Below are 144,179 nucleotides of genomic sequence, written 5' to 3'. Positions count from 1 at the left end.
ACTTGATACTTAGGACCAAAGGTTGGGAATTCCCAATGTTTGGTCCTAAGAGGTGACTATTATTAACCTGGAAAGAAACCGTACTAATCAGAAACAGATGAGAAACTTTAAATACACTGTTGGATTCAAAAACGTATTTGTTGTAAATCTTGGCAAAACATTAACCTTCCTAATATATTTAATCAGAAAATATGATTTCCTTTTTGTATATAAATCATGGCTTATAAATAAGATCACTAGGGGTCCCCATACCATCCAGAACATAATCCTGTCCAGCTGCAGCATCATATTTGTCCCAGCTCCAGGAAGTGACGGCGGGACTAGCACTCCTTTGTGCTCACTCCTGTCATATCAGACTGCAGTATGAAAACAGAGGAGGGGGTTACAGAGCAGCCTGCAGTGATTGATTGAAGTGACACAGCACAGCAGACTCGGGGAGGAAGATGAGGACAAGAGACAGACTGACTGACACACTCCCTCCAAAGTACAGAATGAAAGACCAAGTGAGCAATAGATAGAAGTATAGAATGTATTTGTGAGAATGTTAGGTGCTAGACACACAGAAATTAAACATAACACAGTGCTTTAAAGTATAGATAGATAATTGCCCAAATCGTATCACACAACTAACCAAAGAGAATTTTTGTATTCAGTGCCTGAAAATCACTGTCCTTCTCTGTAAATGCTGCAGATGTCTGACCTCTGTTTGCCTCTAACATGGTTCAGCTGACCCTACTGAGTTCAGCAAGGCAAGGAGTGAGCAGAGCAGGAAGATAACCCCACCTCCCTGTCAGCAAACTTAGCCATATTTGCTGCTGTTAGGACTGTTTATCTGATGATAAAATTAAGACCAAGTCTCTTAAAGGGGTACTCCGCACCCTAGACATCTCATCCCCTATCCAAAGGATAGGGGATAAGATGTCAGATCGCTGGGGTCCAGCTCCTGGGGACCCCTGGGATCTCGGCTGCTGCACTCGCCTGTATGGCTTCCACCTCACTCCGGCAACGCTGAAGGCTTCAGATCCCAACCACAATGGTGGACGAGCGTGATGTCACGACTCCGCCCTGTGTGACGTCATGCCCCACCCCCTCAATGCAAGTCTATGGGAGGGGACGTGACATACCTCCCATAGACTTGCATTGAGGGGGTGGGGCGTGACGTCACACTCGTCCGCCATTGTGGTCAGGATCCGAAGCCTTCAGCGTTGCCGGTGTGAGGTGGAGGCCATACAGGTGGGTGCAGCAGCCGAGATCCTGGGGGTCCCCAGCAGTGGGACCCGGCAATCTGACATCTTATCCCCTATCCTTTGGATAGGGGATAAGATGTCTAGGGGCGCGGAGTACCCCTTTAATGGCCGTTTTTATAAACAAGTTTTACACTTCTTAAGCAAATTTTCTCAAAGTATATTGAAAAAATGAAAACAAAAACTTTGACAGTAATGCGTTAAGCATGGAACATTTGAAAATCTACCAGGAAGAGAGCTCTAAAGCCTCATGTGAACATTGAGGAAGAGGGTATGAGAGGAAAAGACCAACCCAAAGATTTTAGGTTCCCAACATTTCATGTTTCGCTGTCAAGGCGAGTTTCAATGACCAGAAGCTTTTTGGAAGTTTCCATGCAAGAATAATTTTCTTCTCAGCATGTCACCGCATCCAAACTGCAACATGTCAAGAAGCTACAAGAGGGATCTTATGTGTAAAATGCTGCTGATATCCAGTGTCACATATAGACATTGATCATTGATGAATTTGAGCTATTAGGACTCCAGAAACTCTTGTGAAGATCAATGGTATAAATTCTGCTAAGTGTCGGGATTTTGGCCCAGAAGTTGGAAGCATACACGTGGTTGGATGTTTTAGCAAGATTGTGGAGCCCAACACACCATTATCTATGCAGAAAGGTTGCAGGAACACAAATTAGAAGTTGTGATTTGGCTTTTCTTTTTTGTGAAACAATTTCTGGTGTTAAAAAATGTTTTTTATGGCATTCATTGTGTGGTAAAAAAAATTTTTTATTCTGTGGATCGGTACTATTATGGTAATAATAACCAAATTATGTAGCTTTGTTTTTTTTTTTTCCTTTTCTCAACAAAATCCCCCCCCCCCTTTTTTTGTTTCTTTTGTTTCTTTTGTTTTGTCATGTTCTGACAGCCATAATTTTATTTTATGTCCAACCGCATTGTGTGAGGCCTTTTTTTGCGGGACAAGCTGTACGAGATAAATACTATTATTAAGTAATAACAGATGTGGCAATACCTATTATGTATATATTCTTTAAGGTGATATAGGGTTTTATTGGGCATTTATTTAATTTTTTACGTGTTAATATATTTAAAAACCTTTACATTTTTTTATTTTTAAATTTTTACAGGTTTTTTACTTAAACTTAAGTGCAACAGTGCCACTATTGCCTCTTGAAAAAGCCGTAGATGCGGCGAAACATGTAGAGGCGGCAATAGAGTGTATATATTAAGTGCTAGCAAGATGATCTTTTGTTTCAATAGACACTGCAGGGCTATATGATTATAAATTGGAGACTGCTCTCCTATAAACTGTTGCACTTATACTAAATCTGTATTGCATCACAGTATAACAGTCAGCATACACTGACATGCAGGCTGGACCTCCCAGGCTCCCATACTAGGCAGACAGGAGGCCCTCCTGCTGCCATGGCAACCAACGGGATCACAGTTTGTCAACAGAGGGAGCCCCTTCCCCTTGTCAACCCCATGCATTCCGAGATCAGGAATGAGCACAATTTGCCAAACCCCTCGGCCAAAGCCCGGGGTATAAAACCCCTATAATGCTACCCCTAAAACATAACTTTTACTGTGATTGTTAAAAGGTATAATCCCAATACAAAAGATAGGTTAAAACTGATAACCAGAGGATTTAGTATAAGTGCAACAGTTTATAGGAGAGCAGTCTCCAATTTATAATCATATAGCCCTGCAGTGTCTATTGAAACAAAAGATCATTTTGCTAGCACTTAATATATACACTCTATTGCCGCCTCTACATGTTTCGCCGCATCTACGGCTTTTTCAAGAGGCAATAGTGGCACTGTTGCACTTATACTAGATCATCTGGTTATCAGTTTAAACTTAAGTGCAACAGTGCCACTATTGCCTCTTGAAAAAGCCGAAGATGCGGCGAAACATGTAGAGGCAGCAATAGAGTGTATATATTAAGTGCTAGCAAAATGATCTTTTGTTTCAATAGACACTGCAGGGCTATATGATTATAAATTGGAGACTGCTCTCCTATAAACTGTTGCACTTATACTAAATCCTCTGGTTATCAGTTTTAACCTATCTTTTACTGTGATTGCTAAAAGGTATAACCCCAATACAAAAGTTACGTTTTAGGGGTAGCATTATAGGGGTTTTATACCCCGAGCTTTGGCAAATTTTGTTGTATTGGCCCCCTACTGCCCTAGGGGTAGTTTGTTCTGAGTCAGGAATGAGCACAGCATCTATGGGCTTAATGCTGCCGAGACTGGCACGATCCTGACTGTGATTGACAGCCGGGCCCTGCCGGCGATCTCCTGCAGCGCATCGCGCTAGGCAGAATATCGCCAGGATGTATGCATACGTCTGGTTGCGCTAACATGTAAGCAACTGGGGCATATGCATACGTCCTAGTGCGGGAAGGAGTTAAAATTGAACGCACAATGTGGGATTCGCTGAAGCGCATAAATCCAATAATAAGTGCATTTACATTCTGCCAGATATAGCGCTAAATCTCAAAAGTAATTATACGTGTCAGTAATGTACACATTGCATTCTTCAGTATAACCACTAGATGCTGCTAATTTAATATAGATGTAATGTTAAGTAGTAGTTTACACTACGCAAACCACTGGATGGAAAAAGTTTACACATTTTATGAAATTTTTTTTTGGGAGGGAGGGGGGGGGTGGTAATATTTCGCTTCTTTCATTTTTCAGAGGCCTTTTTCAAAAATGAATGAAGTGATCTGATTGGTTGCGATGAACAACTCAATTGTCGCTGTCTACAACCACCAACATTTACAGGATATTAATGAGTTATATAAAAAAAAAAGTATACACACCCTTCAGCATATACATTTCTTTAGTTTTCCAAGAAAGAATACTTTGAAATCATCTACCAACCCAACAGTAATAGTTGCCCTATGGCAGTGTTTCTCAAGGCTTTTGGAATGTACTACCCACCACCACCACTACTTTAAATATTTTAAAAAACACAATCTGATGCTATGATGCAACAGTTCAAATCAAGATATAGATACCCCCTGGAGCAGTGGTCTCCAACCTGCGGACCTCCAGATGTTGCAAAACTACAAGTCCCAGCATGCCCGGAGTTGTAGTTTTGCAACAGCTGGAGGTCCGCAGGTTGGAGACCACTGCCCTAGAGCAGTGTTTTTCAACCAGTGCGCCTCCAGCTGTTGCAAATCTACAAGTCCCAGCATGCCCGGACAGCCGGGCATGCTGGGAGTTGTAGTTTTACAACAGCTGGAGGTCCGCAGGTTGGAGACCGCTGCCCTAGAGCAGTGTTTTTCAACCAATGTGCCTCCAGCTGTTGCAAAACTACAAGTCCCAGCATGTTTGCAGGTTAGAGCTTAACTGTCATTTAGGGTACGTTCACACATACAGGATAGGTTTTTTGTAGCTGCAGATTAGAAGCTGCGCTCAGTCATTTAGTTTACATTGAAAACTGCAGCAGAAAATCCTGCGCATCAAATCCAGCGCAATTCTGCGTACGTGTGAACGTAACTTCAAGATGTATTTTAGGCCCTTCTCTGAGCCTTTTTCATTGGTATTGCTGAACCAAGGCTCAGGATAATGAAGAACAACAAAGTGAATGAGGTTACTTTCACACTACGTGTGAGGCTCTGTTACAAACGGACGTTAAGGGCTGTTTTTTTCCCACTTTTAGTGCCATTAACGTCCGTTATTGTAACAGAGCCTGACGGGAGTCATAATGGGCAAAGAGGATCCCATTTACTTGAATGGGATTCCTCTAACGTCCATTATGACTCCCATTATTCCGCCAGAAGATAGCGGGAGAAAAAGACATCGCAAGCACAAAGTTTTCTCCCGCTATCTTACGGCTGATACACTGACTGGCACAAACGTCAGTGTGAAAGAAGCCTGAGCAAATGATGAGATTGGTCTCGGGCACTGTCAGAATCAAAAACTTTTTGTGTGTTGTAAACCTTGGCGTTAACATTTCCAATATACTTTAAAAGAAAATATTATTTTCATAGAAATCATGGCTTATAAAATCATGGCTTTTATCTAAGCTGAAGCACAGGCATTGGCAAAGTCCAGTAAGTGAGGGTGGGCTCACACTGCTCTGTGCTCTCTCCTGTCTGATAGCACCCCTCTGTGCTCTCTCCTGTCTGATAGGACTCCCCTGTGCTCTCTCCTGTCTAATAGTATTCCTCTGTGCTCTCTCCTGTCTGATAGCACTCCTCTGTGCTCTCTCCTGTCTGATAGCACTCCTCTGTGCTCTCTCCTGTCTGATAGCACTCCTCTGTGCTCTCTCCTGTCTGATAGAACTCCTCTGTGCTCTCTCCTGTCTGATAGCACTCCTCTGTGCTCTCTCCTGTCTAATAGCACTCCTCTGTGCTCTCTCCTGTCTGATAGCACTCCTCTGTGCTCTCTCCTGTCTGATAGCACTCCTCTGTGCTCTCTCCTGTCTGATAGGACTCCTCTGTGCTCTTTCCTGTCTGATAGCACTCCTCTGTGCTCTCTCCTGTCTGATAGCACTCCTCTGTGCTCTCTCCTGTCTGATAGCACTCCTCTGTGCTCTCTCCTGTCTGATAGAACTCCTCTGTGCTCTCTCCTGTCTGATAGCACTCCTCTGTGCTCTCTCCTGTCTGATAGTACTCCTCTGTGCTCTCTCCTGTCTGATAGCACTCCTCTGTGCTCTCTCCTGTCTGATAGAACTCCTCTGTGCTCTCTCCTGTCTGATAGCACTCCTCTGTGCTCTCTCCTGTCTAATAGCACTCCTCTGTGCTCTCTCCTGTCTGATAGCACTCCTCTGTGCTCTCTCCTGTCTGATAGCACTCCTCTGTGCTCTCTCCTGTCTGATAGGACTCCTCTGTGCTCTTTCCTGTCTGATAGCACTCCTCTGTGCTCTCTCCTGTCTGATAGCACTCCTCTGTGCTCTCTCCTGTCTGATAGCACTCCTCTGTGCTCTCTCCTGTCTGATAGCACTCCCCTGTGCTCTCTCCTGTCTGATAGCACTCCCCTGTGCTCTCTCCTGTCTGATAGCACTCCCCTGTGCTCTCTCCTGTCTGATAGCACTCCCCTGTGCTCTCTCCTGTCTGATAGCACTCCCCTGTGCTCTCTCCTGTCTGATAGCACTCCTCTGCGCTCTCTCCTGTCTGATAGCACTCCTCTGTGCTCTCTCCTGTCTGATAGTACTCCTCTGTGCTCTCTCCTGTCTGATAGCACTCCTCTGTGCTCTCTCCTGTCTGATAGTACTCCTCCGTGCTCTCTCCTGTCTGATGGCACTCCTCGGTGCTCTCTCCTGTCTGATGGCACTCCTCTGTGCTCTTTCCTGTCTGATGGCACTCCTCTGGGCTCTCTCCTGTCTGATGGCACTCCTCTGGGCTCTCTCCTGTCTGATGGCACTCCTCTGTGCTCTCTCCTGTCTGATGGCACTCCCCTGTGCTCTCTCCTGTCTGATGGCACTCCTCTGTGCTCTCTTCTGTCTGAAGGCACTCCTATGTGCTCTCTCTTGTCTGATAGTACTCCTGTGCTCTCTCCTGTCTGATGGCACTCACCTGTGCTCTCTCCTGTCTGATGCACTCCTCTGTGCTCTCTCCTGTCTGATGGCACTCCCCTGTGCTCTCTCCTGTCTGATGGCACTCCCCTGTGCTCTCTCCTGTCTGATGGCACTCCCCTGTGCTCTCTCCTGTTTGATAGCACTCCCCTGTGCTCTCTCCTGTCTGATAGCACTCCCCTGTGCTCTCTCCTGTCTGATGGCACTCCTCTGTGCTCTCTACTGTCTGATGGCACTCCTCTGTGCTCTCTCCTGCCTGATAGCACTCCCCTGAGCTCTCTCCTGTCTGATAGTACTCCCCTGTGCTCTCTCCTGTCTGATAGCACTCCTCTGTGCTCTCTCCTGTCTGATGGCACTCCTCTGTGCTCTCTCCTGCCTGATAGCACTCATCTGTGCTTTCCCCTGTCCTGTCAGACGGGAGAGAGAACAGAGGATTGCTAGCCCACCCTCATTTTCTGGACTTTGTCCATGCCTGTGCTTCAGCTTGGACAAAGCCATGATTTTATAAGCCATAATTTCTATAAATAGGAAATAAAATTTTCTTATGAAGTATATTAGAAAGGTTATATATAACCATATATATATATATATATATATATATATATATATATACATATATATATATATATAAGTTTTTGTATCTGACAGTGCCTGTTTGAAGGACTATTCAAGGACTTTTATTTACTTGACTATGCTACAGGGGCTGTAAAATTAGTGTAGTTCATAATATAGTGTCTGTACCTGTCTTTCATGGTGGTCTTGCAAATTTTCTGTAATTTTTGCCCCTACATTTATTTAATTTCAACAGCATACAAAATTAGTGTTGTCTAAGGTTTTCCCAGGTTGCAGTGTGGCCCGAGACATTACAGAACTAGTCAGGTGTTTAGAGGGAGCCTAGCTGTGCTTCAATGGGTGGAGCGACCACTGGGTACGAGGGAGATCAATTTGCAAGAATTTGCAACAGCTGGAGGCACCCTGGTCAGAAAACACTGCTCTATTGCATGGAAGGCAGCACAGGTGTGTTTCAATGGGTGGGGTGGCTGATTTGTGGGAGGGAGAAAAATAACCTAACACTTACAAACAGGGAACTATGGGATTTGTAGTTTTAGAGAACAAACCCCGACAGGAAATAGCCAGTTCACAAAGATAGCCACAGCATTTTGATAATCTTACACATAGCCTTTGAGCTCCAAGACAAGCGCAGATCGTTCCTAAGCATGTCTATTATTGTCTAGCAGGTTAGTACTAAAATCACTTTGGAAGAGATTTATCACGCTCCATAGTAGATTTTTTTTTACGCAAAAAAGTCGCATGTGCGACTTTTCTATACATGCTTCAACTTTTTGATTTTTGCTTATTCCAAAGCACATTTCTGAAATTTGCTCACGTAGTAATTATTTTTTTTTTTTTTTTACTTTGCAGTGGTCATGTATTTATCAAATGCGATAGTCGCTATTTATTAAGAAAACAAGTTGCATCTCCTTTTAAAAGTCGCATATGTGTTCCAGGTCCAACCTGGCTTATAGAAAGTGCATACGTCCGCAGAAAAGGACATTAACACCCACTTTAACAACTGATCTTGTTCTGCATCATGACATAAAGCTACTACATTAATGTTAATTATAGAAAAAATGTATTATATAACTAATAACTCACTCATAAAATACACACTGCACACCTTGTTAATTTTAGGACACGTACATGCTGGCGTACCCACTACATTTTAAAACTAATGTTGTGCTAAAATAGAATAAGGCACAAAATAATTGTGTAAGAATTTTTACTGACTACGGAAATAAAACATTTCCTTAAAAAAAAGAAACATCCATAGTAATCAAACAAAAAAGCCTCCAGAGTACGGAAATTCATGGTGCGGCATAGTATTTTTTTATTTCTGAGGAGGGTGGATGAGTTGTTGCGGGATAGTTGGAGTTCAGCTATTTAGTGCCAGGCAGGCCAATCAGGATATCACCCGATGCGGTACACCCCCCTCCCCGTCACTGTCTAGCAACACTACTGGTAATAAAGGGTAGAAAAAGAACTTCGGCTACTAACATAAGGGAAAACTTTTCTGCTTTAAAAAATGCTTTTGTAAGCGGGTTTCACAGGTTTTGCTTACGTGCGATTTATTTATCAAGGTTGTGCGACTTTTTGATAAATAGTTTACACATAGGCAAAATTAAGTAAAAAAATTGTCATATATAGGCCATACGTTTGAAAAGAACGATAAATCGCCTTCTTTATGGTGGATAACCCCTTTAAGGCTGGGTTCACACTACGATTTGAACTACGGTTCCCGTATACGGCTGGGAAGAGGGGTGGGCGGTGCTTAATTGCGGCGCCCGCACTCAGCCGTATTCGGGAACCGTAGTTATTGTATGTCTATGAGCCGACCGGAGTGAACCGCAGCCTGGTCGACCACGTTTTTGCCTGCGGTCGGGAAACCGCATACGGCCGAAAAAGCAGCCGACCGGAGGCTGCGGTTCACTCCGGTCGGCTCATAGACATACATTAACTACGGTTCCCGAATACGGCTGAGTGCGGGCGCCGCAATTAAGCCCCGCCCACCCCTCCTCCCAGCCGTATACGGGGACCGTAGTTCAAATCGTAGTGTGAACCCAGCCTAACTGTCATTCACTATGCATTTTAGACCCTGCTCTGAGCCTTTTTCACTGGTATTGCTGAATCAAGGCTCAGGACAGGCAGGACAAAGAAGAACAACAAAGTGAGCAAATGATGAGATCTTTCTTAACTTTTTGCTGATTTTCCAAAAACATACTGGCAATGTACTGCAAAAATGTAATGTTAACTGGATGTGAACTTGCAGATCCTATGCCTTAAAGGGGTACTCCGGTGGAAAACTTTTATTTATTTTAATTTTTTAAATCAACTGATGCCAACAAATCTTAATCCTTCCAGTACTTATTAGCTGCTCAATAATACAGAGGAATTTTTTTTTGGAACACAGTGCTCTCTGCTGACATCTCTGTCCACAACGATCCTGCCACTGCAACGATCCTGCCACTGCAACGATCCTGCCACTGCCTCAGTCCAGTCCTTTTTTTCTGAAGTCCGCAGTGTCTTTGAGGAACCTGCCCGTGCCTCATCCGCGGAAACTGCCTTACTGAACCTTGTCCAAGAGACTCTACCGTGGGCGAATACGCCATACATTTCCGGACTTTGGCCTCTGAGTTGGCCTGGAACAATGAGGCTCTCTCCATGACCTTTAAAAAAGGTTTATCCAGCCATATTAAGGATTGTCTGGCCGCACGAGAGATACCCTCCTCCCTGACTGAACTAATCCACCTGGCTACCCGCATTGATATGCGCTACATTGAGAGACGTCAGGAGCTCCGCCAGGAGAAAGATCTCGTTCGCACCAGGCGATACCCGCACCTGGCTCCTCTCTTCCAGCATCCTTTGCAGTCTGTTACTGTGCCTCCTGCTGAGGAGGCCATGCAAGTGGACCGGTCTCGCCTGACCCAGCAAGAGAGGACTCGCTGGAGGAACGACAACTTATGCCTATACTGTGCGAGCTCAGAACATTTCCTAAAGGATTGTCCTCTTCGTCCTCAGCGTCAGGGAAACGCTCGCACCTAGTGATCGTGGGAGAGGCGTCACTGGGTGTAAATTCTTCCTCTCCACGCCTGACTATTCCAGTGCGGATTTCTCCAGCTGATAAAGCCTCCTTCTCTGCTGAGGCATTCTTGGACTCTGGTTCAACAGGAAACTTGATAAAAGCCTCCTTCATCAACCAGTTTAACATCCCTGTTATCCGTCTAGTCAAGCCCTTCTACATTTCCTCTGTTAACGGAGAACACCTGCGTTACCGCACGGCCCCTGTATGCATGACCGTGGGGGTTCTCCATCAAGAAAGGATTGAGTTCTTTGTCCTGCCTAACTGCACCTCAGACATCCTTCTTGGCTTACCCTGGCTCCAGCGGCATTCTCCTACCCTTGACTAGACCACGGGGGACATAAAATCCTGGGGCTCTTCCTGCCAATCACGCTGCCTTAAGTCGCTTCCCACCAGCCAAGTCTCTAATGCTTCTCCTTTGCTCGGCCTTCCAAAGGCCTATGAAGACTTTTCTGACGTCTTTTGCAAAAAACAGGCAGAGGTCTTACCACCACATAGGCCCTACGACTGCCCTATTGACTTGCTCCCTGGGACCACGCGGCCCCGTGGCAGGATTTACCCTCTTTCCGCTCCGGAAACTGAGGCCATGTCGGAATATATTCAGGAGAATCTCAAAAAAGGTTTCATCAGAAAGTCTTCTTCTCCTGCTGGAGCAGGATTCTTCTTTGTTGCCAAGAAGGATGGGTCTCTACGCCCTTGTATTGACTACCGCGACCTCAATAAGATCACTATGAAGAACCGCTACCCTCTGCCACTCATCTCGGAACTCTTTGACCGGCTGCGCGGAGCAAAGATTTTTACCAAGCTTGACCTCAGGGGCGCGTACAATCTCATCAGAATTCGTGAAGGAGATGAGTGGAAAACTGCTTTTAACACCAGAGATGGTCACTTCGAATACCTGGTCATGCCATTCGGTCTTTGCAACGCCCCTGCAGTCTTCCAAGACTTTGTCAATGAGATCTTCCGGGACTTGTTGTATACTTGCGTGGTGGTCTATCTCAATGACATTCTAATCTTCTCCTCCAACCTAGAGGAACACCGCCTCCATGTTCGCCAAGTGCTCCAGCGCCTCCGAGTTAACCATCTGTACGCCAAAATTGAAAAATGCCTCTTTGAACGTACCTGTCTTCCTTTCCTAGGATATCTGGTCTCAGGACAGGGCCTTCAAATGGACCCCGATAAGCTCTCCGCAGTCTTGGATTGGCCACGCCCCTCTGGACTTCGCTCTATCCAGCGCTTCCTCGGATTCGCTAATTACTACCGTCAGTTTATCCCCCACTTCTCCACCATCGTGGCTCCCATTGTGGCTCTGACCAAGAAAGATGCGAATCCAAGATCCTGGCCTCCCCAAGCGGAAGAAGCTTTTTCTCGCCTTAAGGCCGCCTTCGCCTGCGCACCAGTCTTGACTAGGCCTGATCCTCTGAAACCATTCTTCCTCGAGGTGGATGCCTCTTCAATAGGAGCTGGGGCGGTTCTTCTTCAGAAAAATGCTAAAGGAAAAAACGTAATTTGCGTTTTTTTCTCTAAAACATTTTCTCCTCCTGAAAAAAATTACGCTATTGGTGACCGAGAATTGCTGGCCATTAAAATGGCACTCGAGGAGTGGAGGCATCTCCTGGAAGGGTCTCTCCACCCGATCACCATCTACACTGACCACAAAAATCTGTCATACCTACAGTCTTGTTCTTCGCTCGCTTTAATTTCCAGATACATTTTCGTCCTGCAGACAAGAATGTCAGGGCGGATGCCCTTTCTCGTTCCACTGATGCCACGGAGGCAGAAACCTCTCTCCGACACATCATTCCCCCTGAGTGTCTGATCTCTGCTGCTCCGGCTTCCCTGGCACCAGTTCCTCCAGGAAAAACCTTTGTCCCTCCACGTCTTCGCCTCCGGACTCTCAAATGGGGTCACTCCTCCCACTTGGCGGGTAACGCTGGAATCAAAAAATCCAGTTGATTGCCAGACACTATTGGTGGCCTTCCCTTGAAAAAGATGTAACTGACTTCGTACGCTCCTGTACTGTCTGCGCACGTGATAAAATTCCTCGCCAAAGGCCCGCGGGTCTTCTTCTTGCTCTGCCAGTACCTGAACAGCCTTGGTCACACATAGCGATGGACTTCGTCACTGACCTTCCTGTATCCCATGGCAACACTGTCATTTGGGTGGTCGTTGATCGATTCTCCAAAATGGCCCATTTCGTTCCACTCCCTGGCCTCCCTTCTGCGCCACAATTGGCGAAGCATTTCTTTTTGCACATTTTTTGTCTCCACGGACTGCCTACGCATATCGTCTCCGATAGAGGCGTTCAATTCGTCTCGAAATTCTGGAGAGCACTCTGCACCCAATTAAAGATTAAATTGAATTTTTCCTCCGCCTACCACCCGCAATCTAATGGACAAGTGGAGAGAATAAACCAAATCCTTGGTGACTACCTGCGACATTTTGTCTCCTCCCGCCAAGATGATTGGGTTGACCTGTTACCCTGGGCCGAATTCTCGTACAATTTCAAAGACTCTGAGTCATCCGCCAAGTCTCCATTCTTTGTGGTGTACGGCCGTCACCCACTTCCCCCCCTCCCTATCCCCACTTCATCTGGAGTCCCTGCCGTAGATGATTTGACCCGGGACTTTTCCTCTATTTGGAAGGAGACTCAAAAGTCGCTCTCGCTGGCCTCCTCTCGTATGAAGAAACATGCGGACAAGAAGAGAAGAATTCCTCCTGTCTTTTCCCCTGGTGACAAAGTGTGGCTCTCTGCCAAATATATTCGGTTCCGTGTCCCTAGCTACAAGCTGGGTCCACGTTACCTCGGGCCATTTAGGGTCAAAAGTCAAATCAACCCTGTTTCTTACAAGCTTCATCTTCCTCCTTCTCTTCGTATTCCTAACTCCTTTCATGTTTCCCTTCTCAAGCCTCTCATTCTTAACCGCTTTTCTCCCAAGGTCACTGTTCCTGCTCCTGTCTCGGGCTCCTCTGACGTCTTCTCGGTTAAAGAAATTCTCGCTTCAAAGATTGTCAGAGGTAAAAAAATAATTCTTGTTGATTGGGAGAATTGTGGCCCCGAAGAGAGGTCTTGGGAGCCAGAGGACAATATTCTAGACAAAGAACTCATCTACAGACTCCTTGGTTCCAAGAAGAGGGGGAGACCCAAGGGGGGGGTACTGTCACGCCGAGCACTCCGGGTCCCGCTGCTTCCCCGGAGCGCTCGCGGCATGCTTCTGTATGCAGTGCTCCGGTCAGCACCGCTGACCGCGAGCACTGCTTCCATGTTCTTGGAGGGGACCCGACCCGAGGTGCGGGACGTGCCCACTCTCGGATCGCGTCCCGTGTCTCTCACCCACCACGTCCTCCTTCACTGCCCTCGCGGTGCGCGCGGCCCCGCTCTCTAGGGCGCGCGCGTGCCGGCTCTATGAAATTTAAAGGGCCAGTGCACCACTAATTGGTGCCTGGCCCAATCTGTTCAAAACATATAAAAACCCACTTCCCCTTACTGTCCTTGCTGGATCTTGTTGCCTTGTGCCCTGAGAAAGCGTTTAGTGTGTCCCAAGCCTGTGTACCTTGACCTTCTGTTGTTGCCCCTGACTACGAACCTCGCTGCCTGCCCTGACCTTCTGCTACGTCTGACCTCGCCTCTGTCTAGTTCTTGTGTACCGCGCCAGTCTCAGCTGCCAGAGAGGTCGAGTCGCTACTGGGGAACACGACCTGGTAGTTACTGCCGCAGCAAGTCCATCCTGCTTTGCGGCGGGCTCTGGTGAACACCAGTAACTGCTTAGAACCGATTCCCCAATACGGCCAGCGTCATCGCCTCTCTGGTACAGGGGATTCACCTCCAGTGTCTTCACCAGCCACTAGTCCAGACCCTGACAGACAGACATGTCCCTCTGCTTGAGCCAGTACATGCCCAGGCCTGTCTGATGTTTGCTAGAGAGCATTTGGATGATCCAAAAGAGTATTGGGAGAATGTCATATGGTCAGATTAAACCAAAGTAGATATTTTTGGTAAAAACTCAACTCGTCGTGTTTGGAGGAAAAAGGATGCTGAGTTGCATCAAAAGAACATCAATCATACCTACTGTGAAGCATGGGGGTGGAAACATCATGCTTTGGGGTTGTTTTTCTGCAAAGGGACCAGGACAACTGATCCATGTAAAGGAAAGAATGAATGGGGCAATGTATTGTGAGAATATGGGTGAAAACCTCCTTCCATCAGCAAGGGTATTCAGGATGAAACGTGGCTGGGTCTTTCAGCATGACAATGATCCTAAACACACCACCTGGGCAATGAAGGAGTGGCTTCGTAAGAAGCATTTCAAGGTCCTGGAGTGGCCTAGCCAGTCTCCAGATCTCAACCCCATAGAAAACCTTTGGAGGGAGTCCGTGTTGCCCAGCAACAGCCCCAAAATATCACTGCTCTAGAGGAGATCTGCATGGAGGAATGGGCCAAAATACCAGCAACAGTGTGTGAAAACCTTGTGAAGACTTACAGAAAACATTTGACCTCTGTCATTGCCAACAAAGGGTATATAACAAAGTATTGAGATGAACTTTTGTTATTGACCAAATACTTATTTTCCATCATAATTAGCAAATAAATTCTTTAAAAATCAGACAATGTGATTTTATGGATTTATTTTCTCATTATGTCTCTCATTATGTCATAGTTGAGGTTATAACCTATGATGAAAATTACAGGCCTCTCATCTTTTTAAGTGGGAGAACTTGCACAATTGGTGGCTGACTAAATACTTTTTCGCTCCACTGTAGTTGTAGGCCCCCATACTGCCCCCATATAGAGTTGTAGGCCCCTATACTGCCCTTATATATATATATATATATATATATATATATATATAATTGTACACCCCCATGCTACCTCCCTATATAGTTGTAGGCCCCCATACTGCTCCATATATAGTTGTACCCCTCTATACTGCCCCCATATAAAGTTGTAGGGGCCTATACTGCCACCATTTATAGTTGTACACCCCTTACTGCTCCATATATAGCTGTAGGCACCTACACTGCCCCCATATATATAGTTGTACATATATACATATACAGTGTGATTTTATGGATTTTTTTTCTCATTCTGTCTCTCATAGTTGAGGTATACCTATGATGAACATTACAGGCCTCTCTCATCTTTATAAGTGGGAGAACTTAAACACAATTGGTGGCTGACTAAATACTTTTCTGCCCCACTGTACTTCCAGGTCAGGCCCACAGATTCAACGATGGTCGTCATAACAATGTGCTGTATACGGGTGCCTGACTCCACCTAGTGTGCAACCGTGAGCTGCCCCCTCACTAGCCTACGACGCGCATAATCTGTGGGTTCCATGCGACATGCAGAATCCTCACACTCTGGCACTTAGACAGAAACACTGCTGTCAACCGTATTGCGAATGGCAGCGCACTTAGTTTCTGTGTAAGCAGCTCCTGTATATCCATATGGATGTCTACTGTGCTAACAAAACAGGTGAAGGCTATCTATAAGTCTGTTAATGGACCTCTTATTGTGCCTTAAAGGGTAGCTCCCACCATCCTATTTTTTTTTTTTTTTGCTAGCCTGTCCCCCCCCCCCCCACTACGGCACTAGCCCGTTCCCGCATACCCCGTTCCCTCATTACACTTGCAGTTACTGCAGAGTCCGGCAGCGGGCGTGCAGGGACAGCGGCGGCAACGAGGCGGCGATGTGCGGGAGGAGTGGCCTCCCAGCCAGTGGCCAGGGAGCCAATGCGCTCGCTCCCGCCTGTCTGATTGACAGGCAGGGAGCGAGTGCAGCCTAACTGAAAAAGGACTGATTGCCACTCCAAAATCAGTCCTTTTTCAGTGGCCGGTTTTTAAATGTAAATTAAACCTTTTGAATGAAAACAAAAATAATAAAAGTATATTAGAGATGTGTTGTAGTACATAAGTACTACAACATATCAAAAAATAAAGTTGGTGACAGTGCCCATTTAACTGTTATAACAATACAATACAGCATGATTATAACAAAGATTGGGTATGTTTATGATGCAATATGTAATCCATTGTAACCACCAACTCTTATTGTATAAATTATATAGTATTGTATTGACATTTATTGTACATGTACAGTGGTCCCTCAAGTTACAATATTAATTGGATCCAGGACGACCATTGTATGTTGAAACCATCGTATGTTGAGACCAGAACTCTATGGAAACCTGGTAATTGGTTCTGAAGCCACCAAAATGTCATCTAAAAATAGGAAAAAGTGAGGATTAAAGAAAAATAAGTAGAAAATATAATACAGATAAAGCAAATCCTTACATATAAAAGTAAGAAAGATCTTCTGGGAGCTGTAATCACTGTCTTTTTCAGTGTTTCCAAACCAGGGTGCCTCCAGCTGTTGCAAAACTACAACTCCCAGCATGCCCGGACAGCCAAAGGCTGTCCGGGCATGCTGGGAGTTGTAGTTTTGAAAAAGCTGGAGGCAACCTCTTTGAAAAACACTGGTCTATGTAGGGGACAGAAGCTTCTTCAGGGTCCTGTACAGAACACGCAATGTCCTAAAAAAAGGAAAATGGAGCCGCCCTCATCTGATGCCCAAAGGAGAAGCTAACCCTTGCACAGGTAAAGAGTACAGAACATGTAATACCTCCCTGTAGTGTAGGGGGCGCTACCAGACACCAGTCAGTGCATGCACTTCAGTAATACAGGGGTTTTACCAGTGAAATTTCCATTCTGATTGGTCGGTTCTTCCAGCCATTGACACGTTTCGCAGATTCCATAGCATTGTATGTTGAGTCTGGTTTCAAGTTACAATGGTCCAGAAAAGACCATTGTATGTTGAAACTATTGTATGTTGAGGCCATTGTAAGCTGAGGGATCACTGTATTGACAGATATACACAACATTAAAGTTTTGGTAACATCAATCTGTCTCACTCTTTATGTCTTCCCAATTATATATAAAATTACGGTACCTTAAAAGTCCCAAATAGCGAGTACTGCCTACACATCTAATCTAATAATCAGAACCACCTATTACCAGCCGACATCTGCCGTGCCATCGATAGTCCTTATAACAGAAACAGTGCATTAGTTTCCCATAAAAGTTAGTTAGTATATCTACTGTGCTCCTCCAAGAGGGTAAGCGATGGTGGGTATATCCAGCGTCTATGTAGTGACCAAAAAATAAGATGTACTCCATGAACAAACTCAACTCATCAGAAAAATGATGATGAGTTGAGTTTGTTCACGGAGCACATTTTATTTTTTGGGCGCTACATAGACGATGTTCTTATCTTGTGGGACTGGACACCTGCCCTCTTTCAAGAATTTGTAGACACCTTAAACCAAAATGATATTGGGATGATTTTCACATCAGAGATTGGGGGATGTTCCATCAATTTCTTAGACCTTACCATGTATATTGACAACAACAACCGTATCCAAACAGATATATACCACAAACCTACTTCTACCAATCCCCTCCTGTACTGGGGTAGTTGGCACCCGGGTCTCTTAATGGGGTACTCCGCCCCTAGCATCTTATCCCCTATCCTTTAGATCGCACAGATCGCCGCGGTCCTGCTGCTGGGGACCCCGGGGATCGCCACTGCGGCACCCCGCCATCATTACTGCACAGAGCGAGTTTGCTCTGTGCGTAATGACGGGCGATACAGGGGCCGGAGCAGCGTGACGTCACGGCTCCGCCCCTCATGACATCACGGTCCGTCCCCTTAATGCAAGTCTATGGCAGGGGGCGTGACGACCACCATGCCCCCTCCCATAGACTTGTATTGACGGGGGAGGGCAGTGACGTCACGAGGGGCGGAGCCGTGACGTAACGATGCTCCGTCCCCTGTATTGCCCGTCATTACATGCAGAGCGATCTCGCTCTGCGCAGTAATGATAGCGGGGTGCTGCAGCAGCGGGACCCCGGCGATCTGACATCTTATCCCCTATCCTTTGGATAGGGGATAAGATGTCTAGGGGCGGAGTACCCCTTTAAAAGAGTATCCCGGTTGGAAAATGGAGAAACTGTTCAGAGGAATCTCTATCAGAGATTTTGAAAAAAAGGGGTTATCCCCGACAACATTTGAAACATGCGCACAAAAAAAAAAAAAAAAAAGAACACACTTCTGGCAAACAGTGGGGGTTCCAGAACCCACTCTGATACTGTGCCCTTGGTAGAATTATATCAGATATAGAACCAACTTGAAAAATACCAATAAGGCTAGGATAAAAATTAAAACGTAGCTTTTACTTTATAAATTAATAATGGGGTACACATAAATGACGATTGGGGATAGGGAAAAGGGATACAGGTGATACCCTACCTACCAGTCCTAATACAAAGAACACGCCTAAATCCTATGTGTGGAGAAAGGATAATTACACAATTTGGGGTGCTCTGTGTATGGCTAAAAGGTTTATACCTATGGTAAGTGATTTCTTATTGGATATAACTTGGCTGTCCACTGGTGATGATGTCATAGTCGCTATTATAAATAGCCCCCTCGGCCATTTTGTATCTCACTTTTGACACAACATACCTCTTGAGAACGCCGTTGTAACAGAGGAATATGTAGAGGTTACCATGTTGTTAAAATTTTAAGGACACAGACGGGTTATCTATGCGGTGTACTGCAGGACCGCGCGCAGTTGAAAATAAGAGAGATGTTCTCTGAAGTCATTTACGATAATACATATATATATATATATATATATATATATATTACCTTGCTCTAGTGTCAGTTTTAATCATCACTTTGGGGACATTTTATATGACACTATTAAAAATTATATTTTAGGTGTTGAATATCTAGAGGTTTTTTCCCCCGGGCTTCGGCCCTGGGGTTTGGATATATTGTGGATTTGGCCCCTAACTACCCTTAGGGTTTTTTTGTGAAGTAATTCTGACCGGTATCAGGCATAGAACCCGGCAGAAACCCAAAAATACATTGTGAATGTAGCCTTAGATAAATAATACTACCACTTTTCCACCTGCCCACAGGAAACCAGGCAGTAGTATTTGGGCACACTATGCATTTTAGTATTATGTGGCCTCTAATGTGACGAGAATCAGGCAGCCCTTAGTGTTAGTCCAACCCCCCCCATAGCACTTTATCCGCCCATAGTCCTCTCATATGAACCTTGTCTAAATGGGGTAATAAGCAAAGTTGTTTTTCTCAGTCAATACATCACAAAAATAATTCTCCATTTTTCCATTAATGTAAGAACATTAGGTTGTTACTAAATGCTGACAATGGAGATTTTCCAAATTTGAATCAAAACAAATGATCTTATGATGACTTCACCGTGTTCCACCCAAGTACATAAAAACAGGAACTGCACAAAATTGTACAATAACTCAGAAACTGATCATAATCCCCAGAGCCGAGTCAACATATAAGGTAAAAAAGGATGTTTTTTTCCAAAATATTAAAAAATACACAAACCCGGCTGAAAGGATTCGTTACATAAGTATATTTGCGCCGTCATACACGGTACATATATACTATAAAGAGCATCTCCACCTAAGCAATTAGATGTCAAAATATAGGCCATTTAGTCATGAGTCGTGATATTATGTCAAGTTATTCATTCAGATGATGTGTTTGTGTTTGGACGTGTGCCTAAGGGCAAAAGTATCAATGTTTTTGCAGGGAGAGACAATACCACTATTTATCAGGGCACTGTACTGCACTATTTATCAGGGCACAGTACTGCATTATTTATCAGGGCACTGTACTGCACTATTTATCAGGGCACTGTACTGCATTATTTATCAGGGCACTGTACTGCATTATTTATCAGGGCACTGTACTGCATTATTTATCAGGGCACTGTACTGCACTATTTATCAGGGCACTGTACTGCACTATTTATCAGGGCACTGTACTGCATTATTTATCAGGGCACTGTACTGCACTATTTATCAGGGTACTGTACTGTATTATTTATCAGGGCACTGTACTGCACTATTTATCAGGGCACTGTACTGCATTATTTATCAGGGCACTGTACTGCACTATTTATCAGGGCACTGTACTGCACTATTTATCAGGGCACTGTACTGCATTATTTATCAGGGCACTGTACTGCACTATTTATCAGGGCACTGTACTGCATTATTTATCAGGGCACTGTACTGCATTATTTATCAGGTTACTGTACTGCATTATTTATCAGGGCACTGTACTGCACTATTTATCAGGGCACTGTACTGCACTATTTATCAGGGCACTGTACTGCACTATTTATCAGGGCACTGTACTGCATTATTTATCAGGGCACTGTACTGCACTATTTATCAGGGCACTGTACTGCACTATTTATCAGGGCACTGTACTGCATTATTTATCAGGGCACTGTACTGCATTATTTATCAGGGCACTGTACTGCACTATTTATCAGGGCACTGTACTGCATTATTTATCAGGGCACTGTACTGCACTATTTATCAGGGCACTGTACTGCACTATTTATCAGGGCACTGTACTGCATTATTTATCAGGGCACTGTACTGCATTATTTATCAGGGCACTGTACTGCATTATTTATCAGGGCACTGTACTGCACTATTTATCAGGGCACTGTACTGCACTATTTATCAGGGCACTGTACTGCACTATTTATCAGGGCACTGTACTGCACTATTTATCAGGGCACTGTACTGCATTATTTATCAGGGCACTGTACTGCATTATTTATCAGGGCACTGTACTGCACTATTTATCAGGGCACTGTACTGTATTATTTATCAGGGCACTGTACTGCATTATTTATCAGGGCACTGTACTGCACTATTTATCAGGGCACTGTACTGCATTATTTATCAGGGCACTGTACTGCATTATTTATCAGGGCACTGTACCGCATTATTTATCAGGGCACTGTACCGCATTATTTATCAGGGCACTGTACTGCATTATTTATCAGGGCACTGTACCGCATTATTTATCAGGGCACTGTACCGCATTATTCATCAGGGCACTGTACTGCATTATTTATCAGGGCACTGTACTGCATTATTTATCAGGGCACTGTACTGCATTATTTATCAGGGCACTGTACTGCACTATTTATCAGGGTACTGTACTGCACTATTTATCAGGGCACTGTACTGTATTATTTATCAGGGCACTGTACTGCATTATTTATCAGGGCAGTGTACTGCACTATTTATCAGGGCACTGTACTGTATTATTTATCAGGGCACTGTACTGCATTATTTATCAGGGCACTGTACTGCACTATTTATCAGGGCACTGTACTGCATTATTTATCAGGGCACTGTACTGCATTATTTATCAGGGCACTGTACCGCATTATTTATCAGGGCACTGTACTGCATTATTTATCAGGGCACTGTACTGCATTATTCATCAGGGCACTGTACTGCATTATTTATCAGGGCACTGTACTGCATTATTTATCAGGGCACTGTACTGCACTATTTATCAGGGCACTGCACTGTATTATTTATCAGGGCACTGTACTCAATTATTTATCAGGGCACTGTACTGCACTATTTATCAGGGCACTGTACTGCATTATTTAACAGGGCACTGTACTGCATTATTTATCAGGGCACTGTACTGCATTATTTATCAGGGCACTGTACTGCATTATTTATCAGGGCACTGTACTGTATTATTTATCAGGGCACTGTACTCAATTATTTATCAGGGCACTGTACTGCACTATTTATCAGGGCACTGTACTGCATTATTTCTCAGGGCACTGTACTGCACTATCAGGGCACTGTACTGCATTATTTATCAGGGCCCTGTACTGCACTATTTATCAGGACACTGTACTGTATTATTTATCAGGGCACTGTACTGCATTATTTATCAGGGCACTGTACTGCATTATTTATCAGGGCACTGTACTGCATTATTTATCAGGGGACTGTACTGCACTATTTATCAGGGCACTGTACTGCACTATTTATCAGGGCACTGTACTGCACTATTTATCAGGGCACTGTACTGCACTATTTATCAGGGCACTGTACTGCACTATTTATCAGGGCACTGTACTGTATTATTTATCAGGGCACTGTACTGCATTATTTATCAGGGCACTGTACTGCACTATTTATCAGGGCACTGTACTGCATTATTTATCAGGGCACTGTACTGCATTATTTATCAGGGCACTGTACTGCATTATTTATCAGGGCACTGTACTGCATTATTTATCAGGGCACTGTACTGTATTATTTATCAGGGCACTGTACTGCATTATTTATCAGGGCACTGTACTGCATTATTTATCAGGGCACTGTACTGCATTATTTATCAGGGCACTGTACTGCATTATTTATCAGGGCACTGTACTGCATTAGTTATCAGGGCACTGTACTGCATTATTTATCAGGGCACTGTACTGCACTATTTATCAGGACGCTGTACTGCATTATTTATCAGGGCACTGTACTGTATTATTTATCAGGGCACTGTACTCAATTATTTATCAGGGCACTGTACTGCACTATTTATCAGGGCACTGTACTGCATTATTTATCAGGGCACTGTACTGCATTATTTATCAGGGCACTGTACTGCACTATTTATCAGGGCACTGTACTGCACTATTTATCAGGGCACTGTACTGCATTATTTATCAGGGCACTGTACTGCACTATTTATCAGGGCACTGTACTGTATTATTTATCAGGGCACTGTACTGCACTATTTATCAGGGCACTGTACTGCATTATTTATCAGGGCACTGTACTGCATTATTTATCAGGGCACTGTACTGCATTATTTATCAGGGCACTGTACTGCACTATTTATCAGGGCACTGTACTGCACTATTTATCAGGGCACTGTACTGCATTATTTATCAGGGCACTGTACTGCATTATTTATCAGGGCACTGTACTGCATTATTCATCAGGGCACTGTACTGCATTATTTATCAGGGCACTGTACTGCATTATTTATCAGGGCACTGTACTGCATTATTTATCAGGGCACTGTACTGCATTATTTATCAGGGCACTGTACTGCACTATTTATCAGGGTACTGTACTGCACTATTTATCAGGGCACTGTACTGTATTATTTATCAGGGCACTGTACTGCATTATTTATCAGGGCAGTGTACTGCACTATTTATCAGGGCACTGTACTGTATTATTTATCAGGGCACTGTACTGCATTATTTATCAGGGCACTGTACTGCACTATTTATCAGGGCACTGTACTGCATTATTTATCAGGGCACTGTACTGCATTATTTATCAGGGCACTGTACCGCATTATTAATCAGGGCACTGTACTGCATTATTTATCAGGGCACTGTACTGCATTATTCATCAGGGCACTGTACTGCATTATTTATCAGGGCACTGTACTGCATTATTTATCAGGGCACTGTACTGCACTATTTATCAGGGCACTGCACTGTATTATTTATCAGGGCACTGTACTCAATTATTTATCAGGGCACTGTACTGCACTATTTATCAGGGCACTGTACTGCATTATCTATCAGGGCACTGTACTGCATTATTTATCAGGGCACTGTACTGCATTATTTATCAGGGCACTGTACTGTATTATTTATCAGGGCACTGTACTCAATTATTTATCAGGGCACTGTACTGCACTATTTATCAGGGCACTGTACTGCATTATTTCTCAGGGCACTGTACTGCACTATCAGGGCACTGTACTGCATTATTTATCAGGGCCCTGTACTGCACTATCAGGGCACTGTACTGCATTATTTATCAGGGCCCTGTACTGCACTATTTATCAGGGCACTGTACTGAATTATTTATCAGGGCACTGTACTGCATTATTTATCAGGGCACTGTACTGCATTATTTATCAGGGCACTGTACTGCATTATTTATCAGGGGACTGTACTGCACTATTTATCAGGGCACTGTACTGCACTATTTATCAGGGCACTGTACTGCATTATTTATCAGGGCAGTGTACTGCACTATTTATCAGGGCACTGTACTGTATTATTTATCAGGGCACTGTACTGCATTATTTATCAGGGCACTGTACTGCACTATTTATCAGGGCACTGTACTGCATTATTTATCAGGGCACTGTACTGCATTATTTATCAGGGCACTGTACCGCATTATTTATCAGGGCACTGTACTGCATTATTTATCAGGGCACTGTACTGCATTATTCATCAGGGCACTGTACTGCATTATTTATCAGGGCACTGTACTGCATTATTTATCAGGGCACTGTACTGCACTATTTATCAGGGCACTGCACTGTATTATTTATCAGGGCACTGTACTCAATTATTTATCAGGGCACTGTACTGCACTATTTATCAGGGCACTGTACTGCATTATTTATCAGGGCACTGTACTGCATTATTTATCAGGGCACTGTACTGCATTATTTATCAGGGCACTGTACTGTATTATTTATCAGGGCACTGTACTCAATTATTTATCAGGGCACTGTACTGCACTATTTATCAGGGCACTGTACTGCATTATTTCTCAGGGCACTGTACTGCACTATCAGGGCACTGTACTGCATTATTTATCAGGGCCCTGTACTGCACTATTTATCAGGGCACTGTACTGTATTATTTATCAGGGCACTGTACTGCATTATTTATCAGGGCACTGTACTGCATTATTTATCAGGGCACTGTACTGCATTATTTATCAGGGGACTGTACTGCACTATTTATCAGGGCACTGTGCTGCATTATTTATCAGGGCACTGTACTGCATTATTTATCAGGGCACTGTACTGCATTATTTATCAGGGCACTGTACTGCATTATTTATCAGGGCACTGTACTGCACTATTTATCAGGGCACTGTACTGCACTATTTATCAGGGCACTGTACTGCACTATTTATCAGGGCACTGTACTGCACTATTTATCAGGGCACTGTACTGTATTATTTATCAGGGCACTGTACTGCATTATTTATCAGGGCACTGTACTGCACTATTTATCAGGGCACTGTACTGCATTATTTATCAGGGCACTGTACTGCATTATTTATCAGGGCACTGTACTGCATTATTTATCAGGGCACTGTACTGCATTATTTATCAGGGCACTGTACTGCACTATTTATCAGGGCACTGTACTGTATTATTTATCAGGGCACTGTACTGCATTATTTATCAGGGCACTGTACTGCATTATTTATCAGGGCACTGTACTGCATTATTTATCAGGGCACTGTACTGCATTACTTATCAGGGCACTGTACTGCATTATTTATCAGGGCACTGTACTGCACTATTTATCAGGACGCTGTACTGCATTATTTATCAGGGCACTGTACTGCACTATTTATCAGGGCACTGCACTGCATTATTTATCAGGGCACTGTACTGCATTATTTATCAGGGCACTGTATTGCACTATTTATCAGGGCACTGTACTGCACTATTTATCAGGGCACTGTACTGCACTATTTATCAGAGCACTGAATGGCTCTTTCAGTCAGGATCTGACAACGCTACTTATTGGTGCTATGGTGGGCTCACAATTGACTTCATCTGAGCATTGTTGGTTACTGTTTATCTGGGTGCTGTATTGTGTCATTTATCTGGGTACTCCATATAAATGTTGGCCCAGATCTATCAATCTGCCTGAAACCAAAACTGTCTGGTTTTGTCTATAACCAATCACAGCTCTGCTTTCATATCCTAACTAACTGAGCTGTAATTGGTTGATTGATAGAGATTGTTAAATCTGGGACTTTGTGGTGGATATGTGGCCTGTGGTTTCATAAATATATGAAATACAAGTATTTAAAATATTTTAATTGGTTTATTTCATCTCACGGTTTAGGAGTCCATACATTTTTAATGTCAAGAGACAGCAGAGGTTACTCTAGACTTTGTGAAGCCTTACAGTGAGGATCAAAAGTTTGTGCACCCCAGGTAATAATTTGTATTAATGTGCATAAAGAAGCCAAGGAAAGATGGAGAAATCTCCAAAAGGCATCAAATTATAGATTAGACATTCTTATAATATGTCAACAAAAGTTAGATTTTATTTCCATCATTTACACTTTCAAAATAACAGAAAAAAAAAATGGCATCTGCAAAAGTTTGGGCACCTTGCAGAGTTAATATCTTGTACTGCCCCCTTTGGCAAGTATCACAGCTTGTAAAAGCTTTTTGTAGCCAGCCAAGAGTCTTTCAATTCTTGTTTTAAGTATCTTTGCCCATTCTTCCTTACAAAAGTCTTCCAGTTCTTTGAGATTTCTGGGTTGTCTGTCACGCACTGCTCTTTTAAGGTCTATCCATGGATTTTCAATTATGTTGAGGTCAGGAGATTGTAAAGGCCATGGCAAAACCTTCAGTTTACGCCTCTTGATGTAATCCCCTATGGATTTCGAGGTGTGTTTAGGATCATTATCCATTTGTAGAAACCATCCTCTCTTTAACTTCAGCTTTTCCACAGATGGCATCAAGTTAGCATCCAAAATTTGCTGAAATGTTATTGAATCAATTTTTCCTTCTTCTAGTGAGATGTTCCCTGTGCCACTGGCTGCAATACAACCCCAAAGCATGATTGATCCCCCCCCCCCCCCCCAATGCTTAACAGTTGGACAGAGGTTCTTTTCATTAAATTCTGTTCCCCTTCTTCTCCAAATGTACCTTTGCTCATTCCGGCCAAAAAGTTCAATTTTAACCTCATTGGTCCACAGAACTTGTTTCCAAAATGCATCAGGCTCGTCTATATGTTAATTTGCAAAGTTTAAACGTTGATTTTTGTGGTGAGGACGTAGAAGAGGTTTTCTTCTGACTCTTTCATGACTCTGACTCTTTCATGAAGACCATACAGTATTTGTACAATTATCTCTTTATAGTGGAATAGTGTACCACAACTTCAGTGTCTGCCAGAACTTTCTGGAGGGATTGTGCAGTCAAACATGGGTTTTGAATTGTTTTTCTCACAATCCTGCAAGCTGTTCTGTTTGATATTTTCTTGGTCTTACAGATCTTGCTTTAACTTCCACTGTTCCTGATGACTGCCATTTCTTAATTACATTCCGAACAGAGGGTATTGACATCTGAAAATGTTTTGCTATCTTCTTATATCCTTCTCCAGCTTTGTGAGCGTCAACTATTTTCAGTTTCAGATTTCTAGACAACTGCTTAGAAGAACCCATGGTGCTGATTGTTGGGGCAAGGTCAGATGAGTTTGGGCATTTAAAGGGGTACTCCGATGCTTACACATCTTATCCCCTATCCAAAGGATAGGGGATAAGATTCCTGATCGTGTGAGTCCCGCAACTGTGGACACCCGGGGTCATGCACGCGGCAACCCGTTTGTAATCAGTCCCCGGAGCGTGTTCTGATTACGGTCGACCGCAGGGCCGGCGGCGTGTGACGTCACCCCCCGCCCCCGTGTGACGTCACGCTCCGCCCCTCAATGCAAGCCTACGGGAGGGGGTGTGATAGCTTGGATAGGGGATAAGATGTGTAAGCACTGGAGTACCTGTTACGCCGAGCGCTCCGGGTCCCCGCTCCTCCCCGGAGCGCTCGCTTCACTCTCCCCGCTGCAGCGCTCCGGTCACATCCTCTGACCCGGGGCGCTGCGATTCCGCTGCCAGCCGGGATGCGATTCGCGATGCGGGTAGCGCCCGCTCGCGATGCGCACCCCGGCTCCCGTACCTTACTCGCTCTCCGTCTGTTCTGTCCCGGCGCGCGCGGCCCCGCTCCCTAGGGCGCGCGCGCGCCGGGTCTCTGCGATTTAAAGGGCCACTGCGCCGCTGATTGGCGCAGTGGTTCCAATTAGTGTGTTCACCTGTGCACTTCCCTATATCACCTCACTTCCCCTGCACTCCCTTGCCGGATCTTGTTGCCATTGTGCCAGTGAAAGCGTTCCTTGTGTGTTCCTAGCCTGTGTTCCAGACCTTCTGCCGTTGCCCCTGACTACGATCCTTGCTGCCTGCCCCGACCTTCTGCTACGTCCGACCTTGCTTCTGCCTACTCCCTTGTACCGCGCCTATCTTCAGCAGCCAGAGAGGTGAGCCGTTGCTAGTGGATACGACCTGGTCACTACCGCCGCAGCAAGACCATCCCGCTTTGCGGCGGGCTCTGGTGAAAACCAGTAGTGGCTTAGAACCGGTCCACTAGCACGGTCCACGCCAATCCCTCTCTGGCACAGAGGATCCACTACCTGCCAGCCGGCATCGTGACAGTAGATCCGGCCATGGATCCCGCTGAAGTTCCTCTGCCAGTTGTCGCTGACCTCACCACGGTGGTCGCCCAGCAGTCACAACAGATAGCGCAACAAGGCCAACAGCTGTCTCAACTGACCGTTATGCTACAACAGTTACTACCACAGCTTCAGCAGTCATCTCCTCCGCCAGCTCCTGCACCTCCTCCGCAGCGAGTGGCCGCTCCTGGGCTACGCCTATCCTTGCCGGATAAATTTGATGGGGACTCTAAGTTTTGCCGTGGCTTTCTTTCCCAATGTTCCCTGCATCTGGAGATGATGTCGGACCTGTTTCCCACTGAAAGGTCTAAGGTGGCTTTCGTAGTCAGCCTTCTGTCCGGAAAAGCCCTGTCATGGGCCACACCGCTCTGGGACCGCAATGACCCCGTCACTGCCTCTGTACACTCCTTCTTCTCGGAAATCCGAAGTGTCTTTGAGGAACCTGCCCGAGCCTCTTCTGCTGAGACTGCCCTGTTGAACCTGGTCCAGGGTAATTCTTCCGTTGGCGAGTATGCCGTACAATTCCGTACTCTTGCTTCAGAATTGTCCTGGAATAATGAGGCCCTCTGCGCGACCTTCAAAAAAGGCCTATCCAGCAACATTAAAGATGTTCTGGCCGCACGAGAAATTCCTGCTAATCTACATGAACTTATTCACCTAGCCACTCGCATTGACATGCGTTTTTCCGAAAGGCGTCAGGAACTCCGCCAAGATATGGACTCTGTTCGCACGAGGCGTTTCTTCTCCTCGGCTCCTCTCTCCTCTGGTCCCCTGCAATCTGTTCCTGTGCCTCCCGCCGTGGAGGCTATGCAGGTCGACCGGTCTCGTCTGACACCTCAAGAGAGGACACGACGCCGTATGGAGAACCTCTGCCTGTACTGTGCTAGTACCGAACACTTCCTGAGGGATTGTCCTATCCGTCCTCCCCGCCTGGAAAGACGTACGCTGACTCCGCACAAAGGTGAGACAGTCCTTGATGTCTACTCTGCTTCTCCACGTCTTACTGTGCCTGTGCGGATGTCTGCCTCTGCCTTCTCCTTCTCTACTGTGGCCTTCTTGGACTCTGGATCTGCAGGAAATTTTATTTTGGCCTCTCTCGTCAACAGGTTCAACATCCCGGTGACCAGTCTCGCCAGACCCCTCTACATCAATTGTGTAAATAATGAAAGATTGGACTGTACCATACGTTTCCGCACGGAGCCCCTTCTTATGAGCATCGGATCTCATCACGAGAGGATTGAACTTTTGGTCCTCCCCAATTGCACCTCGGAAATTCTCCTTGGACTTCCCTGGCTTCAACTTCATTCCCCAACCTTGGATTGGTCCACTGGGGAGATCAAGAGTTGGGGGTCCTCTTGTTCCAAGAACTGTCTAAAACCGGTTCCCAGTAACCCTTGCCGTAACTCTGTGGTTCCTCCAGTAACCGGTCTCCCTAAGGCCTATATGGACTTCGCGGATGTTTTCTGCAAAAAACAAGCTGAGACTCTACCTCCTCACAGGCCTTATGATTGTCCTATCGACCTCCTCCCGGGCACTACTCCACCCCGGGGCAGAATTTATCCTCTCTCTGCCCCAGAGACTCTTGCCATGTCTGAATACGTCCAGGAGAATCTAAAAAAGGGCTTTATCCGTAAATCCTCCTCTCCTGCCGGAGCCGGATTTTTCTTTGTGTCCAAAAAAGATGGCTCCCTACGTCCTTGCATTGACTACCGCGGTCTTAATAAAATCACGGTTAAGAACCGCTACCCCTTACCCCTCATCTCTGAACTCTTTGATCGCCTCCAAGGTGCCCACATCTTTACTAAATTGGACTTAAGAGGCGCCTATAACCTCATCCGCATCAGAGAGGGGGATGAGTGGAAAACGGCATTTAACACCAGAGATGGACACTTTGAGTATCTGGTCATGCCCTTTGGCCTGTGCAACGCCCCTGCCGTCTTCCAAGACTTTGTCAATGAAATTTTTCGTGATCTGTTATACTCCTGTGTTGTTGTATATCTGGACGATATCCTAATTTTTTCTGCCAATCTAGAAGAACACCGCCAGCATGTCCGTATGGTTCTTCAGAGACTTCGTGACAATCAACTCTATGCCAAAATTGAGAAATGTCTGTTTGAATGCCAATCTCTTCCTTTTCTAGGATATTTGGTCTCTGGCCAGGGACTACAGATGGATCCAGACAAACTCTCTGCCGTCTTAGATTGGCCACGCCCCTCCGGACTCCGTGCTATCCAACGCTTTTTGGGGTTCGCCAATTATTACAGGCAATTTATTCCACATTTTTCTACCATTGTGGCTCCTATCGTGGCTTTAACCAAAAAAAATGCTGATCCCAAGTCCTGGCCTCCTCAAGCAGAAGACGCCTTTAAACGACTCAAGTCTGCCTTTTCTTCGGCTCCCGTCCTCTCCAGACCTGACCCTTCCAAACCCTTCCTATTGGAGGTTGATGCCTCCTCAGTGGGAGCTGGAGCTGTTCTTCTACAAAAAAATTCCTCCGGGCATGCTGTCACTTGTGGTTTTTTCTCTAGGACCTTCTCTCCAGCGGAGAGGAACTACTCCATCGGGGATCGAGAGCTTCTAGCCATTAAATTAGCACTTGAGGAATGGAGGCATCTGCTGGAGGGATCAAGTTTTCCTGTTATTATCTACACCGACCACAAGAACCTCTCCTACCTCCAGTCTGCCCAACGGCTGAATCCTCGCCAGGCCCGGTGGTCTCTGTTCTTTGCCCGATTTAATTTTGAGATTCACTTTCGTCCTGCCGATAAGAACATTAGGGCCGATGCTCTCTCTCGTTCCTCGGATGCCTCAGAAGTTGAACTCTCTCCGCAACACATCATTCCACCTGACTGCCTGATCTCCACTTCTCCTGCCTCCATCAGGCAGACTCCTCCAGGAAAGACCTTTGTTTCTCCACGCCAACGCCTCGGAATCCTCAAATGGGGTCACTCCTCCCATCTCGCAGGTCATGCGGGCATCAAGAAATCTGTGCAACTCATCTCCCGCTTCTATTGGTGGCCGACTCTGGAGACGGATGTTGTGGACTTTGTGCGAGCCTGCACTATCTGTGCCCGGGATAAGACTCCTCGCCAGAAGCCCGCTGGTTTTCTTCATCCTCTGCCTGTCCCCGAACAGCCTTGGTCTCTGATTGGTATGGATTTTATTACTGATTTACCCCCTTCCCGTGGCAACACTGTTATTTGGGTGGTCGTTGATCGATTCTCCAAAATGGCACATTTCATCCCTCTTCCTGGTCTTCCTTCTGCGCCTCAGTTGGCTAAACAATTTTTTGTACACATTTTTCGTCTTCACGGGTTGCCTACGCAGATTGTCTCGGATAGAGGTGTCCAATTCGTGTCTAAATTCTGGAGGGCTCTCTGTAAACAACTCAAGATTAAATTAAATTTTTCTTCTGCATATCATCCCCAGTCCAATGGACAAGTAGAAAGAATTAACCAGATCTTGGGTGATTATTTGCGACATTTTGTTTCCTCCCGCCAGGATGACTGGGCAGATCTCCTCCCATGGGCCGAATTCTCGTATAACTTCAGGGTCTCTGAATCTTCCTCCAAATCCCCATTTTTCGTGGTGTACGGCCGTCACCCTCTTCCCCCCCTCCCTACTCCCTTGCCCTCTGGTCTGCCCGCTGTGGATGAAATTTCTCGTGACCTTTCCATCATATGGAGAGAGACCCAAAATTCTCTCTTACAGGCTTCATCACGCATGAAGAAGTTCGCGGATAAGAAAAGAAGAGCTCCTCCCGTTTTTTCCCCTGGAGACAAGGTATGGCTCTCCGCTAAATATGTCCGCTTCCGTGTCCCTAGTTACAAGTTGGGACCACGCTATCTTGGTCCTTTCAAAATTTTGTGTCAAATTAATCCTGTCTCTTATAAACTTCTTCTTCCTCCTTCTCTTCGTATCCCTAATGCCTTTCACGTCTCTCTTCTCAAACCACTCATCCTCAACCGTTTTTCTCCCAAATCTGTTCCTCCCACTCCTGTTTCCGGCTCCTCGGACATCTTCTCTGTCAAAGAGATCTTAGCTTCCAAAAAGGTCAGAGGGAAAACTTTTTTTTTAGTGGACTGGGAGGGTTGTGGTCCTGAAGAGAGATCCTGGGAACCTGAGGACAACATCCTAGACAAGAGTCTGCTCCTCAGGTTCTCAGGCTCTAAGAAGAGGGGGAGACCCAAGGGGGGGGGTACTGTTACGCCGAGCGCTCCGGGTCCCCGCTCCTCCCCGGAGCGCTCGCTTCACTCTCCCCGCTGCAGCGCTCCGGTCACATCCTCTGACCCGGGGCGCTGCGATTCCGCTGCCAGCCGGGATGCGATTCGCGATGCGGGTAGCGCCCGCTCGCGATGCGCACCCCGGCTCCCGTACCTTACTCGCTCTCCGTCTGTTCTGTCCCGGCGCGCGCGGCCCCGCTCCCTAGGGCGCGCGCGCGCCGGGTCTCTGCGATTTAAAGGGCCACTGCGCCGCTGATTGGCGCAGTGGTTCCAATTAGTGTGTTCACCTGTGCACTTCCCTATATCACCTCACTTCCCCTGCACTCCCTTGCCGGATCTTGTTGCCATTGTGCCAGTGAAAGCGTTCCTTGTGTGTTCCTAGCCTGTGTTCCAGACCTTCTGCCGTTGCCCCTGACTACGATCCTTGCTGCCTGCCCCGACCTTCTGCTACGTCCGACCTTGCTTCTGCCTACTCCCTTGTACCGCGCCTATCTTCAGCAGCCAGAGAGGTGAGCCGTTGCTAGTGGATACGACCTGGTCACTACCGCCGCAGCAAGACCATCCCGCTTTGCGGCGGGCTCTGGTGAAAACCAGTAGTGGCTTAGAACCGGTCCACTAGCACGGTCCACGCCAATCCCTCTCTGGCACAGAGGATCCACTACCTGCCAGCCGGCATCGTGACAGTACCCCTTTAAAACCTTTGAGATTGACATCACCTGGTCTTCCCAGATGATGATTGAGAACAATCCATGACACTGGCAGGTCTCAGCTTTGCAAAGGGGGCAGTGCATGCTATAAATTCTGCAGGGTGCCCAAACTTTTGCAGATGCCATTTTTTTTGGGAAAGTGTAAATGATGGAAATAAAATCTAACTTTTGTTGACATATTATAAGAATGTCTAATCTGTAATTTGATGCCTTTTGGAGATTTTTCCATCTTTCCTTGGCTTCTTTATGCACATTAATACAAATTTTTACCTGGGGTGCCCAAAATTTAGATCCACACTGTAGGTGAAAGTTGAACATGTGACTCTCACGTACCTTTATAAATAATATATGCCCCCAGTAGGTAGGTAGGGAATACCCCCTATTAGATAGAAGAACCAGTAGGTAGAAGCCCCCAGTAGTTAGATATGGAATCCCACCCTATTAGATAGAAGCCCCAGTAGGTTGGTACCCCCCCCCCCCATTAGGTACAAGCCCCCAGTCAGTAGGTAGGGAATCTCCCCTATTAGGTAAATGCCCCCAGGAGATAGGTAGGTAGGGAATTCCCCATATTAGATAGAAGCCCCCAGAAGTCAGGTAGCTAAGGAGCCTCCCTAGTAGGTAGTAGCTCCCAGAAGACAAGTAGATAGGTATTCTCCCTATTAGATAGAAGCCACTAAAAGATAGGTTGATAAGGAATCCCCCGTTTGGTAGAAGCCCCAGGTAGGTAGGAAATCCTCCTCTTTTAGATAGAAGGTTCCAAAAGATACATAAGTAGATAATCTCCCTATTAGGTACAAGCCCCCAGTAGGTAGGGAAGCCTCCTATTTTAGTGAGAAGCCTCTAGTAGTTAGGTAGTTACATAGGTAGGGCACCTCCCATTAAGTAGTTTTCCCCCATAAGTCCCCTCTAAAAGAAAAAAAAAAAAAATCCCACTCACCTTCCTTCTGCTCCCTATTTGAGGCCTCTGCATCCCCCGCTCTGTAAGTGGTAAAGGACCTTCTCCTGCAAGCCAAATGATTACCTCATTTCATTGTGCAGGACCTCTTTGGATAACATAACCAACGATGAATAGGCCTTAAAGCGGGAGCAGAGGGAAGGTGAGAGGGGGTTTTAATTTTTATGGAGGGGACCTATTGGGGGGGGGGAGAAACATCTCTCAACCGACTGATAATATGGCATCCGCGTGATCTGCAGGTATCTGGGACATTTGTACGAGGACAAGAACTTGTGCAAATGTCCGGTATCGGTGCTGATACCAGAATCGGTATTAGGACATCCCTAATTGTCCAGTCACAGCAGAGGTAAAGATATCTACGATAGTCCCTCACTATAACTAACTGATTCTGGTCACCTAGATAGTCCTGAAGATTCTTGGCCACTGAACAGCACAGAACAGAAATTAAGAAGGGAATCGGAAGTTATTGTTAGTTGAAAATATTTTTTAAAGGGGTACTCCCACCCTAGACATCTTATCCCCTATCCAAAGGATAGGGGATAAGATGTCTGATCGCGGGGGTCCCGCTGCTGGGGACCCCCGCATTATTGCATGCGGCACCCACCTGTTTTTTCACCGGAACTGCTGGAGGGTCTGAGTTGCGACTACGGGAACGGAAGTCCGTGACGTCAGGACTCCGCCCCCGTGTGACATCACGCCCGTCCCCTCAATGCAAGTCTATGGGAGGGGGCGTCTAGGGTGGGAGTACCCCTTTAATATTGTTCCCCTTTTAATTACTGTATATAAAAATAAAATGAGGTTATCAGTCATGTAGATTTTCTCTCGTGGTCCCCGGTGTCGTCATCATGATGCGGAGCTGTCAGCAATATAAAACTATCTGATACAAGCTTTCTATTTTCTTGCTGTACATTTCTTTCATTAAATATTTGCACCTTCTAATATTCTTATTTGATTTTCGTGCTGGTTTCTGGTTTTCTTTTACTGTTATTATTATTTTTCTATTTATTTTTAGGTTTCTGCACACCTGCCTTTCTATTATTTCTATTGTGATCTGCATGCGGTGCTGGAGCTTTCACTTTTTTGACCCTCCACACTCCCCGTCCTTTCCTCTTTGTTTATGCGTTACTATAGTAACTTCACGCTATTCAGCCGCTGATAAATACCTGGGCGCGATGACGTAACTCAGAGGCCGAAACTGATGGCGCCTCCCTTTTCTCGCCTTATTATTGTTTTAATTTACAAATCTGTTTAACTTTCTGGCACCAAAAAACATTTGTTTTCCTCCGGAATACTACTTTAAGCACTACCCAAGGCGAGCCGATGGGGTAAATGAAGAAGCCGCCTCCCTCTTACTGCTTTGATGCTGCGATCACTATTGATTCCTGCACCACACTGCCTATGCTATCCGCCGTAAATGTACGTCAAAGCGTTAAAAAATTAATCAGCTCAAAGTTTTGGAAATTCCAACATCCCACGTAAACAAACGCGGAAGATTTGCTACAGACGGACCTTTTTACTGTATGTAGTGAGTAGGGGATCTGTATGGTTCTATGTCAATGTTTTCAATGTATTATTGCAGAGATATTTAACCTCAGTAAGAAACCTGATCCACACACCTTGTGTCACACACAGCCTCTGCAGGGAACAATACAAGAGAAACACGTAATACTTTAATCCTACGGCTGAACACTGTATTCTTCTCTTTGTTGAGCAAACCCTTTTAATGAAGTTGTGTGAGTCGTATTGTGCTTGTTCTGCAGTCTAAATACAAATGTGTTGGTCAAGTCATTGCAGTATTGCTTCATCTTTGGCTCCGAGCCTTGTGGTATCATGCTGAGCCAGGATTTGGCACAATCTTGCTTTACTTTTTTAATGCACCAGCCATCATTAACCGATGTATGTTAGTGATGTCTATTGGTATATACTCTTTATATAACTAAGCATTACTTATTTAATAGAAAAAGCAAAAAAAAGATACAGCTCAACGGTTCTCATTTAACTCCATGGACTCCAACCTCTGATGCACAGCACAAGAGCCCACAGCCGCTGTGTGACTATAATCACAAGAAACCCAATGGGAAGAGAACCCGGTAGGGAAGGAAATCCAGCACTCAAACGGAAGTAGAAAAATATAGAAATTCAACTTTATTTCATAGCTTCACCATAAAAAGACCAAGGAGACACGAGAACATTAAAAACCAATGCGTTTCGAGTGCCAAAGGCCTAGATTGGTGGAGGCTGCAGTGATGGTTGACCTTCTGAAAGTTTCTCCCATCTGCACACAGGATCTTTAGAGCTCAGCCAGAGTGACCATTGGGTTATTGGTCATCTTTATAACCCAGGGATGGATTAAGAAAGTGTAGGCTCCTTGACTGCGGGTGCTGTTAGGCCCCCTTTCAATTAGTATTAGGCCTCCTTTATCCCCATACAGTAGTTAGGCCCACCTCTGTGCCCACATATAGTAAATAGCCCCTCCTCCCTCTATTCCACCATATAGTAGTTAGGCCCCTCTCTGCCCCCATATAGTATTAAGGCCTCCTCTGTCCCCATATAGTTGTAAGGAGTAGAAGTGTGCTGATCTTATAACAAGTTATCTTGAAACTTTTACCACAAAACTATATGCGAATGTGCTCAGCTCCTCCTGCTCTATAACATGATACCTGCAGATCGTACTGTATTGTATATATCATCTGCTCAGCTCCTCCTACTCTATCACATGATACCTGCAGATTGTACTGTATTGTATATATAATCTGCTCAGCTCCCCATGCTCTATAACATGATACCTGCAGATTATACTGTATTGTATATATCATCAGCTCAGCTCCTCCTGCTCTATAACATGATATCTGCAGATTGTACTGTATTGTATATATCATCTGCTCAGCTCCTCCTGCTCTATAACATGATACCTGCAGATTGTACTGTATTGTATATATCATCTGCTCAGCTCCTCCTGCTCTATAACATGACCCCTGCAGATTGTTCTGTATTGTATATATCATCTGCTCAGCTCATCCGGCTCTATAAAATGATATCTGCAGATTGTACTGTATTGTATATATCTTCTGCTCAGCTCCTCCTGCTCTATAACATGATACATGCAGATTGTACTGTATTGTATACATCATCTGCTCAGCTCATCCTGCTCTATAACATGATACCTGCATATTATACTGCATTGTATATATCATCTGCTCAGCTCCTCCTGCTCTATAACATGTGTGGGAATTAGCTGAACAAATGGTAGGCTGACAGGCAGAAGGCTGGTTCAAAACAAAAGGGTTTATTTAAAAAAACAAGCAGTAACATAACAGTTCAGCAGAAGGCTTCTCAGCAGCCGGTTAATTCAGTCTATACAACAAAAAAAATAGAAGGTTGCTCCCTCATAAACATCCATACATGACCTTGTAGTAGTGGTGGTTACTCCAAGTGCAGGGCAGCAAGGCTCTCTCAGTCCTGCTCTCAGGGCACTGCTGTGACTGATCCAGTCTGTAGCTCACTGCAGAGCAAAAAACATGGCAACCACACTCTTTAGTCCACACTCTCCTCACCTGAGGTCTAGGAGCAGCAGTTTTAATACAGACTAAGTCCAACAAAGCCCGGACCGGACTGTGCGAACGGCCTCCCACCCACACTACAGCCGTTCCAGGAAAAGAGCCCACTAAAACTGCATGGCAGTTATCCTAGCTGTGCACATATCAGTAACCTACTGTTACTGATTACAAAAAATGCTCTTTTCCCCCACCGAGCTCCGGGACTTTGGTGGCACATACACTGCAGCTTCCCTGCTTTAACTTAGCTGCATGGCAACACTGAAACGGATTGCCGGATCGGCCTCTTTGACAACCCTGGAAGTTTAGTAGTGATATAAATATATATTGTATATATATCATCTGCTCAGCTCCTCCTGCTCTATAACATGACACCTGCAGATTGTACTGATTGTATATATTATCTGCTCAGCTCCTCCTGCTCTATAACATGATACCTGCAGATTGTACTGATTGTATATATTATCTGCTCAGCTCCTCCTGCTCTATAACATGTTACCTGCAGATTGTACTGTACTGTATATATCATCTGCTCAGCTCCTCCTGCTCTATAACATGATACCTGCAGATTGTACTGTATTGTATATATCATCTGCTCAGCTTCTCCTGCTCTATAACATGATACCTGCAGATTATACTGTATTGTACATATCATCTGCTCTGCTCCTCCTGCTCTATTACATGATACCTGCAGATTGGACTGTATTTTTAGTGTAACAGGTTGATTTTAATTAAGGGAGGTGTCTTCTTTTTTAAGTGACAGTTTGCACCATTTTTTTCAGGAATTTTTACCTTATTTTATTGTTAAAACAAGGAAAGATCATACCCCAGTACAGTAGCTGGAAATACAGAATAGCTACAAAACTTAAATATAAATATATATATATATATAGCATGAAGGATGACCGCAGCACTCAATAGTAGTGAAAAGATCAAAAAAGTGGCTTTATTCCAAAAGCAAACAGCAGCGACGTTTCGGTGTTCTCACAACACCTGTCACGATGCCGGCTGGCAGGTAGTGGATCCTCTGTGCCAGAGAGGGATGGCGAGGACCGCGCTAGTGGACCGGTTCTAAGCCACTACAGGTTTTCACCAGAGCCCGCCGCAAAGCGGGATGGTCTTGCTGCGGCGGTAGTGACCAGGTCGTATCCACTAGCAACGGTTCACCTCTCTGGCTGCTGAAGATAGGCGAGGTACAAGGGAGTAGGCAGAAGCAAAGTCGGACGTAGCAGAAGGTCGGGGGCAGGCGGCAAGGTTCGTAGTCAGGGGAGATAGCAGAAGTTCTGGTACACAGGCTTTAAACACACAAAACGCTTTCACTAGGCACAAGGGCAACAAGATCCGGCAAGGAAGTGCATGGGAGGAGGTTAGATATAGTCAGGGACCAGGTGGAAGCCAATTAAGCTAATTGGGCCAGGCACCAATCATTGGTGCACTGGCCCTTTAAGTCTCAGGGAGCTGGCGCGCGCGCGCCCTAGAGAGCAGAGCCGCGCGCGCCAGCACATGACAGCAGGGGACGGGAACGGGTAAGTGACCTGGGATGCGATTCGCGAGCGGGCGCGTCCCGCTGTGCGAATCGCATCCCCAACGGCCATGACAGAGCAGCGCTCCCGGTCAGCGGGACTGACCGGGGAGCTGCAGGGAGAAAGACGCCGTGAGCGCTCCGGGGAGGAGCGGGGGCCCGGAGCGCTAGGCGTAACAGTACCCCCCCCCTTAGGTCTCCCCTTCTCTTTGTCCGGTAACTGCCTCCCCTGGGATGAGGACACCGGGAAAGGATGGAGGGATTCCTCAACGGCAGGCAGAACAGCAGGAGTAGGAATGGGGAGAGAGGGCAGAGGGCGAGACCTGGCACGGGGCAGTGTGACACCAGGACGAGGGCCATGAGAGGACACAGAGGCTTGCCTGATGGGACTGGGAGGGGGGGAGAGGCATTTCCTGTGGAAGGCAGAGTCCTTAATGACCTTAGGGGGACCGGATACAGGAGGAACCACAGGGTCACGGCAGGGAGTACTGGGAACCGGTTGAAGGCAGTCCTTGGAACAAGAGGGACCCCAACTCTTGATCTCCCCAGTGGACCAATCCAGGGTTGGGGAATGGTGTTGAAGCCAGGGTAGTCCAAGGAGAATTTCAGAAGTGCAATTAGGAAGGACAAAAAATACAATTTCCTCGTGATGAGGTCCGATGCACATTAGGAGGGGCTCCGTGCGGTAACGCACGGTGCAGTCCAACCTGGCTCCGTTGACCGCGGAAATGTGGAGTGGCTTGACAAGACGGGTCACCGGAATGCGGAATTTATTCACTAAGGACTCCCGAATAAAATTCCCAGAAGCTCCAGAGTCCAGGCAGGCCACGGCTGAGAGGGGAGAGCTGGCTGAAGTAGAAATCCGAACAGGCACCGTGAGACGTGGAGAAGCCGACTTAGCATCAAGAGACGCCACACCCACGAGAGCTGGGTGCGAGCGTGCGTTTCCCAGACGTGGAGGACGGATTGGGCAATCCACCAAAAAATGTTCAGTACTGGCACAGTACAGACAAAGATTCTCTTCCTTACGGCGATTCCTCTCTTCCAGGGTCAGGCGAGACCGATCCACTTGCATGGCCTCCTCGGCGGGAGGCCTAGGCGCAGATTGCAGTGGAGACTGTGGGAGAGGTGTCCAGAGATCTAAGTCTTTTTCCTGGCGGAGCTCTTGATGCCTCTCAGAAAAACGCATGTCAATGCGAGTGGCTAGATGAATGAGTTCATGCAGGTTAGCAGGAGTCTCTCGTGCGGCCAGAACATCTTTAATGTTGCTGGATAGGCCTTTTTTAAAGGTCGCGCAGAGAGCCTCATTATTCCAGGATAGTTCAGAAGCAAGAGTACGGAATTGTATGGCGTACTCGCCAACGGAGGAATTACCCTGGACCAGGTTCAGCAGGGCAGTCTCAGCAGAAGAGGCTCGGGCAGGTTCCTCAAAGACACTTCGAATTTCCGAGAAGAAGGAGTGTACAGAGGCAGTGACGGGGTCATTGCGGTCCCAGAGCGGTGTGGCCCATGACAGGGCTTTTCCAGACAGAAGGCTGACTACGAAAGCCACCTTAGACCTTTCAGTAGGAAACTGGTCCGACATCATCTCCAAGTGCAGGGAACATTGCGAAAGAAAGCCACGGCAAAACTTAGAGTCCCCATTAAATTTGTCCGGCAAGGACAGGCGGAGGCTAGGAGTGGCCACTCGCTGCGGAAGGGGTGCAGGAGCTGGCGGAGGAGATGGTTGTTGCTGCTGTAGCTGTGACTGTACTTGCTGTAGTTGTGACTGGAGTTGCTGTGTCATGGTGGTCAAGTACGACAGCTGGTGATCTTGTTGGGCGATCTGACGAGCTTGCTGGGCGACCAGCGTAGGGAGGTCAGCGACAGCTGGCAGAGGAACTTCAGCGGGATCCATGGCCGGATCTACTGTCACGATGCCGGCTGGCAGGTAGTGGATCCTCTGTGCCAGAGAGGGATGGCGAGGACCGCGCTAGTGGACCGGTTCTAAGCCACTACAGGTTTTCACCAGAGCCCGCCGCAAAGCGGGATGGTCTTGCTGCGGCGGTAGTGACCAGGTCGTATCCACTAGCAACGGTTCACCTCTCTGGCTGCTGAAGATAGGCGAGGTACAAGGGAGTAGGCAGAAGCAAAGTCGGACGTAGCAGAAGGTCGGGGGCAGGCGGCAAGGTTCGTAGTCAGGGGAGATAGCAGAAGTTCTGGTACACAGGCTTTAAACACACAAAACGCTTTCACTAGGCACAAGGGCAACAAGATCCGGCAAGGAAGTGCATGGGAGGAGGTTAGATATAGTCAGGGACCAGGTGGAAGCCAATTAAGCTAATTGGGCCAGGCACCAATCATTGGTGCACTGGCCCTTTAAGTCTCAGGGAGCTGGCGCGCGCGCGCCCTAGAGAGCGGAGCCGCGCGCGCCAGCACATGACAGCAGGGGACGGGAACGGGTAAGTGACCTGGGATGCGATTCGCGAGCGGGCGCGTCCCGCTGTGCGAATCGCATCCCCAACGGCCATGACAGAGCAGCGCTCCCGGTCAGCGGGACTGACCGGGGAGCTGCAGGGAGAAAGACGCCGTGAGCGCTCCGGGGAGGAGCGGGGGCCCGGAGCGCTAGGCGTAACAACACCATTCTTAAGCTGAGAACACCGAAACGTCGCTGCTGTTTGCTTTTGGAATAAAGCCACTTTTTTGATCTTTTCACTACTACTGAGTGCTGCGGTCATCCTTCATGCTTTGTACGAATTGGACCCAAGACCAGGGCCCCTAGACTGCTTGCACCATATCCATTTTTTTCGGAAGTGCTGCCTACCACCTCAAGTTCTATATATATATATATATATATATATATATAATACCGTTTTCTGTCTCTCTAGGGGACTGTTACGTTTTATTACTTGTGCATTTACATGTACACATACAGTAATAAAATGAAGGCAAAAAAATTTTGATGTCTATGACCTAGTTTTTATGTCTACAGATTTTCTAGATTAAGAGGATCTGTGGTCAGTATAAAAAAAAAAAAGTTTTTACTATAATTTTATAGCCTCAGATGCCATAGTCAGATTAACGGAAACTTTGTTTCAAAGAAAGTGAACTAAGGGCCCCTTTACATGGGCTGACAGGCTGCAGATGACCTTCACAAGGCTCGATCAATCATGTGGCCGAAAAAATGATCGCTGGATCAGTTGTGTGGCCCAATAAATTAATCACTGTCGTCCGCAAATCACCTGTTTACAGAGGGCCATGTGTGGCCAATAGCAATAAAGAAGGAGCATCAGCTGATTGGATTGGCAGATAATAGCCGGTCCTTTTAAGACTATGTCCAGACATCAGAATTTCTGCATGTAATTCTGCATGGGATTCCGCTGTCCCATTCACACTGCAAAATTTCCGCGCAGGAATTTCATTGAAGTAAATGGACAATTTCTGCAGAATTTAATGCAGAATTTTCATGCAGAATTCTGTGCAGAAATTCTGCTGTGTGAAAATAGTCTTAGGCTTCCAACGTGTGAACATAGCCTAAGAGGCCCTACTACAGGAGATATCTGGATAATAAAAAAAGATAGGGAATATGTGTCTTATCACATGGGGTCCACTGCAAACACCAGTTTGAGCAAGAACTTTCAGCAGTAAGAGATGGGCATTGTTCTGGAGATCACAGGGGTCCCACTGGTTGGACCCCCATGCAATCAGACAATTATACACTATCCTGGGGATAGGGGACACTTTTTTATTGACAGGATAACCCTTTTGAGCTGAAACTAAGAGTTAACCATTGCCTGTTGTTACACAGACAAAGCAGGAGGTCCTGGCAGAAGCTTAAAGCATCCTAGACGCAGCTGGCCAATGGGACTGCACAGTCACTTGGCAGAACACAGCACTGGAACCAGGTAAGGTAAGAAACACCATGTGTAGCACCCAATTAGGGGTACTGTGGGACGGGTGTTTGGATATGTTTGTGACGCCAGGGCACCGTTAACCAAGTGGTCAGAGGATACAGCAGCTTCTCCTGGGCCAGGCACAGCATAATAAATACACTAATGTCAGGTTATAGATAACTGTCTCTTTACTTTGCTGGAGGTAGCAGAACTTAAACAATACAGACTTCTGTGCAGAGGCATGGGCAGAGTCGACCAGGGGAGCCTGTAGCCTTGCTGGGAGTTATAGTGGCTGATTAATGCCACTTTAAGATTAGAAGCAACACACGCTGAATTGGAAGACTGAACTTGACTGACTGAAGTAGAGATTTCCCCAAGTACTTTGCTTACCGCCAGGCTTAGACCATTCACCTGCACGCTGGCACTTCCTAAGATTTGGCAAGGCTTTGGAGTTTCATAGACTGCTTTCCACCCTTGGCTTCTCCTCTCGGTACCTCGGCTTACAAGCTGGAACACACTCTTCTCTCACTCTGAACTCCTGACTAGAACTCTTCAACTGAACTGCACTGAACTGCAGCCCCTCACAAGACTAACTCACAACTAAACTCCCCCCCCCCCTACATTACACTAAGGGCTAGGTATGGGGGTCTCCCATTTGGCAATCAGGTCACCTGGTCCCTTTGCCACAAGCCCTTAAGGGTACAGTACATAAATTAGCACATAAAACAGCATAACAATGAATCACATTGTCACAGGTCAAACAATAGAACAAGTGGGCCCAATATAGAGACAGCAGGCATGCCTAAGGCAATCTTTAGCCCACAGGACAGCCTTTGGTGCTGGGACACCACATATGTAGTATGCAGGTTTTTTTTTTATACTGGGAGTCATCGGGTGACATATGGAATTATATGGCCTACATCAGGTCATATGGTCAGCCTTTATATAAGGACAGAACTTGGATTTGATAAGATTATACCTTCATTCCCTGCCAGCAAACTGTGATTTTGATACCTTCCGGTAATTAACACACAATGAGAACTTTTCATTACACAACATTTCGGCTACATAAACAGAAATCCTACAAACTTGTTACATGGACCTTGGTACCAGAGTTCATTGCATCTCATTAACCTTCAGATCTGCAGTAACCCCCATAGCGGCCCCTGCCACCCCAGTGGAAAATCATATTGTTACTTCACTTTCAACACTATGTTTTATTTGGATCATAGCAGAGAAGTCCAGGATTGGGATCATAAAGGAGTTCCCAATGCATCATGAAGGTTTCACTTACACCAACACGTTCTTAGCGTAAGTAAATCCGTAAAAAAAAAAAATCTGAGCCCATCGAGAATGTTCCCCGTCCAGCTCTGTAACCAGACCAAGCTTATCAGCTGTATAGAAGATGGCGGTCGTAGGATTTCTCGCTCGGTGAGGTTTAAACGTGATTTTAATAATGTTTTAATAATGACTCACACAGCTCCTCTACTTCTCTGGAAAGTTGGATGGGTTGTATTTGTTCCTTAACGTCCTCTGCGAAATAAAGCCCATGACTTGAACTCCTCCTGACCCTCAGCCTGGACCTAATCCATAAACCACTCGAACAAGAATCTCTGTAATACCGCTAATAAGTACCATAAAATGTTAAGCCTCCTTTTAATCCCCCATTGAACTTCTATTTCAGAAATGTTCTCAGGGAAGGTGACCTGAACATGGCATACTTCTTTTCACCTTCAAAAACCATTCACTTCCATTTGGATCCCTACAAATGTAACGTTAAATAAACAAATAAATTCGGAAGGTGCTAAATGTTCTGGTGTGTCCCCATGATAATACTTCTGGTTGTTAGCAATTCACTTTGTAACTGGGATGGATCCAAATTACCCTATACATCATTGTCCTGATGGCTTTAGTAGCGGTGGATATGTGGGTAGAGGCATATTCCAGGTGAGTTAGGCTGCATTCACACCACGTTTTTACAATACAGTTCCCGTATCAGGTTTTTGATGAAAAACAAATTCCTCAAAACCTGACTAAATTGTATCAAAACGTGTGTACAAATTCCAACCCGTATACGGTTAAAAAACGTATATGGTTTGAAAAATGATGTCCGATTGCATCCGTTTTTTAAAGAAAAAAAACGTTTTTAATTTTTTACTCCATTTTGAATAAAGTTTCACTTGTTTGATTGAAATTCCAAGAAAAAAAAAACTGTGCAAAGTCAAAAACCGTACGCACATATGGTTCTGTACGGTTCCCATTGACTTCCATGCTAAAAAAAAACAAATGCGGTTTAATACGGTTTTTCACACGGACCAAAAAACATGGTATTCTATGGTTTTGGATGCGGGTAAAAGACCGGACAAGACCGTATAAGACGCAAAATGGATTAAACAGGAGGATGCGTTTGACATACGATTTACAATGTTAAGTCAATGCATACGGTTTTCTACACGATTCTGTACGGTTTTTAACTTGATACCGTATACGGGAACTGTATAGCATGCAGCCTTACAGTGTATTGAGCTTTTATCATTATCCTATTAGATGCAGAGTGGTATAGTGAGTTTTACTTTCACTTTCACTAGGCCTCTATGCTGCCATGACAACCTGTCTTAACCCCCATAATCGCATTGTGGTGGAGACATAGGGAACAGCCACCCACCTTCAACCTGTCGCCAATCCCAGCAGCTGCAGATGAGGCATCAGTAACACATGCCCGTGCTGCTACATGCCCGGATGGAACTTCAGTTGCACGTAGGGTTGCCACCTGGCTGGTATTTTACCGCCACAGATGGTATTTTGGCCACCCTGCCGGTATTTTTATATTAAATTCCTCCAGCTCCCCGAATGTTATATTTTATGCTATACCAGTGTTTCCCAACCAGGGGTGCCTCCAGCTGTTGCAAAACTACAACTCCCAGCATGCCCGGACAGCCGTTGGCTGTCCGGGCATGCTGGGAGTTGTAGTTTTGCAACAGCTGGAAGCACCCCTGGTTAGGGAAACACTGACCTATACTATAAACTTATATATAGTCCAACATGCTGGGAGTTGTAGTTTTCATTTGTGGCAGCTGCTGAGCCACAGACTGTATCAGGGCATGCTGGGAGTTGTAGTTAGTAACTAACTGCAACTCCCGAATTTGCTAAAAAAAAAAAAAAGCGATCAAAAAGTCACTTCAAAACAAAAATGGGACTGTTAAAAAGCTACAAATCGGGGCGCAAAAAATGAGCCCTCATACAGGCCCGTAAAGGGAGAAATAAAAAAAAGATATAGGGGTCAGAATAGGACAAAATTTACCCTGCATCTTGTGACGTTATGCATATATAATTAATTATGCAAATTAGCATGGCCGGTATTTTTTATTTTTTTTTGCAAGAAAGGTGGCAACCCTAGTTGCATGGGCGTAACAATAGCGATAGCAGAGGGGATGCGGCTGTGGTAACAGGAGAAGATCTGGTCTCGGATCCCTGCGCAAGTTTTAACTATGTGTGTCGCTGAACGGGGGCTACCGAGAGAAAAAAAAAAAAACAATACTGGTGAGGGACCAGAGTGTCTGGAGGACACAGAGGAGCTGAGGGGGAGTGCTTCAACAGGTGAGTATTTTTTTTTCATGTTACCATATATGTTGGCAGTGTGGGGGGGCCTAACTACTATAAAGGGGCAGAAAGGGGCCCAACTACTATATGGGACCAGTGAGGGAGGCCTAACATCTATATGGAGGAAGTGCGGGGGCCTAATTAATACACAGGGGCAGCATGGGGGGCTCTAACTACTATATTGGGTAAGTGTGTGGGGCCAAACTATTATAATAGGGTTACAGTGGGCTCTTACTACTATATGGGGGCAGTGCGAGGGGCCTAACTACTATATGGGGCAGTGCGAGGGGCCTAACTACCATATGGGAGCAGTGTAATACAGATGGGGAGTTTATATAGAGGTGAGTGTGATGCTAGAGCAAGGAGCCTAAAATGGTTGTGTGGTGTCTCGGGGTGTGAAGGTGAGGTGAATGGGGCAGATGTTATAGCCCATTGGCAGATGTTATTAACTCCTAAATGTTTGTGACGCCAGGGCGTGGTTTTCCCGGTAACCACCCGAACTGTAGTACTGCTATCCCAAGGTTAGGCAAGGTAATAATAATCCAAGACCAGGTTAGGGTTAACGGCAGCTTTACTGAGGTAGGCAGATGGAAATAGTCTTTACAGCTAGGCCAGGGTCCCAGAGAGGTGGCCAGTAACACGTAAGGAGCTCACAGCTTGCTGGGACTTGTAGTGACTTGGACAGACTTCAGGACAGTCACACTGACTATAATAGACTTGACTATAGACTTGACTGGACTGTAGGTAGCGACAGCAGACATAGACGACTTGACTTACTGGCATGTGGCTGTAGGTTTGGCTTGAGGCCTCCAGATATGCTGGACACTAAATCTGAGATGTCTGGTCTTTACTGTACCTCAGCAGGAGTGTGGTGGAAGAGAGAGATTGTAATGGCTCCCCCTCTTATAAAGGGGGGCTGAGCCAGAAGCCCATAGGTCAAGCTGCAGGTTAGTTGGTGCTCTCTGGGTAACAAACACATCATGTGAACACATTATCATGTGACTAACTCAAAGGTCCTTAAAGGTCCTTTATCCATAACACACATAACACTATACATAATATATATTATTATGGGGGAGACACTGCAGGAGAGCCCCTAGGACACAGAGGGACTCCACCTGACAGGGCCTAAGTACTGTACGGGACTATATCCCGCACTGGGACATCACAGTTGTCTGGAAGACTCTGCAGAGATAAGTCATGGCTGGGAGAACCTTTCATGATCCCCTGGGCCAGATGGAGAAGGAAAGGAAAAGTGAATGTCTCCGATCAGAGAAGGCATCACATGGGAGTTATTACATGTAGTTATGTTTCAGTTCTGAAAAAAACACTAAACAACACCAAACAATTTGTGTCTGTTCATAGTCTTAGACACCCCCAACATAAAAAAATGGCCGCTGGGTGTAATTGCAATATAATTATGAGTGACTGGCCCCGATATAAGCAGAAAGGCATTTATATAGCACTTTGGTATTCTGTGGTCACTGTGATGAGTCCCAGTCCAAACCTTTGTGGGGCTCACAATCTGATTTGCTGGATCACACACAGCGGCCAATTTGGTAAGAAACTAGTTGTCAGCGTGTGATTTATTCACTCATTGATATTTCAGTCAGCAAATCTGATACCTGACATAGTATCTTCAGAAAGGGCAGTGGAGACCACGAAGGAGCAGCTGTGAGATTCCTGAAGTCTGTGTAAATCTCGGCACTGCCGCCCATAACCTCCAGCAAGTTATTATTTCTCTTCATTCTAAGTCTCTTGCTTTTTCAAGTACATTCAGTATCTCCCATAAGTGAGCCCACCCCTCACATTATATATACAGTATATCCCATAAGTGACTCCACCCCTCACATTATATATACAGTATATACCATAAGTGAGTACACCCCTCACATTATATATACAGTATCTCCCATAAGTGAGTCCACCCCTCACATTATATATACAGTATCTCCATAAGTGAGTCCACCCCTCATATTATATATACAGTATATCCCATAAGTGATTCCACCCCTCACATTATATATACAGTATATCCCATAAGTGACTCCACCCCTCACATTATATATACAGTATCTCCCATAAGTGAGTCCACCCCTCACATTATATATACAGTATATCCCATAAGTGAGTCCACCCCTCACATTATATATACAGTATATCCCATAAGTGACTCCACCCCTCACATTATATATACAGTATCTCCCATAAGTGAGTCCACCCCTCACATTATATATACAGTATCTCCCATAAGTGAGTCCACCCCTCACATTATATATACAGTATATCCCATAAGTGATTCCACCTCTCACATTATATACAGTATCTCCCATAAGTGAGTCCACCCCTCACATTATATATACAGTATCTCCCATAAGTGATTCCACCTCTCACATTATATACAGTATATCCTATAAGTGAGTCCACCTCTCACATTATATATACAGTATATCCCATAAGTGAGTCCACCTCTCACATTATATGCAGTATCTCCTATAAGTGAGTCCACCCCTCACATTATATATACAGTATCTCCCATAAGTGAGTCCATCCCTCACATTATATATACAGTATCTCCCATAAGTGAGTCCACCCCTCACATTATATACAGTATATCCCATAAGTGAGTCCACCCCTCACATTATATACAGTATCTCCCATAAGTGAGTCCACCCCTCACATTATATACAGTATCTCCCATAAGTGAGTCCACCCCTCACATTATATATACAGTATCTCCCATAAGTTATTCCACCCCTCACATTATATACAGTATCTCCTATAAGTGAGTCCACCCCTCACATTATATATACAGTATCTCCCATAAATGAGTCCACCCCTCACATTATATATACAGTATATCCCATAAGTGAGTCCACCCCTCACATTATATACAGTATCTCCCATAAGTGAGTCCACCCCTCACATTATATATACAGTATATCCCATAAGTGAGTCCACCCCTCACATTATATATACAGTATCTCCCATAAGTTATTCCACCCCTCACATTATATACAGTATCTCCTATAAGTGAGTCCACCCCTCACATTATATATACAGTATCTCCCATAAGAGAGTCCACCCCTCACATTATATATACAGCATATCCCATAAGTGAGTCCACCCCTCACATTATATATACAGTATCTCCCATAAGTGAGTCCACCCCTCACATTATATATACAGTATCTCCCATAAGTGAGTCCACCCCTCACATTATATACAGTATATCCCATAAGTGAGTCCACCCCTCACATTATATACAGTATCTCCCATAAGTGAGTCCACCCCTCACATTATATATACAGTATATCCCATAAGTGACTCCACCCCTCACATTATATATACAGTATCTCCCATAAGTGAGTCCACCCCTCACATTATATATACAGTATCTCCCATAAGCGAGTCCACCCCTTACATTATATATACAGTATCTCCCATAAGTGAGTCCACCCCTCACATTATATACAGTATCTCACATAAGGGAGTCCACCTCTCACATTATATACAGTATCTCCCATAAGTGAGTCCACCCCTCACATTATATACAGTATGTCCCATAAGTGAGTCCACCCCTCACATTATATACAGTATCTCCCATAAGTGAGTTCACCCCTCACATTGTATACACAGTATCTCCCATAAGTGAGTCCACTCCTCACATGATATACAGTATCTCACATAAGGGAGTCCACCTCTCACATTATATACAGTATCTCCCATAAGTGAGTCCACCCCTCACATTATATATACAGTATCTCCCATAAGTGAGTCCACCCCTCACATTATATATACAGTATCTCCCATAAGTGAGTCCACCCCTCACATTATATACAGTATCTCACATAAGGGAGTCCACCTCTCACATTATATACAGTATCTCCCATAAGTGAGTCCACCCCTCACATTATATATACAGTATCTCCCATAAGTGAGTCCACCCCTGACATTATATATACAGTATCTCCCATAAGTGAGTCCACCCCTCACATTATATATACAGTATCTCCCATAAGTGAGTCCACCCCTCACATTATATATACAGTATCTCCCATAAGTGAGTCCACCCCTCACTTTATATATACAGTATCTCCTATAAGTGAGTCTACCCCTCACATTATATACAGTATCTCCCATAAGTGAGTCTACCCCTCACATTATATATACAGTATCTCCCATAAGTGAGTTCACCCCTCACATTGTATACACAGTATCTCCCATAAGTGAGTCCACTCCTCACATGATATATACAGTATCTCCCATAAGTGAGTCCACCCCTGACATTATATATACAGTATCTCCCATAAGTGAGTCCACCCCTCACATTATATATACAGTATCTCCCATAAGTGAGTCCACCCCTCACATTATATATACAGTATCTCCTATAAGTGAGTCCACGTATATGACCCTCTGTTACAATGTAAAGGAGTGAGTGCACAGCCTGTATAACAGTGTTTAATGTGGGCGGCCGAAAAAGAGATTGACATAGCGAGGAGCCAATAGATCTTCGATCCGTCAAACAGCAGAGCGCCGCATTTAACTATAGGTGTGCCATTAAGTAGCGCTTACAGTTAAATGCATCTTGGACCCGGCAGTACAGAGTGGGGCGATAGGTACATTATATGCATCGCCACTCACCTAGGGGGCGAGTTAGGCGCCTGCGAGGCACCATTAAGCATGAGGCCTTAGGTGGCCGCCTAACTTGTCTAATTGGAGAGCCGCCTCTGTGCACAGAATACCGCCGAAAGAGTGAACATGTTCATTCTTTAGGCGGAATCCTGAATTTCAGCATGAAATAGTCAACAGTCCACACTGCCTGCTGTTCACTGGCTACTACGACTTTCACCAGTCCACCACTGCCTGCTGAATGCTGGCTACTACAACTCCCATCAGTCCACCACTGCCTGCTTTAGTTTTCATTGAAAAGCTATTAAAACAATTCTCTTGAAACTGCCAAAAGGGAGAATTTTTGAAATGCTTGGTAAAAGCAATTGCATATTCCTATACCTATGTGTGCATTTTAACACCAGCAGGCATCTGCCAACAACCAGGGATACTTTATGCACCTTTATTTTAATATTAAAAAGCATGCAAAATATGCTAGTGCAGTGTGCTTTTAAATAAGCTGTTAGTTACCATGGATTACGGCACACCATTAAAAAGTTTGGCAAGCCCGGCGAGTTCAACTTTTGAGCAGCTCACTCAACTGTACTGGTGTCTTTAAAGCATAGTGGCTTTTTGGTCTTCTAAGCACCAGGACTTACCTACGTGCAACTTTCTTCTGTGCACCCTATACCTTTGTATTGTATACTTGATTAGTTTTACTATTTACACTACAAATTTTCAGAGCAGAATTCCACTGCGGAAAAACCAGTGCAGCAGCCTCCCATTGTTCATGTTGCACTATTCACACTACGTCATTTCCAGGGCAGATGTTAGTCAGTGGAAATTCTGGATCCCAGAGGTAAAAGAGTGAACATGTTTATTATTTTGGTGGAATCTGTTGTCTATGGAATTGGTGCATTCTGCTTTACATGTCACAGTTTTCCACATTCTATTTTTATTCTTCCACATCTGGAACATATTTCATTTCTTACTGGTTAATAAATGTAAAAATTATATACCACGATATTATATTCTGTGGCTGGTGTCTGGGGGGCGCTCTTTATCTTTATCACTGCAAATACTGTAATGTGTCTCCATTTCAGAGTAATTCAATGCAAATGTAATACTACAAGAGTTCTCTATTCCCAACTTTATTTGGCACAACGTATATCAAATCATGACAAAACTAAAATGCTGCATTTGCATCCAATAAATTCTCACTAATATTTAGTTATAGATCTAAGAGTAAACATATAATTGGTTTCTATGGAAAATGTAACATTTAAATTTTCATACCATTTTTGTCAAATTTTTTTATTATGATTTCAATGGACACTGTGTGATGCTTAATTTCTCCAGTGGTGGCACTGCAGAAAAAAATTAAACATTTACTACCAGGTTTCCCCACAGCCAGGGTGACCAGATGTCCCAGTTTTCCTGGGATCTTCAGCTTTTTTGGGAAAAACTTTTTCGCCATGGGCTGGATAATTACCATTCCCAGGCCGCACGTCTTCCTGCTTGGCTGAGCTCCTACAGACTGGGTGTCAGTTTCGGGCAATGGCCACTTTAAATGGGCACTGTCAGAATCAAAAACTTTTTATATGTTGTACATCTTTGCAAAACATTAACCTTTTTAATATACTTCATAAAATTTTTTTATTTCCTTTTCATAGAAATCATGGCTTTGTCCAAGCTGAAGCACAGGCATGTACAAAGTCCAGTAAAGGAGGGTGGGCTAACACTCCTCTGTTCTCTCTCTCCTGTCTGATAGGACTCCTCTGTACTCTCCCCGTCTGATAGGACTCCTCTGTGCTTTCTCCTGTCTGATAGCACTCCTCTGTGCTCTCTCCTGTCTGATAGCACTCCTCTGTGCTCTCTCCTGTCTGATAGCACTCCTCTATGCTCTCTCCTGACTGATAGCACTCCTCTGTGTTCTCTCCTGTCTGATAGGACTCCTCTGTGCTCTCTCCTGTCTGATAGGACTCCTCTGTGTTCTCTCCTGTCTGATAGCACTCCTCTATGCTCTCTCCTGTCTGATAGTACTCCTCTGTGCTCTCTCCTGTCTGATAGGACTCCTCTGTGCTCTCTCCTATCTGATATGACTCCTCTGTGCTCTCTCCTGTCTGATAGGACTCCTCTGTGTTCTCTCCTGTCTGATAGCACTCCTCTGTACTCTCTCCTGTCTGATTGTACTCCTCTGTGCTCTCTCCTGTCTGATAGCACTCCTCTGTGTTCTCTCCTGTCTGATAGGACTCATCTGTGCTCTCTCCTGTCTGATAGTACTCCTCTGTGCTCTCTCCTGTCTTATAGCACTTCTCTGTGCTCTCTCCTTTCTGATAGTACTCCTTTGTGTGCTCTCCTGTCTGATAGTACTCCTCTGTGCTCTCTCTTGTCTGATAGGACTCCTCTGTGCTCTCTTCTATCTGATATGACTCCTCTGTGCTCTCTCCTGTCTGATAGGACTCCTCTGTGTTCTCTCCTGTCTGATAGCACTCCTCTGTACTCTCTCCTGTCTGATTGTACTCCTCTGTGCTCTCTCCTGTCTGATAGCACTCCTCTGTGTTCTCTCCTGTCTGATAGGACTCATCTGTGCTCTCTCCTGTCTGATAGTACTCCTCTGTGCTCTCTCCTGTCTTATAGCACTTCTCTGTGCTCTCTCCTTTCTGATAGTACTCCTTTGTGTGCTCTCCTGTCTGATAGTACTCCTCTGTGCTCTCTCCTGTCTGATAGTACTCATCTGTGCTCTCTCCTGTCTGATAGTACTCCTCTGTGCTCTCTCCTCTCTGATAGTATTCCTCTGTGCTCTCTCCTGTCTGATAGTACTCCTTTGTGCTCTCTCCTGTCTGATAGGACTGCTTTGTGCTCTCTCCTGTCTGATAGGACTCCTCTGTGCTCTTTCCTGTCTGATAGCACTCCTCTGTACTCTCTCTTGTCTGATAGTACTCCTCTGTGCTTTCTCCTCTCTGATAGTACTCCTCTGTGCTCTCTCCTGTCTGATAGTACTCCTCTGTGCTCTCTCCTGTCTGATAGTACTCCTCTGTGCTCTCTCCTATCTGATAGTACTCCTCTGTGCTCTCTCCTGTCTGATAGCACTCCTCTGTGCTCTCTCCTGTCTGATAGCCCTCCTCTGTGCTCTCTCCTGTCTGATAGTACTCCTCTGTTCTATCTCCTGTCTGATAGCACTCCTCTGTGCTCTCTCCTGTCTGATAGGACTCCTCTGTGCTCTCTCCTGTCTGATAGCACTCCCCTGTGCTCTCTCCTGTCTGATAGCACTCATTTGTGTGCTCTCCTGTCTGATAGTACTCCTCTGTGCTCTCTCCTGTCTGATAGGACTCCTCTGTGCTCTCTCCTGTCTGATAGCAATCCTCTGTGCTCTCTCCTGTCTGATTGGACTCATCTGTGCTCTCTCCTGTCTGATAGTACTCCTCTGTGCTCTCTCCTCTCTGATAGTATTCCTCTGTGCTCTCTCCTGTCTGATAGTACTCCTTTGTGCTCTCTCCTGTCTGATAGGACTCCTTTGTGCTCTCTCCTGTCTGATAGCACTCCCCTGTGCTCTCTCCTGTCTGATAGCACTCCTCTGTGCGCTCTCCTGTCTGATAGCACTCCTCTGTGCTCTCTCCTGTCCCATAGTACTCCTCTGTGCTCTCTCCTGTCCCATAGTACTCCTCTGTGCTCTCTCCTGTCTAATAGTACTCCTTTGTGCTCTCTTCTGTCTGATAGGACTCCTTTGTGCTCTCTCCTGTCTGATAGGACTCCTTTGTGCTCTCTCCTGTCTGATAGGACTCCTTTGTGCTCTCTCCTGTCTGATAGGACTCCTTTGTGCTCTCTCCTGTCTGATAGCACTCCTCTGTGCTCTCTCCTGTCTGATAGCACTCCTCTGTGCTCTCTCCTGTCCGATTGTACTCCTCTGTGCTCTCTCCTGTCTAATAGTACTCCTTTGTGCTCTCTTCTGTCTGATAGTACTCCTTTGTGCTCTCTTCTGTCTGATAGTACTCCTTTGTGCTCTCTCTTGTCCTATCAGAAGGAGGAAGCATAGTGGACCGTTAGCCCACCCTCACTTACTGGACTTTGTCCATGCCTGTGCTTCAGCTTAGACAAAGCCATGATTTTATAAGCCATAACTTCTATAAGAAGGAAATAAAATTTTCTTATGAAGTATTAGGTTGTGTAGAAGATACGCAAGTCCTCACAAACATTTTTTCTATATTTAACAGAAACAGAATAAAGGAAAAAAACATGAAACGCCAAATCAAGATACATATCTTGTAACTGAAGGGCACAGGTGGCCTATAACTATATAAGGGCGCACAGAGGGGCCTACATCTATGTAGGGGGCCTATAACTATATACATGGGGGCACAGTGGGGCATTAGAAAAAAAACACAGATATTTGCACTAAGTGACATTACCTCCTAGATATAAGATATGCAGAAAATAGTACAGGTATTATGTTTATCTTTAGTTGTTTCGTTGTGCACACAACATTACTGTACACATTATTGTAATAATGATAGCAGCAGCCGGTGGACGCCTGCATCCAACCACAGACGTGAAGATAATAGAAGAGAAGACGCTCACTCAGTAGTATCCAGATGAAGAAACTGTATTGCAGATTGTATTTCATTGAAGAATATCGGACGAGTTTCAAAGCTATTGCAGCCCTCGTCGTCAGGTAATGTACCTGATGAAGAGGGCTGCAATACTCTCATGAAATTGTACGAGATAATAATAATGAATTCTTTATATATAGAACACACTGATTCCACAGTGATGTATCCAGAAAACTGCCTCTCTTCTAGGAAGGTATACTTCTGTGATGTGGAGAGGGCATAAGTGAGTGAGTGAGTAAGAAAAGGTCCTACATCATCTGTTATCTGGAGAACCCATTTAAAGTGTACCTGTCATATCACAGAAAAAAATAATGCTTTTATATGTTACTCACTAGATCATGCAGATTCTTTACACATCTTTTAATGTGTCTAGCTTCTGTATTTGGGTCACAAATCCCTCTGTTCTGCTGCACATTCATTCTGACATCCACTGCTCAGGATAGGGTGCGTCCGAGGCAAGCACTGAGCCTGCTATCACTCACTATGCATAGACAAGAGTGAGTACAGAGGAATGCAGGTCCCACCATCACTTACTGGACTTTGTCCCTACCTGTGCTTTAGCTGGGACAAAGATAATGCTGCAGCCAGACAGGAATATGTTCTGGATGTTATGGGGACCCCTAGTGGTCTTTAGAAGACATGACTATAAAAAGGAGACAAAAAAAGTATGATGTTAAAGGAGTACTCCAGGATCTGAAAACTTAGCCCCTATCCTAAGGATAGAGGATAAGTTTCAGATCAGGGGGGGGGGGGGGGGGGTGTCTGACCACTGGGACCGTACAGGGCTCGGCAGTCCGCAAAAGGGGCGTGTGTCAACCACTGCACGAAGTGGCGGCCGACGCGCCCCCTCAATGCAGCGCTACGGCAGAGACGGAAATTGCCGAATGCAGCTCTCCCATAGCGTTGGATTGAGAAGGTGTATCAGCCGCCACTTCGTGCGCTGGTCATCACGCCCCCTTTGTGTGGACTGCTGGGCCCTGTACAGGAGATCGCGGGGAGTCCCAGCGGTGAACAGGATGAATGTTTTCCTTTAAAGAGATTTTATAGTCACTGGTTAGGTATTAAAAGAATCATGCAAAACATAAATAAAATAATATACATAGAAATATGGATAAGTTTATGTGATAAACAGATAAACATTACGTTGATAGATAATAATTGTTTCCAGGAGCCTCAAATTCAACAGCGCACATATCATTCCACTGGGGCTATATGGGTATATTTGGAAATTGTGGTAGAATTGCTGGTTACTGTAAATTCAGTGTTTCTCTGTAGAAAACAAGATCTGACTTTTTGGAATAGTCATAAAGTAACCCACAACCTTCCCATAGGGGAAACAATGAGGCCATGTAGCGGTTATACAATAATGTTACTATGATTTTTGTGCAACCAGACATGCATTTTCACCCCCTCCCCCATCCTTAGGGCTCATGAAGCTGATATCACCCGACAAAGTCTATAGGAACCATATTGAACCTGTGGATGCCTTTGATTCCATATGAGATCATGACGTGCTCCATTGAATGTTGTGTGGGTGAGTTGTCCTCCAATAGAAGCTTTGCTCCTAGGAGAAAATATCTCCATAATTGGGCCCAATCTGCCATTTTCCCTCCTCGTTGTCATGTGACTTGTTAGTGTTATAAGGTTTCTGGTATAAATGGGCAGCAGTGTTCTTTCTCTCACACTCTCTAATACTGGTCAATGGAAGTTCAACATGGTACAAACTATGAGGCCATGATTTATGGGCAACCAGACATATATTTTCACACACCCCATCCTTAGGGCTCATGTAGCTGATGGCACCCGGCAAAGTCTATAGGAAACATATTAAACGTGTGGATGCCTCCAGGGCTCCAGTCCTGCAGAAACCCATACAAACTGAGTTCCAGCACTTTTTCCACAGTAGGAACACCATTCCCATTAGCAGGTTTCTGAGGACCAGCCCTTGAGTGGAAATCTTGAGTTAGTTCCCACATTTTTTTCCCTCAGGTCTTGACCCCTGATTATGACATAATGACATGCTCCACTGGATGCTGTGTGGGGGAAATATCCTCCAATAGAAGCTTTGCTCTTAGAGAAAATATCTTCTTAATATGGTGAAGTATGAAGGCAACATGGCAGATGGAGGTGCCTACAGTTCCATAAGACAGTGTTGCAGGGATTCTGCATGTCTCAGTATTTGTTCCTCGCACACTCGGACTCCTCTGCCATGTGCATGAGGCCTATGGGTCTATTCACACGGCAGAATTTCCGCTTGCGGAATTCCACTTCAAATTAAAGCCCACAGACTTCTATGGGATTCCACACTCCCATTCACACTTCTGAATTTCCACTTGCGCAATTCCGCTAGCCGTAATTCAGAAGAGTGAATGGGAGTGTGGAATTCCATAGAAGTCTATGGGCTTTAATTTGAGGCGGAATTCTGCAAGCAGAAATTCTGCCGTGTGGATAGACCCTAAAGGTCACCAAATCTTCATATCACGGTTACCAGCCCAACACTTCAGGATCCCCTCTAATGTTCTTGGCTATGGACTGGTATCTTGTGACGCCCTGTTATACCAGGCTTCTTGAGTGTGAAGACCATGTGGCAGAAGTGCCTTGTCACCCAGCTATATTAAATCCTTGTAAATCTATCCTGGAGTTGATTTAGCTATGATTAAGAGGGTGAAGAAATAATTCTAAATATAGCCTATAGAAGGAAATATTACGCCGACTGGCGGGACATAAACATCTCAGATATTGTAAGATGACAAAACCGCATGTCCTAAATAACTCATTATACATTATACAATAAAAAATAAGGCCACTTCCAAAGATAACTAGAACGATAGTAGTCATGTATATGGGGGGCATTTTATGACGGTCAGATCCACCAACAGGACATTCTATAGCATTCTACTAGAAATTTTGGGTGCCCCTTTCCCTTCTACTCCAGTGATATGGAGTTCTTGCATACTCCTCTACTTGTAGTAACACTGTTTCCTCATTGGACTTTCCCTTGCCTCTCCCGTACCTAATTATAATCTAATGGATAGGGTCTTTTACTGCTGGGCCCAACATGAGCTATAAACTGTGAGTGAACTAAGCAACATGTTTAGTTCTCCTGCAGTGCCCCCACAGGGGAAACTAAGTACTACACAATCTTAAAGATTTTGATTAGGAAGGATCCGCGCTTGTCTTGGGGCGTGGTGAGATTACCATAACACTGTGGCTATCTTTTTGTGAGCTAGGTATTTCCTGTTGGATTTCATTCTCTCAAATCCTATAATTCCTTGTTTGTAAGTGTGAGGTCACTTTCCTCCCTCCCACACATTAGCCACCCCACCCATTGAAAAACAAATTCATGTTTTCCTACTCGCCTTTTAAAGCCATTAGTCTTTCATTTTTCCACCTACAGGACCATGTAAGGGCTTGTTTTATGCGGGACAAATTGAACTTTTTAAAGACATAACTCATTTTACTACAAAACCTACCTGTGGTGGCCCAGTACAGGAGTTGCTCATCTGTACCCTTTCTGTCCTGTGTGGTGGACTCTATATCAGTGTCCCCTGGGTCCACCTCCATGCTATGTACCTTAAGTGGTTAACAGTGTCCTATGTTATTTATTGATTTGTCTAGTGTTCATATGCCTTTAAATGTTGTTACCAAGTCCTGTGTAACCAGGTAAGGTGTCAGTGACCAGTTGACTTGTGTGGTGATCTCTGGGAGTCCTCCAAATTGCTCCCTTATAAACCAAGGGAGGAGCTAGCTTAGAGAGTTCTGTTGAGTTCTTGCTGAGGAGCAATACAGTCAAGACTTGAGAGTGTCTGGTGTCCTAAGGGAGACCTAGGCCTTACCATGCAGGCACGCTTCAATCACCAAGTGCCCCATCAGGTGAACGTCAAAGCCTGGTAAGCAACCACAGGGGAGAAGTCTAGTCAGAATAGTCAAGTCAGTCAAGTCTGAGTGGGTCTGCATAATTCAGTCCAAGTCCACTACAAGTCCCAGCGAGCCCTCAAGTCTCTTAAGTCACTGGTCATCTCCTTTGGCCTAACTTAGCTGTAAAGACTATTACATCTCTCTGCCTCAGTAAAGCTGCCGTTGTTCCGTAACTTTGCATTGGAGCAGTTATTTGACAAGCGCCTAGCCCAGGAACCAGCGGCCATACCTTGGGTGGTGTAGAGGATAACCACGCCCTGGCATCACGAACACAAGGCGTTAATGCCATCTGCCCCTGGGGTAATAACATCTGCCCTTTCATCACACCCTCACCACAACTTTTGGCGTCCTACGAACAGGATCCGGGTGTGTGCCTTATGCAAAAAGTACCACCCCCCCCAGTCTGAACTGTGTCCAGTATTGCAGAGAAAAACGCACAAGCCAGAAAGTGTATGGGACTTTGTCAGTGAATCTTATATGTTACGAGGCGCTTGTGAAATAGAGGGGAGGTGAAGAAACGTTTAAACTTATAAGTCTGCTGTCATCGTTCTGGTAGTGTCCACAAGCCTGGTTTTCAAGTCTCCTGTTACCGGGTACCTACAAAATAGTGGGGGAGTGTCTGCTGTTGTTACCCCATCATTCAAGCCGGAGCCGCTGCAGCACCTCGTCAGCTCTCTTAAAGGGAAACGCATATCATCTTTCTTAAAGCAACAGCGCACTCAAAATTCTACAAGATGTCTGAACTCAGCACCACAGATAAACCGGGCATCAGTGCCCCTCCATCTCCAGCGACAAGTCTGCCACCTGGTCCATCAGCTAGTGTCCTGACTCCTGCAAGCATCAACAACCCTGGTGTTCCAGCGACAGCACTGGTATTCATGGGGAATCCTGTCCTTCCTCCCTACAATGGAGACTCCTTTACCCTGAGGGATTTCAAAGAGAGCATCCAGAGCAACCCTCGAACAACTTAAATCAGGACTCTCACTTTATGTCACCTTCTGCCCCCTTGTAACGGTTATCGTAGAAAGTGTATGTGATGGTGGGGTGTGAGGTGCATGGCAGATGTTGTTACCCTAGGGGCAGATAGAATTAACCCCTTGTATTTGTGACGCCAGGGCGTGGTTTAGCCTATAACCACCCGAAGGTATACCGCTGGATCCTGGGCTAGGCACGGGGGCAATAAAGACTCCGACACCAAGTTACGGACAATATTAACTTTACTAAGGGTAGACAGTTGGTAAAGTCTATACAGTTCAGCCAGGGCCCAAGGAGGTGACCAGTGACTCAGAGACCTTAAGGGCTTGCTAGGACTTGTAGTAGGACTAGGCAATTTAGTGCAGGCCACGTTGCTTGACAGTTTGGCAGAGACTGCCTTGACTTGACTCATGACGGACAATGCTGCAGGTTTAGCTTACTTGCACTTGACTGTGGCTGCAGGACTTGACTTGAGGCCCAATATTCCGGACACACACTATAGGCACAACTGACCTCAGCAAAGACTTGGTGCAAAAGAGAGCGAGCTAGTTCCTCCTGGGCTTTTAATGGGGAGACTAGCAGGGAGCCCAAAGGTCACTCTTGGGATCATCTGGTCACTGGTACCTCCTGGGTAACAATCACATGACATATCACATGGTATAACTCTTAAAGTGATAACACATTTTTATACAGTACAACATATTTACAATGGGGAAACTAATGCAGGGGGTCCTGGAGACAATGAAGGATGCTGCCTGACAGAGCAGTGAAGATACGGGGTAGCCATATGTCACCACATGTATCTTTAGAAGCGTCAATAGATACAGGCTCACAAGTGTCTACCGTATCTAAATGTGTTTTCCATCAGCATTGGGATGCTAGTTTATTGTGTGAGCCTGATGATGTTAATTTCAGAGTAGTTGCAGGTAATGAGCAACCAGTCCCCAGACATGGATACTGGGAGTCAACTATTCAATTGGGGGAACATGTACTAACAGGGCAGGAAGTGATTGTAACTAATGTGATGGATAAGGGGTCTGCTGAATTCATACTGGGGATGAACATTATGAGAAATAGTTTTACTGAGATTCTAGATGCCTTGTTTGCTTCTCTTCCCCATATGCCCCCTTCAGACCAGCAGGCTGTGCAGCACCACCTGAAAGTCCCACAAGCAGAACAGAAGTTTGCCAACAAGCAAGGCGAGATCTGCAGAGTACGAGTTCAAGATATCAGGTTGGTGACCTTACAACCCAAATGGTGCCATGCACGTCCCGGAGTCAAGAATCGGGATTATCAGGCCCTGCTGGAACCCATGCAGCTAGAAGATCATCCATTAGTTTGAGCTGCGGGAAGTCTCGTCACCGGCTCAAATAGAAGAGTCCCAGTACGGTTAGTGAACCTGTCTGATTCTGCTACTGTTTTACTTAAGTACACTCCAGTGGCTCAGACCTCCTAGAGTCGAAAGACATTGTGACTGAACGTCTAGTGGCATGACAGCGTGTGGCTCAAGTCACCGGTGGATCCAGTACTAATTCCCCAGAGCCCTGGTGGGCACAACTCCAGGTTGGGGATGCCACTACCCAATGGGACCAGGTCAATGGAGTCCTCAATGTCGCCAAGAGGTATGATGAAGCTTTCAGTAAACACCCCACAGACTTCGGAAAGACTTCAATGATCCAGCACCGTATCCTCACAGGCGACAGCCCGCCTATCAAAGAGAAGCACCGTTCTGGCATGCCTGGCATGTATCAGACTGTTAAGAAGATGCTAGCCGACATGAAGGAGGCGGACGTGATTCAACAAAGTCAGAGTTCCTGGGTGGCGCCACTTGTCAAAGTCAAGAAGAAAGATGGAACTATCCATTTCTGTGTTGACTACAGGAAACTGAACAATGTCACACATAAGGATGCTGATCCCTTGCCAAGAATTGAGGAGTCACTTACTGCCCTTGGGTCTGCTGCTTACTTCTCTACCCTGGACTTAACTAGCGGGTACTGGCAAATGCCCATGGCCTCGGAGGATCGGGAGAAGACCGCCTTTGTGACCACCATGGGGCTATTTGAGTTCAAAAGTATGCTGTTTGGGCTATGCAATGGCCCTGCTACATTCCAGCGTCTGATGGAAAGGTGCCTGGGACACCTGAATTTCCAAAGTGTCTTATTGTACCTGAACGATGTCATTGTGTACAACAAGTCTTACCAGAAACACCTCAGTAATCTGTCAGACGTCTTTCAAGTCCTGATCAAACATGGGTTGAAGATCAAACCATCAAAGTGTCACTTGCTTAAACCTCAAGTCCATTACCTCGGCCACATTGTCAGCGCAGAGGGAGTTCAACCAAATCCTGAAAAGGTGGATGCTGTCAAGAACTGGCCTACACCACGCATGGTGAAGGATGTCAGGAGCTTCCTGGGATTTGCCGGCTATTACCGCCGTTTCATCCCACTCTACGCCCAAATTGTAGAACCCCTTACAGCTCTCCTATGGGGAACGGCAAAGGAAAATTACAATGGAAGACTACCTGTTGATTGGGCCGAAGAGCAAGAGACAGCATTCCAAGCTCTCAAACATCTGCTGACACAACCCCCCATCTTGGCGTATCCAGACTACAGTCAGCCATTCCGGCTATATACTGATGCCAGTTTTGAAGGTCTAGGAGCCATCCTGTCCCAAGTTCAAGATGGACAAGAGAGAGTGATTGCCTACCAGGTCGAAATCTGCGAGGGGCAGAGAAGAACAATGCCAATTACAGTTCGTTCAAACTGGAACTTCTCGCCCTGGTATGGGCCATGACAGAAAAGTTTAAAGATTATTTGGCTGCAACGCCATTTACTGTCTACACGGATAATAATCCTTTGGCCCACCTGAACACTGCCAAATTGGGCGCCCTTGAACAGCGATGGGCTTCCAAATTAGCTAACTACAGCTTCACTATCAAGTACAGAAGCGGCAAGTCGAATGTTAATGCCGACATGTTGTCTCGGATGACCCCCGGCGAAGAGCCACCTGTCCAAGATTAGTGGGAAGACGTGGAGATGCCCCCACTTTACCAAAGGTTTGTGAACCAGAATGTTGTTACCGCCCTCATGGACGGTGAACCCAGGTCCAAAAAGAAGGCCTGTACACCTGGAAGACTCTCCAAGATGAAAATCGAGTTCTACGGGATCTTTTGGACTGCCTTCTGGCGAAAAAGGTACCAACCCGTCTACGACGGGCCCATTGTGATAACGATTCTAAACATCTGTTCTGGTTCCCCGAAGAGATGCGGCTATGGTCCTCAATGCATATCATGACCAGTCGGGACACGTTGGAGTCCACAAGACCGAAGCAACTGTCAGGCAAATATTCTACTAGATTGGAATGCAGAGTGACATTGAGAAATGGTGCAGTGAATGTTCTGTCTGTAACGTCACCAAGAATGTAGGCAAGAACGCAAGAGCACCCCTCCACTCCATCCAGAGTGACAGACCCGGTCGCGCTAGGCCATGTGAAACTGTCTCCCACCTGGTCCGGGTATACTTATGCTCTCACCATGGTGGATCACTTCTCCAAGTGGGTTGTTGTTGTCCCCATCAGGGATCTCACAGCCAAGACGACAGCCCAGATGTTCTACTTTAAATGGGTGCAAACCCTTGGATGTCCGGAGTCGGTCTTAACTGAACGTGGAACGGCCTTTGAGGCCCAACTATTTCTAGAACTCTGTCAATTCCATGACTGCAAGAAACACAGAACCACCGCCTATCACCCTCAAGGGAATGGGCTCTGTGAGCGGATCAATCAAGTCTTCATTTATATGCTGCGAGCAGCCTCTGTGTCACGCCAAGAAGAATGGCCACGGGTTACTACCTGAGCTGCTGGAGATTTACAACAATACCGTGCACTGTTCTACTGGATATCCCCCTCTCTACTTGATGATGGGACACCATGGGCAGCTACCTAAAGATCGGACGTTCGGGTTGCAAGCTCTGATCAACAATTCTCCTCAAGCATCCATGAGTGGGTTTCTGAACACCAACGGTGGATTCAAGAGGTCAAGGAGATCGTCAGTAAGAAGATGGGTGAGGCCCGGCAAAGGCAGCAGGATGACTACAACCGCCATGCCACAGCCAAGCCACTACAGGTGGGCAACAAAGTCTGGTTGGGAAAATTCCCGAGAACAGAAAAGTTGGATTCCATCTGGGAGACAGAACCCTACATAGTGACGGCTATCCCCTACCCTGAGTCTGATGTTTATGAAGTTTATGAAGTTTTGACGTTTACGAGTGAAAAATTGCCGATATTTTGGTCATGTTTCTAGCTTTAAAGGGGTACTCCGCCACTAAACATCTTATCCTATATCCAAAGGATAGGGGATAAGATGTCCGATCACGGAACTCCGCTCCGTGCCGGATGACTGGAGACTACAGCTGCCATGTCTATGGGAGGGGGCATGACGTCATGAATGCTGAAGCTCCAAGCTTCTGTGTTCCGGACGCTGCCGCTGCCGGCCCGGAGATCACGGGGGTCCCCAGCGGCGGGACGCCCGCGATCAGACATCTCATCCCCTATCCTTTGTATAGGGGATAAGATGTTTTTCGGCAGAGTACCCCTTTAACCCCTAGAGAACTCACAAAATACATATGCTGCTGCAGCCTGGTATTTGGCGCACAGTGGCGTATATGTATGCAGTCGCATGTTTACCACCTATGAAGTGAGTTCAGGAGCTGCGCTTGCTTTATAGAGTCTAGAAGCCTGGATATGAGCCACAGGTCCACAGAAACCGTACTAAAATCTGTCTAAAAGAAGATCTTCCAGCGGCTCCGTCACCGCCTCCTCCATGTGTCAGAACAGCAAGAGAGTATGTTTCTGGCGAATGGATATACCCATCCATGGACTTCCCTATGTTCTCACAGTGTCAGCCAGCGATTATCTGTCTACCTCCAGCACCGGGGTTGGCCCCTCCAACTTTAGTCAGTGCACCGGCTCCTTTTCTATCTCCCCTGCCTCCAGTGTATGTTCCAGCTCACAGGGTTCCAGAAGTAGTTCCATCCTCTCCAGTGCATGCACCGGCAGTTTCTGTTCAGCTGATCCCCGATCAAGTGCAAGCTCCAGTGGTTGTTCAAGAAGTATCTGCGGAGCTTCCAGAGTTCTCATCAGTTCCTGGTTCTCCAGAGGTGGTACTGCGCAGGTCCAAGTAGTCTACTCAAGGCCAACTGCCCGCTAGATACCGTGAACAAAGTACTTATGTACATAGAAGTCAGTAGTTAAAAATGTACTATTGTCTAGTCACAAAAAGCATCTAATTCTTGAGTAATCTCTAGATTGGACCCTGACTTGCAAGAAATAGTGGGAACAAAGCCAGAGATCACCTACAGAAGAGGAAAAAGCCTGGGTGATTTACTGGTACACAGCCATCTAGATAATCTGAATTTACAGGGTCAGACGTGGCTAAACAAACAGAAACCACCACAAGGCTGTTTTCAGTGTGGCCATTGTCGCGCTTGTCAACATGTCTGCAAGACAGCGATGGTCCCTACTTCTACCTATGGGATCAAACAGTTCATCAACTGCTCCACCGTGTCTGTGATCTATGTAGCTGTATGCACATGCCCTATGCTTTATGTTGGTAAAACCATCCGCCCTTTCAAAAAACGAATATTGGAGCATATAGGTGACATACGGCACTCACGTGATACACCAGTAGCAATCCATGTCAATACAGTACACGGAGGAGCAGTCGGTGATATCAAATTTGTGGGCATTGAGAGAATAATCCCTTCAGAAAGAAAGGGCAACCTTGATAGGTTGCTCTTACAAAAAGAGTGTAGATGGATCTACAATTTGAATTCCATCTCACCATGGGGGTTAAATGAACAATTACAATTTGCTTGTTTCTTATAGTGCGACATGGGTGTTCCTGTTGAGGTGACCACTAGGCAGTTAGGGACGACCTTAGTAGGTCGGACAGGAGTAATTACTCACCTCCTCCCCCTAGAGAGGGTATTATAGATACAGAGTAGGAGGTTCCTGTGCGGGACCGCCCTTTTTAGGGCGGCCCCCCCGCCTAGGCCTAGGGTCGACTCTATAGGGTATAATAGGGTAAGGACAGGTTCCCTAGGGCCCCATCAACCACTGTCAACATCCCCATAGGGCTATCCATCCCCCCCCCCCATGTCGCTTATATAATCACACCTTGAACAAAATAAATACAAAAATAGCTTTGGTGCGTGATCTGGCTGATCCCCAATACCTTATCTAATAATCTAATCAAACATTACTTTTTTGATACACCTTATTGGAATATAAAGAGCTCTCTAGCACATACAGGTACAAATAGTGAGCCATTATTCATCAAACTTGCCCTTAAATTTAATGATTCAAGTCCCTACTATGCAGCATACCTGATCTAATATAGTGATATACCAATGTTGGGATCCGCCGCTGGGGATTTACTAACTTCACTTGTTAATTTAACTGTCACTCCCGGCATCTGCTTTCATTGGTGTCAGCGCGGCGTGTGTTTGTTTACAATAGTTATGCACGCCCATCTGGTTGCGTCACAGAGGGCGGTGCGCGCCGCGCTGAATAAAGCAGCCCTGCCGGCGGAAGTGACGACAGACGCCACATCTCACCGCATCAGGTGAGAGTGTCCGGACACTTCCGGCACCCAGCGGAGAGCGGGGACGCGTCTAAGCACTCTGCTTACAACTAACCGTGAGTTGCATACAGTCTGTTAGAACACAGTACTGGTCTATCTCTCCACAGGGAATATGTTCAACATCGATACCCTCAATTTTTTTTTTGCAGGTGGAGATCACGGAGGCAGATTGCCCCAGACTGCAACTATATACCACGTGTGACTACTAGGGAAAGCCTATATTATTTCTCCCCACAGGTTCCTAAGCTGTATAGGCTCCGAATGAGCAAATACTGTGGGGATAGAAGAAATATTCTTTTTTACAGGCACCCATGTCAACTTATGTGGTATTATTATCTATCATGATAGCGGTCTGATCATTGAGCTAGAATTTTCTTTTAGCTGTAATTGTGGAGCTAGTAGGGATATAACAATCCTCTAGCAAATTATTTATATGATCACTGTCTATACCTCCTGAGGACACCTGCTCAGTACCAGCAGGTAGAAACGCGTTGTGGTTTAAACTATTATCACCCTGTGGTGTGCATGTGCCGCATAGGGTGATTGGTTGCACTGGACTGGCTGGGCCCTGCAGAGGCCAGTGTAGACCAATGATACTAGTGATCTAACAAATATCATTTACACATCACTAAACACTAAAAATAACTTTTTTAGCATTTTTGATAAATTAAAAGCTAAGTTTTATATAAGCACATCCCTGGCACATAGTATTTGCCCTATATATTTATTCCATCTGGGAGACAGAACCCTACATAGTGACGGCTATCCCCTACCCTGAGTCTGATGTTTATGAAGTTTATGAAGTTTTGACGTTTACGAGTGAAAAATTGCCGATATTTTGGTCATGTTTCTAGCTTTAAAGGGGTACTCCGCCACTAAACATCTTATCCTATATCCAAAGGATAGGGGATAAGATGTCCGATCACGGAACTCCGCTCCGTGCCGGATGACTGGAGACTACAGCTGCCATGTCTATGGGAGGGGGCATGACGTCATGAATGCTGAAGCCCCAAGCTTCTGTGTTCCGGACACTGCCGCTGCCGGCCCGGAGATCACGGGGGTCCCCAGCGGCGGGACGCCCGCGATCAGACATCTCATCCCCTATCCTTTGTATAGGGGATAAGATGTTTTTCGGCAGAGTACCCCTTTAACCCCTAGAGAACTCACAAAATACATATGCTGCTGCAGCCTGGTATTTGGCGCACAGTGGCGTATATGTATGCAGTCGCATGTTTACCACCTATGAAGTGAGTTCAGGAGCTGCGCTTGCTTTATAGAGTCTAGAAGCCTGGATATGAGCCACAGGTCCACAGAAACCGTACTAAAATCTGTCTAAAAGAAGATCTTCCAGCGGCTCCGTCACCGCCTCCTCCATGTGTCAGAACAGCAAGAGAGTATGTTTCTGGTGAATGGATATACCCATCCATGGACTTCCCTATGTTCTCACAGTGTCAGCCAGCGATTATCTGTCTACCTCCAGCACCGGGGTTGGCCCCTCCAACTTTAGTCAGTGCACCGGCTCCTGTTCTATCTCCCCTGCCTCCAGTGTATGTTCCAGCTCACAGGGTTCCAGAAGTAGTTCCATCCTCTCCAGTGCATGCACCTGCAGTTTCTGTTCAGCTGATCCCCGATCAAGTGCAAGCTCCAGTGGTTGTTCAAGAAGTATCTGCGGAGCTTCCAGAGTTCTCATCAGTTCCTGGTTCTCCAGAGGTGGTACTGCGCAGGTCCAAGTAGTCTACTCAAGGCCAACTGCCCGCTAGATACCGTGAACAAAGTACTTATGTACATAGAAGTCAGTAGTTAAAAATGTACTATTGTCTAGTCACAAAAAGCATCTAATTCTTGAGTAATCTCATGTACAGAAAGTCAGTCTAAACATACATTAGTCAGTAATGTACATAGTATGTTATGTGTGATAGTTACATGTCATATTCAGTTAGGACTGTAGCCATATAGTCAATGTATATTCAGTCCACAAAATGTGTTATGTCTAATGTCTATTATTTCCTGTCCATTGCATAGGGTTCTCTTGTGGCCAGAGAGATCACCTGAAGGTCGTAAGTAGCACATATAAAAGTGGCAAAGCTATTGTGTACATATGTAATATTCTCATGTGTTGTCAGAAGTTAAATAACTGCTAATCAATTGTTATGGGGGGAAGTAGCTTAAGCCGATGGGCCCCATTAGCACAGGCATCAGGGTAGAGAGCCTAAGGCAGCCAGATCCAAAACCACTTACCACAAAGCAGTTATAAGGTCAAAGGAAACTCATACAGTATGCTGTTCATTTTATCCCAGTTCCAACAGCCTAATGTTTGAGCATATATGGACGTTGTTCAAAATGCCACATTAACTCTTCCCCAGTTCACCAGCCCTGTGAAAGACTTTCACAAAAAAAATGCCCCAGGAACTGTCTTTACTATTGTTATTGCGTGGCCTCCAGTGGTCACTTCATCTCATCCACCCTCCAGGACTGCACACCGAGGACATCTTCTGTTAAGAGGGGGAGTTTGTGGTGTTGCTCTCCTGTACCCTTTCTGTCCTGTGTGGTGGACTCTACCTCCATGCTATGTACCTTAAGTGGTTAAAAGTGTCCTATGTTATTTATTGATTTGTCTAGTGTTCATATGCCTTTAAATGTTGTTACCAAGTCCTGTGTAACCAGGGAAGGTGTCAGTGACCAGTTGACTTGTGTGGTGACCTATGGTAGTCCTCCAAATTGCTCCCTTATAAACCAAGGGAGAAGCTAGCTTAGAGAGTTCTGTTGAGTTCTTGCTGAGGAGCAGTACAGTCAAGACCTGAGAGTGTCTGGTGTCCAAAGGGAGACCTAGGCCTAACCACGCAGCCACGCTTCAATCACCAAATGCCCCTTCAGGTGAACGTCAAAGCCTGGTAAGCAACCACAAGGGTGAAGTCTAGTCAGTCATAGTCAAGTCAGTCAAGTCTGCTAAAGTCAGCGTGGGTTTGCATATTTCAGTCCAAGTCCATTACAAGTCCCAGCGAGCCCAAATGTCTCCTAAGTCACTAGTCATCTCCTTGATTATATGCCCCGCGCCTGGCTCAGGAACCAGCAGCCATACTTCGGGTGGTGTAGAGGATAACCACACCCTGGTGTCACAAACACAATGGGTTAATGACATCTGCCCCTAGGGTAATAACATCTGCCCTTACATCACACCCTTACCTCATACGTCAAAGTCAAAATAATGTTTTTTCCTACAAAGTGCACTTTAGGGTAAAAATGATGTTATCTTTATTCCATAGGTCAATAAGATTACAAGGATACTCAATTTATATTTGTTTGCATACCCATCAATTAGGTAGGTTTTCTTTTATTTTACTAATTTTGCAAAATAATAACTTTTTGTATGAAAATAAGTAACCTTAAAATTGCCCTATTCTGATCCAGATAAGGCTGGGTTCACTCTACGATTTTCAAATACGGTAACCGTATACGGTTTTCCGCAAAAAAAGTATACGACAGTATTCGAAACCGTATGCACAGAGAATGCATTGTAAACCGTATTCCAAATGTTGTGTAAGGTTGCATCCATTTTGCCTCGGTTACGGTTTTGCCGATTTTTCAACCGTAGGCAAGAACGCTGTCGACCACGTTTTTGCCTCCGGTTGGAAAACCGTATGCGAACTGTATGCGGTTCTTTTAACATTGTTGTCTATGAGAACCGTACACAGAATTTCAGAATACGTTTGCACACGGCTTTTCTAATCTTTTTTTTGGAGTTGACACATGCGCAGAAGGAATTTCAATAGAACAATAGTAACTTTATTAAATTGCTTGAAAACTAATTCCAACAAAATAGCAAAACTGTAGGCAAAAACGGATGCAAAAGGATAGAATCGTACATATGTTTTGGAACCGTATACGGGGAAAAACCGTATTTGGAGTCATACGGTTGTATACGGTTGTATACGGTTGCATACGGTTTTTGCCATACGTTTTTTAGCGGAAAACCGTATACGGTAATCGTATTTGAAAAACGTAGTGTGAACCCAGCCTAACACTTCTATTTTCCCGCATATAGGGCTGTATGATTGCTCTTTTTTTGCACCAGGATCTGAGGTCCTTATCCCCCCCCCCCCCCCCCCCTTGCAGGCCCCCCCAAATGACCAGCAAGGCATTTGTAACAGCCTTTGGCTGTCCGGGTATGCTGGGAGTTGTAGTTTTGCAACAGGCGAAGGCACCCTTTTCTGTAAACACTGCCTTATAGAGAGAGAATATATGCATTTTTTGGCATGCCAAGTGGAAAATCCAACTGACAACACCTGCAGCAGTAAAAGGGGCCGTAATGATGATCCGATTTTTTTTTCTTTTTTAGAAACTAAAAAGCAGCTGGACAAAATTTTCAACAACTTGGCAGGTGATGACGACTCCGGGACTTAGGGTGAATATTTTCCTTTTTTTCCCAATTTTATTTATTTATTTTTAACAGTAACAGTATGGGCTTGTTCTCTTTTTAGTTTTTGTTATGAGGTTTTTTTTCCTTTGTTTTTTTTTTTTATATCGTAATATGCAAGGAAGCATTTGTCACATTGGCAGCCCGAAGCGAATAAAACCATTATCGGTCACAGGACCGGATCTTTGGAATTACTTTTTAATAAGGACTAAAGGGATTTACAGAGAAATTGATGATTGTTTTGCCAACAAGATAAAAAGAGGAGCGAAGGCCTAATGAGAGAGTTAACAGCGTAAGAGAACATTGGAAATGTAAATGAGATTTCAAGAAGTTTAGAATTGTAAATGTTTTCCCGCACACCGTTTTTTTTTTGTTTTTTTTGCCTTTTTGAGCTGTAAAATTGTGTTTTCATTGAGTCGTATTAAACTCAATAATAAAACATTGTGTTCATACGTACATTCATTTTTTGGCTATAGTATTAAGTGACATGTCCCTATTTTTGACATTTACGAGTGAAAAACTGCCGATATTTTGGTCATGTTTCTAGCTTTAAAGGGGTATTCCCAGTGGCGTTGCGACCCGGGTGCGGGGGGTGCGGCCCGCACCGGGTGACACCAACCTAATGGGGTGACACCAAGACGCTCCGTAGCCGCACCCCCCCAGCTACACAGACACTACCTCCCCCATCGGTGCCCGACCGGCCTCCCATCCGTCAGCACAACCCACCCCCCCCCCCCCGCGCTGTGTGTGCCCGTCCATCAGCAACTCCCCTCTTTCTCCTGCACTGTGCGCCCGTCCATCATCACACACCCCCTCACCTTCACCAGCATTGTGCCCGGCCTCCGCTCCCACGTCTGCGCCGGCCTGACGTCACACCGTATGGCCGCGCAGGAGGACGTCAGTTACGTCACTCGCACGGCGCCCGGTGAGAAGGAGCGCTGCACTGGATGGGTGAGTGTGTGTGTCTGTCTCTATCTATGTTTGTGTGTGTGAGACTCTGTGTGTGTATGAGACTCTGTGTGTGTGTGACTGTGTGACTCTGTGTGTGTGTGTGTGTGTGTGTGTGTGACTGTGTGCATGTGTGTGTGACTGTGAGTGTGTGTCTCTCTGACTGTGTGTGTGTATTTGTGTGTGAGTCTCTCTGTGTTGTATGTGTTTTTTTTTGTGTGTGTGTGTGTGTGGGGGGGGGGGGGGGTGGTATAACCAGCAATCTATTGTGGGGAACCTGCGGCCTAATGTGGGGAAACTACTACCAAGTGTGGGGAGTGTATGCTACCTTATGTGGGGAGTGTATGCTACCTTATGTGGGGAATCTGTGCTACCTAATGTGGGGAATCTGTGCTACCTAATGTGGGGAATCTGTGCTACCTAATGTGGGGAATCTGTGCTACCCAATGTGGGGAAATTGCTACCTAATGTAGGGTAACTGGTACCTACCTAATGTGGGGGAACTGGTACCAAATGTGGGGAATCTATGCTGCCTAATGTGGGGAATAGATGCTACCTAATGTGGGGAAACTGCGACCTACCTAATGTGGGGGAACTGCTGCCTACCTAATGCTCCCCCCCCTGGCAGTAGCACCCTCATCATCCACCAGCAACACCCCCCCCCCCAGCAGCACCTCCATCAGCAGATCCTGATGGTGGATGATGGCGGTGCTCCTGCCAGGAGGATGATCCTGCCGATGGATGATGGGGATGATACTGCCAGGGGGGATGGCTAGTAGCACCCTCATCATCCTCCAGCAACACCCCCTGAGTAGTAGCACCCCCATCATCCACCAGCAACACCACCAATACCCCCCTCCCGTGGTAATAGCATCAGCTAACGGATGTTGAGGGGTGTTACTGCGGTTGTGGTATTATATTCAGAGGGTGCACTGTATGGCAACGTTATATTCAGAGGGCGCAGTTTGTGGTAGTATTATATTCAGAGGGCGCAGTTTGTGGTAGTATTATTAGAGATGAGCGAACTTGCAGTAAATTCGATTCGTCACAAACTTCTCGGCTCGGCAGTTGATGACTTATCCTGCGTAAATTAGTTCAGCCTTCAGGTGCTCCGGTGGGCTCGGAAAGGTGGATACATTCCTAGGAAAGAGTCTCCTAGGACTGTATCCACCTTTTCCAGCCCACGGGAGCACCTGAAAGCTGAACTAATTTATGCAGGAAAAGTTATCAACTGCCGAGCAGAGAAGTTTGTGACGAGTTGAATTTACTGTAGTTTGCTCATCTCTAATTATTATATTCAGAGGGCGCAGTGGGTGGTAGTATTATATTCAGAGGGTACAGGATGTGGCGGTATTATATTCAGGGGTACAATATGTGGCAAATTTATATTCAGGGGTACAGTATGTGACAGATTTATATTCAGGGGTACAGTATGTGGCAGATTTATATTCAGGGGTACAGTATGTGGCAGATTTATATTCAGAGGGTACAGTATGTGGCAGATTTATATTCAGAGGGTACAGTATGTGGCAGATTTATATTCAGAGGGCACAGTATGTGGCAGATTTATATTCAGAGGGTACAGTATGTGGTAGTATTATATTCAGTGGGTACAGTGTGTGGCGGTATTATATTCAGGGGTACAGTATGTGGCAGATTTATATTCAGAGGGTACAGTATGTGTTGGTATTCAGAATGTACAGTGTGTGGTAGTATTATATTCAGAGGGTACAGTGTATGGAAGGTTTATAATCAAAGAGTATAGTAGTATTATATTTAGAAGATACAGTGTCTCTCAGGTTTATAATAATAATTGTTTTCATATAGAGGATGAGAATGCGCTGACATAGTGAGGAGACGTGTGGGCATCACATTCTGCAGAGAGAAGTTTTAGCTGGAACAAGTCCTGGCGGTATGTACCATCCGAATTAGATAAGGAAAGACTATAGAGAAGACGTCACCTGTAGTCACTGATATCATTGTACATTCTCCTCACTATAGAGAAGACGTCACCTGTAGTCATTGATATCATTGTGTATTCGCCTCACTATAGAGAAGACGTCACCTGTAATCACTGATATTGTGTATTCTCCTCACTATAGAGAAGACGTCACCTGTAGTCACTGATATCATTGTACATTCTCTTCACTATAAAGAAGACGTCACCTGTAATCACTGATATCATTGTGTATTCTCCTCACTATAGAGAAGACGTCACCTGTAGTCACTGATATCATTGTGTATTCTCCTCACTATAGAGAAGACGTCACCTGTAGTCAGATATTGTGTATTCTCCTCACTATAGAGAAGATGTCACCTGTAGTCACTGATACCATTGTACATTCTCCTCTCTACATCAGAGCTGTAGTCACTTGTCAGTTCTACAGTTAGGTCAGTGAAACTACAACTCCCAGCATAACCTCACCACTGCTCAAAGGGGTACTCTACTGGAAAACATTTTTTTTTTAATCAGCTGGTGCTACAAAGTTAAACAGATTTGTAAATTACTTCTATTTAAAAATCTTAATCCTTCCAGTACTTATTAGCTGCTGTATAAGCGATTCACAGGAAGTTATTTTCCTTTTTAATTTATTTTCTGTCTGACCACAGTGCTCTGTGCTGACACCTCTGTCCATGTCAAGAACTGTCCATAGTAGGAGCAAATCCCCATATCAAACCTATCCTGCTCTGGACAGTTCCTGACATGGACAGAGGTGTCAGCAAATAGCACTGTGGTCAGACTGGAAAGAACTACACAACTTCCTGTGGAGCATACACCAGCTTATAAGTACTGTAAGTATTAAGATTTTAAATAGAAGTAATTTAAAAATCTGTTTAACTTTCTGGCACCAGTTGATATAAAAGTAAATGTTTTCCAGTGGAGTACCCCTTTAAGTAATTCTGGGAGCTGTATATTTCAATGGTGAAAACTTCTTTAACACTTTCCCATTCTGTGGCAACTGGTATATCTGATTATTATACTGGAATTTCTCACAATGCGCTACACCAGTGGTGTCTGTCACAACAGGCTAAAAACTTACTGAGGGGGGGGGGGAAGGTATGGGGGTGACACCATTTTCTACCGCACCGGGTGACACCAACCCTAGCAACGCCACTGGGTATTCCACCTCTAAACATCTTATCCTATATCCAAAGGATAGGGAATAAGTTGTCCGATCACGGAACTCCGCTCCGTGCCGGATGACTGGAGACTACAGCCGCCACGCCCCCTCTATTCATGTCTATGGGAGGGGGCGTGACGTCATGAATGCTGAAGCTCCAAGCTTCCGTGTTTCGGACGCTGCTGCTACCGGCCCGGAGATCATGGGGGTCCCCAGCGGCGGGGCGCCTGCAATCAGACATCTCATCCCCTATCCTTTGTATAGGGGATAAGATGTTTTTCGGCAGAGTACCCCTTTAACCCCTAGAGAACACACAAAATACATATGTTGCTGCAGCCTGGTATTTGGCGCACAGCGTCGTATTTGTACGCAGTCGCATGTTTACCGCCTATGAAGTGAGTGCAGGAGCTGCGCTTGCTTTATAGTTTGCGGGTACTGGATGCTATCAGTAGCTCGGGGATCCGCACCTAATGGTGGACATCCTCTTTAGCCCTTTAGAAGTTGTGATCAATGCTGATCACTTCATCTAAAGGCTTATGGACTGTTGCCGGTGGGTTCGGGGTGCTCATCAGACCACCGCAGGGCGATCACTGTTGTCCGTGGGTTAAAATGGTGGAAGTTCTCTTATCCTTCACCGTTCCGCTCTCCGGGGCCACTCCTCTTTTATAGGCTGTACTAGTAGATCACCGATAGATAGCAATTAAAAGAATGCTATTATAAGTCCCCTATGGAATGCTAAATAATTAGTAAACAAAATTATTTAAAAAATATTATTACCCCCCCCCCCCCCCCACACACACACACATAAACATTTTACAAAAAAAAAAAAATACATATTTGGTATCGAGTGTGAAAATGTCGACTCTATGGCTATGTAAGAAAATACCAAATACCAGAATTGGTGATTTTTGTCATTATGCAAAAATTGTTTAAAATTCTTCATTGGGCAATTGCATTTAGAATAATAACCTAAATAAAAAATAACCTAAATAAAAACTGTGAACAGTCTATCAAACATATCTTCTGTTTTTGTGTCTACAGCTCCTATGTTGACAAATGGGTTTCCTGTGTACTCATTTGTTACTCTATTTCTGTCAACATCCCTTCTCGTTAACCTACAGATGTAACCTTTAGGGTTTTTCGCTAAAAATCTTTTAGGCATTTATGCCATATTCACACTTCCAATTGGTGGGTGTCCCAAATGTGGCACCTCCACCTATCAGTACAGTTGTGTTTTGTCCTCCATTCTGTAAGGCAAGATGGCTAGAGGCTATCACATCCAGGTCAGGACATATTTATGTAGATACCACAGCCAATGTGAACAAGCAGAGCAGAAGTTTAAAGGGGTACTCCAGTGGAAAACTTTTTTTTTTTTTTTAAATCAACTGGTGCCAAAAAAGTTAAACAAAATTTGTAAATTACTTCTATTAAAAAATCTCAATCCTTCCAGTACTTATTAGCTGCTGAATACTACAGAGGAAATTCTTTTCTTTTTGGAACACAGTGCTCTCTGCTGACATCTCTGTCCATTTTAAGAACTGTCCAGAGTAGGAGAAAATCCCCATAGCAAACATATGCTGCTCTGGACAGTTCCTAAAATGGACAGAGATGTCAGCAGAGAGCACTGTGGTCATGATGTGAGCAGAGAGCACTGTGTTCCAAAAAGAAAATAATTTCCACTGTAGTATTCAGCAGCTAATAAGTACTGGAAGGATTAAGATTTTTTAATAGAAGTAATTTACAAATTTGTTCAACTTTCTGGCACCAGTTGATTTAAAGAAAAACAGTTTTCCACCAGAGTACCCCTTTAAAGCATGGAGGTGACTTTGATACACATGTACGCTGAAATGAGTACTTCAGACTCCAGTAGACAATGCATCTACAGTAAGTGGCAGTCACTACCATCATAGAGCACAACTAAAAAGCATCCAACAATGAGGATGACGAAGAGCATCTAAGCAACCCCCATGGGGAAGTGGATTGCATATCATTTTCTAGACCTTAAAGGGGTTATCCAGGAAAAAAATTATATATCTATATATATATATATATATATATATATATATATATACTGGCTCCAGAAAGTTAAACAGATTTGTAAATTACTTCTATTAAAAAACATCTTAATCCTTTCAGTACTTATGAGCTGCTGAAGTTGAGTTGTTCTTTTCTGTCTAAGTGCTCTCTGATGACACGTGTCTCGGGAACCGCCCAGTTTAGAAGCAAATCCCCATAGCAAACCTCTTCTACTCTGTGCAGTTCCCGAGACAAGCATAGATGTCAGCAGAGAGCACTTATTGAAAGGATTAAGATTTTTTAATAGGAGTAATTTGCAAATCTGTTTAACTTTCTGGAGCCAGTTGATATATATATAAAAAAAAGTTTTTTCCTGGAATACCCCTTTAACAGAAATACACATGACAACATGTAGGTGAGAAGGAAACCGATGGCACTACCCTTGTAGTATGGATCAAATATTAATGATGCGAGAGTGCTAACCATGCAATAGTCATCCGGTAATAGTATAAGTGAGTCTGCGGTGGAGGTGCTAGGACATATGAAAGGGGTGGGTGTCAGCAAAAATTTGGTAAGGAAGAAACAGAAAAATCCTGCACTCACCACTAGGCTATAGACTCAAGGCTCCTCTAGTGGGATTCACCGGGGACACCGGACTGCAGACTCTGTGCGCTCAGAGGCAAACGACCTAGGTCGTTTGCCTCTGAGCACACACAGTCTGCAGTCCGGTGTCCCCGGTGAATCCCACTAGAGGAGCCTTGAGTCTATAGCCTAGTGGTGAGTGCAGGATTATTTTGTTTCTTCCTTACCGAATAAATACACATAACAACATCAACCTGTCCCCCTATCGGGTTTCCCTCTCCCCGCTCAGTGTCACATAAGGTTACGCCAACCTTGTTTAGCAAATAATAATCTAATGCATACATTCTGCTGTGCTAAGAGGCTCTGCCATCTGCTTTACATTAGAAAATCAATGTTATTCTCATGTTCGGCTCATCCGCGCAGTCACTGGACATCTCTCTCGCTGTGGATGGCAAATTCGTTTATACAAATCTATACAAACGTATTTACAAATCACATGCAAAGTGCAGCAACTAAATAGAGATATAATGATGGCTACGACTGTAAAAACAACCAGTTAACAATGAGGATTAAAGGGGTATTCCAGGCAAAAACTGGCTCCGGAAAGTTAAACAGATTTGTAAATTACTTCTAAAAAATCTTAATCTTCCAATAGTTATTAGCTTCTGAAGTTTTCTGTCTAACTGCTTAATGATGATGTCACGTCCCGGGAGCTGTGCATGATGGGAGAATATCCCCATAGGAGCTGGACAGCTCCCGGGACGTGAGTCATCAGAAAGCAGTTAGACATAAAACAGCAACTCAACTTCAGAAGCTAATAACTATTGGAAGGATTAAGATTTTTTAATAGAAGTAATTTACAAATCTGTTTAACTTTCCGGAGCTAGTTGATATATAAAAAAAGTTTTTGCCTAGAATACCCCTTTAACTATGGTGTAGCCTTGCTTAGTTTGGGCTTGTTGATACTAGCAGCCAGGGGCACAGTGTTTTCTTAAATGGGGGTTCGTGGGCATTGGTAGGTACATGTGGCACCAAAAACACAGTCACTTTTTATTATATGGATATCAATATAAAGTAATGTCACCATATGCCTAATTGATGTCTCCATTAAGTAAGTAAATAATGCAGCTATACACCCCAAAAAGAACATGCCCATATAGTATAAAGCCGCCATTACAGGGGTATTCCAGTCCCAGAATTATTATTTTTTTTTAAGTATGTCCGAGTTATATAAAAATGAAGAAGAAACAATACTTACCTGCCCTGATTCCTTGCAGTTCTGAGGGCTACTGGTGCCCACCACCCACCACTATTTCCCAGTTACTGTGATTTGTCGTCCCCACAGGTAATGCCCGTTCTGTTTGTCACTGGCTGAGGCAGGTCATCTTTGTATCTAGAAACAGGCTGAGTGGGCAGTTCCTTCAACGACATCACAGGAAACAGCAGTGAGCAGCAGGGGCCAGAAGCCACGGAATAGGCAGCTGCAGGGGATCAGAGGAGGTTAGTATAACTTTTTTTTCATATCACCATTTTTTTTTTCATTTCTGTCTGGGACTTGAATACTCCTTTACGGCAAGGGCTACACAACAACTTTTGTTGCTCAACATGAAGATCACAATTTTGCATGCGATATCACATCTAATAATTTTCAATGTGGTTGCATTGCAACTCGCGAAACAACAGCCACCCAAAATATTGGGCAATGGGCGCCATACATTTCAATACAATCGGAATGTTTACATTATTTTAAGCGGACTAAAAGGCATGGTCTGCTGTGTTGTCCAGTCCGCTTACCAAAGATAAGTGACTTCATTCGGGCCATTAAAATGAATGGTATACGTTGGCATCCCATTTATGGCGGGTACGTCTGACGGAAGCGTTAATGCAGTGTGGACCTTACAAAGTAGCTTGTAAAGTAGGGATGGCTATGTCAGACAACAAGTAACATGCTCACGTTTGGGAACATTATACTCGGAGTAATAGAGCCTTGTTTTATGTGCTCAATTTTATTGGTTATATCAATTACAGTTTAAATGATATTGTGCAGAATAATAAAGTACTCCGTTTTTGAATGATTTATTGGAAAACACGAGGTTCTTAAAGGGTAATTAGGCGCCAGATACTAAATACAGCTTTGACTGCAAACAAATTCCAGGGGAAGGATCTGAATACAGATCCCTCAACATACGATGGTAATTCATTCCAAATGAACCATCGTTACTTGAATCCATCGTATGTTGAGGGATCCATGCAATAGTAATACAGTACAGTATAGAAAGTTATACTCACATGTCCCCGCCTCTCCGGACCTTCACCGCTGCCCTGGATCGTCGCTGGGGTGTCCGCGCTGCTCTGGACCGTCACCGCTGGGCAGGATTGTCGCTCTCCATCTCCGTCATCACGTTGCTACGCACGCCGCTCCTATTGGATGACGGGACGGCTTGCGCGGCGACGTGATGACGACGAAGGTGAGCGATGGCCATGCAGCGGAGCATGAAGAGGATGGTCCGGAACGTCGGGGGCAGGTGAGTGACACTCACCAGACCACACGGGCACCTTAAACGGCTATCCGGCAGCAGCTGAAGCAGTCTGCACTACCGGATAGCCGTTTATGCGATGGCCCTGACAAAAAAAATTGTATGTTGATGCTCCCTTCGACATGCGATGGCCTCTGAAAGGCCATAGTATGTTGAAATTATCGTATGTCTGGGCCATCGTAGGTCGAGGGGTCGCTATAAATGGAGCAAAGAGCAGTTTGGAAGCCTACGGCTGGGGCCATCCCGAGGTGTGCTGTACTTTGCATCATATGGCAATGGATTAATTGAGTTAGGTTTATGTGATTTTCAAATCTGTTACTACTGTAAGTTCTGTATGTAAAGGTGGCCTGTCATTACTTTCATGCTGCCTGAACCCTGTACCCTCAAGGTGGTCCCTGGTGACTTCTGTCCACCCCACCAGCCTTGACTGAAACATCTCTCCCTGTTTGGGTATAGGGAGACATATATCAATCAAGGCTGGTGTAGCAGGCAGAAGCCACTGAGGATTGCTAGGATGACTAATGGTTCAGGCAGCATGAAAATAATGGCAGGTTTCCTTAAAAACAAAGCAGAGCAACATACTATCATGATATAAAAGCAGTGATCTCCAACCTCCAGCTGTTGCAGATCTACAAGTTGTAGTTTCGCTCGATTAAAGGGGTAAACCGGAGGGGAATTTTTTTTTAAATCTACTGGTGCCAGAAAGTAATAAGATATGTAAATTACTTGTATATAAAAATCTTAATCCTATCAGTACTTAGCTGCTGTATGCTCCTGAGGATGTTGTCTAGTTCTTTCTAGTTTGACCACTGTGATCTCTGCTGCCACCTCTGTTTGTGTCAGGAACTGTCCAGAGTAGGAGAGGTTTGCTATGGGGATTTCCCCCCGCTCTCGATAGTTCCTGACAAGGACAGAGGCGGCAGCAAGACTGGAAAGAACTACGCAACTTCCTCTGGAGCATGCAGCATCTGATAACTACTGGAAAGCTAAAGATTTTGACATATCTTGTTGGTAGGCCTGCAACTATATGGGATCAGGGTGGGAGCCTACAACTATATGGGCAGTATGGTGGTCTATAATGTAAAGTGGTCTGTACTTTAGAACAGTGGTTCCCAACCCTGTGTACGCGCATTCACAGGGGTACTTAGCAGTTCTCCTGGGGGTATATGAAAAAAAAAGATATGGGGGATCAGAGGGGCCTATATCTATATGGGGGTGGGGGGCAGAGGAGGCCTACAACTATAGGGAGGGACAGATGGGCCTACAACTACATGGATACAGTGTGGTGGCCCACAACAATATGGGGGCACAGAGGAGGTCTAACTACTAAATAGGGGAACAAATTGGGCACAATTACTTTGTGGGGCAATAGACATGAGTTTGTAAAGAGGTGGGTATTGTGCTGGAGAAAGGAGCCTAAAAGGTTTGTATGGAAGAATCTCTGCAGACATGTCTTGGCCCCCAAAAAATCTTAATGGTAGTGCAGACCCGACAGTGAAAAAAAGAAAATGTGAACGATCAGAGAAGGCACAACGTGTGAGTCAGGAGGCCTTAAAGGGATGCTCCCTTTAAGGCCTCCTGACTCACACGTGATGCCTTCTCTGATCGGAGTTCTTTTTCTGAATCTGCCATACAAACCTTGTTTTCCCAATGGTTGGAATCTTGTGTTCCAAATGGTTAGAGCCGGCGTTGGGAGCTTGTGACGTCATAGCCCCGCCCCTCATGATGTCACACCCTGCCCCCTCAAAGCAAGTCTATGGGAGGGGGCGTGACGGTGTTCCTGACAAGGAAAGAGGCGGCAGCAAGACTGGAAAGAACTACACAACTTCCTCTGGAGCAGGCAGCATCTGATAACTACTGGAAAGCTAAAGATTTTGACATATCTTGTTGGTAGGCCTGCAACTATATGGGATCAGGGTGGGAGCCTACAACTATATGGGCAGTGTGGTGGTCTATACTGTAAAGCGGTCTGTACTTTAGAACAGTGGTTCCCAACCCTGTGTACGCGCATTCACAGGGGCACTTAGCAGTTCTCCTGGGGGTATATAGAAAAAAAGATATGGGGGATCAGAGGGGCCTATATCTATATGGGGGGGGGGGGCAGAGGAGGCCTACAACTATAGGGAGGGACAGATGGGCCTACAACTACATGGGTACAGTGTGGTGGCCTAAAACAATATGGGGGCACAGAGGAGGTCTAACTACTAAATAGGGGCACAAATTGGGCACAATTACTTTGTGGGGCAATAGATTTGAGGAGTTTGTAAAGAGGTGGGTATTGTGCTGGAGAAAGGAGCCTAAAATGTTTGTATGGAAGAATCTCTGCAGACATGTCTTGGCCCCCAAAAAATCTTAATGGTAGTGCAGACCCGACAGTGAAAAAAAGAAAATGTGAACGATCAGAGAAGGCACAACGTGTGAGTCAGGAGGCCTTAAAGGGATACTCCCTTTAAGGCCTCCTGACTCACACGTGATGCCTTCTCTGATCGGAGTCCTTTTTCTGAAACTGCCATACAAACCTTGTTTTCCCAATGGTTGGAATCTTGTGTTCCAAATGGTTAGAGCCGGCGTTGGGAGCTTGTGACGTCATAGCTCCGCCCCTCATGATGTCACACCCCGCCCCCTCAAAGCAAGTCTATGGGAGGGGGCGTGACGGTGTCACGCCCCCTCCCATAGACTTGCATTGAGGGGGCGGGGTGTGACGCCATGAGGGGGCGGGGCTATGACATCATGAGCTCCCGGCGCCGGCTCTAACCATTCGGAACATTTTGTTCCAAACGCTGAGCAGAAGAGTACCCCTTTAAAAGAGTATATGGAGTAAAGAAAAGCATATAAATCTAAAATAACAGCAACCATATTAATTACGTACAGGTCGCTAATATGGAGGGTACAGTCTTTTTAAGTGGGCTGCAGGGGTACTAGGGCAAGAAAAGGTTGGGAACAACTGCTCTAGAACATGGAGTGGTCCCATGAACTCACCTCAGTGCGGAATGGACACCGCCATTTTGTCCAGTTCATTATCACTGTAATTTTATCCCACATTCTGATATTAAAAGTCACTGGTCGCTGACTATTTCCAGTCTTTCTCACTTGGGAGGGCTGCCTGCGGTATAGTCAGAAGCCACATTGTGATCAAGACACAGAAATGATTTATTAAATTGTCTCGCAAACCGAGTTTCCCTCCCACTCGCAGTCGCCCACTCACTGACACAGCACACAAGAAAGAATAAATACCTCAAGATGATGCAACGCTCTGGGCCTACACGCTTCTTGGCTTATTGCTTTAATCCTGACTCATCGGGAAATTTGATATATGAAACAGAGATTTTTTTTTGCTCTTTTTTTTCCCCCATTTTGGCCACAAAAACAAACATCACTTTCACCTAAAGAACACCAGACATTACATAAGGCTACGTTCACACCTGTACCACACACATACATTTGTGGTATCCCATACCATACTGTAAAAACGTATGAAGCATTGAGCCAAACTGCTCTTGTTTTGGTATACTACAGTCCATATACTTTTTTTATTATTAGGGTAGGGTCACACGTGCCATATTTTGCTGCGTATTGTCTGCAGCTGGTTTTGCTACCCATTGACTTAAATGGGTAGGAAAATACGCAGCAGCAATTATGCAGAAAAATACGGCACGTGTGACCCTAACCTTAATATGTATAATTATGTGAAAAATATATAAAAGCTTTAAAGGGGTACTCCGGCGCTAAAACATCTTATTCCCTATCCAAAGGATAGGGGATAAGATGCCTGATCGCTGGGGTCCCGCCGCTGGGGACCTCTGTGATCTTGCACGCAGCACCCCGTTAGAATCAGTCCCCAGAGCACATTCGCTCCGTGTCTGATTACTGGCGATCACGGGGGCCGGAGCATTGTGACATCACATCTGCCACGCCCCCTCACATAGGCTTGCATTGAGGGGGCGGAGTGTGTCGTCACACAGGGGTGGGGCCGTGACGTCATAATGCTCCGGCCCCCGTGATCGCCAGTAATCAGACCCGATTATCAGACCTGATTATAACGGGGGGCTGCATGCAAGATCACGGGGGTCCCCAGAGGTGGAACCCCCGCGATCAGGCATCTTATCCCCTATCCTTTGGATAGGGGAAAAGATGTCTTAGCGCCGGAGTACCCCTTTAACGTATACCACACCAATACGTCACTTATACACTTTTATGTGTGATAAATGTATATACATTCATATACAATTTTGTTTGTATTTTTGACAAGTAGTGCATGCATAACTTTTCGATACCACAAAAAAATTGTATGCAATCGTACAGGAGACTTTTTGGGAACCATGTAAGGCTAGGTTTCCACACAGTTTATTTGGTGGCGCTGCAGTTTTTGAGCCAAAGTCAGAAGTGGATCCAGTAGGAAGGAGAAGTATACGTCCTTCCTTTATATTTCCCATTCCATTTGAATACATTTCTGGCTTAGGTTCAAAAACTGCAGTTGCAGTTTTCCAAAAATGCCACAAAAAGACGTGTGTGGAAACCTAGCCTAACTGTCTTTGCTTTTCCCCCATAGAAGTATATAGGTGTGGAATAGTGTGGACAGGTGTGGTATAGTGTGGTATGCATTTTCTTTTCTCTTTTTGCTCGTTTTATGGTTTTTACATAGTTCAACATATTAACAAAAAAAATATATTTGTTTAAAACACATGCAAACATATACCACAAAAAAGTATATGCAAAGATACAGATGTGAACCTACCCTAGTTGTAACTACACTCCCCTTGACCCTAGTGGCTTTTCGGTACAGCATGGCACCCAGCACTGGGGTATTAGTGTAGTGTAGTAGTGTTTTCTTGTTTTTGTGTTGTGCTTAGTAAGTAAAAATTATGATGTACGAAGAAGAAAAGAATCCTTCCTGAATGCTTACACAGAGATTTTCTTTGTCAACATCACAGCACAGTTTGTTTTCTAGATCGAGTAGAGATTAACTCGGCACCATCCGATATACGCTAATGCAGTGCAGGGGATGGAAACAGATGTGTGTGCACAGTCCCTAGAAGCTATACCTGAACATTCCTCGGTGTTGACTCGCTATCATAGATAAAGTTGAAAGATGTAATATGAAGAAAGCTGAGGAGCACTCACCAGGTTTGCTTGTCAGGGGCTTCTTATTCGTAGATACAAGTGGGGTTACACATGCAGGGGAGCAGATGGATCAGATGCGGGAATACAGGAGCTGGCGACGGACCGTTTGCGCGCCGAGGCGCTTCTTCAGGACCATTAACACCTTGTGTGCTATACATATCCACAGTAGTGTACTTACAATACAAAAACTAAGTTTAAAAGCAAACCTCTTGCCTGTGTATCAGTTATGGATGAGGCACATAATACAAAACATGTAAAATAGAATTGTGGTGAGGGTGTGATGGACTACAGATGTTATTCCCCTAGGGGCAGATGGCATTAACACCTTGTGTGGTTGCCAGGGCGTGGTTTTACCTCTACACCACCCCAAGGTATGGCCGCTGGATCCTGGGCTAGGCATGGGGCAAATAATGACTCAGACGCCAAGTTACCGAACAACGGCAGCTTTACTGAGGCAGGCAGATGAAATAGTCTTTACAGCTCAGTTAGGCCCAAGGAGGTGACCAGTGATTTCAGAGACTTTAGGGCTCGCTGGGACTTGTAAAATGTGGAAAATGTGCTGCAGGCCCACGATGACTTTATGCAGACTGATCTTGACTGACTTGACTAGGACTGACTAGACAGATTTCACCCTGTATGTAGCTTACCAGGTTTTGACTTTCACCTGTGGGGCATTTGGTTCATAGAAGTGTGGCTGCGTGGTCGGCCTTGGGTCTCCTCAGGACACCAGACTCTCTCTCCAGGTATTGACTGTTCCTCAGCATGCTCTGAACTGAAACTAGAACTGAACTGAATAGCTAGCTCCTCCCAGGGTTTATATGGGGGAGACTCTGGAGGGGTCCCATAGGTCACCCTGTAAGTCACATGGTCACTGGTACCTTCCTTGGTTACAACACATAGCAACATTACCAATATACGTACATTACATTGAATAAAATAGGCACTTAGTACTACTTAAGGAACAAAGATAAAGGGAAGGCCCAGGGGTCACTGATTGGAGTCTGCCTGACAGGGCAGCAAGGGTACAGGGGTGCAACTACTATACTGGGCCACCACAGAATCATATTAGAGCACTTAGGTCGTACCTATCATTCAGGCCGAGCGGACCAATAGCTTCAGTACGGAGGATCCACTGTGCCTCCTTTCTTAATAAAGCTTGATGCCGTTCAGGATAGGCTCACATCTGTATCTTTGTGGTATTTGCAAATTATGGGGGAAAATAAGTATTTGGTCACCTACAAACACGCAAGATTTCTGGCTCTCACAGACCTGTAACTTCTTCTTTAAGAGTCTCCTCTGTCCTCCACTCGTTACCTGTATTAATGGCACCTGTTTGAACTTATCAGTATAAAAGACACATGTCCACAATCTCCCTTGATCTGGGGTTCCACGCAAGATCTCACACAGTGGTGTCAAAATTGTCATAACGGTGAGCAAAAATCCCAGAACCACTCAGGGGGAGATAGTGAATGACCTGCAGAGAGCTGGAACCAACGTAACAAAGGCCAATAACACACTACGCCGCCAGGGACTCAAATCATGCAGTGCCAGATGTGTCCCCCTGCTTAAGCGAGTACATGTCCGGGCCCGTCTGAAGTTTGCTATAGAGCATTTGGAGGATCCAGAAGAGTATTGGAAGAATGTCATATGGTCAGATGAAACCAAAGTAGAACTTTTTGGTAAGAACTAAACTCATTGTGTTTGGAGGAGAAAAAAATTTGCATCCAAAAAACACCATACCTACTGTGAAACATGGGTGGGGAAACATCATGCTTTGGGGCTGTGTAAAGGAAAGAATGAATGGGGCCATGTATTGTAAGATTTTGAGTGAAAACCTCATTCCATCAGCAAGGGCATTGAAGATGAAACGTGGCTGGGTCTTTCAGCATGACAATGATCCTAAACACACCACCTGGGCAACGAAGGAGTGGCTTCGTAAGAAGCATTTCAAGGTCCTGGAGTGGCCTAGCCAGTCTCCAGAACTTAACCCCATAGAAAACCTTTGGAGGGAGTTGAAAGTCTGTGTTGCCGAGCGACAGCCCCAAAACATCACTGCTCTAGAGGAGATCCGCATGGAGGAATGGGCCAAAATACCAGCAACAGTGTGTGAAAAGACTTACATAAAACGTTTGACCTCTGTCATTGCCAACAAAGGGTATAGAACAAAGTATTGAGAAGAACTTTTGTTAGTGACCAAATACTTATTTCCACCATAATTTGCAAATAAATTCTTTAAAAATCAGACAATGTGATTTGATGGATTTTTTTTCTCATTATGTCTCTCATAGTTGAGGTATACCTATGATGAAAATTATAGGTCTCTCTCATCTTTTTAAGTGGGAGAACTTGCACAATTGGTGGCTGACTAAATACTTCTTTGCCCCACTGTTGTTGTAGGCCCCCATATATATAGTTGTACACCCCCAAACTACCTCCCTTTATAGTTGTAGGCCCACATACTGCCCCCAAATATAGTTGTACACCCCCATACTACCTCCCTATGTAGTTGTAGGCCCCCATACTGCTCCATATATAGTTTTACCCCTCTATACTGCCTCCATATAAAGTTGTAGGGGCCTATACTGCCACCATTTATAGTTGTACACTCCTTACTGCTCCATATATAGCTGTAGGCTCCTATACTGCCCCCATTATATATAGTTGTACCCCCTCCAAACCACCTCCCTACATAGTTGTAGACCCCCATACTGCTCCATATATAGTTGTAGGCCCCTTTCACTGCCACCATTTATAGTTGTATACCCCTTACTGCCAATATGTAGCTGTAGGCTCCTGTACTGTCCCAATATATAGTTGTGACCAAAAAAAATAAAAAATAATAGTGGAGTATACTGTGTATCATGCTCTGTAGTCACAAGGAGAGACAACACTTAATATTAATGGGACAGTGACACCCATACTGCCATATTGCTGCTGATACTTGCCATATATACATTTATGTTCAATTGATAATGTTTGGACCATATACTATGTTTTACCATTGCATTAATCTATGTTATGTATATGCTATACCATTGTCTACTTAGTGTCCCTGGCTATTCCCCTGAGGACTCTGCCGGAACAGGCAGAAGAAACGTGTAGGGTCAGGTTCCTGTGTGGGGCCACCCTTCTCAGGGCGAAGCTAGTCTCATAGGGCAAGTTTAGTATCTGACTGCCCGCCATCTGCCCTACCAATATCGGCTCCACCACCTGCCCTGACCATTTATATTGGCAGCAAATATTTTTTATTTTTGTGTATCACCTTCATCACATTTGGTTTTTCACCTGGTGTATTTTTGGTCCAAAGGACTTTTTAGCTGGTCTAATAAAAGTTAAAATTTAATATGCTAGGAATATATTGTGTCACTTTGGGAAGTACAATCCTTTTGACAATTATATCAAAAACAGGATTGTCCCATGGGGTCTACGTGTCCCCCTATTACCAGCCAAGAGACTCCGCACTCCTGCGGTTCTAACTAAGTGGGAAACAGAGTCCACAGAGTTCTCACTTAGACTGAGGCAGATCCTCTTAGAGGAAGAAACACAAAATTTTGAGAAAGCGGGTAAACGTCTTAGGGAGCAGACCAAATTAACATTACAATTCAAGTCTGACCCTGATTTCCAGACCAAGGAGACATAATTAAAAAATACAGTAGAGCATTTCCAATGTCACTTGAAGGAACACAAGCATACACAATAGCCCTCATTTACTAAGAGAGTCGGGTTTAAGCTCCCGGTAGCGCTATCATTGACAAGCATTTTATTAGCAGAGCATCTCTCCGGGAAGCCGCTGACCAATGCTCTGCTAATGCTCTGCTTGTCAGTGATAGCGCTTCAGAGGCATATGTGTATAGAAGCGAAGTGGGGACCAGACATATAGCGTTATCTGGTCCCCACTTCGCTTCTATACACAATCCTCCTGAGTACAAATACCACAGCTGCCCCATCGCCTCCCCCATCCCTGATGTTATAATTACCTGTTCCCGAGGTCCGCGATCCTTCTGGCTCCGGCGCTGTTGCTGTGCACTGTCACTGTGCACACTGACGGTGACGTTGCGTTGGGGATATCACTCGTCATTGCACATCGCACAGTGACAGCGCCAGAGCCAGAAGGATCACGGACCCCGGGAACAGGTAATTATATCACCGGGGATGGGGGAGGCGATGGGGCAGCTGTGGTGGTTGGACTGATGAGGACTGTGTATATAAGCGAAGTGGGGACCAGATAACGCTATATATCAGCTCCCCACTTCGCTTCTATACACATATGCCTCTGAAGCGCTATCACTCACAAGCAGAGCATTAGCAGAGCATTGGTCAGCGGCTTCCCGGAGAGATGCTCTGCTAATAAAATGCTTGTCAATGATAGCGCTACCGGGAGGTTATGATTGCGCTCTGCGGGGGACATATACAGTATAACATGCGCTGTGCGGGGGACATATACAGTATAACATGTGCTCTGCAGGGGACATATATAACATGCGCTGTGAGGGGACATATAAAGTATAATATGCGCTGTGCGGGGGACATATACAGTATAACATGCGCTGTGCGAGGGACATATACAGTATAACATGCGCTGTGCGGGGGACATATACAGTATAACATGTGCTCTGCGGGGGACATATACAGTATAACATGCGCTGTGCGGGGGACATATACAGTATAATATGCGCTGTGCGGGGGACATATACAGTATAACATGTGCTCTGCGGGGGACATATACAGTATAACATGCGCTGTGCGGGGGACATATACAGTATAACATGCGCTGTGCGGGGGACATATACAGTATAACATGCGCTGTGCGGGGGACATATACAGTATAATATGCGCTGTGCGGGGGACATATACAGTATAACATGCGCTGTGCGGGGGACATATACAGTATAACATGCGCTGTGCGGGGGACATATACAGTATAACATGTGCTCTGCGGGGGACATATACAGTATAACATGCGCTGTGCGGGGGACATATACAGTATAACATGCGCTGTGCGGGGGACATATACAGTATAACATGCGCTGTGCGGGGGACATATATAACATGCGCTGTGCAGGGGGCATATACAGTATAACATGCGCTGTGCGGGGACATATACAGCATAACATGCGCTGTGCGAGGGGCATATACAGTATAACATGCGCTGTGCAGGGGACATATACAGTATAACATGCGCTGTGCGGGGGACATATACAGTATAACATGCGCTGTGCATATGATAGCACGGCGGGGGACAAGATATATAGAAGCTGTGGGGACATATACATTCCCCCCAGCAATTCTATATATCTTTCCCCACCGCAGCTCTTCTATTTGAGAACCCCGCAGGGATCCCTGAATGGCTCCTCAGTACCGGCCATTCAGGGATCCGGCGGGGAAAAGGAAAGTAAAATACATCGTACATCGCTGGGGAGCGGACCATGCCGCCCGCTCCCCTGCTTAATAACTTATGATCGTATGGGGTCTCAGAAGTGAGACCCGATGCAATCAATCCCTTTGCCCCTGTACTACTACCCCCAACATGGAACAGACCCTGTTCCATGATGGGGGTAGGAATTAGTCAGTTTTGAGTCATTTCCCGACAGCTCAGAGCTGTTGGGTTTTGGTGAAGAAAAATTCACAGGTTTTCCTGTGAGTTTTTCCTCATACTCTGAGTGTTTTTTCTTTTTTGTTGGGAATACGCCCCTTTTTGTGATAACCACGTCCATTTTGACGGGTTTAAAAAATACTTGGAGTGATAATATATTTTATTGGGTTGTGCGACCAAATTTGTGTCGCATGGGCTATGCGACACAAATTTGGTCGCACAACCCGACAAAAAGTGTTGGGTTGACATTAGTAAATGAGGGCTAATTTGTATGCGACATACAAGATTTCAAAAATAATAAAGCGTAGTCAGTTTTGGAAAAGAAGGGCACCCCTAAAGAATCAGAGACCAACATTTTGTCATCAGAAACAGATTTTTCGGAATCTGAACGGTCAGGACGAGGTAAAGGATCAGGGAGAGCGAATCGCAGACCCAGGGGCCGCCCAAGGGGTGGCAATAATCAACCATAGGGGATGCACATGGCCGGGGGGGGGGGGGGGGGGGAGATTTCAGCAGGGCCAGGACCCACCTGGGGCATCATCATCTTTGTCTTCCTCCTCCCCCTCTTTTTTAGAGTGGGGAACCACACAGGACACATACCCCCTCTGCAGCAGAGGACAGGGACAGGACAGGAAGCAATAACACCGGATACCATGCAGATCATCAACCTGAGCAAAACTCCAATTACATCTGAGCAAATATCTGTATATTATATCTGTATATATATGTACAAAAAGGCCTAACATTTTTACTCACGGCCAACTTTGATTGTTTCTCTTGGATCAAAGATGTTAATCTTTTTGCCAGACACCTAAAATGGCACACATTTTTCAAAACCCATGACAGAAGGGAATGTATGGAGTTGGGAAACTCAGTTGATGACCTGCCGGTTGCATGACAGTTGGAGGAACTCCTAACTGAAAATGAGAGGGCGAGAGATGAAGGCCCATTTTCCAAATGTAAATTACCCAGTAAGAAGTTTCCCCCAATATCTGACATATCATGTATAGATGTGAATTCAACTTGAGAAAAAAAAACGCATGCACCTTGATCTAATGCAATATTTGTTAAACTAACAGGTCGTTAGTATACTTTATGATCATGAAGTGCAAGCCCACTAGCCACATCATGGCCACCTGTAAGTAGTGGGTTCCTAGCATCCCTATAATAAAATGGCGCAGCACTGAGTGGCGACCACCACCGCCCCAAAACCAGTGCCCACAGGGGGAACGACCCAACTGACAGAGCAGCCCCAATGCCACTCAAACAAGTCCCTGGGCCGCGCCACTTGACAGACACAGCGCTGGGGCAGCAACCAACGCCAAACAGCACCGCACCAGGGGGAACAGATGTAAAAAGCTCACTCACCATGTGCGCCCAGTATGAGACTGGGAGGCTGCCAGGAGGAATAGGGCCCTAATGCAGCTTCCTGCCAATCATATAGGCCTGAGCTGAGGGGGAGGGGCAGAGTGCAGACCAAGCAAAAAAAATAAAATAATTTAAATTAGAGGGTAGAAAAAACAGACATGATCGCACATCCACAACATGCACCTTGATCTAATGCTTCTCAGCAATGTTTGTTAAACTAACAGGTCGTTAGTATACTTTATGATCATGAAGTGCAAGCCCACTAGCCATGTCACGGCCACCTGTAAGTAGTGGGTCCCTAGCATCCCTAGCACAAAATGGCGCAGCACTGAGTGGCGACCACCACTGCCCAAACACCAGTGCCCACAGGAGGAACGACCCAACTGGCACAGCAGCCCCAATGCCACTCAAACCAGTCCCTGGGCCGTGCCACCCCACAGACACAGCGCCGGGACAGCAACAGATGCCAAGCAGCAACGCACCAGGGAGAACAGATGTAAAAAGCTCACTCACCATGTGCTCACAGTATGAGAGTGAGAGGCTGCCAGGAGTAATAGGGCCCTAATGCACATTCCTGCCAATTATATAGCCCTGGGCTGAGAGGGAGGGGCAGAGTGCAGACCAAGCAAAAAAAAGAGGGGATAGAAAACACAATGGGGGAGATTTATCAAAACCTGTGCAGAGGAAGAGTGGTGCAGTTGCCCATAGCAACCAATCAGATAGCTTCTTTCATTTTCCACAGGCCTCTAAAGAGGCCTGTGGAAAATGAAAGAAGCAATCTGATTGGTTGCTATGGGCAACTGCACCACTCTTCCTCTGCACAGGTTTTGATAAATCTCCCCCAATGTGAATTCTACTTGAGAAAAAACAGACATGATCGCACATCCACAACATGCATCTTGATCTAATGTTTCTCAGCAATGTTTGTTAGACTAACAGGTTGTTAGTGCACTTTATGATCATGAAGTGCAAGCCCATGTGTAAACTGTGTCACAGGAGACCTGCAAGCCCTTGTACCTAAAGAGGTTCCTAATAATCTATCTAGGAGGGAATGTCAGGCATTAAGATCTTTAGAACAGAATCACAGCATTGTTATAAAACCCTCGGATAAGGGGGGAAACATTGTTGTGCTAGAACGTGATGATTACGTCCAGATGTGCCTGGACCTCCTCCATGATACACAAACCTATGAAATCCTGAGTGCTGACCCTACCACTGAATATTTGACGGACCTGAAAAGTATTTTGGATGAGGCCCTGTCAAACAAATTCATTGATCAAAATGAATATGACTTTATGCACCCTCATCATCCGGTATTCCCCATTTTCTTCACACTCCCGAAGATCCATAAGGGGACTTCCCCGTTATGGGAGACCCATCGTGTCAGGCATCGAGAGTGTGTCTCAGAATGTGGGGATCTACCTAGATCAGATCCTGCATGATTTTTTATATAGTTTGCCATCGTATACACGGGACACAGTGGACTTACTTAGAAAGCTGGATGGGATCAAGATTGGACCAGAAGTGCTCCTCACCAGTATTAATGTGAAGGCACTTTATTCCTCCATCCCACATACAGCAGGCCTCAGGGCAGTGTCCTTCTACCTTTCCATGAAAGGATCACAAATGGATCCGCATAACAATTTGATTCTATTGATTTGTTTAACGGCCAATTTTACCACCAACTTAGGGGCACGGCCATGGGGAGCTCTTGTGCTCCCTCCTACACCAATTTGCTCCTGGATTGGTGGAAGGCCACCAACATCTTTACAGAGAACATGGAGGTCAACACTGATCAGGCCCTTATATGGGCCTGATACATTGATGGCATCTTTGTTCTCTGGGACGGTTCCCACTCCCAATTTGTGGAGCTCAGACAAATTAATGTTAATGAGATCGGCCTGAGGTTTACGTTTAAAATCAGTTATACCGGTTTACCTTTCCTAGATGTGGTCATTACAAAAAACTTGCAAGAGGGTCTTGACACAAGCATTTATTGTAAATCCACAGCCAGAAACAGTCTCAGGAGGTGGGAGAGCTGCCACTCGGGGCCCCTCAAATGAGGGATCCCTAAGGGGCACTATCTCCACCTCAGGAGGAACTGTTCCTCTGTGGCGGAATACAAACATCAGGAACAAGCACTGCAACACAGGTTTATCTACCGGGGTTACCCAGGTTACATTTTGTCCTCAGGCTATGAATGCGCTCTGAATAAACATAGAGAAGAACTCCTGATTCTCCAACCTAAGGTGTCTAACCTTAAGGAGGCTAGTTATGCACAGCTTGCCCCTCCAGGACCGGCAGGGTGCAAAGCATGTAAAGCAAGCGGGGTAAGACCACCATCTTAATCGTATGCATCCTGCCGATCCAAGACAAATAAGGTAGATCCCAAGAGTGGAGATCTGCTCTAATAGACTGGTACAGAGAAGGGAAGTTAGCAGAGTATAAGGAAGAAATGTTAGGGGTGAGTGAGATGCCAAGATAGGAAAGCTTAGAGGTAGGATAAGGGAAGTCAAAGTTAAGACAGATCAGTTTTTGAGTAGAAGAAGAAATGCCGGAAAAGAGAGATTCAGATTTAGAGGGATTAACTCGCAAGCCAGAGAAGGTAGAGAAGTCTGAGAGAATTTGGAAAAGATTAGGCAGGGAAGTCAAGGGATGAGTAAGAGATAGAAGCAGATCATCAGCAAACAAGCTCAGTTTAAATGAGGAAGAACCGATTGTGACTCCGGTCACACCCGGAGATTCCCTAATGAGAGCTGACTGGCGGGTCCCACTGTGTATCAAGATTGGCTGAGGGAAAGAAGTGGGTAGTTTCAGGTAAACAGAAGGATTAGAGTACAGAAGACCAAGGATGGGAACAAAAGGGCCTGAGAAACCCATCCTGTCCAGGACCCCCCAAAGGTAAGACCAAGATAAACTGTCAAATACTTTTTATAAATCTAAAGCTAAGAGCATAAGTGGGGTCGAGGAAGAAGAGGCCCAGTGGAGCACATCAAGGACCTTCCTAATATTATCTGAGGCTTGCGTACCAGGAATGAATCCAACCTGGTTGGCGTGAATAAGCTTGGGAAGCAAAACATTAAGTCTATTGGCAAGAATGGAGGTAAGTATTTTAGTGTCTAAGTTAATGAGAGAGATAGGGCGATAGTTAGATATGAGGGAGGGATCCTTATGGGGTTTTGAAATAACAGTAATAAGGGCATCAAGGTATTCAGAAGGGAGAGAACGTGCATGGAAAAGGCGGTTATAGAGAGAAACAAGATGAGGGGCCAGAATAGGGGAGAACTTCTTATAATATTGTGCAGAGAGGCCATCCAGGGGCTTTACACAGTTTCAGAGAAGAAATGGCAGACACATCCTCAAAAGAAATGGGAGCATTGAGGACTTCCCTGTCAGCAGCAGTAAGGGATGGGAAATTAAGAGAGCGAAGATAGGAATACAAACGGGAGGGAAACTGTGGTGGTTGGTCCAGAGCAGGTTACAGACGAGTAAAGAACGAGTGGAAAGCTTCATAAATACGACAGGGGTGGGATGTGCGAGAGCCAGGATGCAGCTGGACGGTATGAACATAATTCAAGCGCTGACGTTGTTTCAGCATACGCGCCAGCAGCTTATCAGGTTTGTTAGCAAAACGATAATAAGTGGCTTTAGTCCACTGCAGAGCCATTTTTTCGACTCAATGAGATAGCACTGCGTCAAGCTGCAACCTGATCTCCTTAATGGCTCTAAGAAGGTAAAGAGAAGGATTCCTCTGGTGGTCTATGGTGAGTCTTGCTAGCTTATGTTCTAATGTAGCTTGGTGACGATCACCTTCACGTCGCAAGCCGGAGGCGAGCGAGATGAATCTCCCCTGATATAGGCCTTGTGGTCAGACCAAACCCAAATCGGATTTGAGTCCGGGGTACAATTGGTAGCAAAATATGAGGTTAGGTCAGCAGATATGGACTGCTTGACAGACGGATTAGTGAGCAAGGACTCATTAAGTCTCCATTTAAAAGGACTAGATGAGGGTGTCCATTTAGTCTCCATTTAGGACTAGATGAGGGTGTAAAATGAGATTCCTGGACACATATTACATCAGGACAGTGCTTCACAAAATCACAAAATGCCTGCCTTCTCTTGGAAGGGGAATTGAATCCCCTAACATTATGGGACAATAGCTTACACATAAATACTGCCACTAGTCATGCTATCTGCATATGACTCCAAACTGCACCAACAATGAGGATCCAAAGTGCGCTGCCTCACCACAGATAGAGGATACAGTACTGGTATCTGTGTCGAGGCAGCGCACTTTGGATCCTCATTGTTGGTGGTGTTTGGAGTCATGTGCATTTTCCCATGCCTGGAGTGTGGTGAGGAAGTTGCTGCGGCCTCTGGTCTGTCCTTGTACGTGTTGTGCTGGTAATTGCACAACCCCCCAAGCTGAGTCAATGTTGGCTCACCTATCTTTTCCCTCTTTCACTGGAAGAAGTCACACAGAAAGGGCCTTTTGCTTGTTTTATATTTCACTTGTCATGCTATAGGAAGTACCATCTATCTCCATTTCAATATAACATATAAACAGAGGACCACAAAAACAAACATAAACAACAAAACAGACAAAAGGTACACAGGAAAGCCAGATCACATATTATCGTGAACCGGCATACTTCCAACCTTATCGAGAGTGAGGGCACAACAGTCCGGTGGCACTCAGCTTCAACCAAGCGGGGTGGGTCATGGATGAGATGCAGTCCAGGAGAGGAAGTGCAAAATCAGGGGTCCTTGGGGGGTCCCAATTGTCGCTGCGATCTGTGTTGTGGTGAGGGGACATGAGTCCAGGTGAGGGTTGGGCGAGGAGTCCTTGGAGGCAATGCTACTGGAGGTGGCGCAGATGAAGCAGACCAGGCTATGTTCTCCTTCATGAGTGATTCCTGGGCCTCGGTAAGAGATTTCACTTGGTACGTGCGTTCAATAACTTGATAAATCAGGGAAAACGGGAAGCCCCATTTATATTTAACATTGTCCCGAGCCAGTGCCAGAGTGGTAGGGCGAAAGTTACGCCATCTCTCAAGGATGGAAGGAGAGAGATCGAAGTAGGGGCGAACCTCAGCAGGCATGCCCGGCAGGGCAGGCAGGTTGCGAGCAGCAAACAGTAGAGGGTCCCTCACCTAGGGGTAATGCAGCTTGAGTATCACATCCCTCGGTTTGTGCGGGGATAAGGGTTTTGCGAAGGCCCTGTGGATGCGGTCCATGAGAAGCAGCTCCGGTTCATACTGTGGTAGGAGAGCCTGGAATATGGCGTCAACAGCAGCTTTCAGGTTAATCTCACCCTCAGGGAGGCCCCGGATGCGAATATTCGCTCGATGGGAGCGATTCTCCAAATATTCTAGTTTGAACTCCATAGCTTCCAGCTTGGCTGCGTGAGCATCTATATCTTTCCAGGTCAGTCTCAACTGCATCAGCCAAGTCATCTAACTTGTTCTCGTTATCGGAGACCCGCTGTCCCAAATTGTTCACCTGGGCGGTAAAGTCAGTAACCGCCTTCTGTAGCTCATCGTGGAACAATTGTTTGATATTGCGGAACATAGTAACTGGGGACATATGAGCCAGGCCCGCACCGTCTTCTTCATCAGACGCCATGTCTGAGTGCTGAGAGGAGGCGAGCGCCGCAATATTGGGCCTCGGGGAGGCTCTAAAAAAGTCCAGAATAGACTGTGATAAACTCTGGGAAAGACGCTTATTCATCTTCCTGGCAGATCGGGACATACAGTGGGGATCAAAAGTTTGGGCACCCCAGGTAAAAATTTGGATTAATGTGCATAAAGAAGCCAAGGAAAGATGGAAAAATCTCCAAAAGGCATCAAATTACAGATTAGATATTCTTATAATATGTCAACAAAAGTTAGATTTTATTTCCATCATTTACACTTTCAAAATAACAAAAAACAAAAAAAAAAATGGTGTCTGCAAAAGTTTGGGCACCCTGCAGAGTAAATATCTTGTACTGCCCCCTTTGGCAAGTATCACAGCTTGTAAACGCTTTTTGTAGCCAGTCAAGAGTCTTTCAATTCTTGTTTGAGGTATCTTTGTCCATTCTTCCTTACAAAAGTCTTCCAGTTCTTTGAGATTTCTGGACTGTCTGTCACGCTGTTACGCCGAGCGCTCCGGGTGCCTGCTCCTCCCCGGAGCGCTTGCGGCGTTCTTCTCTTTGCAGCGCCCCAGTCAGACCCGCTAACCGGGAGCGCTGCACTGGTGTCACCGGCGGGGATGCGATCCGCGTAGCGGGACACTCCTGTCCACGGGTCGCATCCCAATCCCCTCACCTGCCCCGTCCTCTTGCTGTTCAGTCCCGGCGCGCGCAGCCCCGCTCTCTAGGGCGCGCGCGCCGGCTCTCTGAAATTTAAAGGGCCAGTGCACCATTAATTGGTGCCTGGCCCAATCAGTACCTACACCTGCGCTATGTGTAGAAAAACCCACTTCCCCTTCCTGTTCTTGCCGGATCTTGTTCCCAAGCCTGTGTACCCAGACCTCCTGCTGTTTCCCCTGACTACGACTCTTGCTGCCTGCCCTGACCTTCTGCTACGTCCGACCTTGCTCTTGCCTTGTCCCTGTGTACAGCACCTGTATCAGCTGTCAGCTGGGGTTGAGTCGCTATCGGGTGGAACGACCTGGGGGTTACCTGCCGCTGCAAGTCCATCCCGCTTTGCGACAGGCTCTGGTGAAAACCAGTAACCCCTTAGACTCCGTGCCCCTGGTACGGCCCACGCCATCACCCCACTGACACAGAGGATCCACCACCAGTGTCCTCGCTGCATAACAGTCCGGATCCTGACAGTAGATCCGGCCATGGATCCCGCTGAGGTCCCGCTGCCTAGTGTCGCTGACCTAACCACGGTGGTCGCCCAGCAATCACAACAGATCGCGCAACAAGGACAGCAGCTGACTCAACTGACTGTCATGCTGCAACAGCTTCTGCCGCAACTTCAGCAATCATCTCCTCCGCCAGCTCCTGCATCTCCTCCGCAGCGAGTGGCTGCTCCCAGCTTCCGCCTGTCTCTACTGGACAAGTTTGATGGGGACTCTAAACAGTGCCATGGATTCCTGTCCCAGTGTTCCCTACACTTGGAGATGATGTCGGACCAATTCCCCACTGAATGGTCTAAGGTGATTTTCGTGGTCAGTCTCCTGTCTGGAAAGGCCTTGTCATGGGCCACACCGCTCTGGGACCGCAACGATCCCGCCACCGCTACAATCCAGTCCTTCTTCTCGGAAGTACGTAGTGTCTTTGAGGACCAAGCCCGGGCCTCCTCAGCCGAGATTGCTTTGCTGAACCTCGTCCAAGGGAGTTCTTCTGTAGGCGAATACGCCATCCAGTTTCGTACCCTCGCCTCAGAGCTATCCTGGAACAATGAGGCCCTCTGCGCGACCTTCAAGAAAGGCTTATCCAGTAACATCAAAGATGTCCTGGCCGCACGAGAAATTCCTGCAAATTTGTCTGAACTTATCCATTTGGCCACCCGCATCGACATGCGTTTCTCTGAAAGACGCCAGGAACTTCGACAGGAAAAGGATCTTGTTCGCACCAGGCGATTTCTCTCCCCGGCTCCTCTCTTCCAAAGTCCTTTGCAATCTGTTCCTGTGCCTTCCGCCAAGGAGGCTATGCAAGTGGATCGGTCCCGCCTGACCTTACAAGAGAGGACTCGCCGCCGTAACGAGAATCTGTGCCTGTACTGTGCTAGTACCGAACATTTCCTAAAAGACTGTCCTATCCGCCCTACGCGTCAGGAGAGACGCACTCTATTACCTCACAAAGGTGAGACGACTCTTGGTGTGAATTCTGCTTCTCCCCGTCTGACTGTGCCTGTGTGGATTTCTCCTTCCGCCAATTCCTCCTTCTCAGCTGTGGCCTTCTTGGACTCTGCTTCTGCAGGAAATTTTATTTTGGCCTCTTTTGTTAATAGGTTCAGCATCCCAGTAACCTGTCTCGTCAAACCGCTCTATATTTCTTCTGTCAACAGAGAAAAGTTGGACTGCACTGTGCGCTACCGCACAGAACCCCTGCCTATGAGCATTGGACTGCATCATGAAAAAATTGAATTTTTTGTTCTGCCCAACTGCACCTCTGAAGTTCTTCTCGGCCTGCCTTGGCTCCAACGTCATGCTCCTACCCTCAACTGGACCACCAGGGAGATCAAAAGTTGGGGTCCTTCTTGCCTCAAACGATGCCTCACATCCGCTCCCACTTGTCAAACCCCTGTGGCTCCCCCTATACTGGGCCTTCACAAGGCCTACCAGGACTTTTCAGATGTTTTTTGCAAAAAGCAAGCAGAGATCTTACCTCCTCATAGGCCTTATGATTGTCCCATTGACCTCCTTCCTGGTACCACTCCACCCCGGGTCAGGATCTACCCTCTGTCTGCCCCAGAGACCCAAGCCATGTCTGAGTATATCCAAGAGAACCTAAAGAGAGGTTTTATTTGGAAGTCCTCATCCCCTGCTGGAGCGGGGTTCTTCTTTGTTTCTAAAAAGGATGGATCCTTATGACCATGCATTGACTACTGCGGTTTAAATAAAATTACCATCAAAAACCGCTATCCCCTGCCTTTGGTCTCTGAACTCTTTGACCGTCTTCGCGGAGCTAATATATTCACTAAATTGGACTTAAGGGGCGCGTATAATCTTATTCGCATCAGGAAGGGTGATGAGTGGAAGACTGCGTTCAATACTAGAAATGGACAAGTAGAGAGAGTAAACCAGATTCTTGGTGACTACTTGCGACATTTTGTCTCCTCCCGCCAAGACGATTGGGTCGACCTTCTGCCCTGGGCTGAATTCTCGTACAATTTCAAAAATTCGGAATCCTTCGCCAAATCCCTATTCTTTGGGGTGTACGGCCATCACCCTCTGCCCCCCCTCCCCATTCCCACTTCTTCTGGAGTTCCTGCTGTAGATGAAGTAACCCGGGATTTCTCTGTAATCTGGAAGGAGACTCAAAAGTCTCTCCTACTGGCCTCGTCTCGTATGAAGAGACATGCTGATAAGAAGAAAATAACTCCTCCTGTCTTCGCTCCTGGGGACAAAGTGTGGCTCTCTGCCAAATATATCCGGTTTCGTGTTCCTAGCTACAAGCTGGGTCCACGTTACCTTGGACCATTTAAAGTCAAATCAATTCTGTCTCCTACAAACTTCCTCTTCCTCCTTCTCTTCGTATTCCTAACTCCTTTCATGTTTCCCTTCTCAAACCTCTCGTTCTTAACCGCTTTTCCCCCAAGGTCACCGCTCCTGCTCCTGTCTCTGGCTCCTCTGATGTCTTCACGGTAAAAGAAATCCTCGCCTCCAAGGTGGTCAGAGGTAAAAAAAAATTCTCATTGACTGGGAGAATTGTGGCCCCGAAGAGAGGTCTTGGGAGCCCGAGGACAATATCCTCGACAAGGAACTCATCCATAGGTTCCTGGGCTCCAAAAAGAGGGGGAGACCAAAGGGGGGGGGTACTGTTACGCCGAGTGCTCCGGGTCCCTGCTCCTTCCCGGAGCGCTCGCGGCGTTCTTCTCTTTGCAGCGCGCCGGTCAGACCCGCTGACCGGGAGCGCTGCACTGGTGTCACCGGCGTATATCATCGGGTCCTAGGAATTCAAGATTTATTTAAAGGGCCGGCATACCAAATACAAAGATGTCAGAACCTGCAGCGCCACAGTCCCCATCTGAACAGCAAGGGGGCGACGCTCCAGTGGTTTCACCAATGGGGTCTCCACCCCCAGTCAGAAGGGTGTTGCCGCCTTCACCAACACTTTCCACCTCACAAAGACGTACTCTCCCTGTGATTCCAGCAGGACCTTCATCACAGGCGGAGCAGGATCCCGCAAGTCCACCTCCAGCCTTTTCCTATGTATTGTGAGCCCCTGTTGCTGCACCTGTCTTTTTGGGGAATCCTGTGCTTCCCACCTACAATGGTGACCCTTTTACACTGAGAGACTTTAAAGAAAAGTTCTACAGCCTCTTTGGATTTCATGCACTACCCCCTCATCAACAGATACAGTTGCTTCTGGGGCAGCTCCAGGGACCCGCCTTGGAGTAACTTCGCACCTGGCCGGCGGCTGATAAAGCCACAGTGGGACAGATTTTTGAAGGACTTTCTCAGTTGTTTGAATCTCATTCTCCCTCGGAGGTACGCCTCAGACTATATGAATGACGTCAGAAGCCAGGTGAGACTTTCAGAGCATATGCAGTGGCTTTACAGAGCTCATTAGAGGCGGTACAGAAGTTGGATGGCATCACGCCCGATCAGTGCAACCGATTACTGATGGACCATTTTATAGAAGGGGCACTGAACAAATGGGACAAGGCCCAACTTAGGATGCTGGCCGTGCAAAATCCCGACATGGCTTTCCCAGCTTTCAAGAGACTAGCGGTTAAAGTGATAGAATCCGGACCTCAGACAGAGGAGGCTAGTGTTCCCGCTACAGAATCTCCGGGGCCCTCGCCCCAGCCGCCTGTCCCTTCTCAATCTGCCCTGCCAATGCCTTCTTCTAGCCCTTGGACAGCTGACCTACAAGACATTAAACAGGACATTGAGCAGTTAGCCAAGGCCTTTAAAGAAATGGCTGTACGGCCAAACCCTTCTAGATCTGCAACCCCGCCACCTAAGAAACCTGACCCCCGCCCTGCTGGTCCACCTAATACCCCTCCTGTGAGACCACCTGGAAGTCAGAGACCTGTCTGTAGTTATTGTAACAAGAATGGACACTGGAAGAGCCAATGTTGGGCTTTAAACGGTTGTCCCCTGGGGTCGAGAACCGCAGTAGCTGCTGAAGGTCCAGAACCAACCAGTGACAAGAAAGGACTGTCTATGTATGTAGCTTCTTGTCCTTATGTATAGGTGATAGTTGAAGGGGTCTGGTTACAAGCTCTGATAGATACGGGGTCTCAGGTGTCCACTATTCCGCAGGGGTTTTTCTATAAGTATTGGGGTCCCAAAAGGTTGAGTGAACCTCAGGAAGTGGAGTTTAGAGTAATTGCAGGGAACGGGAAACCAGTACCCAGGCATGGCTACTGGGAGCCCACGGTGCTGGTGGGAAAGCATGTGTTAGAAAGGCAGGGTGTGATTGTCACCAATGTTAGGGATGAAGGGGCAGCTGATTTTATCTTAGGCATGAATATTATGAGGCACTGTTTTGATGATATTGTATGTGCACTACATGCATCTCTCCCTCACTTGTCACTTCCAGGCCGGCGAGCTGCCCAACACCACCTCAAAATTCTCCAAGCAGAACAGAAGTTTGTGAATCATCAAGGAGAAATCTGTTGAGTGAGGATCCAGGATATATGTGCCGTTAGTCTACAGCCACAGACGGAGACAGTTATCTGGTGTCGTGCCCAACCAGGGGTGAAAAATCAAGATCAAGCGCTCTTGGAACCCATCATACTGGAAGATTGTCCCTTGGTGCGAGCAGCTGGAAGCCTGGTAACCGTACGTAATGGGAAAGTTCCGGTGAGACTCATTTATCTCTCTCAAGTTGCCGTCCGACTACCCAAGTATACCCCTGTGGCTGCACTGCACCATTTACACATTAGAGATGTGGTCTCAAAGTCACAAGTGGCCCAACGAGGATCTGACCAGAATCCTGCGGCACCTTGGTGGGGCCAATAGGAGATGAATATACCCCCAAAGACCAGGTGGAAGGAGTCATTCAGGTAGCTAAGAAATATCAAGAAGCTTTCAGCAAGTTCCCCACAGACAGGCAGGACCACATCGAATTCTCACTGGGGACAGTCCACCCATTAAGGAGAGGCATCGCCCTGTGGCTCCTGGAATGTATCAGACCATAAGAAGATGCTCGTGGAAATGAAAGAGGCTGATGTCATCCAAGAAAGCCAGAGTCCTTGGGCCGCACCGTTGGTCCTGGTGAAGAAAAAGGATAGGACTATCCGCTTTTGCGTAGATTACCGGAAGTTGAACGGCATAACTCATAAGGATGCCTACCCTCTTCCCCGTATTGAAGAATCCTTGATTGCACTGGGGTCTGCCGCCTACTTTTCCACACTGGATTTGACGAGCGGTTACTGGCAGGTGCCAATGGCGGAAGAGGATAGAGAGAAGACAGCATTTGTGACCCCCATGGGACTCTTCGAGTTCAAAAGTATGCCCTTTGGACTGTGCAATGCACCGGCTACTTTCCAACGCTTAATGGAACGATGTTTGGGACATCTTAACTTCCAGAGTGTTCTGTTGTATCTAGATGACGTCATCGTCTATTCGTGGCGGAAGAGGATAGAGAGAAGACAGCATTTGTGACCCCCATGGGACTCTTCGAGTTCAAAAGTATGCCCTTTGGACTGTGCAATGCACCGGCTACTTTCCAACGCTTAATGGAACGATGTTTGGGACATCTTAACTTCCAGAGTGTTCTGTTGTATCTAGATGACGTCATTGTCTATTCCCGGACATATCAGGAACACTTGGACCACCTGAAAGAAGTTTTCCAAGTCCTTATCCAACATGGGCTCAAGGTTAAACCCTCCAAATGTCCCTTGTTAAAGCCACAAGTACACTATCGGGGACATGTCGTCAGTGCTCAAGGAGTTCTGCCTGACCCGGACAAAGTGAGTGTTGTGAAGGAGTGGCCTTCCCCCAGGACAGTGCGAAACGTCCAAAGCTTCCTGGGATTTGCTGGTTATTACTGACGCTTCATCCCCCACTTTGCTCAAATTGCTGGGCCCTTAACCGAGTTACTGAGAGGGACTGCCCGGGAGAACTATAACGGGAGGCTACCCATACAGTGGGCTGAAGAACAAGAAGATGCCTTCCGAGCCCTGAAGTACCTCCTCACGGAGCCCCCCCATTTTGGCTTATCCTGACTACAGCCTGCCATTCCGTTTATATACAGACGCTAGCTTCGAAGGTCTGGGAACAGTCTTATCTCAGGTACAAGATGGCAAAGAGGGGGTGATTGCCTACGCCAGCCGACATCTCTGAGGCGCCGAGAAGAATGACGCTAACTACAGCTCCTCCAAACTGGAGCTCCTGGCCCTGGTCTGGGCCATTACTGAGAAGCTTAAAGGCTATCTGGCTGGTACTCCCTTCACAGTCTACACTGATAACAACCCCTTGGCCCATTTGAACACTGCTAAGTTTGGAGCTCTTGAACAGCGCTGGGCCTCTCGGTTGGCCAATTATGATTTCAACATCAAGTACCGCAGTGGAAAAATTAACGTTAATGCGGATGTACTTTCTAGCATGGCCCCAGGAGAAGCAGACTATTGCTTCCACAAGAAAGTGCCCACTCGGCTGCAAAAAGACCCAAGGGGACTTTGAACCGAAGCGGCTGTGGCGGCAGAGGAATCGCCTGGTCCTGCACAAGGGGTTGGTCTACCGAAATTCTCTAGACCCAGTCTCCGGAGATTGCATACATCAGATTGTGGTCCCCAGGAGAGATGCAGCCATGGTCCTGAATGCCTATCATGACCAGTCCGGACATTTCGGGGTCCAGAAGACTGAAGCCACCGTCAGAAGAAGATTTTACTGGATAGGGATGTGGGGAGACGTCAAGAAGTGGTGCGCCGAATGCTCCGTGTGCAATGTTATCAAAAATCCCCGAAGGGACGCAAGGGCCCCTTTACATCCTATCTGTACGGAGAGGCCGAACCAGATTGTTGTCTTAGATCATGTGAAGTTGGCCCCCACTCGATCGGGCTACTGTCATGCTCTGACTATAGTGGATCATTACTCCAAATGGGTGGTCGTGGTCCCTGTCAAGGACCTTACCGCCAAGAAGGCTGCTCAGCTCTTCTATTGGCATTGGATCCAACCTCTGGGGTGTCCCGAATCAGTCCTTACGGATGGGGGAACCGCCTTTGAAGCACAGCTGTTCCAAGGACTTTGCCAGTTGCATGACTGCAAGAAGCTCCGGACGACGGCCTACCATCCCCAAGGGAATGGGCTCTGCGAGAGGATCAATCAAGTGTTCATCCAAATGCTCAGAGCTGCATCTGTCTCGAAACACGAAGAGTGGCCCCAGTTGTTCCCTGAACTTCTAGAAATTTACAGCAACACCGTCCACTGTTCTACAGGGTATACGCCCTTTTTCCTAATGATGGGCCGACACGGCCAATTACCAAAGGATCGAACCTTCGGGCTGCAGGCACCTTTCAACAATTCCCCTCAGGTTTCCCAAGGTTGGGTGTCGGAGCATCAACGAAGAATCGAGGAGGTCAAAAACATTGTTGAGAAAGAAATGGGTGAAGTTCATGAGCGCCAGCAGAAAGACTATAATCAGCATGCTTCGGCTCAGCTCTTACAGCTTGGAGATAAGGTGTGGCTCCGAAAGTTCCCTAGAACCCATAAATTGGCCTCACTGTGGGAAACTGAACCATATACCATCACTGCAGTCCCTTACCCTGAAACGGATGTATATGAGATACAGAAAGAAGGGTTCGAGCCACAGGTGGTCCACAGAAACAGAATAAAAGTGTGCCTAAAAGAAGACATGCTTGACCCACCTCCTTCCACTCCTTCTACTCCACCTCCTGCAAGGCCAGTGAGAGAATATGTACCGGGAGAAGGAATTCACCCCACTATGGATGTTCCTTTGTTCCCATCTCAGCAGCCTACCATGTATTGGGGTATACCGTTTCCAGCTGCATCCAGCCAGCCGCCATTGGTTGCTCTGCCCAGTCAGGTGCCAGTAGCCGTTCCACACAACCAGTTACCAATAGCTGTTACCCCGCATCAACCACCATTGGTTGCTACACCAAGCATCAGCCCTACTCCTGTGGAACCTCCTAGTCCAACCGAAAATATTGCTTCCGTTTCCAGTTCTCCATCTGGTCCCTCGGGGACTGAAGTTCTTGCAGAATCATCAAGTGAAGGGATTCCTGATGACTCGGAGGTGGTGTTGCGGTGGTCTCAAAGGACTACACAGGGCAAACTATCCTTAAGGTACCAAGATTCACATTCAGTACCTGCACACATAGTACCTTTGATAACCCATTTCAATGCCCTACCTATAACTTTTCAGTACTCTAGACTACTCACTTAAATGTACTACCTCAATCTATTTCAGTACATACACAAAAATTAAATATATCTCACATTCAAGAAACACTTAGGAATTGTAGCCTATTGATGTCCAATTCCTGCCACTGTTAGGTACACTCATATATCTCTTCTCTGTATTACGTGTGTGAGATGCTCTACCTGGCCAGTAGGTGCTCTTGCGAGTATAGAATTGAACACGTATTTCTAAAGGTAACCTAGGGAGGTTATTTGGAAGTGCTCTAGGGGTAAGTAGCGTGTAGCCGATAGACCCTAGCAGCCATCTTACTGTGACCTAGCTTCCGGCTAGCCAGTATACCGCTTGTGTACTAACAGGTAACTTATTGTTGGCAAAAAAAAATTTAAAATGTGTGAGATTTCAAAATGTATAGTCAGCTTGAAGCTAAATGCATAGAGAGCTGTACTAATGTCTAGTTAGCCTCATAAATGTTATAGAGAGCTATAATAAATGTTTAAGGAGCTAGAAACTAAAGGTTAGATAGCTTTATCACTGTCTAGGTAGCATCAAAATGTCTAGATAGATTCCTATTGTCTAGTCAACATACCAGTAAGAGTATCCAGAGAATGTGTTTAATGTTTACTTAGGTTTTGTCAGGATGTATAGAAAAAAAAAATATATATACATATAATCCTGTTTTAGTCCTAGTTCCTCTGCCTTAGGGGACAGGCGTCGAGGTCGACTTATTTTAAGTAAGGGGGTTTGTGGTGTCCCGGTACCGTATTTTATACGTTACCTATGTAGAGGTCCCCATAGTCAGAGTCCCTAGGACGTCGGAGTCCCTCTTTTCTAGTCTTCCCCTTGTCACCTCTCACTTAGCCACTAAATGTATAGTAGTTCTATCTAATATTTATACAGTTATAAGTATAAAAAGTGTATATATTGAATTGTCTACCTGTTTGTGGCATAGCAGGACCTGCGGGTCATGTGATCAGGTGAAAAACTCTATGGTTTTGCTTTAGGACCTTAGGAGGTCCCAGTGACGTGTTCACCCACCATACCTTGTAACGGTGAGTGACAGCTGACTCGGACCAATCTAAAACGGCCCTGCCCTTGCCCATATAAGGGAGCGGCAGCCATTAATCGCTCTCTTGTGGTGACTAGGCCCATGCCTTGCGGCAACGGCCATCCATACAAAACTGTGAGTTATCTCAATCCCTGTTAACTTCGCAAGATCACCAGACCTAAACAGACCCCTAAATCCGGACAGATCTCTGCACAAATCCTGATTCTATTAAGCCTTGGATAAGTCAATGGTCCGCAGCATCTGTCAATCATTGCTGAGCTGTATAGAGACTGTATTACTAAGACTGTTGCTGTTAATTGGATGTACCGCAAGTACTTCAGTAAAGTTTATGCAAGTTCAAGTTCATCCCTATTGTGGACCTTCATTCATTTAAGCACGCACCTATCATTTCTGGGAATGGTGGCGATAGGCCGAAGATTTACCTCAGCGTATTAACCTTCACCCTGGCGTCACGAGTGACAGGGGTTAAATAGACCCCTCATATACCGAAGCAACACCCCCACTGTATTATATCCCCCCAAGGGCTACCACACATGCGCCTCTAGTATGAATGTTTGTGAAGCCGTGAGGAATGCTGGGTTTATATCTAATGATTTTATGCTGCATGTGTTCAGGCAGTTGTGTGTATACACTGCTCAAAAAAATAAAGGGAACACTTTAACAACACAATGTAACTCCAAGTCCATGACACTTCTGTGAAATCACACTGTCTAATCAGGAAGCAACACTGATTGACAATCAATTTAACATGCTGTTGTGCAAATGTAACAGACAACATGTGGAAATTATAGGTTACTTGGTCACTTTTGAATGCTGGCGTTGCTTTCACTCCAGTGGTAACATGAGACGGAGTCTGCAACCCACACAAATGGCTAAGGTAGTGCAGCTCATCCAGGATGGCAAATCAATGCGAGCTGTGTCAAGAAGGTTTGCTGTGTCTGTCAGCATAGTGTCCAGAGCATGGAGGCGGTACGAGAAAAACATGGAGGAGGCCGTAGGAGGGCAACAACCCAGCAGCAGGACCACCACCTCCGCCTTTGTGCAAGGAAGAGCACTGCCAGAGCCCTGCAAAATGACCTCCAGCCGGCCACAAATGTGCACGTGTCCACTCAAACGGTCAGAAACAGACTCCATGAAGGTGGTATGAGGGCCCGACGTCCACAGGTGGGGGTTGTGCTTACAGCCCAACACCAAGCAGGTCATTTGACATTTGCCAGAGAACACCAAGGTTGGCAAATTTGCCACTGGCGCCCTGTGCTCTTCACAGATGAAAGCAGGTTCACACTGAGCACGTTACAGATGTGACAGAGTCTGGAGACGCTGTGAAGAACGTTCTGCTGCCTGCAACATCCTCCAGCATGATCGGTTTGGCAGTGGGTCAGTAATGGTGTGGGGTGGTATTTCTTTGGGGGCCTCACAGCCCTCCATGTGCTTGCCAGAGGTAGCCTGACTGCCATTAGGTACCGAGATGAGATCTGCAGACCCCTTGTGAGACCATATGCTGGTGTTGTTGGCCCTAGGTTCCTCCTAATGCAAGACAATGCTAGACCTCATGTGGCTCGAAAGTGTCCACAGTTCCTGCAAGAGGAAGGCATTGATGCTATGGACTGGCCCGCCCATTCCCCAGATCTGAATCCAATTGAGCACATCTGGGACATCATGTCTCGCTCCATCCACCAATGCCACGTTGCACCACAGACTGTCCAGGAGTTGGCGGATGCTTTAGTCCAGGTCTGGGAGGACATCCCTCAGGAGACCATCCCCCACCTCATCAGGAGCATGCCCAGGCATTGTAGAGAGGTCATATGGGCACGTGGAGGCCACACACACTACTGAGCCTCATTGTGAATTGTTTTAAGGACATTACATAAAATTGGATCAGCCTGTAGTGTGGGTTTCCACTTTAATTTTGAGTGTGACTCCATATCCAGACCCCCATGGGTTGATAAATTTCATTTCCATTGATAATGTTTGTGTGATTTTGTTGTCAGCACATTCAACTATGTAAAGACAAAAGTATTTCATGTGATTAGTTCATTCATTCAGATCTAGGATGTGTTATCTTAGTGTTCCCTTAATTTTTTTGAGCAGTGTATATCCTCTACACTGCCCTTTTAAATATATACAAGGTTATCATTATTCTGGTTCAATCTCATTATACCATTGGCATACATATTCTGCTTTCTCCTATGTTAGAGAGAGATTGTAATAGCTTCCCCTCTTATAAAGGGGGGCTGAGCCAGAAGCCCACCCATAGGTAAAGCTGCAGGTCACCTGGTTAGATGGTGCTTTCTGGGTAGCAAACACATCATGTGAACACGTTATCATGTGACTAACTCAAAGGTCCTTAAAGGTCCTTTATACATAACACACATAACACTATACATAATATATATTACTATGGGGGAGACACTGCAGGAGGGCCCCTAGGACACAGAGGGGCTCAACCTGACAGGGCCTAAGTACTGTTCAGGACTATATCCCGTACTGGGATATCACAAGGGCGAGTGGGGATCTCTCCTCCTGTGAGCACCACTGTCCTCTACAGTACACCGGGAGTACGGCATTAAGGTAATCTTCTGTCTAATGATTAGATGGGGACTTTGTTCATTGTTTATCAGGGTTGTACATGTCCCGCTATGCTGCTTCCTTTCTAGGTTCTCCTGCCGGATCCATGGTTTCTAATCCCCACATCTGGGTACCGTGAGTACCCCAAGGGGACTTTCCTTGATATCTGTGCCTAAGCATGCTCGTTTTTTGCAACCTGCCAGTGTTTATCCTGATTTTAAGTATACAAGGTATACAAGGAGAGACGACACTTGATATTAATGGGACAGTGACACCCATACACCCTATTGCTGATACTGGGCATATATACATTTATGCTCAGTTGATCATGTTTGGACCATATACTATATGTTACCATTGCATTAATCTATGATATGTATATGCTATACCGTTTTCTACTTCCCTGACTATTCCCCTGAGGACTTTCCAGAACAGGCAGAAGAAACGCGTAGGAAGGTCATATAGGGTGAAATAGGGTGCATTAGGGTCAGGTTCCTGTGTGAGGCCACCCTTCTCAGGGCGAAGCAATACTTGCTAAGAAGGGTGGTCTAGGGCTAGTCTCATAGGGAAAGTTTAGTATCTGACTGCCCGCCATCTGCCCTACCAATATCGGCTCCACCACCTGCCCATACCATTTATATTGGCATCAAATATTTTGTATTTTTGTGTATCACCTTCATCACATTTGGTTTTTCACCTGGTGTATTTTTGGTCCAAAGGACTTTTTAGCTGGTCTAATAAAAGTTAAATTTTAATATGCTATTCCTCATAATATTTGAGTTTTGATGTTGATGCGAGGAACTCTATTTTGACTTGGGTACAGCATCCCCACAACCAACTGCTGATACTATTACTGGAGTTGTAGTGTACAGAGAATAAGTTGCCCAGTTGCCCATAGAAACCAATCAGAACGCTTCTTTAATTTTTAACAAGGCCTCTGCAAAATGAAAGAAACAATATGATTGGTTGCTTTGGGCAACTGGGCAACTTTTCCTTTGCACAGGTTTTGATAAATCTCCCCTGTTGTGCATTTGGAAATACCCAGAATGTCCTAAATTTAAGCTGTGAAACCGATGAGGTCTAAAAACTCCAATCCATATGTAGTGTAAAATGTCACAGATGTTTGGTGCGGAATGCACAGTGAAATTCCATTACATCTCCTTCACATGTGAACTCATTCTAAAGATATGTCCACATGGTATAAAAGCAGAAAAGTGACAAGATTGTCTTTATAACGGCCTATGTATTTGATATTATTGTCAGAAAAAATAAAAGTTTGTACCCAAAAATCATGTAGATGTTTGCAAATGATGAGGAGTACTTATCACCCATAGAGGCTTCCCTGATATGTACCCTACAATTGTATCACAGGGGTGCCGATGGGGTAACAGAAGCAGCTACTTCCCTCTGTCTAACCACTTTAATGCCAGGGACAGGAGTGACCCTAGCATATAAGGGGGTTACATTAGAATGAGTGATAATATTGGCCATTATTACTATAAACAGTTACGGTGGCTCATGACAACTGGTTCAGTCCCGGGTGACAAGGGGTTAAGAGGTTTTTTTGTCATTTTTAAATTAAAAACAGGAGGGGAACTGCATTTTAATTTGTTGATGGGTGTCACGATTCGGCTTCCAGGTAGTGGATCCTCTGTGTCAGCGAGGGATTGGCGTGGACCGTGCTAGTGGACCGGTTCTAAGAGGCTACTGGTTTTCACCAGAGCCCGCCGCAAAGCGGGATGGTCTTGCTGCGGCAGTAGCAACCAGGTCGTATCCACTAGCAACGGCTCTACCTCGCTGACTGCTGAGAAGGCGTGGGACAGAAGGACTAGGCAGAGGCAAGGTCAGACGTAGCAGAAGGTCGGGGGCAGGCGGCAAGGTTCGTAGTCAGGATGGGTAGCAGAAGTTCAGGTACACAGGCTTTGGACACACTAAACGCTTTCACTGGCACAAGGCAACAAGATCCGGCAAGGGAGTGCAAGGGAGGAGACTAGATAAAGGCAGGGAGCAGGTGGGAGCCAAAGCTAATTGGGCCAGGCACCAATCATTGGTGCACTGGCCCTTTAAGTCTCAGAGAGCTGGCGCGCGCGCGCCCTAGAGAGCGGAGCCGCGCGCGCCAGCACATGACAGCAGGGGACCGGGACGGGTAAGTGACCTGGGATGCGATTCGCGAGCGGGCGCGTCCCGCTGTGCGAATCGCATCCCCAACGGCCAAAACAGTGCAGCGCTCCCGGTCAGCGGGACTGACCGGGGCGCTGCAGGGAGAAAGACGCCGTGAGCGCTCCGGGGAGGAGCGGGGACCCGAAGCGCTAGGCGTAACAGTACCCCCCCCCTTAGGTCTCCCCTTCTCTTTGTCCGGTAACTGCCTCCCCTGGGATGAGGACACCGGGAAAGAATGGAGGGTTTCCTCAACGGCAGGCAGTACAGCAGGAGTGGGAATGGGGAGGGAGGGCAGAGGGCGAGGCCTGGCACGGGGCAGTGTGACACCAGGACGGGGGCCATGGGGAGGCACAGAGGCTTGCCTGATGGGACTGGGAGGGGGGGAGAGGCACTTCCTGTGGCAGGCAGAGTCCCAGTTCCTGATCTCCCCGGTGGTCCAATCAATGGTGGGGGAATGAAGCCGGAGCCAAGGCAGACCGAGGAGGACCTCAGAGGTACAGTTGGGGAGAATGAAGAACTCAATCCTTTCGTGGTGGGGTCCGATAGACATCAGGAGGGGTTCTGTGCGGTAACGCACGGTGCAGTCCAATCTGGCTCCGTTGACCGCGGAAATGTAGAGCGGTGTGGCCCAAGACAAGGCCTTTCCTGAAAGAAGGCTCACTACGAACGCCACCTTAGACCGTTCTGAAGGAAACAAGTCCGACAACATCTCCATATGCAGGGAACACTGAGACAAAAATCCACGGCAGAGTTTAGAGTCCCCATCAAATTTGTCCGGCAGGGACAAGCGGAGGTTAGGAGCGGCCACTCGCTGCGGAGGAGGTGCAGGAGCTGGCGGAGGAGATGGTTGCTGCTGTAGCAGAGGCAGAAGTTGCTGTAACATGGCGGTCAACTGCGACAGCTGCTGTCCTTGTTGGGCAATCTGCTGCGATTGCTGAGCGACCACCGTGGGAAGATCAGCGAGACTTGGCAGCGGCACCTCAGCGGGATCCATGGCCGGATCTACTGTCACGATTCGGCTTCCAGGTAGTGGATCCTCTGTGTCAGCGAGGGATTGGCGTGGACCGTGCTAGTGGACCGGTTCTAAGAGGCTACTGGTTTTCACCAGAGCCCGCCGCAAAGCGGGATGGTCTTGCTGCGGCAGTAGCAACCAGGTCGTATCCACTAGCAACGGCTCTACCTCGCTGACTGCTGAGAAGGCGTGGGACAGAAGGACTAGGCAGAGGCAAGGTCAGACGTAGCAGAAGGTCGGGGGCAGGCGGCAAGGTTCGTAGTCAGGATGGGTAGCAGAAGTTCAGGTACACAGGCTTTGGACACACTAAACGCTTTCACTGGCACAAGGCAACAAGATCCGGCAAGGGAGTGCAAGGGAGGAGACTAGATAAAGGCAGGGAGCAGGTGGGAGCCAAAGCTAATTGGGCCAGGCACCAATCATTGGTGCACTGGCCCTTTAAGTCTCAGAGAGCTGGCGCGCGCGCGCCCTAGAGAGCGGAGCCGCGCGCGCCAGCACATGACAGCAGGGGACCGGGACGGGTAAGTGACCTGGGATGCGATTCGCGAGCGGGCGCGTCCCGCTGTGCGAATCGCATCCCCAACGGCCAAAACAGTGCAGCGCTCCCGGTCAGCGGGACTGACCGGGGCGCTGCAGGGAGAAAGACGCCGTGAGCGCTCCGGGGAGGAGCGGGGACCCGAAGCGCTAGGCGTAACAATGGGTTTCTTTTTCTTTATTTATTTCCAAAATCTGGCTAACATGTAAATATAGTCCTAACTGTATTAACACAAAATGCTTGTTGCCATCACTCACCAGATATACAAATTACTAAAAATTTATTTTCAGGATCTGAAACAATGGCCCAGTAAGACTTACAGCGCTCCCAATAGCTGATGCTTTATGTAGATATGAATAGCATCGCAAGCTGTTCTTAAAGATCTGCAACTATGAGACACAGCAGCATATTTCCACATCTCTTTTGGTCTGCTGACCCTGGGGCCCAGTTTGATATGTAAATTTACCATTACATGGGGATAAAAGATTGCAGACCTCTGTGAAAACTGCTATCAATGTTTCAGCAACGTAGATGCTTCAGAGAAGTGCTCTATCAGCAGGATGTGCGCTGGGCTACAATCCATGTTTTTCTTATTTTTCAAAGAGTCATTGACCTTACATTCGGCAGAATCAAAATAGGATGAACAAAAACCCAACCAGACGCTGCATTATTTTACTGAAACTTCTTTCTGTGTGCGGTGAAATATTGTTTGGTTATCCTGCTGTTTACTTTGTGCTTTCCCACATTGATTTAAAGGACCAAAATGCTTTTACAGCCCCCACAAATGTACAGACTGCAGAGGGCCCCCTATAACCTAAACCAAATCTTTATACCATGACCCATATTACCAATGATACCAGTATACAAGGAAGAATATTGTCACATACTTATTACCATTATTCTGTTACTGACCAAATTCTGTATACTGAGACCTATATTACCAATAATACCAGTATACAAGGAAGTTTATTATCACCATACATTTTACCATTATACTGTAACTGACCAAATCCTGTATACTGAGACCAATATTACCAATAATACTAGTATACAAGGTGGAATATTATCACATACATATTACCATCATTCTGTTACTGACCAAATCCTGTATACTGAGACAAATACTACCAATAATACCAGTATACAAGGAAGATTATTATCACCATACATGTTACCATCATACTGTAACTGACCAAATCCTGTATACTGAGACCAATATTACCAATAATACTAGTATACAAGGTGGAATATTATCATATACATATTAGCATCATTCTGTTACTGACCAAATCCTGTATACTGAGACAAATACTACCAATAATACCAGTATACAAGGAAGATTATTATCACCATACATGTTACCATCATACTGTAACTGACAAAATCCTGTACACTGAGACCAATATTACCAATAATACTAGTATACAAGGTGGAATATTATCACATAAATATTACCATCATTCTGTTACTGACCAAATTCTGTATACTGAGACCAATATCACCAGTAATACCAGTATACAAGGTGGAATATTATCACATACATATTACTTTCATACTGTTACTGACCAAATCCTGTATACGGACACCAATTTTACCAATAATACCACAAGGAGGAATATTTTCACCATACATATTACCATCATTCTGTTACTGACCAGATCCTGTATACTGAGACTAATATTAGCAATAATACCAGTTTACAAAAAGGAATATTATAACCATTCATATAACCTTCATACTGTTACTGACCAAATCCTGTATACTGAGACCAAGATTACCAATAATACCAGTATACAAGGAGGAATATTATCACCATACATATTACCATCATACTGTTACTGACCAAATCCTGTATGCGGAGACCAATTTTACCAATAATACCACAAGGAGGAATATTTTGACCATACATATTACCATCATTCTGTTACTGACCAGATCCTGTATACTGAGACTAATATTACCAATAATACCAGTATACAAAAAGGAATATTATCACCATACATATTACCTTCATACTGTTACTGACCAAATTATGTATATTGAGAGCAATATTACCAATAATACCAGTATAAAAGGAGGAATATTATCTCCATACATCTTACCATCATTCTGTTAGTGACCGAATCCTGTATACTGAAACCAATATTACAAATAATACCAGTATACAAGGAGGAATATTATCACCATAGATATTACCATCATTCTGTTAATGACCGAATACTGTATACTGAGACCAATATTACCAATAATATCAGTATACAAGGAGGAATATTATCACCATACATATCACTGTCATACTGTTACTGACAAAATCCTGTATTCTGAGACCAGTATTACCAATAATACCAGTATATAAGGAGGAACAATTATCACCATACATATTACCATTAGAGATGAGTGAATGTACAGTAAATTTGATTTGTCACAAACTTCTCGGCTCGGCAGTTGATGACTTTTCCTGCATAAATTAATTCAGCTTTCAGGGGCTCCTGTGGGCTGGAAACGGTGGATACAGTCCTAGGAGACTCTTTCCTAGGACTGTATCCACCTTTTCCAGCCCACCGGAGCACCGGAAAGCTGAACTAATTTATGCAGGATAAGTCATCAACTGCTGAGCCCAGAAGTTCATGACAAATCGAATTTACTGTAAATTTGCTCATCTTTAATTACCATCATACTGTTACTGACCAAATTCTGTATACTGAGACCAACAATACTAGTATATGAGGAAATATTATCACCATACATCTTATCATCATACTGTTACTAACCAAATCTTTATACCATGATCAATATTACCAATGATACCAGTATACAAGGTACAAATATTACCACCACATAATGACTAATATCACCATAATGTTACTGAATAAAATCCACTATTCAAGGACCAGTATTTCTTTATACAGTGTCCATATATTAGTGGTAGATATCACCAGTACGCCAGGTCTGCAGACCATATAGGTGATTACAGTGCAGTTACATCCAGTGAATCATAGGTGATGCTTTCTTTGATCCAAATTGTTCTCTAATCTTCATCTTCTCCATCTAGCCCAAGTCATCATGAAGACTCCTCACCACAGAACCTGCCAGACAAACATTTTAGGTTTCTCGCTCGAGCATCCTCTTCACATTTATACAAACCCCCATCTGTATTTTCCCACCCAGTAATAGTGCCCACTTTGTGCCCCCATAAAATAGGACATGCAGTAGTGCAGCTGGGCCCTCTTCCTGCAGTTTTTGAAAGCAGTGCAATACATTGACATTGTGCTGGCATACTGTGACTCAGTGGCGTTGCTAGGGTTGGTGTCACCCGGTGCGGTAGAAAATGGTGTCACCCCCATACCTCCCCCCTCCCCCCAGTAAGTTTTTAGCCTGTTGTGACAGACACCACTGTTGTAGCGCATTGTGAGAAATTCCAGTATAATAATCAGATATACCAGTTGCCACAGAATGGGAAAGTGTTAAAGAAGTTTTCACCATTTAAATATACAGCTCCCAGAATTACTTAAAGGGGTACTCCACTGGAAAACATTTACTTTTATATCAACTGGTGCCAGAAAGTTAAACAGATTTTTAAATTACTTCTATTTAAAATCTTAATACTTACAGTACTTATAAGCTGGTGTATGCTCCACAGGAAGTTGCGTAGTTCTTTCCAATCTGACCACAGTGCTATTTGCTGACACCTCTGTCCATGTCAGGAACTGTCCAGAGCAGGATAGGTTTGCTATGGGGATTTGCTCCTACTATGGACAGTTCTTGACATGGACAGAGGTGTCAGCACAGAGCACTGTGGTCAGACAGAAAAGAAATTAAAAAAGAAAATAACTTCCTGTGAATCGCTTATACAGCAGCTAATAAGTACTGGAAGGATTAAGATTTTTAAATAGAAGTAATTTACAAATCTGTTTAACTTTGTAGCACCAGTTGATTAAAAAAAATGTTTTCCAGTAGAGTACCCCTTTATGCAGTGGTGAGGTTATGTTGGGAGTTGTGGTTTCACTGACCATAACTGTAGAACTGACAAGCGACTACAGCTCTGATAGGACACAGAGAGGAGAATACACAATGATATCAGTGACGTCTTCTCTATAGTCTTCCCTTATCTAATTCAGATGGTACATACCGCCTGGTCCAGCTAAAACTTCTGTCTGTAGAATGTGACGCCCAGACGTCTCCTCACTATGTCAGCGCATTCTCATCCTCTATATGAAAACAATTATTATTATAAACCTGCCAGACACTGTATCCTCTGAATATAATACTATTATACACTATACTCTGATTATAAACCTTCCATACACCATACCCACTGAATATAATACCACACACTGTACATTCTGAATATAATACCAACACATACTGTACACTCTGAATATAAATCTGCCACATACTGTACCCCTGAATATAATACTATCACATACTGTACCCTCTGAATATAATACTACCATATACTGTACCCTCTGAATATAAATCTGCCACATACTGTACCCCTGAATATAATACTATCACATACTGTACCCCTGAATATAATACTATCACATACTGTACCCCTGAATATAATACTATCACATACTGTACCCTCTGAATATATTACTACCACCCACTGCGCCCTCTGAATATAATACTTAGAGATGAGCAAACTACAGTAAATTCAACTCGTCACAAACTTCTTGGCTCGGCAGTTGATGTCTTTTCCTGCATAAATTAGTTCAGCTTTCAGGTGCTCCTGTGGGCTGGAAAAGGTGGATACAGTCCTAGGAGAATCTTTCCTATGAATGTATCCACCTTTTCCAGCCCACCGGAGCACCTGAAGGCTGAACTAATTTACGCAGGATAAGTCATCAACTGCTGAGCCGACAAGTTCGTGACGAATCGAATTTACTGTAAGTTCGCTCATCTCTAATAATACTACCACAAACTGCGCCCTCTGAATATAATACTACCACCCACTGTGCCCTCTGAATATAACACTACCACAAACTGCGCCCTCTGAATATAACGTTGCCATACAGTGCACCTGTTACGCCTAGCGCTCCGGGTCCCCGCTCCTCCCCGGAGCGCTCACGGCGTCTCTCTCCCCGCAGCGCCCCGGTCAGTCCCGCTGACCGGGAGCGCTGCACTGTCATGGCCGTCGGGGATGCGATTCGCACAGCGGGACGCGCCCGCTCGCGAATCGCATCCCAGGTCACTTACCCGTCCCGGTCCCCTGCTGTCATGTGCTGGCGCGCGCGGCTCCGCTCTCTAGGGCGCGCGCGCGCCAGCTCTCTGAGACTTAAAGGGCCAGTGCACCAATGATTGGTGCCTGGCCCAATTAGCTTAATTGGCTTCCACCTGCTCCCAGACTATATCTGATCACTGCCCCTGCACTCCCCTGCCGGATCTTGTTGCCTTAGTGCCTAGAGAAAGCGTTTACTGTGTTTGTCCATACTGTGTACTTGACCTCCTGCTATTGCCATATTGACTACGATACTTGCTGCCTGCCCTGACCTTCTGCTACGTCCGACCTTGCTCTTGTCTACTCCCTTGTACCGCGCCTATCTTCAGCAGTCAGAGAGGTTGAGCCGTTGCTAGTGGATACGACCTGGTTGCTACCGCCGCTGCAAGACCATCCCGCTTTGCGGCGGGCTCTGGTGAAAACCAGTAGCAGCTTAGAACCGGTCCACTAGCACGGTCCACGCCTATCCCTCTCTGGCACAGAGGATCCACCTCCAGCCTGCCGAATCGTGACAGTAGATCAGGCCATGGATCCCGCTGAGGTTCCCCTGCCAGCTATCTCTGACCTCACCACGGTGGTCGCCCAGCAATCCCGACAGATCGCCCATCTAACTCACCAGCTGTCGGAAGTGTCCACCATGGTGCAGCAACTTCAGTCGCAACTTCTGCCTCTGCTACAGCAGCAACCATCTCCTCCGCCAGCTCCTGCACCTCCTCCGCAGCGAGTGGCCGCTCCTAGCCTCCGCTTGTCCCTGCCGGACAAATTTGATGAGGACTCTAGACTCTGCCGTGGATTTTTGTCTCAATGTTCCCTGCATATGGAGATGTTGTCGGACTTGTTTCCTACAGAACGGTCTAAGGTGGCGTTCGTAGTAAGCCTTCTTTCTGGAAAGGCCTTGTCTTGGGCCACACCGCTCTGGGACCGCAATGATCCTGCCACAGCCACAGTCCAGTCCTTCTTCGCTGAGGTCCGTAGTGTCTTCGAGGAGCCTGCCCGAGCTTCTTCTGCCGAGACTGCCCTGCTGAACCTGGCCCAGGGTAATTCTTCAGTGGGCGAGTACGCCATCCAATTTCGTACTCTTGCTTCCGAATTATCATGGAATAACGAGGCTCTCTGCGCGACCTTTAAAAAAGGCCTATCCAGTCGCATCAAGGATGTGCTGGCCGCACGAGAGATTCCTGCCAACCTGCAAGAACTTATCCATTTGGCCACCCGCATTGACATGCGTTTTTCTGAGAGACATCAAGAGCTCCGCCAGGAAAAAGACTTAGATCTCTGGGCACCTCTCCCACAGTCTCCGTTGCAATCTACGCCTGGGCCTCCCGCCGAGGAGGCCATGCAAGTGGATCGGTCTCGCCTGACCCAGGAAGAGAGGAATCGCCGTAGGGAAGAAAATCTTTGTCTGTACTGTGCCAGTACCGAACATTTCTTGGTGGATTGCCCTATTCGTCCTCCACGTCTGGGAAATGCACGCTCGCACCCAGCTCTCGTGGGTGTGGCGTCTCTTGATTCAAAGTCGGCTTCTCCACGTCTCACGGTGCCCGTGCGGATTTCTCCTTCAGCCAACTCCTCCCTCTCAGCCGTGGCCTGCTTGGACTCTGGTTCCTCTGGGAATTTTATTCTGGATTCCTTGGTGAATAAATTCCGCATCCCAGTGACCCGTCTCGTCAAGCCGCTCTACATTTCCGCGGTCAACGGAGTCAGGTTGGATTGCACCGTGCGTTACCGCACAGAACCCCTCCTGATGTGTATAGGACCCCATCATGAAGTCATTGAGTTCTTCGTCCTTCCCAACTGTACCTCTGAGGTCCTCCTCGGTCTGCCATGGCTCCGGCTTCATTCTCCCACCCTTGATTGGACCACCGGGGAGATCAAGAACTGGGACTCTGCCTGCCATAGGAAGTGCCTCTCCCCCCCTCCCAGTCCCGTCAGGCAAGCCTCAGTGCCTCCTCATGGCCCCCGTCCTGGTGTCACACTGCCCCGTGCCAGGCTTCGCCCTCTGCCCTCCCTCCCCATTCCCACTCCTGCTGTACTGCCTGCCGTTGAGGAAACCCTCCATTCTTTCCCGGTGTCCTCATCCCAGGGGAGGCAGTTACCGGACAAAGAAAAGGGGAGACCTAAGGGGGGGGGGTACTGTTACGCCTAGCGCTCCGGGTCCCCGCTCCTCCCCGGAGCGCTCACGGCGTCTCTCTCCCCGCAGCGCCCCGGTCAGTCCCGCTGACCGGGAGCGCTGCACTGTCATGGCCGTCGGGGATGCGATTCGCACAGCGGGACGCGCCCGCTCGCGAATCGCATCCCAGGTCACTTACCCGTCCCGGTCCCCTGCTGTCATGTGCTGGCGCGCGCGGCTCCGCTCTCTAGGGCGCGCGCGCGCCAGCTCTCTGAGACTTAAAGGGCCAGTGCACCAATGATTGGTGCCTGGCCCAATTAGCTTAATTGGCTTCCACCTGCTCCCAGACTATATCTGTTCACTGCCCCTGCACTCCCCTGCCGGATCTTGTTGCCTTAGTGCCTAGAGAAAGCGTTTACTGTGTTTGTCCATACTGTGTACTTGACCTCCTGCTATTGCCATATTGACTACGATTCTTGCTGCCTGCCCTGACCTTCTGCTACGTCCGACCTTGCTCTTGTCTACTCCCTTGTACCGCGCCTATCTTCAGCAGTCAGAGAGGTTGAGCCGTTGCTAGTGGATACGACCTGGTTGCTACCGCCGCTGCAAGACCATCCCGCTTTGCGGCGGGCTCTGGTGAAAACCAGTAGCAGCTTAGAACCGGTCCACTAGCACGGTCCACGCCTATCCCTCTCTGGCACAGAGGATCCACCTCCAGCCTGCCGAATCGTGACAGCACCCTCTGAATATAATACCACAACCGCAGTAACACCCCTCAACATCCGTTAGCTGATGCTATTACCACGGGAGGGGGGTATTGGTGGTGTTGCTAGTGGATGATCGGGGTGCTACTACTGGGGGGGGGGTGTTGCTGAAGGATGAGGGTGCTACTGGCCATCCCCCCTGGCAGTATCACCCCCATCATCCATCGGCAGGATCATCCTCCTGGCAGGAGCACCGCCATCATCCACCATCAGGATCTGCTGCTGTGGGGGGGGGGGGGGTAGTTGCTGGCGGATGATGAGGGTGCTACTGCCAGGGGGGGGAGCATTAGGTAGGCAGCAGTTCCCCCACATTAGGTAGGTAGCAGTTTCCCCACATTAGGTAGCATCTTTTCCCCACATTAGGCAGCATAGATTCCCCACATTTGGTACCAGTTTCCCCACATTAGGTAGGTACCAGTTACCCCACATTAGGTAGCAATTTCCCCATATTAGGTAGCACAGATTCCCCACATTAGGTAGCAGTTTCCCCACATTCGGTAGCACAGATTCCCCACATTAGCTAGCACAGACTCCCCACATTAGGTAGCATAGACTCCGCACATTAGGTATCATAGACTCCGCACATTAGGTAGCATATACTCCGCACATTAGGTAGCATATACTCCGCACATTAGGTAGCATATACTCCGCACATTAGGTAGCATAGACTCCGCACATTAGGTAGCATATACTCCGCACATTAGGTAGCATAGACTCCCCACATTAGGTAGCATAGACTCCCCACATTAGGCCGCAGGTTCCCTTGCAGGTTCCCCACAATGCGTCAAAGTCTCCCCTCTCACACACACACACATGCACACACACAAAAAAAAACACATACAACACAGAGAGACACACACACAAACACACACAGTCAGAGAGACACACACTCACAGACAGACACACAGAGTCACACAGTCACACACACACAGAGTCACTCACAGAGTCACACACACACACACAGAGTCACACAAACACACAGAGTCACACAAACACAAAGTCACAAACAGAGTCACACAAATACAGAGTCACACACACACTCAGAGAGTCACACAAACACACACAGTCACACACACACACAGTCACACACACAGAGTCACACACACAGAGTCACACACAAACATAGATAGAGACACACACACACACACACACTCACCCATCCAGCGCAGCGATCCTTCTCACCGGGCGCAATGCGAAGTGACGTAACTGACGTCCCCCTGCGCGGCCATGCGGTGTGACGTCAGGCCGGCGCAGACGTGGGAGCGGAGGCCGGGCACAGTACTGGTGAAGGTGAGGGGGGGCGTGATGACGGACGGGCGCACTGAAAGGGGGGGGGGGGTGCTAACGGACGGGCGCACCGCACACACAGCACAGGGGGGGGTGCTGACGGATGGGAGGCCGGTCGGGCACATAGGGGGGTGTCAGTGTAGCTGGGGAGGGGGTGTGGGTGCTGCGGAGCGTCTTGGTGTCACCCCATTAGGTTGGTGTCACCCGGTGCGGGCCGCACCCCCCGCACCCGGGTCGCAACGCCACTGCTGTGACTCCATATTGCAAGGCACCTAAATATAAGGGGACACCTAACTATATACTGCAGAGCACCCATCTATAAGTGGACACCTAGCTACATACTGCCTCAGTGTAGAGCTGGTATATACAACTGGTCACTAAATGGTGGTACTCTTAGTCTTTGTATAGGGAGTTATCTTTAGTAACAATATGGCAGTTTTATCAAGTCACTATGTGGTGGTAATGTTTTGCCAAGGAGTAGCAGTATTATTTGTCCTTTGCATCGCAGTATTATTAGTTATATTGTTTTGGCCCTTGTCCAGTAACAGTCAAGTAGAATTATTCAGTCATTATGTGGTAGTAATAGTCATCATGTGGTAGCATTATTATACTGTTAATGTGCTTTTTTTTCGCAGGGCAACAGTGGGCACCATTTGGCTTATCTGCCTAGAGCACTATAATACTTGTCAATGCCTGAGGTGAGGTGTAGGACACTAAAATTATTTAGAAGAGATATACTATAGGATACAGCTCCATGTGCATTCTCCGATACCACACCATATTATGTACTGTAAAGAACAGCAATGGAAGAGCAGAGCCAGGACCCACTCGGAGGGCAACTAAGGACCACTTGTGGGCCATGGGCTGCCATCTACCCCAACACTAATCTATCCTTACACCTGCTGTAGCATATAAATGACAAACTCTATAAATAAACTGGAGAAAAAGTAATAACCAGTCTTCAAATGATTACAAATGGAGCATCTGCCTCTGTCATATCTCCAATTCTGAGAACCTCCAGTGACATTTACATACATGTGTGCGATGGATATCAGCAGCCTGCCTCATAGTGGACAACAAACATTTCTAAGACATACTTTCCTTCTCCATTAAAGATGTTTTCCAACATAAATAATACAGCCTACTTTGGGTATAAAATAACAAAATACACTATACTGACCTCATTTCTCCGGGCCATAGTGCACACACAATATTCATATATATACTACATACACACAATAAACATAAATAATACAGCCTCCTTTGGGTATAAAAGAACAAAATACACTATACTGACCTCATTTCTCCAGTCCATAGTGCACACACAATATTCATATATATACTACATACATAAAATAAACATAAATAATACAGCCTACTTTGGGTGTAAAATAATAAAATATACTATACTGACCTAATTTCTCCGGGCCATAGTGCACACACAATATTCATACACATACTACATACATACAATAAACATAAATAATACAGCCTACTTTGGGTATAAAATAATAAAATACACTATACTGACCTCATTTCTCCGGGCCATAGTGCACACACAATATTCATACACATACTACATACATACAATAAACATAAATAATACAGCCTCCTTTGGGTATAAAATAACAAAATACACTATACTGACCTTATTTCTACGGTCCATTATGCACACACCATATACATACACATACTTCATGCATACAAGGAACATAAAGAATACAGTCTACTTTGGGTATAAAATAACAAAATACACACTATACTGACCTCAATTCTCTGGTCCATTATGCACATACCATATAAATACACATACACCATACATACAAAGAATACAGCCTACTTTGGGTATAAAATAATAAAATACACACTATACTGACCTCACTTCTCTGGTCCATTTTGCACATACCATATAAATACACATACATCATACATGCAAAGAATATAGCCTACTTGGGGTATAAAATAATAAAATACACTATACTGACCTCACTTCTCAGGTCCATAGTGCACACACCATATACATGAGATGCATAGTGTCCATTTAAAGCAGTGTTTCCTGAAGAGTGCGTCTCCAGCTGTTGCAAAACCACAACTCCCAGCATGCCCGGACAGCCAAAGGCTGTCCGGGCATGCTGGTAGTTGTAGTTTTGCAACAGCTGGAGACACGCTCTTTGGAAAAAAAATGACTTAGAGGCTCAGTGTGTTGGCCTCTCTGACCTGTAGCATTTCTTTTTTTTTTATTCCCTCGCTGTTCTGATTTTGCTGTAATTTTTTGCTTCCAGTAATTTTTACAGGCGAGGCAGATGAACTGTCTTATCATGAACCCACAGAGCCGACATTTTCAGTGTCATCCAGTACAGTAACCGGGTGTCAGCCACTTCTTTTTCATTTAGGCCTATAACACTTAAAGGGGTATTCCAGGCAAAACCTATATATATACATATATATATATATATATATATATATATATATATCAACTGGCTCCGGAAAGTTAAAGAGATTTGTAAATTACTTCTATTAAAAAATCTTAATCCTTCCAATAGTTATTAGCTTCTGAAGTTTTTTGTCTAACTGCTCAATGATGATGTCACGTCCCGGGAGCTGTGCATGATGGGAAAATATACCCATAGGAGCTGGACAGCTCCCGGGACGTGAGTCATCAGAAAGCAGTTAGACAGAAAACAGCAACTCAACTTCAGAAGCTAATAACTATTGGAAGGATTAAGATTTTTTAATAGAAGTAATTTACAAATCTGTTTAACTTTCCGGAGCCAGTTGATATATTAAAAAAAAGTTTTGGCCTGGAATACCCCTTTAAAAATATTGATGCAGACAACTTTATGGAATTGATGTACAAAATGGCATTAAACTTGTTAGGTGGGAAAATACAATATACTGAGATTATCTTTCACACCAGTCATATTTGCTGGAACAAATATCTGAGGTTTTTATATGTTACAATTGTTCTTTGTTGCAATGACTTATAATACAATAAATGATAATATATGGTATATATATATATATATATATATATATATATATATATATACTGCCATAGTGACATAGAGTGCCATGGATACATAGGTCCAGCTATAGAGGTAGCAGTCACATCGGTGCCCTGGTGCCTAAGGGGGCCCCAAACCACATCTGCCCTATGAGAGAGCAGTACAATAGTTGGCATATGGGGCACTGTTGCAGATTTTGCATTGGGCCCCGAAGCTACAAGCTACATGCACTGTCCAGGTGGCAAAAGGTGCACAGCGAATGTTAGGCTTTTCCCACATTGGGCCCAGCAATGGTGACATCGTGCCAAGCACTGGGACTTTTTATATTGGTTCTTCGGTGGCTGGATGCGATCCCGGGATTCAATCCGTTGCCGTGGCAGCCCGAGGCAGGCAGTACTAGGCTCCATGGCTGCCGTAATCAATCTATTGCTACAGCCTGCACGTGGCAAGCTGTAGCAATATAGTTCCAATCTAATGGATCAATCTAATACTCTAGTACTATATTACATTATAGTATTGCATTGATCTGTATGAGCAATTTAATGATTGCTCGTACAAGTCCCCTAGAAAAACAAAAAAAAGTATAAAAAAAAAAACAAAGTAAAAAAAAATTACCGTATTTTTCGTCTATAGCACGCACCGGCGTATAGGACTATAGGACGCACCGGCGTATAAGACGCACCCAATTTATAGGTGCAAAATCTAAAAAAATTAAGATTTTGAACCCAATAGTGGTCTTCAACCTGCGGACCTCCAGATGTTGCAAAACTACAAATCCCAGCATGCCTGGACAGCCGTTGGCTGTCCGGGCATGCTGGGAGTTGTAGTTTTGCAACATCTGGAGGTCCGCAGATTGAAGACCACTGCAGGAGGAGGTAATACTCACGTGTCCCCGTCGCTCCACACCCGTCACCGCTGCCCTGGATGTCGCTCCATCGCTGTCGCCGTGTCCCCGTCGCTCCGGAACGTCTCTGCTGCCGGCCGGGTATCCTCGCTCTCTGTCACCGCCATCACATCGTTACGCACGCCGACGCACGTACGCGACGACGTGATGACGAGGAAGGAGAGCGCCGGCCATACAGGGGATCCCTGAACGGAGAAGACACCGAGGAGGCATGTAAGGTCCCTCCCGGTGTCCTGTAAGCACTAACCCGGCTATTCAGATTTCACCGCGGCGGTCCCGAACAGCCCGACTGAACAGCCGGGTTAGTGTCACTTCCCCTTCACACGCGGTGGTCAGCTTTGATCGCCGCGTCTGAAGGGTTAATACAGGGCATCACCGCGATCGGTGATGTCCTGTATTAGCCGCCGGTCCCGGCCGTTGATGGCCGCAGGGATCGCCGTGATAGGGGTGTATTCGCCGTATAAGACGCACCGACTTTTTCCCCCCAGTTTTGGGGAAGAAAAAGTGCGTCTTATACGGCGAAAAATACGGTATATATAGTGCGCTAAGAGCCTCCATTTTTTGACCAAGTGTGCTACTGCAACCTTCTTTTTTTGTATACTTTCTCTCTCTCTCTCTCTCTCTCTCTCTCTCTATATATATATATATATATATATACACACACACACACACACACACACACACACATATATATATATATATATATATATATATATATGAAGCAAAAAGAGACAGCGGTCGGCAACTACCGTACTTCGGCACAGATGTTCTCAGCGTTACCGCTTTTACAACGGCAGCAGTCCCTTAGTAGTGGTCCCACTCTCGGCAAACACAAATCTCCCGTGCTTCGCCCCAACAAGATACTGCAACAATTCAATACTGGAAAGGTAAAAGAAATGAAGGGAGCACTCACTGTTCAGGAGAAATGATGAGTGGAAGCTTTATTCGGTGTTCGTTGCTCAAGCAGTGCTTCGTCAGACCATCCTGGGACCAGATTTTGCAAGATTGACTTTACAAGGAAGATAATCATTAGAGAAGCCAATCAATCACATTCTATCTTGAACTGAAACTCATTGGAATAGAGAAGGAAAGCATACACCCCAGATGGGACTCAAACCCACAATCCCTGGCTCAGGAGGCCAGTGCCTTATCCATTAGGCCACTGGGGCCTGATGAAGTGCTGCTTTAGCAGTGTGAAAGCAGCTGTTCCCCTGTTGTCCGAGGTTCCTCGGCATCGCGCTGATTCAAGCCTGCCTTTGCCCCGAACACTGAATAAAGCTTCCACCATTCATTTCTCCTGAACAGTTAGTGCTCCCTTCATTTCTTTTACCTTTCCAGTATTGAATATATATATATATATATATATATATATATATATAAAATCCCCTCTTAAAGGGGTACTCCAGTGGAATATATATTTTTTTTATCAACTGGTGCCAGAAAGTTAAACAGATTTGTAAATTACTTCTATTAAAACATCTTTACCCTTCCAGTATTTTTTAGCAGCTGTATGCTACAGAGGAAATTATTTTCTTTTTGAATTTCTTTTTTTGTCTTGTCCACAGTGCTCTCTGCTGACATCTCTGTCGGTGTCAGGAACTGTCCAGAGCAGCATAGGTTTTTAATGGGGATTTTCTCCTGCTATGGACAGTTCCTGATAATGGCATCAGGTGTCAACAGAGAGCACTATGGACAAGACAAAAAATAAGCTTGTGATGTCATGATGTCACAGCCGTCACGCCCCCTCCCATAGACTTGCATTGAGGGGGCGGGGCGGGACAATATCATGAGGGGCGGGTCTATGACATCACGAGCTCCCGTCACTGGCTCCAGCATTTGGAACAGATTGTTCCAAATGCTGAACAGCGGAGTATCCCTTTAAAAAAAAAAAAAGGAAAAAAAAATACAGCCTGTGTTGCAATGCTTTACAAAACCAGATGTCTCTACTTTAGTGCTTAGCAAATTTGTAAAAATAAATCCCTTCTCTTTAACTTGCCTGGGGATGAATCAGAATAATTCATGTAGAATATCGAAACTGAGGTAACAGATGTTTGCATGGATGTATAATTTATGGGAAGGTACTGATTCTCATTGAAGACACCACTGGTATAAAGAGACTTACTTTCAAGCAATGCTCATAGGGGAGAAAAAGTATGCAAATTTGTATGTAAATCTCCTACTAGCCAAACCACTATCTACTCCAGAAGAAAGAGTTTCTGATGTGTAGACAGCTGTTTCGGGTTATTGCCCCTCCTCAGGACAGAGTGCGGTACTGGTTGGCCACGGAGATGCCTTAGACAATATTGAGTCTCATTGAAGTTAGCAAATATGAGATGGTTTTCTTCCTTCATAGTGTCTGTTCTTATCTGGCAGTCCACTGGTAGGGTTGGATGGATGCATGGAGGAGCAGGGGTACCAGAGCGTTCCTGGGCTGATGCCACAGAACCAGCTCAACGGCAGCTCTGATGTGCTCTGTTTCCTCCAGGTCAGGTCATTGGGCTGGGGGGTATAGAGCTGAGGTACATTTGTGCCTCGGGAGTGGTCACCCTAAACCCACTGGATGGACGCCCCACTGAGTGGAAGCACTGCACCATTAAAGGAGAACTCCAGAATAGGAAAATTATCATCCATACTGCTGGCAGTAAAAAAATAAACAGGTACATTCCTTCCGTCGCTCCCCCGGTGCCTCCGGTAACCGGCTCCGGCCTCCGCCACAATCCTCTTCCTGTTTGCCAGTGGTCGGCGAGTCATACTGCGCTCAGCCAATCACCGGCCGCAGCGAAGTCCCGACTCGGCTGGCGATAGGCTGAGCGGCAGTGGGACGTTTTTGGCCCCGGCAGCAGGTGCCGGTGAAGAATTTTGTGTCTTGAAGCGTTCTCACACTGCCGCTCTGCCTATCGCCGGCCAAGTCGGGACTTCGCTGTGGCCGGTGATTGGCTGAGCGCAGTATGACTCGCCGACCACCGGCAACCAGGAAGAGGATCGCAGCGGAGGCTGGCGCGTGTTACTGGAGGCATCGGGGGAACGACGGAAGGTATGTACGTCTTTATTTTTTTACTGCTAGCAGCATGGACGATAATTTTACTATTCACCTTTGGCACTCCCCCTATCTCGGCCTTCTGGCTAAGATCAGGGACATTTTTATACATCCGGCCGGATGACCGGGCAGTATATCTGCACTTATCCACTTATTTATTTTCTTTGTTTGTCACTGTGCCACTTTTATGTGTTTGTGTGTACACAGGATTGTCAGGGTGCGGTCGCCCTTCTGTGTGTCCCTCCTGGAGGTCTAGGGGAGGTGTGTAGCCATTTGGTTCCTCACCTCCCTGCAACCCCTGGGAATCTTGGCTTCGGTCAAGATGCCATCAGTATACGGCTCCTTGGCAGATACTTTGGTTAACGCCTAGATTGAAGCCAGGTGCATTTGTGGCCCCTTAGTAGCTTTGGTGAAAAGGGGCGTCGAACCTGGGTCCTTGCAGGTGCCTTTTGGCCTGGAGGTGAAGGGTAGGTTTGAAATCATACAGGTGAAAAAATTGTGAAGCAACGAAAAATAAAAGTACAAACAAAACGGCAACGTGTTTCGACCTGTCAACAAGTCAACGACTTGTTGACAGGTTGAAACGCGTTGGCGTTTCGTTTGTGCTTTTATTTTTCGTTCCTTCACTATTTTTACACCTGTATGATTTTACACAGTTTTTTTTTATTAAAGTTGGATTTTAACTGTCTGGGAGCCGGATACCCGCCTTCATTTCCTTGGAACTGCTGCACCTGGAGTCCCGACTCTAGTGTTTCTTTCCGAGCTTCCACTCTTATCTACGCTGCTGCTGCTGAGTCCCTATCTATTGGAGGGGTGAGCTGGCCCATGTATTTTTTGCAGGTACTACTACACCTATCATCCCCTACACTTAGCATTAGAGATCTCTTACCATCCTGAGATGACACAGCTGGCTCCAGCGCGCCCCTTATGTAAATCACATCATCAGCACACAGTAGTGTAATGAAGGGTATGCCCATCTAACGAATTCACTGACACTGGGGTAGATGGGGTACAAAACCTTCATATCTCGGGAACAGGGGGGCATATTAATAAAATAAGAATACCCCTAGACTCAGGGCATCCTAAACTTTCAGGAGGCTTTAAAAAAGTGTACCGTATATACTTGAGTATAAGCTGACCCGAATATAAGCCGAGGCCCCTAATTTTACCCCAAAAACCCAGGAAAAGTTATTGACTCGACTATAAGCCTAGGGTGGGAAATACATCATCCCCCCTGTCATCATCCAGACCCTCGTCATCATCCCCCCCCTTCATCATCACCGCCTGTCAATCCCTTCATCAGTGGTCTTCAACCTGCGGACCTCTAGATTTTGAAACCTCTGGAGGTCCGCAGGTTAAAGACCACTGCGGCCTTTGTCATCATCCACCCCCCTTTGTTTTGTACTAACCTCCCCTTGGCGGGAAGTTAGGTTGAGCTGGTCCGGGCCATCTATGCTGCAGGGACCGTCCGGGTGGAATGGTTAGTTGTTGCGGGCTGTCTATTTTCACCGTGGGGGGGGGCCTCTTCTCTGCGCTTCGGGCCCGGACTAGTGACGTTGCCTTGACGACGATGCACAGGGACATTGCGCATGAACGTCCCTGTACGTCGTCGTCAAAGCAACGTCCCTACTCCGGGGCTGGGCCCCAAGCGCGGAGAAGAGGCCCCCCCCCGGTGAAAATGGACAGCCCGCAACTACTAACCCTCCCCACCAGACGGTCTCTGCAGCATAGATGGCGCGGACCAGCTCACTCTAACTTCCCGCCGAGAGGGGGTGAGTACAAAACAAAAGGGGGGGGGGGCTGGATGATGACGAAGGCCGCAGTGGTCTTCAACCTGCGGACCTCCAGAGGTTTCAAAAGTACAACACCCAGCATGCCAGCATGCTTGCTGGGAGTTGTAGTTTTGCAACATCTGGAGGTCCGCAGGTTGAAGACCACTGATGAAGAGATTGACAGGCGGAGAGTTCACTCGAGTATAAGCCGAGGGGGGCGTTTTCAGCACGAATAATCATGCTGAAAAACTTGGCTTATACTCGAGTATATACGGTAATAATGTTTGGGGAGGCCACAAGTCCTCTTTAATAGCAATTGGTTGTCTGGGTTTCTACACATTGACCTAAGGGGGTGATATTAGTATTAAAAACAGTCCTGGTAGAGAGTGATCCACACCAGATGTTCAATGGTCATCATCATAGTCATGTATTTGGTTTATGTAGGGACAGGTATACATGTTGGGACATATCTGTTTATACAGATTCTCTGGGTCAGGTACAGTACATGGCATGTTGTTGTGAAAGTCATGATGGAAATCTTATACATGAGCAGATAGGAAGGAGCAGACACTACAGAATGGTTTCATACAAAGAGAATGACCGCACTTGTCATTGCGAATGTTCTGTAATATGCTTCTCTATGGGACATTTCCCAGGCCGGTTCCTTTAGTTAAAGGAGAACTAGGGGATTGAAAATTTTAGCCCCTATCCTAAGGATAGGGGATAAGATTCAGATCGAAGGGGGTCCGACCGCTGGGGCCCCCCACGATCTCCCGTACGGGGCCGCGGCTCTCTGCATAGAGAGCGCGTGTCGACCACCGCACGAGACGGCAGCTGACACGCGCCCTCCATTTACTGCTATGGGAGAGCCAAAGCGCTGCCTTCAGCAATTTCCAGATCTCCCATAGCAGTGTATGGAGGGGGCGTGTCGGCCGCTGCTTCGTGCGGTGGTCAACACGCCCTCTCTAACCAGAGAGTCGGTGCCCTGTATGGGAGATCGAGGGAGGCCCCAGCGGTCGGACCCCCTGCGATCTGAAACTTATCCCTATCCTTTAACCCCTTAAGGATGCAGGGTTTTTCAGTTTTTGCACTTTCGTTTTTTCCTCCTTACCTTTTAAAAATCATAACCCTTTCAATTTTCCACCTAAAAATCCATATTATGGCTTATTTTTTGCGTCACCAATTCTACTTTGCAGTGACATTAGTCATTTTACCCAAAAATTCACGGCGAAACGGAAAATAAAATCATTGTGCGACAAAATCGAAGAAAAAACGCAATTTTGTAAATTTTGGGGGCTTCCGTTTCTACGCAGTGCATATTTCGGTAAAAATGACACTTTATCATTATTCTGTAGGCCCATACGATTAAAATGATACCCTACTTATATAGGTTTGATTTTGTCGTACTTCTGGAAAAAATCATAAAAATGTCCTCTTCTGACCCCTATAACTTTTTTAATTTTCCACGTACAGGGCGGTATGAGGACTCATTTTTTGCGCCGTGATCTGAAGTTTTTATCGGTACCATTTTTGTTTTGATCAGACTTTTTGATCACTTTTTATTAATTTTTTAATGGTATAAAAAGTGACCAAAAATACGCTTTTTTGGACTTTGGAATTTTTTTACGTGTACGCCATTGACCGTGCGGTTTAATTAACTATATATTTTTATAATTCGGACCTTTCCACACGCGGTGATACCACATATGTTTATTTTTATTTACACTGTTTTATTTTTTTATGGGAAAAGGGGGGTGATTCAAACTTTTATTAGGGAAGGGGTTAAATTACCTTTATTAACACTTTTTTTAAACTTTTTTTTGCAGTGTTATAGGTCCCATAGGGACCTATAACACTGCACACACTGATCTCTCCCATAGGGGCCTATAACACTGCACACACTGATCTCTCCCATAGGGACCTATAACACTGCACACACTGATCTCTCCCATAGGGACCTATAACACTGCACACACTGATCTCTCCCATAGGGACCTATAACACTGCACACACTGATCTCTCCCATAGGGACCTATAACACTGCACACACTGATCTCTCCCATAGGGACCTATAACACTGCACACACTGATCTCTCCCATAGGGACCTATAACACTGCACACACTGATCTCTCCCATAGGGACCTATAACACTGCACACACTGATCTCTCCCATAGGGACCTATAACACTGCACACACTGATCTCTCCCATAGGGACCTATAACACTGCACACACTGATCTCTCCCATAGGGACCTATAACACTGCACACACTGATCTCTCATCTTGATCGCTGGCGTGTATTAACACGCCTGTGATCAGTGTTATCGGCGCTTGACTGATCCTGTCTGGATCTCAGGCACGGAGCAGTCATTCGTCGATCGGACACCGAGGAGGCAGGTAAGGGCCCTCCCGGTGTCCTGTAAGCTGTTCGGGACGCCACGATTTCACCGCGGCAGTCCCGAACAGCCCGACTGAGCAGCCGGGTCACTTTCACTTTCCCTTCAGACGCGGCGGTCAGCTTTGATCGCCGCGTCTGAAGGGTTAATACGGGGCATCACCACGATCGGGGATGTCCTGTATTAGCCGCGGGTCCCGGCCATTGATAGCCGCCAGGACCGACCCGATATGCCGTGGGGGTACTCTCGTGGAAAACTTTTTTTTTTTAAATCAACTGGTCCCAGAAAGTTAAACAGATTTGTAAATCACTTCTATTAAAAAAATCTTAATCCTTCCAGGACTTTTCAGGGGCTGTATACTAAAGAGAAACCCATGAAGAAATACATTTCCTCTGATGTCATGACCACAGTGCTCTCTGATGACCTCTGCTGTCCATTTTAGGAACTGTCAAGAGCAGCATATGTTTGCTATGGGGATTTTTTCCTGTTCTGGACAGTTCATGAAATGGACAGCAGAGGTCAGCAGAGAGCACTATGGTCATGACATCAGAGAAAATGCATTTCTTTTTTGGATTTCTCTTTAGTATACAGCCCCTAAAAAGTACTGGAAGGATTAAGATTTTTTAATAGAAGTAATTTACAAATCTGTTTAACTTTCTGGCACCAGTTGATAAAAAAAAAAAAAAAAAAAAGTTTTCCACGGGAGTACCCTGTTAAATACCTGATCAGCAATCAGCCATAAACTTTGAGGAAACCTGGCAGTATGTGTGCAGTTTATCGGCAGCGCCACCACAGGAGAAATAAAGCATTACACAATACCCACTTAAAGGGGTACTCCGGTGAAAACCTTTTTTCTTTTAAATCAACTGGTGCCAGAAAGTTAAACATATTTGTAAATTACTTCTATTAAAAAATCTTAATCCTTCCAGTACTTATTAGCTGCTGAATGCTACAGAGGAAATTCCTTTCTTTTTGGAACACTGATGACATCACGAGCACAGTGCTCTCTGCTGACATCTCTGTCCATTTTCGCAACCGTGCATAGCAGATGAATGCTAAGGGCAGAATGGTGGCTCAGTGGTTAGCACTGCTGCTTTGGGTTCAAATCCCACTAAGGACAACAATAAATAAAGCGTTATTATTATTATAATAATGTCAGCAGAGAGAACTGTGCTCGTGATGTCATCAGAGAGCATTCCAAAAAGAAAAGAATTTCCTCTGTAGTATTCAGCAGCTAATAAGTACAGGAAGGAGTACGATTTTTTAATAGAAGTAATTTACAAATATGTTTAACTTTTTGCCACCAGTTGATTTAAAAGAAAAAAGGTTTTCACCGGAGTACCCCTTTAAATCAGTAGGTTTGTCTGTGTAGTGAAAAACAGGCCGGCAGTATGGAGGACAATTTTTCTATTCTGGAGTTCTCCTTTAAGACCACTGTCCACTTTGATAATGGATTAGACTCCTGAACAATGGACCCAGAAATTAGTTCTCTATTTGAGACAACCCCTTCAAAAAATGTAAACGTTTTTTAGTGTCATACAGAAAGGAAAAAAAAAAACATTCCTTGTTGCCTGTGAAAACCAACTAGAACCAACAATGCCCGTTTTGACGAATGACCCAGATGGCGTCTGTGTATCATAACATTATTATTACAGCGATACAATAATATTAATCCAATATTCTAAGTAACAGAGAGGACGCGTCCTGTGTGCGCCGTCCCCGGAGCGTGGATTCCGTGAATACAATCGCCTCCAGTGATAACGCTATCTCCTGGTTTTAGAAGAGAAATTGATTGCTGTTTTTTTGAGCTGGGAGCAAATACCATTTACCGGAGATGTGTTCGCAGGTATTATCTCCTCGCTGTCTGTTTTTCCATTGCTCCCGGTGTCAGGCACCGATATATCTGTAATTTTATCTAAAAGAATGGGCAATTTCCAAGTACGAAAGAAAAGAAAAAGTCATAAACTAGTCAAACGAGGAAAACGCTCCTACTGCCTGTAGATAACATTTGTGTCGGGAGGTAGTATAGTTTAACTCTTTTGCTGCCAGAAAGTGTACCTCAGAGGACCCCAATATTGTATTGACTTGAATGGGATCTGTTGGGTGTCCACTATTTTAGAGAAGTTGGGTGGAGAAAAAACAGGTTACATTTTTTTCACTATACTGAACTCCCGTCCTTCCGACAGACTGACCAATGGTGCTCCCTGACCGATGGTGCCCCCTTATTAGAGGCGCTGCTTACACGCTCTACTGTTGTTCGCAGCCCTGTATAATGATGGGCCATCTATAGAGACAACATTTCGAATGAACACAGTGGCTGTTTGCAGTCACATGATGTGTTTCCCCATATATGATCACAAACACCTGATCTGAGCAGTCGCAGCAAGGGTGGTACTGTGCACTATAACCATGTCACGTAGACAAGCCAACTAATTTATGTGGATTGGCAATTGCACTGTGTTAAAGATTTCCATTGAAGATAATGGGACCCGGTTTGTGAGTAGAATTCACACAGATTTTGAAGTGGAATACACAAGTTCCACCTGTGAACATAACCAATAAAGGGGTTGTCTGGCCAAAAAGTTTCTTCCTCTCTCCTCCGCCTCCGGCAGCCATTGATTGGATAAGTGGGCATGTGACATCACATCTCCAAACCCAGAAGCGATATACTGGTGGTGGCACCGGGATGAGGACTTATCCTGTCCCTGAGCAGATTTTAGCCAGATCATCCTTATAAGTACCCAGAGAACCCTATTCTAATTACTTCATAGCCAAATTCTTCTCCCATCCTTTTGACACAATTTGTACAGCACCCCAAGTGTTGTTGATCCCTGATGCTCTGCTGCTTCATCTGCTTTTCTCTCTGGTATGGAGCTGTTCAGCGGCAGGGCTGGTGCAAGGATTTTTGCCACCCTATGCGAAAGCTAATTGTGCCGCTCCTTGACCCCGCCCATTGACTCTGCCTTTTGACATGCCCCACCTTACTACTGGGGTGACACACTGTAACAATCCTCCTCATCATGTAATAATCTTACTGGATTGACACACTGTAACAAACCTCCTCATCATGTAATCTCCTTACTACTGGGGTGACACACTGTAACAAACCTCCTCCTCATGTAATCACCTTACTACTGGGGTGACACACTGTAACAAACCTCCTTCTCATATAATCTCCTTACTACTGGGGTGACACACTGTAACAAACCTCCTCCTCATGTAATCTCCTTACTACTGGGGTGACACACTGTAACAAACCTCCTTCTCATGTAATCTCCTTACTACTGGGGTGACACACTGTAACAAACCTCCTTCTCCTGTAATCACCTTACTACTGGGGTGGCACACTGTAACAAACCTCCTTCTCATGTAATCTCCTTACTACTGGGGTGACACACTGTAACAAACCTCCTTCTCATGTAATCACCTTACTACTGGGGTGACACACTGTAACAAACCTCCTCCTCATGTAATCTCCTTACTACTGGGGTAACACACTGTAACAAGCCTCCTCCCCATGTAATCTCCTTACTACTGGGGTGACACACTGTAACAAACCTCCTCCTCATGTAATCACCTTACTACTGGGGTGACACACTGTAACAAACCTCCTCATGTAATCACCTTACTACTGGGGTGACACAGTGGTGCTGGCTTGGTGGGTGCTTCGGGTAATTGGGAGCTTCGGATGCTAGCTGGCCACTAACTTTCTTGCATCCATTCTCCATCAAGAGGGCGCTCTAGGCGGCTGTCTATTTTGCCTATAGGCAGAACCGGCCCTGTTCGGTGGCCGGTAGTGGAGAAGTGGGTTTGTACGCATTGACCAATATGTATACTAACAACCTGATGTTAATGTTTGGATTTGTCCTGAGAACAACATGTGGATGTGCAACCATTTCTCATTTTTCCTACATTGGTGTTATGTCTCTCTGCCGAGCCAATCACTAGTTGCTGACTGTCCATTATATACAAATTAACATATTTTTATCTACCATTTTTGTTTTTCAATGTAATAATCTATATTATAAAATAAATAGGCTGACACTTCCAGTTCTGTAGAGATTACTTCTCAGCAGTTACCACATTATTATCACATGCAGGATAACAACATCTGAACTCACCTCTGCACATGTCACAGAGCATGCCCACTATACTCTCCAGAGTTAAAAGGTTCTGTGTTAAAAGGGTACTCTGCCCCTAGACATCTTAACCCCAACCAAAGGATAGGGAATAAGATGTCTGATTGTGGGGGGTCCCACTGCTGGGGACCCCTGCGATCTCTCCTGCTGCACCCCCGTACATCAGCAGCCTGGAGCTATGTTTGCACCGTGGCTGATGACGGGCGATACAAGGGATGGGGTATCGTGATGTCACGGCCCCGCCCCCTCGTGACATCAGAAGGAGCTAGTTAGTTCAGTTCTCTGCTGAGGTACAGTCAAGTGAAGACCTGAGAGTGTCTGGTGTCCTGAAGGAGACCAAGGCCTAACCACGCAGCCACGCTTCCATCATCAGTGAACCCTCTTCAGGTGAAAGTTAAAGCCTGGTAAGCAAATACAGGGGAGAAGTCTAGTCAGCATAGTCTAAAGTCCGCGTGGGACTGAATCATTCAGTCCAAGTCCACTACAAGTCCCAGCAAGCCAACAAGTCTCCTAAAGTCACTGGTCATCTCCTTGGACCTAACTGAGCTTTAAATGCTATTCCATCTGTCTGCCTCAGTAAAGCATCAAAAGTGATGATTTGCCCCAGCTCCTGGCCCAGGAACCAGCGGCCATACCTCGGGTGGTGTAGAGGATAACCACGCCCTGGTGTCACGAATACCAAGGGTTAATAACATCTGCCCTAAGGGTAATAACATCTACCCTTCATCACACCCTCACCACACTTGCATTGAGGGGGCGGGGCATGACATCATGAGGGGGCTGGGCCGTGACATCACAATACCCCATCCCCTGTATCATCAGCCACAGAGCAAATATAGCTCAAGGCTGTTAATGTACCAGGGTGCAGCCGGAGAGATCGTGGGGGTCCCCAGCGGAGGGACCCCCGCAATCAGACATCTTATCCCCTATACTTTGGAAAGGGGATAAGATGTTTAGGGGCGGAGGACCCATTTAAGAACATAAAAAAAGATATAAAAACAGAAAATAAATAACTGGTTGCAGTGGTGATAGCAGTAAATACAGTAAGTGATTGCTGAGGTCAGTGATGGGCTGCAATAGGCACAAAGAGCAATGGGGACCAAACACACCTTGATCTAGACCGGCAGGGGATTTAACCAGTGAGTAATGAATCTTTGAATCCGGGTGTTTTCTGCACAATGGAATGTAAGTTCTGAGCGTCCCATTATTAATGTAAGTATTGGCCTCAGGTAATATAAATTATATAGGAAGACTTCATAAATCTACAAATAAAACTACACAGAAAATTTTGTGTCCGTATCTGAAAACCTTTATTTTCAAAGTTTTACGTATCCTCATGGTCCTGGAAGCTTTGTAGTTTGTTTCCCCTGTTCCGCCTAACCAAGGGTTTGGACTTGACCGTTGGGGAACAGATAGATTACATGATTGACCCCTGAATAGCACCGAGACATGTTTTTGCATTTAACTATGATTTGCACAAAATGATGGCAAAAAACACTGGTTATGCATGAAGCATAAAAAATGGGGTGTCTTTGTTGTGTCTTGAGTGGGCCCCGAGTCAATCCTACTGGTAGGCCCTAGGCACCCGAGTCTGATACTGGTTACTGAACAGAGTAAAAGTGCTAGTCTATTGTGGTCAGGGCCGGGAGAAATGGTAGGCAGTGTAGGGTGGCCCAGGGCACCCCTTCACAGCAGCAGGGGAGGGGGCACAATTTTTTTTGGGAAAAAAAACTCTTATTTTGCTGCCCAATGAGCATCCTCCGTAAACTGGATGTGCCCTTCAACCAATGAGCGTTTCTACACTTCCATCAGTCTGAGGGAAGAGAGGAGCACTGCCCCCAATAGACAGACAGATAGATAGATAGATATGTGGTGTCCCGGTACCGTATTGCATACCATACCTTGTGTAGAGGTCCCCAAAGTCAGAGTTACTACCCTCAGGTAGGGTCCCCCAGGTGGGACAGCCCCTAGTCGCCTCTCCTCTACTCTAATTCTGTGATGTTTACATGTCTATATTTAGTAATAATGTATATTTAATATAATGTATAGTACTTACCTTGTTTAGCGTCGCAGGACCTTCGGTCATGTGACCATGTTAAAACCTCTATGGTATGTTAGAGGACCTTTGGAGGTCCTTAAGTCACATGTTACCCATAACCCTTTGTAATGGTGATTGACAGCAGTATTGGACCAATTAGCTCTAGTCCAGCCCCTGCCCATATAAGGGAGCTGCGTCCAATTATCGCTGTCTTGAGTTGCTGCTCTCGTGGATGCCGGACTAACAGGACGGATCTGTGCAACTTTCAAAGACACGCTAGGCCAGAAACCAACCGGCCTCAGCTGAACTAAACTGAGTTCTAAACTAATCCCAGCTAAAGCTAGCGTGACTACTGGACCGCAACTAAATTCCCTAAATCCAGTGGAACAGCGCATATCACCCTAAAGACTCTAAATTGCTTAAGGTCTCAACCTTTGTCATTCTCCAAGAGAATTTGCATGTATAGAGATTGTTCCGGTTATGAAGCTTGCATAAAATCTTCAGTAAAGTTGCAACTGTTTTCAGCAAACTCTCCGGTTGTGGACATTCAATAATTCTATATCTCCCTATCGCTCTTGGGAAGGGTGGTGGTAGGACAAGCATTACAGAGGAGCCCTCATCCTTGAGTCACGAATAGCAAGGATTAACCAAACACCCTTTAGTCACCGCACAGCTACACCCCATATACCCTACTCCCTCAGGCTATCACAGATAGATATGAGATAGATAGATAGATATGAGATAGATGGATAGATAGATAGATATGAGATAGATATATAGGAGATAGATATGAGATAGATAGATAGATAGATAGATATATGAGATAGATAGATAGATAGATAGATAGATAGATAGACAAAGAATAAGTCAGCCAGCACTTTAGTTGATACCAAACTATTATATGGACCTGGCCTACAGGTGCACGCTACTAGGCTAAATATACAGCAACAGAAGAATGCAGCAGCACACTGCCAGCACAAGGATATAGGTGAAACATGAACATGCAGATAAAACATGGAGAGCTATACAGCTATGGTGTAATAGATGCAAATGTGAAACTATGAAATAGTGAGGCACTTAGCTCTCAAATTTGTCTCCGCCGGCGGTCAAATAGCTTGGACCGTCCCACCGCGATAAGGTGGCCTCATTGGGACGGACCCTACACTGTGAATATGCCTCTGTGTGAACAGTTCAGTAAGCATGGCAGGATCTGGAACATCCAAGACACCTTATATACACACCTGATAGAGGTGGGTGGGGTGCAAGGCCAACATGGAGGTAGCCACTCCCCCGTATGTGCAATACAGGCAAAGAATAAGTCAGCCAGCACTTTAGTTGATACCAAACTATTATATGGACCTGGCCTACAGGTGCACGCTACTAGGCTAGATATACAGCAACAGAAGAATGCAGCAGCACACTGCCAGCACAAGGATATAGGTGAAACATGAAAATGCAGTTAAAACATGGAGAGCTATACAGCTATGGTGTAATAGATGCAAATGCCATGCTTACTGAACTGTTCACACAGAGGCATATTCACAGTGTAGGGTCCGTCCCAATGAGGCCACCTTGTCGCGGTGGGACGGTCCAAGCTATTTGACCGCCGGCGGAGACAAATTTGCGAGCTAAGTGCCTCACTATCTCATAGTTTCACATTTGCATCTATTACACCATAGCTATTACACGATA

The 144,179-nt window shown here is 45.9% G+C and overlaps 1 long non-coding RNA gene and 1 other non-coding gene across 4 annotated transcripts; one reads left to right on the top strand and one right to left on the bottom strand.

Moving 5' to 3' along the window:
- Positions 1–46,093: 46,093 nt before the first annotated feature.
- On the top strand, positions 46,094–126,131 carry LOC130358361 (uncharacterized). Of its 3 annotated transcripts, none has more exons than XR_008889488.1 (5): positions 46,094–46,239; positions 71,040–71,095; positions 72,113–72,178; positions 80,204–80,358; positions 125,831–126,131. It is a non-coding gene; the product is annotated as an uncharacterized LOC130358361 (long non-coding RNA). The 3 variants fall into 3 exon arrangements; XR_008889489.1 differs by lacking the exon at positions 46,094–46,239 and adding an exon at positions 46,966–47,019; XR_008889490.1 differs by lacking the exon at positions 46,094–46,239 and adding an exon at positions 57,701–57,780.
- A 4,069-nt stretch (positions 126,132–130,200) lies between these two features.
- TRNAR-CCU (transfer RNA arginine (anticodon CCU)) lies at positions 130,201–130,273 on the bottom strand. The gene has a single exon. It is a non-coding gene; the product is annotated as a tRNA-Arg (tRNA).
- Positions 130,274–144,179: the final 13,906 nt, after the last annotated feature.

This window comes from Hyla sarda, chromosome 2, assembly GCF_029499605.1.
Source record: "Hyla sarda isolate aHylSar1 chromosome 2, aHylSar1.hap1, whole genome shotgun sequence".
NCBI lineage: Eukaryota > Metazoa > Chordata > Amphibia > Anura > Hylidae > Hyla > Hyla sarda.
Note: the sequence above shows the minus strand (reverse complement) of the source record. Positions and strands in the feature narration are given on the sequence as shown.